The following is a 137955-nucleotide window of genomic DNA, read 5'->3' as shown; positions in this document are numbered from 1 at the left end:
AATGGGATTCACACATTTTACCCATGTGGGGAATTAAACCCGGGTTGTCAGCGTGACGAGCGAACACTTTTACCACTAGGCTAAACACACACACACACACACACACACAGAGAGAGAGAGAGAGAGAGAGAGACACACACACAGAGAGAGACACACAGAGAGACACACACACACACACACACAGAGATACATGAACACTGAAATGTAAGTAGACTGCCAAATTTCATGAGTTGCACGGAGGCCACAACCAGTGTGAACCACGCAAATTCAACGGGGTTAGAATTACACGCTGATTTGGTTGACACATATCATCGTAAGGGCAGCATTTTTGTTTACTGTGTATCTTACCGCCAGACCAAACCTTCTAATTTTATTGCCCCCAATAAAAAAAGTAAAAGAAAAAGACAAACATTCCATTCCATTCCAACACCGCCGACTCGAACCTAACATTTACTGCCTCGTCGTATAAAATGTTTATCTTATAATCAGTCGCTGCCACAAGTTATATTTGGGATTACACTTTCTTAGTAAAGTACAGATGCTTGTACTTTACTAAGACAGTGTAATCCCAAATATAACTTATGTTACATTTGACCACTTTCTAAAATGGCATTGTGTATTTCATAGCTTTCGGCCGTGGGTACCGTGCCAAGTAACATTTTTCAGAAGGGTACACAAAATCCGTAGTCTAGACTACCAGTTGTCCGACTTCAATTTTTGTGGAAGCCGCGGTGGCTGAGCGGTCTAGGCGTCTGACTTTGTGTGCTGGCGATTAGGTGCCTGACTCTGAGGGTGTGGGTTCAAATCCCGGATAGGACTCAACCCAAAAAGTACTAGAATCTGTACTTTACTAAGACAGTGTAATCCCAAATATAACTTATGTTACATTTGACCACTTTCTAAAATGGCATTGTGTGTTTCACACCCCTGTACAATTGTGAACAATTGGACAGAGCATAACATCGTGAATGCATAGATTGTACGCGAGAAATTGTAATAAGAATTACAATAAATGAGAATCAAGAACATTATTCATATAATTTTGTTGTTTTTTAATTTTTTTCCCCGACCCATGTTCAGAATTTGATGGTTACGTGAAACACATTAAAAAATATGATGCCCCAATAGGTAGATTGATTTTCATCATGACAATCACTGGATTGTCTGGTCAAGACGCGATAATTTACAAACCGACGGCATGTAGTTGTTGATAGTGATTTACACAAACACACAAACAAAACATCCTGATAAATAAGCGATGTCCTAAATGTTAGTTAAAAAACAACTCTGTCATACAACATATGTTTTTTCAAATCATTTAACGTTTCAAATTCCAAGTGATATTTGTAAATTGTTAACATGCAGCGAGTATTGCGCTACATGCATGACAGGCCATTAATAGTCAATCGGCTTTTTACAGACAAAACATTATTACGTGATAAGCCGAACAGAAAAGTACTTTACAAATCAATACGATAATAGGCATGTCCTCCAGCCGTACTCAAAGACCACATAATGAGGTAATGAGTGTGTCTACGCCGCTTTTACCAGAGTCCAGCAATATTGTGACGAGGAACATATGACTGGAATTCTTTGAAATACAAAGCGAATGAGATTATTGAGTTTGGGTTTGGGAGGGTTATATGATGGTAGTGTGAGGTATAACTTTTTAACCGTAGCAAATTACCCCCACCCCCACCCCCCAAGGAAAAAAAGAAAGTAAAAAGGAAAAAAAAATGAAAAAAAATGAAAAACATAAAAATCAAATAAAAAATACATGAGAAATACCCAAATTACATTAAAAAATTAAAAGAACAACAAACACAATCATCCCACTCCCACCTACCAAGATAAACAGAATAGGTAGAGTAAAACAACAAGCAAACAGAAAACAAACCCCAAAACAAACAAACAAACAACGACAAACACAAACGACCAATAAAACACTACGCCACTGTGGTCACTACAGCAGGTCATCTAACCCATTGTTTGTTGTGCATCAACGCACTGCTCTGGTCAAAGCGCATCCATTTCCACATCGCCGGATTTAAATACAATACTATTGACTGCGACGTAAAATCACATTCACTTACACCAGAAAAATAAGTGCATATTTACATACGTAAACGAAGAAACGACGTAGTCAAGGCAACATCACACAGCATTAAAAATCCCCAAATTACATACGCTAATATGACTCCTATGAGCAGTGTCCAATATGTTCAACATGATTATATCCACCGTACTAACCTCATCGGGAAACCAACGCTCAACCCATTCTGGTTTTGAATCAGTTCGATCCTGTGGAGATCCGGCCATGCAACCATCGCATCCTGGCTCCTCCATGACTAAAACCACAGTTACAAAGTAATGTTTTCTAAACCATCTCTAGGGCATCGATTTACTAGAGACACAGTTCAGTCACTTGACCAGATAACATCACAGTAGCCCACGGAAATAGACCCCTCTGTGACAAGTTATAGGCACCTGTGAACGTCAGCAGTTCCTCCGACAGGTTACGCATGTGGCGTAGCATTGGTCGTGTGTAGTACACCGGTAGAGGTCAACGTGACCAGTTACGTAACGGTAAATCTCCATAATAAGTACTGCTACTTCGTATAACATTATATCCCTGCCGTGGCTAACACGGTTCTATTATGTAACTGCTTAATGGACAATATTTCCTTATTTGTATGATTGGTAATCATAGGTACGGGTGATTGGATTGGGCCCCAATATTACAAACTTTACGAGGCTGAAAACTATCAAGGAAACACAAGGTCTAAATCACAAATCTGATACCTGTATAAAAATACATCTCGATAGACCATTCATTTCTTATTTTTTTTAAGCTGTACCCAAATCATACACGAAGGTAAACCGTCTTTTGTCCGGTAGTGTAGTAGGTGTGTCTGAAACAGATTATGCACGCCAGCATATCCAGACGATTATTTATCCATGAAGGTAGGGGCAATTCATTTCTTGGAGCGGGATGGAGTTGTTCAACGTGCACATTCCACAGCATATAATATGTGGAGTGAAACATGAGTATTACAGGCAGGTGTTCAAGGCATTTTCTGGGGCAGATTTGACATTTCCTAAAATGAACCCAGGCTTCTATGTACATGAAATGATCGATTCTACAACGTTATTCTTTGCTGTTGCAATAATGTATGAAAAATATATACTGATGGGCAAAAGAAACTTTCTCTTTCAAAAAATTTCATAATATTAGCATAAGAAAATATAATCAAATGCAAAGGTATGCAAATGTAGTTCTTCATATATACACCCGTGAAGATCCGGGTTAGAGTGAGTGAGTTTAGTTTTTACGCCGCTTTTAGCAATATTCCAGCTATATCACGGCGGGGGACACCAGAAATGGGCTTCACATATTGTACCCGTGTGGGGAATGGAACCCGGGTCTTCGGCGTGACGAACTACGCTACCCCAACCCCCCTCCGGGTTAGAATTAATCCTCAGTAACCCATGCTTGTCGTCAGAGGCGACTAACGGGATCAGGTTGTCAGGCTCGCTGACTTGGTTGACACATGTCATCGTATCCCAACTGCGCAGATCGATACTCATGCTGTTGATAACTGGATTGTCTGGTCCAGACTCGATTATTTATCTGTCATATAGCTGAAAGATTGCTGAGTGCGGCGTAAAACTAAACTCACCCACTCACTCATATACACATTACTACATAAACTTAAACATTTCGATAACGGATTACAGTACAGATTAATGAGGGGTCACTATTATTCTAGCATGTCGGCGGATGCGGATGGTAATTACAGAGAGCAGCTGTCGTGATTAATTATCATAGTTTTGTGTTTGTTGGAATTCGACCTGCATGGACACATATTTTATCTTTCGGAAAATAAGAGGCTCTCTTCCTAGTAATGTACATTGTCACGCCAAGGTGCGTGTTGACACGTGTTGTGCAACATGTACTCGGCACGCAGAGGTTAACCTCTCTTGTTTGCTGGTAGGTTCATTTACCATGTTCCTGCTGACATTCTTGGTTATTAGTGACATTACTTGGTTGTTTCTATTACCACTTGGTTGTTTATGACATTACTTGGTTGTATTACCACTTGGTTGTTTATAACATTACTTGGTTGTATTACCACTGAGTTGTTTATGACATTACTTGGTTGTATTACCACTTGGTTGTTTATGACATTACTTGGTTGTGTTACCACTTGGTTGTTAGCGACATTACTTGGTTGTTTCTATTACCGCTTGGTTGTTAGCGATATTACTTGGTTGTGTTACCACTTGGTTGTTTATGATATTACTTGGTTGTATTACCACTTGGTTGTTTATGACATTACTTGGTTGTAGTACCACTTGGTTGTTTATGACATTACTTGGTTGTATTACCACTTGGTTGTTTATGACAATACTTGGTTGTATTACCACTTCTTTTTTTTGTTAGCGACATTACTTGGTTGTATTACCACTGGGTTGTTTATGCGGTACTTGGTTGTATTACCACTTGGTTGTTTATGACATTACTTGGTTGTATTACCACTTGGTTGTTTATGGCAAAACTTGGTTGTATTACCACTTGGTTGTTTATGACATGACTTGGTTGGTTGTATTACCACTTGGTTGTTTCTGACATTACTTGGTTGTATTGCCACTTGGTTGTTTATGACATGACTTGGTTGGTTGTATTACCACTTGGGTGTTTCTGACATTACTTGGTTGCTTGTATTACCACTTCAGTTTGTTATGATTGAAGTTCGTTGTTTCTCTTAGCATTTGGTTGTTTATGATATCCATTTGTTGTTCGCATTCGAAACTTTCAATCGCCCTTCTATTACTTACACCTCCTTTTGATGATATAATTTCTTTGCTATTTAATACTTGTTGTTATTTTGCCATTTACTTTAGTTGCTTGACACGTGGTAAAAAGTATATGTTATAAAACGACTTTATAATACTAACATAATATATATATCCTAAATGGCCTTCGTAGAAATAATGGTATGTTGGTTGTCGTGTGTTTCTATAATGGCCCCACCCAACATAACTAGAATTCAATCAATGACGGTTGTTTATAAGACATGGTCCTTATTATGGCTAATGGTACCACAGAACGGTTCTATCCTGATAAACGACAGAATACCTCAGGTATAAGTGTCCATTAGATCACACGAGGCACAGCGGTGACCCAGCCCCAAGAATAACAGATTCGATCTAAATATGTTTCCATTTTCTTCAGCATACTAGTGAGTGAGTGAATTTAGCTTTATGCCGCACTCATCAATATTCCAGCTATATCCTGGCTGCCTGTAAATAATCGAATCTGGACCAAACAATCCAGTGATCAACAGCATGAGCATCGATCTACGCAATTGGGACACGATGACATGTGTCAACCAAGTCGGCGAACCTGACCACCCGATCCCGTTAGTCGCCTCTTACTACAAGCGTGGGTTACTGAATATCAAATCTAACCCAGGTCATCACGGGTTCAGCACACTAGTTTATGAAAGTGGTAAAGTCAAAGGTTCATCAGTTTGAGCTTTCCCTCATCACCAAGATGACACGTTCTATATAAGTGTATACTTTCCAAGCAAACTCACTGACAATCTTATTCCGTATGCAAATATTTACTCTCATATAATGGATACTCTCAGTGCTCGGTAATGCCTTCGGGTATTGTCGGCTTAATCCGGTATCTTCATGATACCCCAGGCACCTGACGCGTTGTGATAGTGTATGATTTCACTGTAACTCGCATACCGACCGATCCCTCTTTTATTGCTGCATAATAGCGGTATATTCTGAAAAGGAGCCCTTTTCATGGTGAAAAAACATAAAAAATATTTAAAACCGTGCACAATGTATTTAATGTATTTAACTGGCGGTTGTGCAGTTATGTGATAGTCACGTGACTTGGTGAAACGGGTAGTTACAATACTTCCAGTGTAAACGAAGGTCAACGCTCGGCCCTGCAGTCAGTGTAAGATGATTCTAGTGCCGCTCCATACACTTCCTGTAGGCGGGTTTACTCGACTGCAGCGTCAATCCCGCACGTCCATGCAAACAATGCGATAAGTAATATGATATATTCATTTTTTATAGAATCCTCTTACTGCATTAACGCTGCCTCTTCGTTCGCTCCACATCCTTTGTAATTTAGTCAAATTTAGGCACTTGTATGACCAAAGATATTATTGAAAGTGGAAAAAAAAGTGGATTTTAAAAAGAGCAGCCCCTGGCAATCGCTATGTTATTGTTGGCGTACGGGGTTGGAAGAATAAAGCTGAATTAGCATTTTATGTCTATACTAAGCAAATATACATTATAAACAAACCCATGACAGAGATTCGTGTTGATCCGGGTTAGTTTTGGTCTTCAGCAACCCATGCTTGTCGTAACAGGCAACTAACAGGATCGGGTGGTCAGACTCGCTGACCTGTTTGACACATGTCATCCTATCCCAATTGCGTAGATCGATGCTCATGATGTCGATCATTGGATTGTATTTGCGGACCGCCGGGTTTTTCCTTGGATATTCCTGAGTGTGGCGTTAAACAACCAACAAACCATATCGTTCGATCAACCTCCTTTGAGTGAGTGAGTGAGTTTGGTTTTACGCCGCTTTTAGCAATATTCCAGCAATATCACGGCGGGGAACACCAGAAATGGGCTTCACACATTGTACCCATGTGGGGAATCGAACCCGGGTCTTCAGCGTGACGAGCGAACGCTTTAACCACTGGGCTACCCCACCGCCCCCAACCTCCTTTGAAACATAGTCAGTATTAGATACGCATATGACGAACATAATATAATAGAAATTAACATTTCACGTTTATACTAAGTAAATATGCTTAAAAGAACACTGAATGAGAACTAATCGCCGTTTTTAACTGCTGAATAATCGCTGTTATATGGCCAGGATAAGGTATTGGTAGTGTAGAGCTTTTCTGCTATTTTACGTCGAAACTAAAAAATATATACTTGAAAGAACAGTAAAAGAACTGATCGTGTTTTGTTTTAAAGCTGAATAATCGCTTTTATATGGTTATATTTTGGCTAAGGTAACGGAAGTGTAAAGCTCTACCGACATTTTACGTTGAAACTACGAAACTATACCCAAAGGAACATTGAAACGAAACTAATCGCGATATGTTGAACTGTAAATACATTTGATGCTTGTATTCATACATTACAAGTGAATTCACGTGGTAAGGTAATAACTAACCAGGACTAAGTTTTACGAAGCTCTCTTAGCGCTAAGATAGTCGTAAGTTAATCTTAATGTATGGCACTTACGACCATCTAAACAATAGGAGAGCTTCGAAAATCTATGTCCAGGTTCCCGATCCACAAAACGTTCGTAGAGATACGACGTTCGTAAGCCTATGATAAATCATACAGTTACGACAGGTCTTAACGTTACGAACACTTTGTGGATCGGGATCCTGAATATTCTGATTTGGAATATTTTACCGATGAATGCGTGGATAATTTGTCGTCAGTGTTACGATCTAATGTGACCCGTGAAGGTCCGGGTTAGAATATTGATCTTCAGTAACCCATGCTTGTCGTAAGAGGCGACTAACGGGATCGGGTGGTCAGGCTCGCTGACTTGGTTGACACATGTCATCGGTTCCCAATTGTGCAGATTGTCTGGTCCAGACTCGATTATTTACAGACCGCCGCCATATAGCTGGAATATTGCTGAGTGCGGCGTAAAACTAAACTCACTCACTCACTCTGATGTGATGACAATACCACTGTTCCGAACTACTGTCCACATCTTGCTTTGCTTGTAATCTTGCATATCTATTCCTGTACTATCACAACTGCCAATTCTTTTATGATGATTGTTGTGGTGATGATGATGATGATGACGACGATGATGATGACGATTATGATGTTGTTGATGATGATGATAGTAACAATGATAGTGTGATAGTGTCTTGTCAGGCAAGCAAGTGGTTGATAGCATAAGCAACCAAATGCCCATTAGTCGTCTCTTCCACAAGTATCGGATTCGGAATAATGAATGTCCTGCAAGGAGCCATCCCCACAAAAAGTGCGCAGGCCCTAACGCGTGTACCCTTCAACCAGTAGTACAGGGCCAAGTGCACCGGTGTTAAACAAACAACCCGAAGCTGTTTCTACCCGGGACTTATTGTTCATGTGTTTTATGGGCTAAATAAATACGCCAAGTCAGCTCTTAGGTCTTTTTATTCCTATCCTTGTAAGTGGAATGGGTGGGCGTGATTATCTTGTCGATGCTTATATACTCAGTTCCAAAAGAAACACGAATCAACTGTGATCCAGTGATGAATAAAGAGACTAATGTTTGTTTATATACATAAAACATGGGAAAAAACCCTATGTGATTCCTTAAAGGAAACACACACATGTTTTATTCATAACCCGATGTCTTGTGATATACTGTACCATTTGGTAACATCACTTAAGAGTCACGGGCAAGTAGTGAGTGAGTGAGTGAGTGAGTATGGTTTTACGCCACTTTTAGCAACACGGGCAAGTAGTAACGAGTATGGCTTCCATTAGCCGCCACTTCGTTATCACCAGAACACACGACTGTCGAGAATGACTATCAGAATATCAAACACGCATCACCTTGATATATGTCTTACTTCATGTAAATTCAAACATTTATAATATTCGCGTTTCTATTGGAATTTATCATATTATTAAACATTCATATCCACCTTTTTAGAAACGTCCTTGTCTTAATGGCAATGTTTGTGTATAAAAAATCAATCTTGTGCATTAAACACCACATTTCCATTGCATATGTGTTTCGTTTTGTTACTGCTGTTGATTTACGTCGCCCAGGGCCATATGAGTCATACCAAAAGACGTTAAGATATGGTACTTGTTGGTCCCTGCCTGGCGCTCGGCATTAATGGGTACAACAAGGACTGGTCGACTCGGAGTCAGTATAATGTGTCTGAGTGGGGTATTCATGCTTTACTGCGGCATGGTATCTCAGTGGGCTAGCACTATAAAACCAGCTTCAGTCTGGGCTAGTACAAGCAGCCGCACATACACATACACACGCATGCACGTCGTCATATGAGCGAAATATTCTCAAGCACGACGTTAAACCCAATTTCACCTCACCTCACCTTTGATTGGAAGTAAAATTGTTGTCAACTTTATGAAGATGGTGGTCAATATCTTGCTGAACGCTGAGTGCACTTCATATTACAAGTCAATACAGACACACTGTTTGTTCCAACTATTGATTATTTATGCACGTACTGAAGAGCAATGTGAAAGTAGGAATTATATGTGTACCGAGTGAATGTTTGGTTAAATCCGAGCCCTTGTGATGAACAGCGTTGGTTTTCGAGTGGCAGATTATCCGAGTGTCAACGAATTAAGGCGAGAATGAGCTGTCAAGGGATAACGGATTATCGCTTTACGTGGAGGGTTTGGGATAAACAGCATCCCCTCACGAACCTGTAATCGGAGTGTGGGGTTTCCCCTTTGCCAGTCCTTATTGTAAAGGTCGGAACCAATCTTTGTAACATGCCGGTTGGTTATTTATAGAGAATATTATGAGATGATTTTACCTGACCTAAATTTCATATGTTAGGAATAAGTAATTTTAGTTTGTTTGTTTGCTAGTTTGTTGTTTAACAATGCACTCCTTGTAGTGTTAATATTTGAATAGCTTTTGCATTTCTCTTAATAATAGATAGCTTATAGTATTATAATGGACGGTATTATCGATGTGATAATCCAAAACTCTTGGTATTCCGTTCCGTTAATATGCAATTGAGATCACATGACAGGGATTACTTTCAATTAGGTTCAGTAGTTGCAATGTCTGCCATGTCAACACATTATTGTCTTATATTAACAACAGTGAGTGAGTTTAGTTTTACGCCGCTTTTAGCAATATCCCAGCAATATCACAGCGGGGGACACCAGAAATGGGCTTCAAAATTAACAATAAGTAAGGGTTGGGGTTTCCCATATGTACGTATTTTCCTTATGTAAATGATATTGCTCCATATGACTCAAGAAAGTATTCCTGATAAATGGCGGTGGCAAATAATCGAGTCTGGACCAGACAACCCAATGATCAACACCATGAGCATTGATCTACGCAAATGGGACACGATGACACTAACCAAATCAGCCATCCTGACCACCCGATCCCGTTAGTCGCTTTTTACGACAAGCATGGGTTACTGAAGACCAATTCTAACCTTGATCTTCATGGGTTAATGCTTCATGGAAGCTTTGTAGTATAGTATGGTTCGATGTTTCGGTATAGATTGGTATACTGCTGTCGCTCTATAGCGAAATATCGCATCATATTTTAATAAAAAGGTTGTCATTCATAACCAGGGTTGGAAATAACCCATTGCCCGACGTCCGAGTCCAGTGTTTTTTTCTGTCAGGCAAGCAAATTTGTATATCACACTGTACCGGTGTCCAGTTGATATTCCAATGTTAATTATGTTGTTTATTTAAAAAATCAACAAGAAAACAGCCGGTATAGTGGAAAAATTATCAGGGCAAGTGATTTTATATGTGCCACTGTTTCGGAGTACACTAGCAATTTTAAAGTTATTTCCACCCCTGGATAACGTATCTTACGATATTGTCACTACTGGAATTTAACCCCTTCCGTATATTTGTGCTTCTCATCTTCAACCCCAACAAGCAGCAAAGCGGGCTTGTGGAAAAAGAAATGAACGAAATTCACACAAAAAAGAATTTGTCACTGATTATGTAAATAAAATTTTATAACTTTGAATACTTGGTAATAGTCTTTAGATTGCAATTTATGAGGCAGTGGGGTAGCCCAGTGGTTAAAGCGTTCGCTCGTCACGCTGAAGACCCGGATTCGATGTCCACATGGGTACAATATAGGAAGCCCATTTCTGGTATCCCCCGCCTTAATATTGCTGGAATATTGCTAAAAGCGGCGTAAAACCATACTCATTCACTCAACGCATTCTCTATAGTCCAAAGACCCCGGCAAATGCAATATACACCTTGATGCTATTTTTTGCCTTGCAAGCCCCTGGTTTGTATACACTGTTATCCGATGCTGATGTGTTTGTTAGGGGTGTCATAATCCCCCGGGGGGTGGGGGAAGGATGTGGGGCGCATTGCTCACCCGGATCTTCATAGGGTATCTGTTCATGTTACTAACGCAAATAAGGAAACTGGATCGTGTTGCACACATAACAGATTATCTAACGTACCCTTGAAAAAAGGGCATTGAACCACAATGTTAGTTCAAGTTTCCGCAGCCAGTTACGCATTCTCCTTACTGATAATGTTTTGGAGAGACGGGTGCCCAGTTTTTGAGGCAACGCATTTCGTTTTTGCGAGTTGCGTCCCTTGGGCACGTAAGAAACCTATGATTGTGGGTTAAAAATCCGGTTCACCCAAAATGTTTACAATTTTTTCAGAATCATTATCGCGCTCTTGGGTTTCACTAAAGTGTTAAACGGTCAGGACATGCTTGGCTCTGGCTATGCTACCACAATACGTGAGTGAGTGACTCGGGTTTTACGCCGATTTAAGCAATATTCCAGCAATATCACAGCGGGTACACCAGAAATGGACTTCACACACCGTACCCATGTGGGGAATCGAACACAGGTCTTTGGCGTGACGAGCAAACGCTTTAACCACTAGGCTACGCCACCTCCCGCTACCAAAATAAGCTTACATACCTAAAATAGTGTTCAAGGCGACGTTAAACTAAACTCTAGAGTCTGGAGGAGCTTTACTGAAGCCGAATCTCGATTGACATCTGTTGTTAATAATTCGCCCAAACAGGAATACTAGATCATGTTCAAACATCTGTATCTATCAGAACATCATTGCTACACAATTCACATTCATATACTGAACCTTACACAGATACTTCATACTGACGCTATTTAATTAAACATGAAGGCTATTCCTAGGAGAGATCTAGAGCTCGTTGATTTAAACTCCTGTTGATGTTTTTCATCAGAACACAAATATATACTAGAATTTACAGTATTTCAATTACGTTTAATTTTAATCGAGATTTAATATACGCATGTAAGCCCTTTATAAGTGTTGACGAATAATATTGAATCCGAGATGTATAACCATTTTAACTAGCTAAGATACATAGCGTTCACTGTCATGTCAGTGAACGCTATGTATCTTAGCTACATTTTAACTTGCATAGAAGTACAGGCAATTTTGACATGCGATAATGTTAAAATGTGAAATAAACGTTTTATGTTCAGTTCCAACAAGCGTGTATATAGCACTATGAACTACACATTGAGTGAAATATGCATCGATTTAAAGCCCATTTCAAAGTCAGCATCTCCAGGTGTTGAGTAATAGTATCTACATCAGTACAGGTAAATTTAACTCACCGAACGTCGGGATCCCCGCCCTTGTTCATCGTAATCCATGTTTCAATCAAGGAAAACCTCAACTGAACAAAAACAGGGTTCTTATCTCATAGCCCTCGATCTGCCTGACAATAGGGCCACGCCTTGACACCATGGGGAGACATCCTTGTTTCAGGTGTAGACGACAATCTATCACATCTAATGCACGTACATGGTTTGTTGTCAATGATTACTCCCTGGACAATGTTCACCGTCTCTGTATTTCCGTTGCTATTCAATTTAGCGTTGTTGCTAGGTTCAACATCATTTGCAGATTATTAGATCCAGCACCGGTCGATATAATGGTTAGGTGATAGCATGCTACAGAATGGTGACGCATTACACAATAATTATGACGTCACTATTTATCACGACGGAGCTGACATTGACAAAATGATGAGCCCTTTTGAGGTAATTAACACCTTAACGATTAATGAAAATCACGCACGTCTGTATAAAGACATCAAATTACTTTTACAAGTTTGATGGTGAGGTGATGATTGAACTCTAGATATATCCCTCGTTCTCTAACTAACGTCATAATCACGATGGTAATACCTGCAGGTGAGAACTGATTTCCACTGGTACCAGAGCATCTCATGCCCAGTATGTTCTGTGGGTAATACAATACCAAATGTCTTTAAAAATATTTCATTTTTCAAAATATTAAACTCCATGTTATACCAAATCTGTTTAATATCATTAAGGATTAATATGATACATGTAATTTAACATATATTTATACAACCAGCATGATATTATACAAATGAAACAGGATTCAATAAACATCAGACAACTTGTTCAGCGCTACTTGTTCTTTTTTAAAAGATATACCGAAATTCCATGGCAAATATCAGCATACTTTCTATCCAATATCTGGCAAAAGTTCGATACCTGAGAACAAATTGGTGCTGGAACGATACGTTCCTACCTAATTGTCGTAATAATATAAATTAATAAATATAAAGCGCTGTTAAGTTATTATTTCTATTAAACAGTTACAAACCATACCATAATATAACCCACGCCGATATATTTACTGCAGTTTTTTTATATTAAATGTCAAAGAGCAATCAATACCCGATACAAAACAGCGTAGTTCCTATTGACAGTGGCAGGGAATCGATTTAAAGGGTTCTCAAATAACTATTAAACAGTTACAAAACATGTGAGATAATTCACTTTGGTCTCTGTGTTTCAGTATATTGAATTCAATGTCAAACAGCAATGAGATCGATATCTGATTACAATCTGATACAAAACCAGCGTATGCTGCTATTGATAGCATCAGGGATCGATTTAAAGTGTTCTCAAATAACTATTGCTATTCAAGAGTTACAAAACATATCGTAAAATAAAATGCACTTCGGTTTCTGTACTTTAATAAAAGTTACCCACTCAGTGAACAAAGAGCATCTCTCCATCACAAAGTACCCTTTCATATTATTTGCTGTTTTGTATGGAAATGTAAGAGACGAGGTACATAATTAGTTCTAGGTGTATATGTGGTGAGAAATAACCACGTTGGTTGTCGTTAATGGATGAGAACCTTAATGACACATGATATCAACATACAATAGATCTCACATATATGCTCTTGCTCAAGTAATATTAATAACCATCACAAATTGATTTTGGCAGCTGGTGCCATTTTCTGTGTATGTAGTCATGGTAACTGCCCTCAAATTTGTTCGACTATCCAGTTGGTGAAAATATAACGCTGAACATTATATTATTAGCTTTTTATCGAAATCCTCAAATGTGTCAGACCGTCATCAGATGTGTAGATTGTAACCCCTTGTTTCCCCTTTTTAACATTTTCCGATAAATTCCTTTGGTGTAAAAAAAATATCTTTTTCGAAAAAGTATTACTAAGAGGGGGACCTGGTGACCTATTTACCAACCGGGGGGTCGGCTGTACATTGTGACAAATTCCACTGGCTTTATGTGATTTACAGTAAACTACAGTTCTAAGGATCTCAAAGGGATGCTTATTCTAGTCCGTCATAATCATAGTTCCTTATACGCATTTCAACAAAAATATACAGCATGTGTCTGACACTAAAAATCCCCCCATATATAAAAATAAATAAATGAAAATAAATAAAATAAATAAAATAATAATTTAATTAATAACAAATATAAAAAATAAATAATAAATTTAAAATTAAAAATAAAACAAAAAAACAAAAGAAACCCAAAAATAAAATCAAAACAATATATAAATAAACATTAAACAGCAACAAAATGTAATCGTTATTTCCGTCAGATCGCTTTAAGCGTGTTCGTTATAAACGTAGTTCAAAGTATGAGTATAACTGACTGACTGACAGACTGAGTTTAGTTTAACGCCGCAGTATGAGTATAAATAAAGAACTGTCCACAGTATTACCATCGTACAACAGTGATACAATGAGGCTACATATATATTAACAATATTGTTATATGATACTTTAAAATGCTTTTACACTTTTATGAGAATGAAATACGAAACATGATCTATTTATCCCGAACAACAGATGTGACCAGGTTATACGATCTGTCAATCTGCAGTACATTGATGTTCATGTACAGGGGGCAGGGATGGTCCGTTCATCTAAGACGCCGCTTGTTTGTTTATTTTTTGTTGTTTAACACCGTCTGAGCAATATTCCAGCTATGTGACGGCTGTCTGTAAAATGGCAAGTCTGGACCAGACAATCCAGTGTTTGATATCATGTTCATCGATCTACGCAACTAGGATATGAGATTCAACCAAGTCAGCGAGCCTGACCACCCGATTCCGTTAGTCGTCCCCCACGACAAGAATCAGTTACTGCTGTGGAAGATCAGTTCTATCCCGGATATTTACGGGTGTTAAGGCGCCGCAATTCGCTGAGCAGAGTTGCGTCCCTTAGGTACGACCGTCACCTTCGATTGGCGGTTTGAATCCGGGTTCGCCCGATTATGTATCCATGTTGGGTTTAACCAAAGTGGTAAACACCCGAAACCCATCGAACTGACGGACTGTGAGATAACTGGAATATACAAGTATTTCAAAAAATAAAAGGTGAAACTTGAAGGGGTTTAGTTTTGAGGCAAAAATGATGATTTTGTATCCGACCTTCACACCGCACCAACAGTCAATAGCCTGTCCCACACAATAGCGATGTGTCGCGATTCAACCGCTATTTACATATCGACATCACGTTCTAGATTACAGGCAGTGTTCTTTCTTTTTTTGAGTGAACTACCTTTTTTTGTTCCCACATTAAACAAATATGATACGTGGACTGCTTGAATGCATTACCCCTCGTGGCGATGTTTGGTAGAGCATTAGCAATATCGGTATCTCCTCGAGAAGCCTCCATGATGATCTTCGTACCATGTCACTGACCGGTATTTTCATTTAGATAAGTGACAGTGGTTTCAGTACATCACTGCGACGCGCTCTAATGTATTGTTGACCTCAGTGAAGCTTTTATCAGCAAACAGAAAACGAGCATGTATATTTTAAGCACGAAAAATAATTTTCTCTTCTATTTTCTCAATCAAGCGCACAGTGTACTTGATGACCTGTCAAAACCAGTGCCATCATAAGAGAATAAAACTGACTTCAGGGTGGGTGAGTGTTTGTTGTTTAACGCCGTACTCAGCAATATTCCAGCTATATGGCGGCGGTCTGTAAATAATCGAGTCTGGACCAGACAATACAGTGACTATGACTGACTGACGGCTGAGTTTAGTTTTACGCCGCTTTTAGCAATATTCCAGCAATATCACGGCGGGGACACCACAGTGACATGAACATCAATTGGGGTACGATGGAATGCATAAAAAAATCAGCAAGCCTGACTAGCCAATCCCGTCAGCCGCCTCTTATGACAAGCATGAAAACCAGTTCTACCCGTAACCCGGTATCTTCAAGTGCATCTAGGGGCGGTGGGGTAGCCTCTTATGGTTAAAGCGTTGGCTCGTCACGCCGAAGACCCGGGTTCGAATCTGAAGCCCATTTCTGGTGTCCCCGCCGTGAAGTTGCTGGAATATTGCTAAAAGCGGCGTAAAACCAAACTCAGTCAGTCAGTCAGTCAGTCAAAGTGCCTCTGAGAGGCTGAGTTGGGTTTAAGCCTGTTTCAAGGAGTGATTCAGTTGTATCACCACTTGTGAGGTTACTGAAGAGGAAAGGAATGAAGTGAGGCACGTCCCTAACTTTTACCACAGGTATGGAGCCAGCAAACCTAGGAACGGGGTGACCCGGGATTCGAACCTTAAACCTTTAACCGTGCAAGCCTCGGATATTTGTAGCTTTATCAACTCGTGGTGATATATTTGATATCAAAAGACACTCGGGCGAGATTCTCTATATATCAAGGTTAGAGACAAAGCCACAAGGCAAACGGCTGCTCGCATATTTCCCCAGCATTAGATCTCACTTCCGAGGTCGCGTTGCCATGGTTTCCTTTGTATACTGTAGGTGTATTGGCCGATACACCTAAGTATTTACCGAAACGTGCAGGTGTACAAAATGTATCTACCTATTTACCGCTTATGCAATGTGCTGATGTTTTGGGAAGGATTTCCTCCCGTAACCCCGTTTTTTATCATTAGTATTAGTGAGTTCGTATCCGCTCTGATGCATACTAACACTAACCTAACTCTAACCCTACCCTTTCATTTTCTATTTTCACTACAACACTAATTTACACTTTGACATTTCAAGCAGGGTTTACGGGCGGAACTCTTACCGTTTTGGGGGCTTTCCGGTGGATTTGAGCGGTATTTTCACAGACCACAAAAACAAGCAAAAACAACCTTACTAGAAAAAGAAGATACTGATACAAAATACGGAATAATGAATAAAGGATAACAAAACACAAACCTCATATATTTAAATTGACAGTTTACTCGTTGTTTACAGACCCGTGAAGGTCCGGGTTAGAATATTGATCTTCAGTAACCCATGCTTGTCGTAAGAGGCGACTAACGGGATCGGGTGGTCAGGCTCGCTGACTTGGTTGACACATGTCATCTGTTTCCAACTGCGCAGATCGATGCCCATGCTGTTGATCACTGGATTGTCTGGTCCAGACTCAATTATTTACAGACCAACGCCATATAGCTGGAATATTGCTGAGTGCAGCGTAAAACTAAACTCACTCACTCATTGTTTACATGATATTTTCGACTGAATGAACATTCCTGTTTTTACGCTTGATTGCAGACAACGGGTACACAAACATGTATACAAACATTTCGTTGTTACGTTGTACCTTGCATAGGCGGATCAACGTCCTGGATGTATCCGACCCTGCCCTGTGTACTCTCACGTGTTGTGATCACAAGCGAATTTATCAGCTGAAACTTCGGATAATCTAAGCTTACTGGAACTAGAAACCTTTATGCAACTTGATATATAGATGAATTAACGTTTCCATCGTCATCAAATTCAAACGGGATCGGGTGTTCAGGCTCGCTTGGTTGACATATGTCATCGGTTCCCAATTGCGCAGATCGATGCTCATGCTGTTGATCACTGGATTGTCTGGTCCAGACTCGATTATTTACAGACCGCCGCCATATAGCTGGAAATATTGCTGAGTGAGGCGTAAAACTAAACTCACTCACTCACTCACTCAAATTCAAAATCAAGCACTTGGCCTTCACAGCATTCACGAGAGCGCTTCTTGCCTGATTGACAGCTATCCAGACAATGTAATCAGAAACGTCCAGAGTCAATATGCTAAGTAAGGGCCAATCAAAACATTTATTAGGCCACTCATAGGCATTTCATACTTTAAAGAACACACGCTTGCACATTTTGCGAGGGCTACTGTTTGGATTAAGACTGACTGACTGACTGAGTTTGGTTTTACGCCGCTTTTAGCAATATTCCAGCAATATCACGGCGGAGGACACCAGAAATGGGATTCACTCATTGTACCCATGTGGGGATTCGAACCCGGGTCTTCGGCGTGACGAGCCAACGCTTTAACCACTAGACTACCCTCACCGCCCCCGTTTGGATTAAGAAGTGTACAGTGTGCAGGTCCATACTCAAATTGCACAAGTAAGGGCCTATCAAAACATTTTTTTTGCCCTTCGTGTACATTGGCTATCGCTTACTTGCACAGTTTGGACGTGTTCCTGTTTGGACGTCGAATGAAGTGAGTGAGTGAGTTTTTAGTTTTACGCCGCTTTTAGCAATATTCCAGCAACAGAAAGATTTCCGCCCGAAACCCCCTTTTTATAGCATTCTATGCCTAAGGATAGACGGGTTTCTTTTATATACAAAGTCTAACTCTAAACCTAACCCTAAACCTAACCCCTGAATGTAATCCCTAAACCTAACCCTAAACCCAAATCCCTCGAAATTTTCCAAATAAATTAGAAGACATTTCAAGCGGGGGTTACGGGCGGAACTCTTATCCCAGCAATATCACGGCGAAGGTCACAAGAAATGGTCATCACACATTGTATCCATGTGGGGAATCGAACCCGGGTCTTCGGTGTGACGGGCGGACGCCTTAATCACAAGGTTAACCCACCGCCCCATATTATGCGAGGCTCTCGTTTAAAGCACACACATCTTAACAATTTTAGTGTATTGCGTCATATCTAATATTATTTCATTTATTTAGTCTATTTTGTTTAATCTATTGAAAGTCCAAAATTATAAAAAATGATATGCGACTGTTTGTTGGTAATCCGCCCACAGCTTCAACAACTGCCTCGACGTGTATACCACTCCTCGGTGCGTGTTCGGACGATAAGCGCCTATGACAACGACCTCCGCTTGCATTCGTCGAATATCTGTGTCACTGTAGACCCGACACCTACATCAGTATTTAATGACACGTATTCATCCATCATGAGGTCTTTTTCTTGTTTTTTCAACTATCTTTTTTCCTTTCTTCTGTTCATTGCCAATGCTGCTACAATCGCCGTTGACCCAAGTAAGTAAAACTTCATGCGTTTTCACATAGTTTACATTGTAAAGATTCTGTCAATAGTCATGGGAGTTTGCAGATGTTACCTTATCAGCTAACACACCTAAACACGACGTATTTGTATGTTACACTTAAAAGAGATGAGTTGATCGTATTTATAATGTTTGAAGCGCACGTACAATCAACACAACGTTTTCGTTTCAAAGGGAAATAACTCTATATTCCTTCTAAAAGGTGTTTTCCTTGAGTAATGGCGTGGCAAATATATAACCATATTCATTAGCTGTACAAAGTGTAGTATGTGCATGAGAAGATTAAACAATTCCGAACGTATGAACGGCATGTTTGAAGAAGTGATGGGTGATCATATGTTTCGCTGGGCGTTGGGGTAGCCAAGTGGTTATTTTAAAGCGTTTGCTCGTCACGCCGAAGACCCGGTTTCGATTGCCCACATGGGTACAGTGTGTGAAGCCAATTTCTGGTGTCCCCCGCCGTGATATTGCTGGAATATTGCTAAAAACGCATTATTTCCCCTACTGCTAAGCCCAATCTGCAGCGCTAAAGCCCTAAATAAAGCAAGTCTAGATTTCATCAAGTTCTGAATCTCTGGTCTCCCTGGGGCTCCAATTTTCAATATAAATGGGCTTGTTTGTTACTATCAAAACTATATATATTTTCAGAGACTAAGCGTTAGTCTAAAAGCTAAACTGTGGTGCTGTATGGGTCAAATATATTCAACTTAACGAAATGGATCTTATAATACTCTGATTATTCGCAGATGGAACCCTTCCAGGGCGAGGTTTGTTTCACACATGACGTCAATGACTCAATCTGTTTATTAAATGCGCCACGACTGTTTCAGATTGCAAGGATCGGCTTGACAACTGCCACCATTACGGAGAGTCAGCCTGTGCGCCGCCATTCGAAGCCTGGGCCAGACACAACTGTGCCAACTACTGCACCTTCTGTACAGGTGAGTGAGTGAGTTGAGCTTTACGCCGCTTTTAGCAATATTCCAGCAATATCACGGCGGGGGACACCAGAAACGGGCTTCACACATTGTACACATGTGGGGAATCGAACCCGGGTCTTCAGCGTGACGAGCGGCGTGACTAGGCTCTGTACAGGTGATTGGTCCCTTTAGTGACAATGTCAGCATTAAGATCTTTTGCTCCGATACGAACTATTTCTGAATCATCTGTAGATTCCTGTATAGGAGATGAACCCATAGCGAACATTGACCTCCCAGTATAAACGAAGGACTTGTCAGTTACCTTAACAAATCGTCTTTCCTTCTTTACAGCCTCTATTTTGGTCTGAAACAACAAGAGCACTGGGTATAGATGCCATTGCGCTCAGAAACGACCTGTTCTATTTCCGGCATACAGAAATTATATATGCTCGACTAAATGGTTCTCTCACTCGTATGGAAAATTTAATGCCTCGACGATAACTGGCTCATTAAAAAGTTACGTAACATTAAGGCGTGACCTCTTATGGAGGTGTCCGTGACCTCTCATGGAGGTATCCCCAGATTTCAATGCAGATGGGTATCGTAAAGGAGTAAAACATAGGATATTAATTTTATTTTAAATGAATGTATGTTATGAATGAGTGAGAGAAAAACACCTTTGTTGAACTACACTGAATAATATCTTATTTGAATGACGCAAGTTACCATTATTATGGTGGATAACGACTCGTTTGGTCAAGGTGTTCGCTCTTCACGCCGTAGACCCGGTTCGATTCTTAACTAGTGAACAGTGCGAGAAAGACCATCTGTGGAGCATCCACCATGATGATGCTGGAAAGGGTTTAGTGCGGTGTGAAACAATACTCACGTGCTGCTTAGGACACCACAAAACCCCATATACACGTGACTCGAGATTGTCACAAGAACCAACCTTAGGAAAGCGTTTGGACGGGGCAGAGGCCCGGGTTCGAATCCGCGGACTGGTGCAATGACCAATTTCCGGTGTCTGCCGTGATATTGTTGAAATATTGCTAGAGCGGCTTAATTAAACCCAAATCAGTCATTCATAAAAACATACGAGGTTAAGTAGCTGTGTTTAAAACAGTTCAACATATCTCCGACCCGTGAAGGTCCGGGTTAGAATATTGATCTTCAGTAACCCATGCTTGTCGTAAGAGGCGACTAACGGGATTGGGTGGTCAGACTCGCTGACTTGGTTGACACATCTCTTCGGTTCCCAATTGCGCAGATCGATGCTCATGGTGTTGATCACTGGATTGTCTGGTCCAGACTCGATTATTTACAGACCGCCGCCACATAGTTGGAAATTGCTGAATGTGGCGTAAAACTTAACTCACTCAACATATCTCCACGATGTTTCACGTCTGAATCCGCTAATTCTGAATGTGTGATTAACCACTGCATCTGTGTCAGGTCCGACGACGCCTCTGCCCGAGTGTCACGACATCGCCGACGACTGCGACACGTATCTGAGGTCAGCTTGTACAAACCCCGAATACGCCACGTGGGCAAGAGAGCAGTGTCGGTACTTCTGTAGACTGTGTCCGTGTAAGTTGGTGGTCTCACGAAATCATCTTCATTCGCAGAAGTAGCAGGAATATTGAACCATAGGATTAGAAAACACTGTTGTCATAGCATGAAGCCCTCATCCACGTTTTTGTCGAGGTCAAGAGCATATTTATTCTCACGAATCCCTCTGAAAATGTGTAGGAGCTGAATAAACTAATACACACCCATGTTTAGAGGTAGCTAAAACTGACACAAACAAGAAATGGCCAGTCAATACCAGTTACTTGGTTAGTTGTTTAACGTCGCACTTCATCTATATGGCGGCTCTGTAAATAATCGAGTCTGGACCAAACAATCTAGTGATCAACAGCATGAGCATCAATCTACGTAATTGGGATACCATGACATGTGACAACCAACATAGCCAGTCTGACCACCCGATCCCATTAGTCACCTCTTATGACAAGCATGGGTTACCGAAGACCAATTCTAACACGGAATCTTCACGGGTCGATGGCGGTGTGTTTGATACAAGTATCATGGTCATACGGTTGTATTATTTTAGCGACAGTTTTCAGGTTAGTTCGTGTGGTTGTTGTTTTACGCCGCACTCAGCAGTATTCCAGCTATATGGCGGCGGTCTGTAAATACACGAGTCTGGACCAGACAATCCAGGGATTGTCATCATGAGCATCGATCTACTCAGCGTAGTAATGTTTTACTAACGCTTGTAACGTTTTGGTCAAAGCCAGTTTCAAGTGCATACTTTCGTTGACCTGAGAGTTAAATCATGATGAACATCTCCGTAATCACGGTATTTGATCGTAATTATATGCACGTCACTTAGCCGTTCTGTTCGTATCCCCTAGTGTAGTCTGTCTCACAGTCCCTGAACCACAATATTTTCTCTACTTTCGTTTTAATAAGAACCCAATGAGATAGTGAAAACTCATCACACTTTATAAGGAAGTTTAAAAGGAAAACAGAATGTTTGAAGTAGTTTTCTCATTCTGTCGACTCTTAACATAGAATCTCGTTCTACTTTTATAAGTTTGTAAAACCTACGTTATTAAGCACAAACAGTGATACTTAAGTTGAAAACTTTTAATAAAATTTGAAACAAAAATATACATGCAATACATCCAGCCATAATCTCGCGCTACAGATCAACACAAAGTATTGTTATATGAACCTGTATAGCTATAAACCTTATAATGAAATGTATGAACCTCAAGTGACAGAAGTAACAGACAAAGCAGGAGTGATTATTTTTAGTTTCGTATTTTTAGTTTTGTATCGTATTTTTAGTTTCGTATCACTGGGCTGTGCTTATAACTACTGTAACTAGGCCAGCGCTCATTTCATTCTGTAAATAGTAGGAAAACGATCGAAAACACAAATAGTAAAGCGAAAGATTCAGTCCAATTATTATTTTGCAGTGCAAGTACTTTCGGAAATTGATTCTTTAACTTCAACGCTGGCCCCCGAACGTAAGTCTGGGAATAGATACATTTACACAATTTTCAGTAAATTAAGACTTGTGCACAGTAGTCATTGTACCTCTGGTGATTCCATGAAGGAATGTGAGTGCATGCGGTTTTACGCTGCATTTAGCAATATTCCAGCAATAACACGGTGGTGGACATGTTACATTCAAGTCTTCACACCCGGGTCTTCGGCGTGACGAGCGAACGCTTTAACCACTTAGCTATCCAACCTCCCCAAAGAGGTCTTGAGACCTTATTCTGTGCGTAAGGGGCAGTAGGGTAGCCTAGTTTGATTCCCCACATGGGTACAATATGTGAAGCCCATTTCTGGTGTCCCCGCCGTGATATTGCTGGACTACTGCTAAAAGCGGCGTAAAACCATACTCACTGACTGTGCGTAAAATGGGGGTCAGCTATTGTGTGTGAATAAGACGACTATTTGTCTCCGAATCCTGCAACTGAATTGATGTTCATTCCATCAGCATCTGGTTTGCCCTGTCGAAATCCAACCATTCGGCTGTGATACATATGGGTACATTGCTGATCACGGCACAAAACAACATTCACTCAGACTTTCAAACTCGTTGGCTTAGCATCGAAGACGGTAAAATATGAGCGAGAACGTTTTTCTGAATAACAAAATATTTTCTGGTAGAAATAGTTTCATCAAAGTACTTTGTATATCAGTTTGATTTAAGAAACTTCATTATTCGAGATGATGATTGAATAAAATTAGTTTTGGATAATTTGTTACATCGTTTAAGTGGTATTCGTATTGTGAGTGCGTCAATTACTGACTGATGTACCATATGTGTGTGTTGGTAGAGTGCGTGGACAAGGTGAAGTGCTCCCTCTACGGAAACTCCACGTGTGATGTAACAGGCCCGTATCTCCACTGGGCCAGAGCCAACTGTCCAGCTCACTGCCATTTCTGCACGCGTAAGTAGAAACGTATTCTTTCTTCCGCAGTTCTCGTAGCTGCACCCGTGAAGGTCCGGGTTAGAATTGGCCTTCAGTAACCCATGCTTGTCGTAAGAGGCGACTAACGGGATCGGGTGGTTAGGCTCGCTGACTTGGTTGACACATGTCATCGGTTCCCAATTGAGCAGATCGATGTTCATGTTGTTGATCACTGGATTGTCTGGTCCAGACTCGATTATTTACAGACAGCCGCCACATAGCTGGAATAGTGCTGAGTGCGGCGTAAAACTCACTCACTCACTCTCGTAGTAGTTGCCGAGGTGCAAGCAAATTATTAAATGAATACCATTTCTTTCAATGTGATTTGTCTGTTGTTGTTTAAAAAAAATATTTTGCACCGACCCATTCATATACTGAATATTCACTTATATGTCGCCAGTTCAGGGTGGGGGTGGGGGGTGGGGTGGGGATAATCGTGTCTGATAAGTATCTTGCGTAGACTATGTACTTCCATGTCTGAGCCTATTGACAGCGCCCCCAACCCCGCCGTCCCCTGCCACGACATCGTCCCCAACTGCAACCACTACCACGACGACATCTGCACCAACCCGATCTACTCCCAGTGGGTCACGGACAACTGTCGACAGTTCTGCAAGCTTTGTTAAAATATGTGAACATGTCTTCGGCAATTGTTGAAAAAAATATTAGAAAAAACATCAGTTGAGAAATAAAACAGTTGTGTGTGTGTTTTGTAGGATCATTTGTTATTTGACTGTATTAGTGTGATTTTGTACCCTGACTTCTAATTTCGTTGCCTCTCTCTTGCATGGTGTGGTATATTGGATCTAAGATGTGTCAGCTGATTCAATTCAGCGTCAATATGTCGCGGGTACACATGCACTCCTTCATCTCTTATGAATAAACTCAGGTTCGTTCCGGTGGAGCAGTGATTCCAAACTGAATCTCTGTCTACATAAAATGAGAAGACAGCCGGCAGCTGATAAAGCTGATGGAACTTTAATTGGCCATGGTAAATGAAGAAAATATAATTTGAATTAATGGTGTAAGCGGAATTCAAACTAGTCATGATACGATGTATAGAAATACAAGTTGCGATAAGATAGTTCCGTTCAGTTCCAGTATATATTATTTGGGAATATAGAATCTCTGGTAATAACACTGGGTAAAAAAACAATTTTCCAGCTATATGACAATATGAATTAATTGAGTGCTGACCAGACAATCTGGGACAGCGCGTCGATCACTAATCAGCCAAGTCAGCCTGATCCCCTGATCACTGACCCCTGATCCTTGTGACCAGTATTCGAACAAATGAAATGTAAATTTCACGAGGGTCCCACTGGAAGAGCATAAAACCTGAGGTATTGATATATATCGCAGGAATAGATTTCTCGAGCGTTCCTGAATCGAGATCCAACCTCAAGACCCTGCCACTTGGGATTATATCAAAATGTGTTGATATGATTTTGTTATTTTTGAACCATTTTCGAATGTAATTTGAAGGAAGAAAGTAAGACCGTGTCCGTTTGACAGATCACAATTTCCACAAGATGTTCATAAGACGGGGCTGATTAAATGCCTTATTTTTCCTTAAGTCCAAAGTCCATTTTCCATGGACGCCATCGAATTTTTCATTCGCGACATCCATGTCGCAATTCAACTGGGTTTGGTGTGTAATGAATCCTAAAATGATTTAATTAATAACATGCATTAAAACGTAACAAACTACTGGAAAATCATCACGCTGAGAAGTTTGACGATGACAATACAGAATTACTCCCGGATGGCCTGTCACAGTATCTCCTCGTCATACGAACAGTCATTGTGTCGAAGATAACCATTGTTTGTCAAAATTGTAGGAATTTAAGAATTGTGCACTGTCATACTAGCGTGAGTGCTGCATGGAAGTCGAACTGTCACCGTAAATATATCAGTAGTTTTATTAGTTATTTAAACGACAAAACCCTTCCCAAATCCACGCGAAATATATGCTAAAAAGAGTCGATAATATAATTCCGACTACATCACATCTGTTTTGCGAAAAGGTGAACATATTCTGCCCCACCGGTGCCGATGGTAGCTTCAGATGTTCTGGAATAATGGAAAAGGAGGTCTTGCTACGGGGTTTCGGACAAGATTCGATTAATCGAATCCATCCCTTCTCAACCCATCCATAAAATCGCTGTCACATGTCTTGGTTCAGCTGTTACTCGGTGTTACAACACTATAGACCATCTGCAGTGTGATGTAACATCGGCTATAAGTTAGATGGAGAACACTAAAAGATGTTATCCTGAAAGAGTAGGGAAGGGAAGGTGAGTTCGTCCCAGCTCTATGTATGTATGTATGTATGTATGTATGTATGTATGTATGTATGTATGTATGTATGTATGTATGTATGTATGTATGTATGTATGTATGTATGTATGTATGTATGTATGTATGTGTGTGTGTGTGTGTGTGTGTGTGTGTATGTATGTATGTATGTATGTATGTATGTATGTATGTATGTATGTATGTGTATGTATGTATGTGTATGTATGTATGTATGTGGTATGTATGTATGTATGTACGTACGTACGCATGCACGCATGCACGCACGTATGTATGTATGTGATATGTATGTATGTATGCCTGTATGTATGTGTGTGCGCGCGCGTTCGTATGTATATATGTATGCATGCATGCATGTGTATGTATGCGTGCGTGCGTGCATGTATGTATGTGTGCGTGCGTGCGTGCATGCATGTATGCATGTATGCATGTATGTGTGTATTAAGAATGGGTTGCTTCTGGGTGAAGGCTGCAATCGCATTTGAGGCCACGTGAGCATGGCATGGTCCCGCAGTTCTCCAGTTGAAAGACAAAACCACGTTTTAATCAAGTTAAGGTCACTACGTGTATGTCTACTTCCTTAAATAGGCCACGTCAAAATAAGTGGCCAGGAAAGTGAAGCCGAAATTCTACTTTAACCAAAGTCACGAAAGACGTTCGTGATAATACTCGTACAAATTACACCGCTCGCAACCTTGCTCCATTCTACCGAGGGCAGGGGCGGACACCCCACCCCCACCCCCCTCCATTCTTCAGAACTCTTTCCCCTGAGGAGCATTTCCTCCAAACCTTTGGTCTTCATGATTCATGTGCACCCCTCTTCTCCAAAATTCTGGATTCGCCCCTGCGAGTGGTACCATATGAAAAGTGCATTTGTTGTGTCCAACGTCGTCCTGTTGCGGATAAAAGCAACGTAGCACAACACTCACTAACACTTGATTTGACTGAATGAGTTTAGTTTTACGCCGCACTCAGCAATATTCCAGCTATATGGCGGCGGTCTGTAAATAATCCAGTCTGGACCAGACAATCCAGTGATCAACAGCGTGAGCATCGATCTGCGCAGTTGGGACACGATGACATGTGTCAATCAAGTCAGCGAGCCTGACCACCCGATCCCGTTAGTCGCCTCTTACGACAAGCACGGGTTACTGCAGATCTATTCTAACCCGGACTTACACGGGTAATAATATCAATAACATGAACCCAGTTCGCACATATGTGGGGATGGGAACAGAAAACAGAAGTATACATAATTCAATAACATCAGAAAGCTATCTTGGAAAATGATTAATTACATGCCTTTATAAGGCATTTGAATTGCAAGTGTATTATAGCCCACTTTTAATCTTAGTGACTCCCGTGTAATCTAGAAGGCACGGCAAATCTATCACAGATATGTGTTACGTCATTTCAGCTGAGAAAAAAAATGAAGAGTATATAAGTTAGCTCATGTAATCGGACCAGCTGTTTTGGAGTCGACTTCACCTGCTCTATCTGTCGACTAGTTTACGTTGTTGTATAACCGGTGCACAGATGTTGTCTCTTGTCGTCGCTGCCGCCGTCGTTGCCTTTGCAAACGCTCAGATTGATCCAAGTGAGTACTCTGGAAACTTTTTGTCGTGGATTCGAGTCCTTACCCATCCCGTTATTTATCTATTGGTGAGAGTGATGGGGTTGACACTGGCACAGTCGTATAAGGCGGTGAGCTGGTCTGTTCTGTGAGTGAGTATTGTTTTACGCCGCTTTTAGCAATATTCCAACAATATCACGGCGAGGGACACCACAATGTACCGTATATGACCGTCTATAAGCCGAATTTTGAGGACCAAAAAAGCAGTCTGTAGAAGGGGTCGTCTTATCCATGGGTTACACTTTCGTCAAACTTTTGTGTGGAATCGAACCTGGTCTTCAGCATACCGGGCGGGAGCTTTAACCACTAGGCTACCCCACCGCGCCGGTCTGTTCTGTGAGTGATTCTGTTCTAAGAATACGGATACAATATGTACGTGAAATTAAAATCTCATTCGAACATAAAACACTAAATTGGAAACTGTCATGGCTGGCTAGAATCGGCTTGAAATACATGAATACATTGATTCTTTGTACCAATAATATTAAGAATATGCTACAGATATATTATCATATTTGGAAACAAAACTAGGGGTATTTTGTTAAGAAAACAGACGTTTTGTTTTGAAATACACTGTGCCTGTTGTTTTGATGGACATTGAAGCCGAAGCCTCACCGTGTTTGACCGCTTGACTCCAGAGAGTATCTAGGACTTCAGTCCTGCCCCACAACGAAGCACATGTGATACATGTGGTTTCACCTTAGGCAAGTGAGTTTGTTCAAAATTGCCACTGTTCACCCAGCAGACAACGGGTACCCGGTGAAATAAGTCGTGAGACTATTAAACCTTCCAGCGCCTAACAGGCAGCTTGGGTTATCCGGGGTAATAATGATCAGATTGTGCGCTTTGATCAGTACATCTGGCCTGGGAAAGGCGCGTTATAAATATTCTCATAATGATCATCATCATCATCATTAGTGCAAGAATCTATAACGAATCGACGTAAATGATACTCACATCTACCTCAATGATAAATTAATTGAACATAGATAATACTATCATCTACATAGGTGATACTTTCAGCTTCGTAGAAGATATTTACGTCTACGAAGATGATACTTTGCTTCTATGCTGTTGATGTTTAAAGTTACGTATATGCTAGTTTGATTTACTTAGGAGAAAGCATCATCTAAATGTTATCGAATTATCGATTTGGTAACCAGTAACGGATAAAAGTTCCCGGACAGATTTATATTACCTCTATCTTAATTAAAAGTGATTGATTTGTTTGACGTACAACCTTGATGCGTATTTATAATAATTTATTATGAGTGAGTGAGTTACTGTTTAACGTCACATCGGCAGTATCTCAGCCATATCGTGACGAGAATAATTTATAAAATAAAATATAAAAACATGTTTGAAGAGTAAAACCTGTCGACGATGGACAGTAAAAATAATAGAGTATCACAGATATGAATATAAAACTAGCATGTAAAACTAAAACAAAGACAGTACAATATAAAACACGGGCTATAGATCGCCAACAACTGAAGGTAGATCACCATACTAAGGACCATGGGGACTTACAGTACCTTTGCTACCTGCATGGACCCTAGCTGGATTTACACCATCCCTTCAGCCGCTGGCGATGGAAGGAAGATTTAGCCGAAATTTGAAATAACAAAAATACTACGATTAAAAAGTATGGTTGAGCGAAATTGACTTTTGAAGATTTGGGACTTACGTACCCTCTCAGGAGGACACTTATTTTACTATACTTTAAACCCCTTTGAGGATACAGCCACTAACAATCGCAGTTGCTAATTTATACTACCATTTATAATAAAATAACATTTATATATTCACAAAACATATTGTTATAACATTATGAATAATGTATATCCAAAGTTTGTTTCCACTAGATCCACTAGGTAGTATCTCCCGCGTAGACATAAGTATCATCTAGACAGATGACAATTTCATCCACGTAGATGAGTTTAGTTTTACGCCGCACTCAGCAATATTCCAGCTAAATGGCGGCAATCTGTAAGTAGACGAACCTGGACCAGACAATCCAGTGATCAAGAGCATTAACATCGATCATGTGCATGGGTCAGCCAAGTCAGCGAGCCTGACCACCCAATCCCGTTAGTCGCCTCTTACGACAAGCATGGGTTACTGAAGATCAATTCAAACCCGGACCTTCACGGGTCGTATATGAAAATATAATCCACGAAGATGATAAAGTGAAAACTGTGGCCATAGATGCAGGGTCATGGGTCTGTGTTGACCTTTGGTACGACCTGTGTCGACATGAATAAACTGATCCACGTGGTATATAAGGCTGTGTTGGTTTTGTCGCTTAAGGCGACGCAATTAGCTGTGCAGAGTGTTCTCCCTTGGGAATGCCAGGAACATATGGTCGTGGGTTAGAATCCCGGTTTGTGTTTTTCGGTTTGTCAACAACAAACACGTTCTAATTGGAATTCATCCAGAGGGGTAAACGAGAGTTTAGTTTTACGCCGCACTCAGCAATTTTCCAGCTATATGGCGACGGCCTGTAACTAATCGAGTCTGGACCAGACAATCCAGTGATCAACAGCATGAGCATCGATCTACGCAAATGGGATACGATGACAAGTGTCAACCAAGTCAGCGATCCTGACCACCCGATCCCATTAGTCGCCTCTTACGACAAGCACGGGTTACTGAAGATCAATCCTAACCCGGATCTCCAGACTCGATTATTTACAGACCGCCGCCATATAGCTGGAATATTGCTGAGTGCGGCGTGAAACTAAACTAACTCACTCACTCTAACCCGGATCTCCATCGGTTACAATATATACTCTCCAAAAAAAGAAACGCATATAGGAATTTCAACTGTATTTTTATGTTTATTTTGAAACATCTTGTAGGCTCTATGAGTCAATGAAATATAGCGAAATTGCACACTGGGAATGCAGACTTATCCGTCTTTGGCACCAACTCAAGGAAAGTCAGTTTGAGTGTCACATGGAGACGTGTGGTGGCGCTGAAGTCAACACCTCGTGTGACCACCGTGGGCATCCAGAACTGCACGGCATCGCCTCGGCATCGAACGAATAAGTCTCAGAATCTCGTGTTGCCCAATCGCAGCCCACTCTGCCTGTAGTGCCTGTGCGAGTTGTAACGGCGTCGCACCCGTCTGTCCAGGGCATCCCACAGATGTTCGATCGGGTTTAAGTCCGGTGATCTTGAGGGCCAGGGGAGCACATTGATGTTGTGGTTCTGGAGGAAGTCTCTAGTGTGACGTGCTGTGTGGGGCCTGGCATTGTCCTGTTGAAACAACTCCCTCTGGCGATCAATGGTTGGAAGGAGGTGTGGGCGTAGGATTTCGTCACAGTACCGTTGAGCTGTCAGGTTGCCCTGGATCATCACCAAATCACTTCTCCTACGGCAGGTGATCGCTCCCAACATCATAACACTTCCCCGGCCGAATCTGTCCACCTGGGGAACGCAAGCATCGGCGAAACGTTCACGTCGACGTCTGTACACCCGCATTCTTCCATCGCGTCGTTCCAATAGAAATCGTGATTCATCACTGAATCAGATTCTACGCCAATTCGGTAGGTTCCAGGCCTGAACGTTGGTGCATCATTGAACTCGATGTCGACGATGTTGTTGTCGAAGCACAGGGCCAAAATAAGGTCTTCTGGGACGTAAACTAGCCTCTCTCAACCTGTTCCTGACGGTCTGTGCAGAAAGTTTCCTCAATTCGGGTATTTGTCGAGCGGTACTGGTCGCCGTAGCTGTTCCATGATGCAGGTGATGTACCCGGATGTAGCGATCCTGCGCCGCAGTGGTCGCTCGAGGTAGCCCACAACGAGGGGCATCTGCTACCGCATTCTGCCGGCGATATCTCTCCCAGAGCCGTGAAATGGTGCTTTGGTGAACATTCATGCATCGGGCAACTGCACGTTGAGACTGGCCAGCTTCAAGCAATCCAATGGCGATATGACGGTTGGCTTCACTTAGACGGCATTTTGCGTTCGTCAACAATATTAATACAGTGAATAATAATGTGTCCATTTATATAGCGCCAAACTCCACACCAGGTATGCTCATAGCGCTAACAATCAATAAGGCATTATTAAAGTCCATAGAACTTTTTGTAAAGAAAGGTTTTGAGATGGCACTTAAAGTTTTCAAGGGTTGGAGACAGCTTAAGTTCATCAGGGAGGGAATTCCATTTGACTGATGCCATGTTCTGATAAGACTTGCAGCCAAACGATTTTAGGTTCCACTTTGGTACATAGAGCAGATTAGCCGAGGATGAACGCAGGGTTCTTGTTGGCATGTAAGGAGAGAGGAGTTCTTGAAGATACACTGGTGCAATACCATGAATGGATTGATAAGCAAGTGTAAGGATCTTATAGTCAATGCGAGCCTCAATAGGCAACCAGTGAAGAGACAACAGGATGGGAGTGATGTGGCAGCGTTTTGGTTGGAGAGTAACTATGCGGGCAGCTGTGTTCTGGATTTGTTGGAGCTTTTGGATGGACTCTTGTGAAGCTGCAACCAACAAGCTGTTGCAATAGTCAAGTCGTGAGAGAATCAGTGTTCTCACCAGGGCAGCCGCAGCATCCTGTGACAGGAGATGTCTGATCTGTCCAATGTTACGGAGATGGAAGTAACATTTTCTGCACAGATCCAGAATCTGTTTCTTCATGGAGAGGTCAGGTTGGAGTAGGACGCCAAGATTTCTGACATGTAGAGAAGGCTGAATGACCATGTTTCCAACTTTCAACTCAACATGTTGTGATTTTACTAACATGTTTCTTGTGCCAACAATCATACCCTCTGTCTTGTGTTCATTTAATTTTAGTTTGTTATTGAACATCCATGAACCAATATGGTCAATGGCATCTTCAATTCTGGTCAAGCCAGAACTGTTGTCATAGCCCATGGTAATACCATCAAACAACAAGCATAAAGATGAGTATCAGGTCAAGTTCTTTGGTATACATAAACAATGATGATCCCTGTGGTACACCACACAAAGAATAATAGCTTCCAAATACAGTGAATAATCGACAGACAGCGATCAACCTTTTATACCCATCATTGAGACTATCTGACCCCCAACTTTCACGTGCATTGCATGTGAATTGTGTATTCTGTGACACTTGGTGAAAATCATGCTGTTTAATATGGGTATTTTACGGATGGTGTGTTTTGTTGTTACAAAACATAAACACCATAGGACTCAAAACAAAACAGAGCAAAACCTTTTGTAAAATAACGTTTTAATTCATTGCTACATGAAATTGCTATTTTCATGATGCGTTTCTTTTTTGGGAGAGTATATTTGAGCCATAATCTGTTTCAGCATGTGTGGATAAGCTTCCCAATTGTGACGTATTCCCGGAGGACTCGTGCAAGGGGAACTATGTGGCGTGGGCCAAGGAAAACTGCAACAACACCTGCAAACTGTGCATAGGTACACTGTCGACATACAGCCAAACACTGTTGTGTCGAACGTTGTTGTGTCGAATGTTCGGTTATCTTGAAGTATAAGTGCTATACTGCGTATTCCTTATGCAGTCGTCATTTTGCGGTTTGTTCGAACAACGGATAACTCGAAATATTTCAACTTCGACACAACGGTGTTAGATTGTATAAAATTGCAAATAGAAACATGCTTTCCCAGGAATTATGCGTTGCTTTAAGCTTCTCGATAATAGAAATTCTACTTCGATATTCGTTAGTTCATTGGCTCGTTATTTAATGCCGCACTCAGCAATATTCCAGCTATATGGCGGCGGTCTGTAAATAATCGAGTCTGAACCAATCAATCCAGTGATCAACAGCATGAGCATCAATGTACGCAATTGGGATACGATGACATGTGTCAACCAAGTCAACGAGCCTGACCACCCGATCCCGTTAGTTGCCTCTTACGACAAGCATGGGTTACTGAAGACCGATTCTAACCCGGACCTTCACGGGTTTACTTCGATATTGACTCATGAGTGTGTCCAGAATTTAGATTAATTGATTTGCAAATTGGTTTGGAGTTGGTCTACTGTTCAGCAGTAATTTTTGTGAAACATTTTTTTAAAAGCTGCCAAAAGGGGTACCAAAAATATCCACTTATGTTTAATAGTCGCAGAAAATATACAAAGCAGAACTGTTTTTCGATACTGATTCACTTGATACGAATATCATGGTTTGTAGTTGTTCGGCAACTGTTTTCAGCCTTCTAACGTTTCGGTAACGTTTGTAATTATTATTTGGTTTAATCAAATTTTTAGAGTATACTTTATTTTACCAGGCAATTTATGTAAACGTTTTAGGGCATCAATTTAGTTATTATATACTATATTTAGTTATTATATACTATATATACTTGTACATTATACTGTTTATTGATTTCGTTACGATAGTGCAAGTGAAAATATCATATATAAAATAAAATTTGCATTCCTTACATATAAGACAAGCATAAAATGTCATATGAATAGACAAATATTACCCTCAACTGTGTAAAATACGTTGAAAGTTGGACAACTGTCTCTCAGATGTATGAAGAGCTTCAATGATTGTAAGTCCGCCCGATAATGTACATACCACAGGATATCCGGCAACCTGGTCGATCTTATATTTAGGGGTGAGGTGAGGTGAAATTGGGTTTAACGTCGTGTTTCAGAATATTTCGCTCATATGACGACGTGCATGCGTGTGTATGTGTATGTGCGGCTGCTTGTACTAGCCCAGACTGAAGCTGGTTTTATAGTGCTAGCCCACTGAGATACCATGCCGCAGTGAAGCATGAATACCCCACTCAGACACATTATACTGACTCCGACCAGTCCTTGTTGTACCCATTAATGCCGAGCGCCATACAGGGACCAACAAGTACCATATTTTAACGTCTTTTGGTATGACGCGGCCGGGGATCGAACCCGCGACCTTTCGCTCTCCGGGCGGACGCTCTAACCACTACACCACGGAGGCGGTCTTATATTTAGGGGCATGTTTAGTGGACCTTTAGTCCCAGAAAAACACTTGTAATTCCTATAAAATACATGTATGTCATGTATCTACATTGAAACAAAACTTTTATTAATCCTAAAGGAGCCAGGAAGTCCTACAGCTGAGGCAATCTAGACTTGAGCTGGACTCCTATTGTAATATATTTTCCAGGTCATGGGAGATGGGGTAATATACAGTGAACCAGTTGGTCAATCTGTTGGTCAACCTCCCTTTGGTCAATAGCCCTTTCAGCTATACATTTCGCTATCCAGGACCAACGAAACCACCACCACCCTGTGCTGATGTCCTCAGCGATTGTGACAAATATGACAAGTCCACGTGCACGGACCCCACATTCGACCAGTGGGCTCAAAACAAGTGTCGGTACTACTGCAGACTCTGTTCAGGTGGGTAAACATATTCATCCAGTTGGTGGGAGACGAATGGTGAATCTCCTGTTGACTCTAGATTAGTGGGTAAACTATGACACACAAATATTTATACATATTTAGACTCTGTTCAGGTGGGTAAACATATTCATCCAGTTGGTGGGAGACGAATGTTCAATCTCCTGTAGACTCTAGATTAGTGGGTAAACTATGACACACAAATATTTATACATATTTAGACTCTGTTCAGGTGGGTAAATATATTCATCCAGTTGGTGGGAGACGAATGTTCAATCTCCTGTAGACTCTAGATTAGTGGGTAAACTATGACACACAAATATTTATACATATTTAGACTCTGTTCAGGTGGGTAAACATATTCATCCAGTTGGTGGGAGACGAATGTTGAATCTCCTGTTGACTCCAGATTAGAGGGTAAACTGTGACACACAAATATTTATACATATTTAGACTCTGTTCAGGTGGGTAAACATATTCATCCAGTTGGTGGGAGACGAATGTTGAATATCCTGTTGACTCCAGATTAGAGGGTAAACTGTGACACACAAATATTTATACATATTTAGACTCTGTTCAGGTGGGTAAACATATTCATCCAGTTGGTGGGAGACGAATGTTGAATATCCTGTTGACTCCAGATTAGAGGGTAAACTGTGACACACAAATATTTATACATATTTAGACTCTGTTTAGGTGGGTAAATATATTCATCCAGTTGGTGGGAGACGAATGTTGAATCGCCTGTAGACTCTAGATTCGAGGGTAAACTATCACACACAAATATTTATACATATTTAGACTCTGTTCAGGTGGGTAAACATATTCATCCAGTTGGTGGGAGACGAATGTTCAATCTCCTGTAGACTCTAGATTAGTGGGTAAACTATGACACACAAATATTTATACATATTTAGACTCTGTTCAGGTGGGTAAACATATTCATCCAGTTGGTGGGAGACGAATGTTCAATCGCCTGTAGACTCTAGATTAGTGGGTAAACTATGACACACAAATATTTATACATATTTAGACTCTGTTCAGGTGGGTAAACATATTCATCCGGTTGGTGGGAGACGAATGTTCAATCTTCTGTAGTTTCCAGAAAATTGGATTAATTTTACTCAGCAGTCCATTCAGACTCTTGACTTCATTATCTAGTGTGACCACCACGAGCAGCAATAACTGCAGGACAGCGTCTATGCATGGACGTTGACGTGAGAAATGTGGTATGACGTGGGGTCTGAGAGCTTGGTCGATGTAGCGCACCGCTGTGATGCCGCCTCCTCTCCCTGGACCAAGGTTCTGGAACACCACAGGACCCACTTTCTGGTTCAGGCCTATTCCATCCCATACCATGATGCTTGCACCATCACATGAATCTCTTTCCATAACACATTGGTCTGAGTAACGCCGGACACGTCGTCGCCATATTCTTCTGCCATCTGTAGTTGATACACAGTACCGACTCCCATCTGTGAACAGAACAGTTCTCCTTTGCCTGTATCGCCAGTTTTGATGTTTTAGGGCAAACTGTAAACGTTCACGCCCATGACGAGGGGTGAGGATAGGTCCACGGTAAGGTCTACGGCAATGGAGGTTCCCGCTGTTGAGATGTTGGCGCACTGTATCAGTACTGATTGGTCTTCCGTGTGTTCCCACTGTCTGGCGTGCTGTTTCGGATGCCTGCATGAGGGGATTCTGTAGATGCTGTCGCACAACATGGCGGTCTTGTCGTCTTGTGGTCACCCTTGGTGACGGGGACGATCATTTGTGGTGTTGGTGGCCCGGAAACGTTGCTGCAGCCTGTGGATGGTCCGAACGTTGACCTGGAAGTGATTGGCAACGGCTTGTGCAGTGTGGTCAGCTTCAAGTCTTCCTAGCGCCTGGTTCCTCTGAGCTGTCGTGAGTCGCGGCATCCTGCTGACGTTGTAATGTGAATGTTTCAACCAGGTTTGAGGGTGCATTTTACAGGGCTGGTCCTTGTGAACAGCACGTGCAGCATGAGTTGCATGAAAAAACATGGAGAACACCGAACCATATCCGAGATCAGGTTGCGTTTTTGAAACCATTTCCTGGGTTTTCCTTTGTGAGTTTGGGAAGGACTGTCTTAGCTCAGATAAAGTTGGAGATGTTGTCAAAAATATACAATCAAAACATTAAATGAGTTTACAGTTATCCGTTTCTGCGACGGAAAATTCCAAACTGACGTTTGTTTTGCTGCTTAGTATATGTATATTGAACCACTTGGTCTCAGAACAAATGTACAGGTGGCTGTTTAGTTTGAACTACCTTAAAGGTCACATGCAACCAAAAAATCAAACATAATTAAAACACAATTATCACTTCTTCATGACATATAATATGCATTGCTGATTATGAAAAAAACAAATAAACAAAATTATAAGCGTATAATCGCAAATCAAAAGTGCAATATTCTGTACTTGGGTTTACCTCCCTCGAAACGAAGCAGCCGGATACCGAACCCAGTCAGAGCAGGTGGGTGTGCACTCAAGTGTAACGGCTGGTTCATTAGCAGATGCCGCCTTCACGGCTCATTGTGTGTGTATATATAGAGATGTTGGGTTTTGTAAATACATGCTCATTTTTGTGTATAACATTTTGCAATCAACAGACATCATGTCATGTGTTCAAGTATCACACCTGCCTGTCTGTGTAATTACATAATGTGACAGAGACCGAACTCGGGCCATAAATCAATGCGTTTTGTTTATGGTGTATAGCCTGATTGGTGTTAAGTTCAAATTGCATGTGGTCAGTGATCGCAGTTGTGTATTGAATATTGTCATTAGCAGACAGGCAGGCAGACAGACACACAGGTGTCAATAAAACAAGACATTGAGTTTTGTCTGTGACAGCGACATATCTATATCACAGTTAGAAATTGTGTCAACGCTAAATAATGACATTGCTTTTAAGTATCGAACTGAGAAAGTGACTCGGTAAGAAGAACGTGTGGTGAAATAGACAAATGGAATTATATAAACAGTTTATTTACTGTCATAACATATAAAAAGCTCGCGCCTGTGAGATATCAACAAAACATTATGAAAATAGCTTACACCAAAGCCTTCACCGAGTATTCACCAGACAGCCCGCTTCCAAGTTGCGCGAACCTATTTCACTGCGCACGTGCTATGAGCGCAGCCCAGCTGTTGAAACCCGTATTCCCCCGAAAAGTCTGGGGAAAATTAGTGAAACGTTTGAACTCCGATTTCGCGCGGTTTTTTTCATCGCGTTATTTTTCAACTTTATAAGTTGAATTTGCATTTTTGACGCTTTGTTTCGGTAAGTCCATACCGAAAGGTATCAGAATCTGCAAAGTTGTGTTTTACGTTGCATGTGACCTTTAAGTTGCTAATCCTATTAACACAACGCAAATGATTCTGTGGTGCATTTATCGTACCAAGACAGTTGCTATGTGTATGTGCATGTTTGCCCACGCCCACCATCGGACAACAGTTCCCGTTGGGCTGATAATTGTGTTTGAAGGGTGCACTGAATTTAGACATTGATAAATGTAAAATCTGGGTGCAAACTTTGCATAAATTCGCAATGTTTCACATATTGCAGCTGCGGAACTCGCAATGAAAGACTCTCAGACAACACCAATACCTGCTACTCGTGAGTACAATGTAATAAGATGAGTGAGTGAGTTTAGTTTTACGCCGCACTCAGCAATATTCAGCGATATGGCGGCGGTCTGTAAATAATCGTACAGTGCAAGGCTCGGGTATGTGCATTGTGCAGGCAGTAGATGTTGGAGTACTTCATGCAAATATGAGAAAGGTAGTTGGTTCGATACCCTGGCCATACCAAACCAAACGGCGTTAAAATATGCTTCTTGTTGTTGCCCTGTCTGACTCTCGGCATCACGTGATCAAACAATGAAACATTGTCTCATAGTTGATTGAAGTGACCATGTTGGACTGCCGTATGGTACGAAGTTGAATTGATACAAAATGGGTGCAGTGCATATTGTTTGTCTGTGAACCAGCCTTTGTATCTAAGTAGGTAAGCAGAATGATACCTGACCAGTTCCAGCAGCCAAACAATTGCAGATGTACATTATACATAAGTGAACTATACTTCCTGTTAAACTCATTTTACTCCACCTTTTACTTGTACATGCATTTGTTTCAGAGTGTAAGGACAAACTTAATTGCAAAATGTATGGAAAAGACTCTTGCCAAGGACAGTATGCGGGCTGGGCCAAGGCGAACTGCATGGAGTATTGTGGATTTTGTGCAGGTACGTATCTAGGAAATACAGTCTTGACATAACACATTCAATTCAGTCGATGGAAAAAATGACAATAACACGATTGCCCGTTACATGCAACCGTTCAGTGGGATCCTTGAGGTATCGTTACATGAGCTGTGCAAACACGAAATGATTAAGCTGATCTCATTAATATCAGATCTGATCTTCATGAACGTTCTGATCTTCTGTGGTCGCATAATCAAATACAAGTTGTGCGTAGGATATTCGTAAAGAGTGAGTGAGTGAGTAAGTGAGTGAGTGAGTGAGTTTTTGCACCCGTAGCCTCTAGCAATATTCCAGCGGTGCATTTCAGAAATGATCTTGAAACTGTATACCCATTTTGGGAATCAAACGCAGGACTTCGGCGTGACGAGCAAACGCTTTATCCACCAGGCTACCCAACCGCCCCTACTAGGTGGAACTTGAACCAGTAAGTTGTGAGCCTTCTGAACCGATTCAGCTGCGTTAGTCTGTCACCTTGATTGGGACATATCGATTTGCATAAATGGAATACACATTTCTTCGTTTGGAATTTGTCGTTTGAGCTCGTTTACAAGATACACACATCAAATATGTTTGTCTGAATGCTTCGCTCAAACGTACCGAGATTTAGTGCGGTTTATGGAACTGTGCTCAGATCTTCAGACTGAGTAAAAAATCTGATTCTAAAAATCGAAAAATATTTACCGTTTTTTCTCCTTCCACCAATTCTCTCTCTTTCCATAAGAGCCGACTGACGGGGTCGGGTGGTCAGGCTTGCTGACCTGGTTGGCACATGTCATCGTATCCCAATTGCGTAGATCGATGCTCATGCTGTTGATCACTGGATTGTCTGGTCCAGACTCGATTATTTACAGACCGCCGCCACATAGCTGGAAAATTGCTGTGTGCGGCGTAAAACTAAACTTACTCACTCACTTACATCTACCTGGATGATACTTATGTCTACGCGGGAGATACTACGTCGTGAATCAAACGGAAACAAACTTTGGATAAAATTTATTCATAATACTATAAGTTCACATCAAGGTTGTATGGCAAACACATCAATCACACATTAAGCTAGAGGTAACATAAAGGTGTCACTCATTAGCCCTTTCCCTGTAATGGGACGTAAACATCAATCATGTATCAAAGAAAGATCCATACTACATGTATGTATATTTACCGTTCATTTCAGGTTCCCGTGAAGAACCGGGTTAGAATTGGCCTTCAGTAACCCATGCTTGTCGTAAGAGGCGACTAACGGGATTGGGTGGTCAGGCTCGCTGACCTGGTTGGCACATGTCATCGTATCCCAATTGCGCAGATCGATGTTCATGATGTTGATCACTGGATTGTCTGGTCCAGATTCGATTATTTACAGACCGCCGCCATATAGCTGGAATATTGCTGAGTGCGGCGTAAAAATAAACTCACTCACTCACTCATTGCAGGTGTCCCTACCCCACCCCCTGCTTGCATAGACAAAGTACCCAACTGCGCTGCATATGGAAAGGATGTCTGCACGGACCCCGACTATGTCCTATGGGTGGATGATCATTGCGCCAAATCCTGCAACACTTGTGGGGGTAGGTGCCATGAAATGTAAAATATGAAACGGCTCGTGAAGTGGTCTTTCTTTCTGATTTGAGTTGTCTGTACAGAGTTGCGCCCCATCGTACCAGGAACCATGTGGCCGAATTCCAGATAATAAATATAATAATAGTAATGAGGGTACTTATCCCGCGCCATACTCCACACCACAAGGGGGCATGCACAAAGCGCGCACAAACAGCACAACATTATTCCTCGGATGCCAACCTTAGATTCACCAAAGCAGTAAACGTCTAGGATCTTCTGATACAGATCAAAATGATATTGGGTCACACAGGCACAAATAAGTTCACCTTCTAATGAGTGAGTTTTGGTTTTAAGCCGCTTTCAGCAATATTTCAGCAATATCACGGCTGAGGACACCAGTAGTGGCCTTCACACAATGTACCCAAGAGGAGAATCGAACCCGGGTCTTCGGCGTGACGAGCGAACGCTTTAACCACTAGGCTACCCCACCGCTCCTTATAATGTAACTCAAACTGTACTGATGTTGTTTTAATGGCATTCAGTTAACATAATGTAGCCATAAAATAAATATATGCCCCATATCTATATGAAGAGGCATGATTGAGATCGATTGGGACATTTGAAATAGTTGTTTTGGGTATAATGGATATGATAAATATGGCATAATGTATGCAACCATGTCATCTTTCTTCGCTTTCTCTCTTCTACTTTCGTTTTTCCTTTGTTTTTACAACTGAAGGTGATAAAGCTGAATATTGTGTGTCAGTATACTTGATAACCGAGTCATCATTTCCAGGTGGCTCAAAAATACGCCCGGTCCCGTCACGTCCGGTCCAGGCCCCATCACTTCCGGTCCAGGCCCCATCACTTCCGGCCCAGGGCCCGTCACTTCCGGTCCAGGATTGTTGACACCTCCGGGCCCTCATATGCTTACACCACCTATGCCCGGAAAATAAAATCAATACAGACTAATGCCGTGTAATATTGTTTTTCTTTCTTGGCGAATGCATTCCCCTATAGGCTGGGCTAGGAGTGAGTGAGTGAGTCAGTTTAGTTTTACGCCACACTCAGCAATATTCCAGCTATATGGCGGCGGTCTGTAAACAATCGAATCTGGACCAGACAATCCAGTGATCAACAGCATGAGCATCGATCTGCGCAATTGGGAACCGATGACATGTGTCAACCAAGCCAGCGAGACTGACCACTCTATCCCGTTAGTCGTCTCTTACGACAAGCATGGGTTACTGAAGGTTCATTCTAACCCGGACCTTCACGGGTCCGGCTGGGCTAGGAATAATTTAGAGTGAAGTATTCGTGGAACCATGATTGGCTCGGCAGAAACCATTGCTAGAATATGTACAGATCTTGACCAACTCATCTAAACATCTTTACTCAAATATTATTATTTGTTTAATTTAAACAGAAACGCATTTGATGACTTAAAAAAAACAGTTATCCCTGTAATAGAAACGATGGTTAGATCCTCTTGTTTGGTACTTTTACAATAATCTCAGTGTGATAACTCTTTATTACACAGTAACTGAACACGTCATGCATATCACCAACATCTTTGCCCCCTAAGGGGGCATCAGAATATCTCATTCATATCGTCACTGTATTAAACGTGTTTGGATGAGTGAGTGAGTATAGTTACAGTAACTTGGAAACATCACGGAAGGGGCTTCAAATGTTGTACTCAGGCATTCGAACCCTGGTGCGACGATCGAATACTATAACCACTAGGCTACCCAAATCCATTCCTAAGTTTGTTATGTGAAGACATCGACTCCCACATGAATGACATCGACGCTCTGTTAAATCGCACTCTGTAAACAGATTTGGCTGTTATGACGGTATTTAGTAGTAGTTTAACCACATCATAAGGGACGTTCTGACTGGAGTGATTGGGTTTTAACCATAAGGGCAGCATTTTGTTTTCTGTGTTTCTCATCGCCCGACCGACCCTTCCAATTTTATTGCCGACTCCCCCCAAAACCTTTTTTTTTCATTCCAACACCGCCGACTCGAACCTAAAACGTACCGCCTCGTCTTATAAAATGTTTATCTTTTAGTCGCTGCCTAAAGTTCAAAGAAAGCGAGAAATTGTAATAAGAATTACAATAAATGAAAATCAAGAACATTATTCAAATATTTTGTCTTTATTAATTTTTTCCCCGACCGACCGACCCATGTTCAGAACTTGGTGGCTACGTGAAACACATTAACAAATGATGTCTAACAATGTACAATGTGCGGCTACGAGGTTTTGAGTTTAATGATCTCTTATTTTTTCTGTACCTGATTTGAAAAAGAAATAAATAGTAAAACGTGATATTTCCCCGATAGCTGTGATCTCAGTCACGTGTAAACAGACACTTTGGTTTAAACAGAGGGCGACAGAAGAAACCCCATCTTGCATTTTTCAACTCAAAAAGAACACAGCCACAAATAACTCCACCTTCTAATGAGTGAGTGTTGGTTTTGCGCCGCTTTAAGCAATATTCCAGCAATATCACGGCGGGGGACACCAGAAATGGGCTTCATATATTGTACCCACGTAGCGAATCGAACCCGGGTCTTCGGCGTGGCGAGCGAACGCTTTAACCACTAGGCTACCTCACCGCCCCTCTTTGGAAAAGAAGCCCAAAGCACCGGGCGTGTACTTTCTTTAGTACTTCAATCTATTTTCATAGTGTCCACCGAACGAAGACAACGTTTAGTTTCAAAAATAGTTTTCTAGATTTCTAATTACTCAATCTAGAGCCTTCTGATTACAAGATACCGTTAGTCACCTCTTACGAGAAAATTAGGTTGCTGAAGTCCAATTCTATTTGAGGACATCTCAAATACCAATTAAATATATACTCTTCAAAAAAAAGAAACTACAAATAGGAACAATTTGAATTTTCGGAAAATATTTGACACAAACCAATCCATGCTGAATCCCAACATGTGGGAGAATGGTTGCCGACGATAAAACGTTTAAAAAAAAAGGAAAAGTTGAACAAAAACGTAACGTTACACTCACGTTTATAGTGAATCACTAAAACGCACATGAAATGCACGTGCATCATAAAAATGTGTATTCACCCGAATGACAGTAGGCTTTAAAAAGCCACATCAACGGTACACCACATGCATTGCTTTAAGCCACTATGGACGACACAAGAATTCCAAGACTGACAGAAGCTCAAAGACACAACGCCATTGGCCATTTGCAAAGAGGGGCATCGCAGCATGGGGTGGCACTTCGCCGTATCCAGACAGAGCATCTCAAACCTATGGACCCGATACAACAATACTTGGAGTGTTAATGACAGACACAGGCCATTTCGACCTACAGTTACCACCGCCGCCCAGGATCGCTACATCCGGTTGAGACATCTTCGTTCAAACACCATGGCCGCATCATCCACAACAATCCAAATCCCTGGACTGCGCCGAATATCCGACCAGACAGTGCGAAACTGGCTATGGGAAGCCATACTTTTTACCAGAAGACCAATTCAACGTCACGTCGTTCCCTTCATCAACGTCAACTGTTGATCTTTGGAGCATGACAGTGCTTTACCTCACGTTGCATGTGTTTGACAGGTGTTACCTTGACCTTCTCGATCACCCGATTTGTCCCCCATTGAACATCTATGGGCTGCTCTTGATCGACGCTTGCGCCATCGTAATCCGACCCCTCAGACAGTACAAGAACTGCACACAGCACTTCAACAAGACGCCAAGTGTAGCAAAACATTCCCCAAGACAGCAATCAGCATCTCCTTTCTTCTGTGGGTCACCGCTGCCAAGCCGTTTGATGCGCATGGTGGTCACACCAGATACTGACATTTTACTCTGACCAAGTGGCTTTAATAGCCCTCTGTGGTTTTACCAAACACTTTCTGGATAATAATCTTTTGGAAATTTGTAAAGTGATGATTTTACTGTAATTAAGCAATGATGTCATGTTTGATATGCACTCAGTAAGTAAACTCCAAAACAGCATGTATAGTTCCTTTTTTTATTTGAAGAGTATATATACAAGAGTCTTTAAATGACGAAATCCTCACATACCCATACCCACAGATAACATTCAAGCGACATATCATAAATAAATATTTTATAAATATATTATAATATTTTAACAGCATTGAGGTAACATCTATAAATCCATGTAATCAGCAAATCGCAATGCTAGACAAAGTACTTTGAAATATACTACAGGGCAAAAAACGTTATCACCGACTTCACTTGACCAGAAATAGAAACAGAGATTTATGATAATTATTTCACAAACCAAAATCATTTTACTGAATATTCATTGTAACGCTGGTCTTGCATTTGTCAATATTCATTAAGGAAGAGTCAAGGGGTCAAAATTAAAAATTACACAAATCAGAGTTCATTCGAAGAGTGCATAAAGAGTCACATAATGAGACACATGAGTCAGGGAACATGTCATCAATAACACACGTCTCCTCATTGACGTCGTCAGTTGGTCCCTGACGTCAGCAGGAATCCAAGAGAGTCTGTTCAAGTTCCTGTCGGTTTGCTGGAAGTGGTACACGCTGTCTCAGCTGACGACCAAGATGATCCCAGATATGTTCAATGGGGTTCATGTCTGGAGAACACGCTGATCAAGGCAATATAAACGTTGTGCAGGTATTCTCGAACAATTCTGGCGGTGTGAGGCTTTTTTGTCGTGCTGCAAAATGACTCCTCTTGGCTGTTTGCGCCAGTTTCTCTACTCTACGTCAAAAAACTCGTACTTTGCCATCGTGTCTGAATGGACTGAACTGACTTTCATCTATAAAGAGAACTCTCGCTCAGTCACGTCGCTGCCACCGACGTACAGTTCGTGCGCACTGCAGTCTGCATTGACAGTGTAGACGGGCCAAGGCCATTCCACGAAAGGGCCGGTAGGCTTCTATACCAGCCAAACCAAGTCGTCTGCTGATGGACGTGTCCTAGTGCTGTCGCCGCCGTTGACGTCGCCGTTGACGTCGGTCACAAATCTGTTCCGGAGATATATTTGCCGGATGTAGCGGACTTCATCCGGTGTCGTGACTCTTCGTCTTCCCGATCTCGGGAGGTCTTTGGTCTGGCCTGTTTGCTGGTAGAGGTTTATTAATTTGCTGATGGTGGCCTGGTTGCAGTTGCAGGTTCTTGCCAGCTGACTTGGTGAAACCCCCCATATTGGCCATACCGATCACCCTGTCTCGTTGTGCTTGCGTAAGTCTTGGCATATTCGTTCTGGTCTTTTGGGTTACAGCATGCTTTCTCTGTCCAACATGCAGAGATTTATACAACAATCATGCACGTGCGTTTGGACCAATGTCCCACAATTACGTTTTTCACGTTTTGAAAAATGCACGATTCGTACGAAGTTTTCGGACAGCTGCGTTGTGATCGGGACCAGGTGGCGCATTGGCGAATGTTTTCTGCTTGGGTTCAAACCTGTACCAGCATTTTTACTTATTAGTACTAAGCTTCTTTTGTCCGGTAGTTTATACAACATGTAAATCATTATTAGGTCAATTTTCTTGATTCAGTCCCCGCGTTTTGTTATCTGAACTTTTGTCCCAGTTAACTTTTAGTCTTCCACGCAAGTTTTCGAGAAAGAAAATTAGATAAAGACTCGACCTCCACCTGTTAATCTCTAGTTTGACGAAGCATATTGTGGTCTCGAGAAAGCATATTGTGGTCTCGAGAAATTCTTCCTGTACAAATGTATCCTCTTGTAATTCTGTTTTTTGTTGGCTTTGTCCGAGGACAGGTATCTACTGCTGGCCGTAAGTATTGGAGCAATCACCCTGAAAATTAGAGGGACAATGATGATAGTATTATATAATTTACAACAAAGCATAGACACGCCAATGCCGCACAGACTAGTACATTCTTATATGTACATATTGTTGATCAAAACGTGTGTATTTGTATCAGTTAACATAGTGATATTTATATTACTAAAGGATATCTATTTTTATTTTTTATATTTATTTTTGTTTTGTACGATTTTATCAGCTGACTTTACACGTTACCTAAGTTTCGTTAAATGAGATTTTTAGAAGTTGGTATGATGAAGTGGAACAGATTGATAAGTGGATAAGTGTTTCTCCGTACCCATATTAAATAAAGGTATGTACCTTTTTCTTAGGGTTCTTTCGTCAAATTTAAAGTAATTGTGATTTATGTATTGTTCATGCTTCAGAAGACTTCGTTTAATATTTTAGCATTTGTCGTAAGTTATTGAGAAACTCTGTCCACCCAGCAGTAAATGGGTACCCGGTGGAATAAGTAAAGTTAACAACGAAAACGAAAGAAAGATGAACCCTTTGACGTAATCCAGCGCAAACGAAATCTGGTTGATCCATTGTGACAGTGCCTTGGTATTGAAAATGTGACTCAATTCTGAGTCGTAATTTGTATTAACGAAACGATTTTGGACACGAGCGTTTGGTAAAAGATATACTAGTATGGTAGAATACGTTATTATATCTATGGCACCAGTGTAAAATATTCGTTGTTCATTACTTTTGTTGTGTCAGGCGACCCTTGCTACAAATAGACCACACATACCTACACCCTTTTCGCGAACACCTGGTGGCATTACTCATATATAGTGATCCGCTTTTAAAATGTTAAGCACAGGGGAATCTGATTAGAATCCGCCAATACTCGAGATGGTAATAATCAGCTATCCTCTGATATGTCATATTTACAAGTTCCCAACTGTGAAATTAATTTGTCGCAAGCAGTGCTGATTGCATACTCCTCGCTGAATGAGTGAGTGAGTTAAGTTTTACGCCGCTTTTAGCAATATTCCAGAAATATCACGGCGGGGACACCAGAACTGGGATTGACACATTGTACCCATGTGGGGAATCGAACCCGGTTCTTCTGTGTGAAAAGGCTTTAAGTAGGCTACCCATCGCCCGTACTCTCAGTTGACTTGGTTCATACATGTCATTGTATCCCAAGCGTTGGCCTTTTTGCATCATTATAATATGTTTCCTTAGATATTCGAAACTGGCTTTTCTATGACGTTGATGTCTTCAGCCCATGGGTTTGCAGTGAATGCTTCTTCCCGAATTGACCTCGGCGTAAAACTAAACTCACTCACTCACTCTTCCTGAATTGACTTGGTTCTGTTTGTTGTATCTAGCCTGTGGGGACAAAATCGCCAACTGCGCAGCGTATGGCCAGGCCTCCTGTACCATGTACCCTGATTGGGCCAAGGAGAACTGCAACAGCTACTGCAAGTTCTGTAAAGGTAGACTTCATTTACACATCCCAGTCTCGTAACATGCTCGTCAGACTCCACGAGAGTCTAATATGGAACAAGTTCTTATGGATAACAACTTCTTTATTTCGTGAGTGCGACGTTTCGATACAGATTCTTGTACCGTTGTCAAGCAAGAGTGATACATGAAGTGGTTTCCTGTTAGGAAAGGCTCCTGGGTGCTGTTGTACAAAGCAACCTTAGCGCTATGGTTGTCATAAGTCAGTGTTATTGTATGGGAGTTGCGGTCGCCTTAGTACTAAGATCGCTTTGAACAACAGCACCTTGTACCTTATCCATCGTGTAGTGGTAAGAGCGTCCGACCGGAGTGCGGAAGGTCGTGGGGTCGATCCCCGACCGCGTCATACCAAAAGACGTTAAAATATGGTACTTGTTGGTCCCTGCCTGGCGCTCGGCATTAATGGGTACAACAAGGACTGGTCGGCTCGGAGTCAGTATAATGTGTCTAAGTGGGGTATTCATGCTTCACTGCGGCATGGTATCTCAGTGAGCTAGCACTATAAAACCAGCTTAAGTCTGGGCTAGTACAAGCAGCCGCACATACACACATACACACACATGCACGTCGTCATATGAGCGAAATATTCTCAAGCACGACGTTAAACCCAATTCCACCACCACCACCTTATCCATCGGTTATAGAGCAGGGACTAAGTCGATCACTCCCGACAACACCATTTACTTTGGATTATTGCTCATGCTTAATGGTTTGCCTGGTCCAGATTCGACTTTTACATGCATACTAGTACTGACTGCGGCGTAAAACAAAAGTCACTCTCACTCAACTAAAGAAGCATATGCTTGTGATTAACTTATGAGTAGGGTTTAGTAAGAACATCATTTACACATTGTCATAATTAGTCTAATCGCGGACATTTAAGAAACTATCTTATCACAAAAAATGTTATATACATGTATAGTGTCGAATAAATACGCGCTAATGAGAGGTGCAGTTTGTTTTATTGCTTGTGCTGGAAAATGACACCATTTTTTTAAATACGTTATTAATACATATCCGGTCTATTATGGGGAATATTGTATTCAAGAAATCTAGCCAGCTGAATATCGTACACTACCGGGCAAAGGAAAGTATACATCCATATTACAAGTTGGTTGAAAAAGAAACACGTAAGAAAGAGTTATTCGATGGTTTTGTTTTTCATACGGGTCCCTATCCCTAACAATCGTATGACGTCATAATATGAATGCAGTGCACGGAGCTCGAAAACCGTTCGATTAGTTGTTTTTGAGTTCACTATGTACACATTTATTTTACCGACTTTCACTACTTTATTTATACTATTTTATACATTGAATCGTTTGCACACATAATTAACCATTTTTATAGCAGTTTTAAGCTTGTCAGAATATGTTTCACTGATTTAAAAAATCAAGTCGAGAAACAGACGCCATTTTGTTTACATGTCATAGAGTCGGTGGCGATCTTTAAAATAACATAAAATAAAGTAAAATTTTGTACATTTAACAATGATGGGATAAATCCGCTGTATGCTCCTCCCTCGGGTATTACGGTCTGATGTACGCCTCTTGTAGCAGTGTCATCCCTTGCCTACCGGCTCGGGTGGCACTGCTATATAGAGGCGTAGATCAGACTGTATTACCCTCGAGAGAAGCATACAACTTATATTATCATCCAAAACTGTGTTCCACTGGAGATATTGCTTGCATGAGATCAAACGATATCTCCTGGGAGATCACATTGCTTTGACCCAATCAATTACATGACTCACAATGCTATGACGTAAAAAGCCCTGACGACATCACAGTGCCATGACGTCATAAACTTGATGACGTCACAATGCTATGACATCACTGTACTGCACGTCTAATGGCAATATCGTCTTTCAGAGAGATTTCATTTTTCATTGAAAACTAATGAAGAGTGATTTTTGATGATAAACAGAATCTCACCCTCGTGTCTTCTGATATCAAATATATCAACACTCGTTGATAAAAGTAAAATATCTTCTGCAAGCCTCGGATATTTCTAACTTTATCAACTTGTGTTGATGTAACTGATATCAGAAGACACTTGTGTGAGATTCTCTATCTATATGAAGAGGCTCTTGAATGTCCATTTTGCCCCAGCTGATCTGCCCTGTGAAGACGTGGATGCCAACTGCGGCAGCTACGACATTGCCACCTGCAACAACCCCCAGTTCAGCCACTGGGCCGAGACTCAGTGTCGCTACTACTGTCGACGTTGTTCAGGTGAGAACCAAATAACCCCGATAACTCGATGACATGTCAACACGTTAAACGTCGAGTTATCCGTATTAAAAAAAAAGCAGAGTAATCATTTTGGACATAGGGCGATGAGGTTCTCCCCGTTCATGGTAGTTGTTTTGACATAAAAAGAAGCATATCGAAATACTGATCGCAAGTGACAATGTCAAACTGACTGAAATGATATTTTATGAGTCTTGATATATGTTTATTATACTGTCAGTCCGATTAAAATGATATTATGTGAGCTTTGTGATATGTTTATTACAATGTCAAACGAATTGAAATGATATTTTATGAGTCTTGTGATATGTTTATTATAATGTCAAACAGATTGAAATAATTTTTGTGAGCCTTGTGATAATTACGTTTATTCCTGTCATAAATCATTTCGCGAGCGCAATGTTTCTTTTAGCAGCTGTTAAACATAATGGATGTTTACAGCGTATTTTCTCTTTGTATTGGAAATCGCGTGTGAATGAAATGTTTGAGTGATATGCCCAATTCATTATATAGTGCCAAATAACAGCTATGATTGTCAGCAGAAAATAGTGACACTTTGGGAGAATAAACAACAACATTCAAATATACTGACAACGGTAGTCAACAACATTTTTAGATGGAATGCATTGTATACTAGTATATGGGACTTGAAAGTAGGTCCTCATTTGCATATTTATCGAATCCTGGTACCGAGTTGACTGGATGTTGTTTTCCAGCTGCGGCTCTAGCTGCCAAGGATGCCTTGCAAACAACACTCCCTCCATCATGTAAGTTTTATTTGTCGTATATACTTTCATAGCAGGACTACTTCTTGTATGTAGGTCCTCTGGAAGTCATTGTAATGATCTTATTTCTGTTCCATCGATATTTTTCTCTATTTCTTTCACTAATTGCAAAAATGCAGTTTCGTCGCGCCTATCATTGAAACGCGATGAAATGTAATTAGTCCAAAGAAATGAGAGTGTAACGTTTCAACAAGAATGAAGAAAAATGTAGCAGACTTGATAAGAAGTGAATGCTTGCAGAATGTGCAGATCGTGATAGAATTTACCCATCATCTTGATGGTGGCCACTTGTCTTAGTTCCGCCTGTCTGAGTCCGCTTGCACAAAACGATCTTAGCTCTAAGACGATTGTAACTCCCATGGTGCACCATCGGCGTACTATAGTCATATAGTTCAGATCTCTTTGCGGAAGTGTATTCGTAAGTATTAGGTGACGTTATAGGCTGTCAACTGTGGCCCGTGCTCACGCTATTGACCTTTGGATTTTTATTCTGGTTCGACTATGTTCTCAGTTCCTTTAGCAACGGGATACAATATTAGAGCATTGAATTTAAGGAGAACCTACTTGCAAACTCGGATATCACGAATGTAAAGGTAAATACTCGTATTTTCGGATAACAGGAATGTAGAAACCATTACTTAAGGGTTATCAAACCATTGTACACTTCCTACAACGTCGGATGTGACGAAATATGTGTTTAACAGTTTATAAAATCCACATTGAATTACCTCAATAGTCTCAACAGTATTCTTAATTACGATTTCCGAGGAGTGTGTTTGTTTTATCCGGACTTTATTTCAGTGTGCAAGGACAAGATAGACTGTCAGGATTACAAGCAGGATTCATGTACCCTATATCCTGGATGGGCAAAGGAAAACTGCATGGCGTTCTGTGGAATCTGCAAAGGTGGGACCTTAGTATTTTACTCGAATGACCAACTACAAAATGACCAGACGAATGTACTCTTTTTGTTTTCTTAACATCTGTCACCGGACTAATATTACCGCTTCCCTACAAATACATGAACGATACATGTCAAAATATGCGGGATGTGTGCGTGCGTTCGTGCGTCCGTGCTTCCGTGCGTCCGTGTGTACATCACTCAAATTAAGGCCCATCGGATTCTTTCCTAGAATATGCAGTGTGTCACCTGAGTCATACCAGTTACATGAAAACTTCCTTTGAGCAGTATTTCGTCGGAAAGGAACAGTTACCCTAAGGCGAAACCTTCGGCCCCTAAGACACAAATGGAGGCCGTGGGGTAGCCTAGTGGTTAAAGCCCATTCCTGGTGTCCCCCGCAGTGATATTGCTGGAATATTGCTAAAAGCGGCGTAAAACCCAACTCACTCACTCACTTGATGCGTGAATATCATGTCGATGTCACATTTACGCCTTAATAATTGTAGTTTCGCGACAAAATCCACGCGGTACTCAAGTTTTGAGGAACTGGATTGGAAAGGAACTTTGTCTAATGATTTGTGTTTCCTCTCTTTTTACATAATTATGTTCTTTGCTTTAGCCATTGTTTGAATTTCTGAACACCGACTGAATAACCGCTGCTCTTCGGTTATAGCTCAATAACGATCAAAGTTTTGCGGAAATCGTGAACAAATTAATATTTAATGTTGTATTTTAAAAATAAAGCTAGGGTTTGGGTTGATTTTTATAGATTTTCTTGGACCAGCCCGCTCTATCAGAAGCTGTGCATTGGAATTGGATTAATAGAAAAGAAAGCAAAAATAGCGAAAGTAGAAATGTAGTAACTGTGGTATCTGTCAGCGAGTGAGTGAGTATGGTTTTACGCCGCTTTTTAGCAATATTCCAGCAATATCACGGCGGGGGACACCAGAAATGGGCTTCACACATTGTACCCATGTGGGTATCTGTCAGCGAATGTTAATGAGGTCTAACAGACCTGGAGAGCTAAGGACTTTCTTGCTACTACTTTCTATAAATTTTACTCGTTCTCATTGTTTATATGTTCTGTATTTTCTAGGGTATAAAAGGGGCGGTGTGGTAGCCAAGTGGTTAAAGCGTCCGCCCGTCACACGGAAGACCTGTGATCGATTCCCTGTGTAGGAACATTGTGTGAAGCCCATTTCCGGTGCCCCTCGCCGTGATGTTGCTGGAATATTATATTTCTAAAAGCGGCGTAAAACCATATTCACTCACTCTTCGGCGAAAATCCTCAAACTGTTCACATGCATTTTCATGATTGTAAATCAGCCATTTTCATGGCGTGTTTCAGGCGCCCCAACACCTCCACCAGTGTGTGCTGACGCAAATCCCGGATGTGCAGGCTACGACAAGGCGACCACCTGCAAGGACCCCAACTTCACCCTGTGGATTCGGGCCAACTGCGCAAAATACTGCGGTCTTTGCAGCGGTAGCGTTCATTAATATTTTCAGTTATACATTTTAAAAACAGAAATTACGGAAACAAGATTTACAGATTCACCTAAAGAAGAGAATGTAAAGTGAAAAAGCGAAAGTACTAAAAGTATTATAATATTTACATTTTCCAAATTCGATCGGGTGGTCAGGCTCGCTGAATTGGTTGACACATGCCATCGTATCCCAATATTCCAGATCAACGCAAGTTGATCAATGGATTGTTTGGTCCAGATTCGATTATTTACAGACAGACGCTACATACGTGGAATATTGTTGAGTGCGGCGTTAAACAATAAACAATTAATTAAAAACAATAAAGACCTGTAAACAATCCTGTTTGGATCAGACAAACCTATGATTCTTATTATGGAGAGCGAACTACCCGATCCATTACTTCATACCGATCATACTTTCACATTACTTAGACAAGGTTTCATGGACACATTGAAAGTTTTCAGAAAACATTTTACTGTTCTATCATTATGATTCTGAATTCAGATGGAAGCGCGACTTCAGGGCCAGGGCCTATCGGGCCAGCCACCCCGGGCCCTCTGACCCCCGCAGGTCCCGTGGGGTATTCCCCAGCACCCCTGGGGAAGTAGTGCAACATCAATCGGCATCTCCTTTCTTCTGTGGGTCACCGCTGCCAAGCCGTTTGATGCGCATGGTGGTCACACCAGATACTGACATTTTACTCTGACCAAGTGGCTTTAATAGCCCTCTGTGGTTTTACCAAACACTTTCTGGATAATAATCTTTTGGAAATTTGTAAAGTGATGATTTTACTGTAATTAAGCAATGATGTCATGTTTGATATGCACTCAGTAAGTAAACTCCAAAACAGCATGTATAGTTCCTTTTTTTATTTGAAGAGTATATATACAAGAGTCTTGAAATGACGAAATCCTCACATACCCATACCCACAGATAACATTCAAGCGACATAACATAAATACATATTTTATAAATATATTATAATATTTTAACAGCATTGAGGTAACATCTATAAATCCATGTAATCAGCAAATCGCAATGCTAGACAAAGTACTTTGAAATATACTACAGGGCAAAAAACGTTATCACCGACTTCACTTGACCAGAAATAGAAACAGAGATTTATGATAATTATTTCACAAACCAAAATCATTTTCCAATAATTTTACTGAATAGTCATTGTAACGCTGGTCTTGCATTTGTCAATATTCATTAAGGAAGAGTCAAGGGGTCAAAATTAAAAATTACACAAATCAGAGTTCATTCGAAGAGTGCATAAAGAGTCACATAATGAGACACATGAGTCAGGGAACATGTCATCAATAGCGAGTGGCATCCATACACGCCAACACACGTCTCCTCATTGACGTCGTCAGTTGGTCCCTGACGTCAGCAGGAATCCAAGAGAGTCTGTTCAAGTTCCTGTCGGTTTGCTGGAAGTGGTACACGCTGTCTCAGCTGACGACCAAGATGATCCCAGATATGTTCAATGGGGTTCATGTCTGGAGAACACGCTGATCAAGGCAATACAAACGTTGTGCAGGTATTCTCGAACAATTCTGGCGGTGTGAGGCTTTTTGTCGTGCTGCAAAATGACTCCTCTTGGCTGTTGTCGAATAAAGTTTGAACGCAGTTTGGCGCCAGTTTCTCTACTCTACGTCGAAAAACTCGTACTTTGCCATCGTGTCTGAATGGACTGAACTGACTTTCATCTATAAAGAGCACTCTCTCTCAGTCACGTCGCTGCCACCGACGTACAGTTCGTGCGCACTGCAGTCTGCATTGACAGTGTAGACGGGTCAAGGCCATTCCACGAAAGGGCCGGTAGGCTTCTATACCAGCCAAACCAAGTCGTCTAAGGACTGTTCGTCTGCTGATGGACGTGTCCTAGTGCTGTCGCCGCCGTTGACGTCGCCGTTGACGTCGCCGTTGACGTCGGTCACAAATCTGTTCCGGAGATATATTTGCCGGATGTAGCGGACTTCATCCGGTGTCGTGACTCTTCGTCTTCCCGATCTCGGGAGGTCTTTGGTCTGGCCTGTTTGCTGGTAGAGGTTTATTAATTTGCTGATGGTGGCCTGGTTGCAGTTGAAGGTTCTTGCCAGCTGACTTGGTGAAACCCCCCATATTGGCCATACCGATCACCCTGTCTCGTTGTGCTTGCGTAAGTCTTGGCACATTCGTTCTGGTCTTTTGGGTTACAGCATGCTTTCTCTGTCCAACATGCAGAGATTTATACAACAATCATGCACGTGCGTTTGGACCAATGTCCCACAATTACGTTTTTCACGTTTTGAAAAATGCACGATTCGTACGAAGTTTTCGGACAGCTGCGTTGTGATCGGGACCAGGTTGCGCATTGGCGAATGTTTTCTGCTTGGGTTCAAACCCGTACCAGCGGTTTACTATTGATATAATTATTAGTAAAAGTTAAAAATCTTCTGTTTAATTTTGGTTTTGGATATGTTTGGTTGAGCCAAGATGTTGGTGATGTAAGGATGTTTATAAGCTTATTTAAACAAAGACTATCAGATAATTTAAAACAGTCCTGGTACTCTTCCCTGAGTAATTCTTCCAAATGTCAACTATTATCAGTATTTTAAATCAGCGTTAAATGTTGAATGTTATTTATCGTTTAACCTTTCAACACATTTAAGAGCTGTTTTAGCACAATTTAGGTGTAGTAATTTTAAAATAGCTGTAGAAACTGGGCGTTATAACAACACTGATTATAATCAAAGATTTTGTATATCATGCAAATCTAAAGGTCTTACCTATATTGAAGATGAATTCCATGTACTGTTCATTTGTGAGTCCTATTCACACCTAAGAGAGAGGTTTATTACAAAATGTGTTAAAAAAGCCTCATACTGTATATTCTTTAGCAAATCTTTTCAAGAATACTAATGTAGACACTGTAAAATCTGTTGCCTTGTATCTATTTTATGTTAAAAGGATTATTATAAACACACATGAATGCACATTGTGCCCCTGACTACACTGAAATTTCCTTTGAATGTATTTTGGGCCTATGGCCTTTTACTGCAAATAAACTCTGTCTGTCTGTCTGTCTGTCTAATTATTAGTACTAAGCTTCTTTTGCCCGGTAGTTTATACAACATGTAAATCATTATTAGGTCAATTTTCTTATTAAGGCGTTTTCTTATCTGAACTTTTGTCCCAGTTAACTTTTAGTCTTCCACGCAAGTTTTCGAGAAAGAAAATTAGATAAAGACTCGACCTCCACCTGTTAATCTCTAGTTTGACGAAGCATATTGTGGTCTCGAGAAATTCTTCCTGTACAAATGTATCGTCTTGTAATTCTGTTTTTTGTTGGCTTTGTCCGAGGACAGGTATCTACTGCTGGCCGTAAGTATTGGAGCAATCACCCTGAAAATTAGAGGGACAATGATGATAGTATATATAATTTACAACAAAGCATAGACACGCCAATGCCGCACAGACTAGTACATTCTTATATGTACATATTGTTGATCAAAACGTGTGTATTTGTAAGTATTAGTTAACGTAGTGATATTTATATTACTAAAGGATATCTATTTTTATTTTTTATTTTTATTATTATTTTTGTTTTGTACGATTTTATCAGCTGACTTTACACGTTACCTAAGTTTCGTTAAATGAGATTTTAAAAGTTTTTATGATGAAGAGGAACAAATGGATAAGTGGATAAGTGTTTCACCGTACCCATATTTGATAAAGGTATGTACCTTTTTCTTAGGGTTCTTTCGTCAAATTTAAAGTAATTGTGATTTATCTATTGTTCATGCTTCAGAAGACTTCGTTTAATATTTTAGCGTTTGTCGTAAGTTATTGAGAAACTCTGTCCTGCCAGCAGTAAATGGGTACCAGGTGGAATAAGTAAAGTAAACAACGAAAACGAAAGAAAGATGAACCCTTTGACGTAATCCAACGCAAACGAAATCTGGTTGATCCATTGTGACAGTGCCTTGGTATTGAAAATGTGACTCAATTCTGAGTCGTAATTTGTATTAACGAAACGATTTTGGACACGAGCGTTTGGTAAAAGATATACTTGTATGGTAGAATACGTTATTATATCTATGGCACCAGTGTCAAATATTCGTTGGTCATGACTATTGTTGTGTCAGGCAACCCGTGCTACAAATAGACCACACATACGTACACCCTTTTCGCGAACACCTGGTGGCATTACTCATATATAGTGATCCGCTTTTAAAATGTTAAGCACAGGGGAATCTGATTAGAATCCGCCAATACTCGAGATGGTAATAATCAGCTATCCTCTGATATGTCATATTTACAAGTTCCAAACTGTGAAATTAATTTGTCGCAAGCAGTGCTGATTGCATACTCCTCGCTGTTTTACGCCCTTTTTAGCAATATTCTAGAAATATCACGGCGGGGGACACCAGAACTGGGATTGACACATTGTACCCATGTGGGGAATCGAACCCGGTTCTTCTGTGTGAAACGCTTTACCAAGTAGGCTACCCAGCGCCCCTACTCTCAGTTGACTTGGTTCATACATGTCATTGTATCCCAAGTGGTGTTTGCGACTTGAAATGGGTGTTCATTTCAAGAACACGTCATCAATAATTGTCAGTGATCCATTCATTGTATTTTCACCACTCAAATGTTGGCCTTTTGCATCATTATAATATGTTTCCTTAGATATTCGAAACTGGCTTTTCTATGACGTTGATGTCTTCAGCCCATGGGTTTGCAGTGAATGCTTCTTCCCGAATTGACCTCGGCGTAAAACTAAACTCACTCACTCACTCTTCCTGAATTGACTTGGTTCTGTTTGTTGTATCTAGCCTGTGGGGACAAAATCGCCAACTGCGCAACGTATGGCCAGGCCTCCTGTACTACGTACCCTGATTGGGCCAAGGAGAACTGCAACAGCTACTGCAAGTTCTGTAAAGGTAGACTTCATTTACACATCCCAGTCTCGTAACATGCTCGTCAGACTCCACGAGAGTCTAATATGGAACAAGTTCTTATGGATAACAACTTCTTTATTTCGTGAGTGCGACGTTTCGATACAGATTCTTGTACCGTTGTCAAGCAAGAGTGATACATGAAGTGGTTTCCTGTTAGGAAAGGCTCCTGGGTGCTGTTGTACAAAGCAACCTTAGCGCTATGGTTGTCATAAGTCAGTGTTATTGTATGAGAGGTACGGTCGCCTTAGTACTAAGATCGCTTTGAACAACAGCACCTTGTACCTTATCCATCGTGTAGTGGTAAGAGCGTCCGACCGGAGTGCGGAAGGTCGCGGGGTCGACCCCCGACCGCGTCATACCAAAAGACGTTAAAATATGGTACTTGTTGGTCCCTGCCTGGCGCTCGGCATTAATGGGTACAACAAGGACTGGTCGGGTCGGAGTATAATGTGTCTGAGTGGGGTATTCATGCTTCACTGCGGCATGGTATCTCAGTGGGCTAGCACTATAAAACCAGCTTAAGTCTGTGCTAGTACATCAGCCGCGTATACACATACACACGCATGCACGTCGTCATATGAGCGAAATATTCTCAAGCACGACGTTAAACCCAATTCCACCACCACCACCTTATCCATCGGTTATACTGCAGGGACTAAGTCGATCACTCCCGACAACACCATTTACTTTGGATTACGTATTGCTTATACTTAATGGTTTGCCTGGTCCAGATTCGACTTTTACATGCATACTAGTACTGACTGCGGCGTAAAACAAAAGTCACTCTCACTCAACTAAAGAAGCATATGCTTGTGATTAACTTATGAGTAGGGTTTAGTAAGAACATCATTTACACATTGTCATAATTAGTCTAATCGCGGACATTTAAGAAACTATCTTATCACAAAAAATGTTATATACATGTATAGTGTCGAATAGATACGCGCTTATGAGAGGTGCAGTTTGTTTTATTGCTTGTGCTGGAAAACGACACCATTTTTAAAATATGTTATTAATACATATCCGGTCTATTATGGGGAATGTTGTATTCAAGAAATCTGGCCAGCTGAATATCGTACACTACCGGGCAAAGGAAAGTATACATTCATATTTCAAGGTGGAAAAGGTTGGAAAAGAACAAGTAAGAAAGAGTTATTCGATAGTTTTGTTTTTCATACGGGTTTCATAAATACATTTTGGACTAGGTTTCAGTATTTAGGGTATTGTTTTCAGGGAAGCGACGTTGTGAGAACTTAGGTGATATTTGGATCCAATCCAAGTGTTTATTTTCTTTTGCCTGTTAGTATACATGACGCCATACACTGACAAAGACGGTGTATGTACAGATATTTATGCAAACATATGTTTACATTAGGTATAGGTGAGATAATCCGACAATACTTTTTACCTGAACTTTCATTGCGGCAGTTTTCATAATATCTAATAATTATGTGGTTGGTTGGTTTGTTGTTTAACGTCGCACTTAGCAATATGGCACCTGTCTTGAAATAATCGAGTCTGGACTAGACAATCCAATGATCAACAGCACTTAATTCTATGGAGTACGTCTAACGTGCTATAACAACTGTAATGTAAAATACTTTAATTTCATTGGTCAATGACGCTTTAACAAGTGTCCGTGTCACCCCTCCCAGGAGGGTGACAACTGGAAACAATATTACCCGCTGCCAAGGTAACCGCCGAACTCTCCGCCAAGAAACTGTATCCCTAACAATCGTATGACGTCATAATATGAATGCAGTGCACGGAGCTCGAAAACCGTTCGATTAGTTGTTTTTGTGTTCACTATGTACACAATTATTTTACCGACTTTCACTGCTTTGTTTATACTATTTTATACATTGAATCGTTTGCACATTCAACTGAAACATAATTAGCCATTTTTATAGCAGAATAAGCTTGTCAGAATATGTTTCACTGATTTAAAAATCCTGTCGAGAAACAGACGCCATTTTGTTTATATGTCATATAGTCGGTGGCGATCTTTAAAATAAAATAAAATAAGATAATATTTTGTACATTTAACATGGTGATGTGATAAATCCGCTGTATGCTCCTCCCTCGGGTAATACGGTCTGATGTGCGTCTTTTGTAGCAGTGTCATCCCTCGCCTACCGGCTCGGGTGGCACTGCTACAAAGGTACATCAGACCGTATTACCCTCTAGAGATACATACAACTTATATTATCATCCAAAACTGTGTTCCTCGGAGATCACAATGCTTTGACATAATCAATTACTTGACTCACAATCCTATGACGTAAAAAACCCTGATGACATCACAGTGCCATGACGTCATAAACTTGATGACGTCACAATGCTATAACATCACTCTAATGCACGTAGATTTCATTTTTCATGAAGAGTGATTTTTGATGATAAATAGAATCTCACCCTCTTGTCTTCTGATATCAAATATATCAACACTCGTTGATAAAAGTAAAATATCCTCTGCAAGCCTCGGATATTTCTAACTTTATCAACTTGTGTTGATGTAACTGATATCACAAGACACTTGTGTGAGATTCTATATTTATATGAAGAGGCTCTTGAATGTCCATTTTGCCCCAGCTAATCTGCCCTGTGAAGACGTGGACGCCAACTGCGGCAGCTACGACACTGCCACCTGCAACAACCCCCAGTTCAGCCACTGGGCCGAGACTCAGTGTCGTTACTACTGTCGACGTTGTTCAGGTGAGAACCAAATAACCCCGATAACTCGATGACATGTCAACACGTTAAACGTCGAGTTATCCGTATTTCGAGAAAAGCAGAGTACTCATTTTGGACATAGGGCGATGAGGTTCTCCCCGTTCAATGTAGTTGTTTTGACATAAAAAGAAGCATATCGAAATACTAATCGCAAGTGACAATGTCAAACTGACTGAAATGATATTTTATGAGTCTTGATATATGTTTATTATACTGTCAGTCCGATTAAAATGATATTATGTGAGTTTTGTGATATGTTTATTACAATGTCAAACGAATTGAAATTATATTTATGAGTCTAATGATATGTTTATTATAATGTCAAACAGATTGAAATAATTTTTGTGAGCCTTGTGATAATTACGTTTATTCCTGTCATAAATCATTTCGCGAGCGCAATGTTTCTTTTAGCAGCTGTTAAACATAATGGATGTTTACAGCGTATTTTCTCTTTGTATTGGAAATCGCGTGTGAATGAAATGTTTGAGTGATTCATTATAAAGTGCCAAATAACAGCTATGATTGTCAGCAGAAAATAGTGACACTTTGGGAGAATAAACAACAACATTCAAATATACTGACAACGGTAGTCAACAACATTTTTAGATGGAATGCATTGTATACTAGTATATGGAACTTGAAAGTAGGTCCTCATTTGCATATTTATCGAATCCTGGTACCGAGTTGACTGGATGTTGTTTTCCAGCTGCGGCTCTAGCTGCCAAGGATGCCTTGCAAACAACACTCCCTCCATCATGTAAGTTTTATTTGTCGTATAAACTTTCATAGCAGGACTACTTCTTGTATGTAGGTCCTCTGGAAGTCATTTGTAATGATCTTATTTCTGTTCCATCGATATTTTTCTCTATTTCTTTCACTAATTGCAAAAATGCAGTTTCGTCGCGCCTATCATTGAAACGCGATGAAATGTTATTAGTCCAAAGAAATGAGAGCGTAACGTTTCAACAAGAATGAAGAAAAATGTAGCAGACTTGATAAGAAGTGAATGCTTGCGGAATGTGCAGATCGTGATAGATTTACCCATCATCTTGATGGTGGCCACTTGTCTTAGTTCCGCCTGTCTTTGTCCGCTTGCACAAAACGATCTTAGCTCTAAGACGTTCGTAACTCTCATGGTGCACCATCGGCGTACTATAGTCATACAGTTCAGATCTCTTTGCGGAAGTGTATTCGTAAGTATTAGGTGACGTCATAGGCTTGTCAACTGTGGCCAAGGCTCACGCTATTGACCTTTGGATTTTTATTCTGGTTCGACTATGTTCTCAGTTCCTTTAGCAACGGGATACAATATTAGAGCATTGAGTTTAAGGAGAACCTACTTGCAAACTCGGATATCACGAATGTAGAGGTAAATACTCGTATTTTCGGATAACAGGAATGTAGAAACCATTACTTAAGGGTTACCAAACCATTGTACACTACATACAACGTCTCAACAGTATTCTTAATTACGATTTCCGAGGAGTGTGTTTGTTTTATCCGGACTTTATTTCAGTGTGCAAGGACAAGATAGACTGTCAGGCTTACAAGCAGGATTCATGTACCCAATATCCTGGATGGGCAAAGGAAAACTGCATGGCGTTCTGTGGAATCTGCAAAGGTGGGACCTTAGTATTTTACTCGAATGACCAACTACAAAATGACCAGACGAATGTACTCTTTCTGTTTTCTTAACATCTGTCACCGGACTAATATTACCGCTTCCCTACAAATACATAAACGATACATGTCAAAATATGCGGGATGTGTGCGTGCCTGCGTGTATGCGTTTGTGCGTCCGTGTGTACATCACTCAAATTAAGGCCCATCGGATTCTTTCCTAGAATATGCAGTGTGTCACCTGAGTCATACCAGTTACATGAAAACTTCCTTTCCTTTGAGCAGTATTTCGTCGGAAAGGAACAGTTACCCTAAAGCGAAACCTTCGGCCCCTAAGAAAACAAATGGAGGCCGTGGGGTAGCCTAGTGGTTAAAGCCCATTCCTGGTGTCACCCGCAGTGATATTGCTGGAATATTGCTAAAAGCGGCGTAAAACCCAACTCACTCACTCACTTGATGCCTGAATATCATGTCGATGTCACATTTACGCCTTAATAATTGTAGTTTCGAGACAAAATCCACGCTGTACTTTAGTTTCGAGGAACTGGATTGGAAAGGAACTTTGTCTAATGATTTGTTTTTCCTGTCTTTTTACATAATTATGTTCTTTGCTTTAGCCATTGTTTGAATTTCTGAACACCGACTGAATAACCGCTGCTCTTCGGTTATAGCTCAATAACGATCAAAGTTTTGCGGATATCAGGAACAAATTAATATTTAATGTTGTATTTTAAAATAAAGCTAGGGTTTGGGTTGATTTTTAAAGGTTTTCTTGGACCAGCCCGCTCTATCAGAAGCTGTGCATTGGGATTCGATCAATAGAAAAGAAAGCAAAAATAGCGAAAGTAGAAATATAGTAACTGTGGTATCTGTCAGCGAGTGAGTGAGTATTGTTTTACGCCGCTTTTTAGCAATACTCCAGCAATATCACGGCGGGGGACACCAGAAATGAGCTTCACACATTGTACCCATGTGGGTATCTGTCAGCCAATGTTAATGAGGTCTAACAGACCTGGAGAGCTAAGGACTTTCTTGCTACTACTTTCTATAAATTTTACTCGTTCTCATTGTTTATATGTTCTGTATTTTCTAGGTATAAAAGGGGCGGTGTGGTAGCCAAGTGGTTAAAGCGTCCGCCCGTCACACAGAAGACCTGTGATCGATTCCCTGAGTAGGAACATTGTGTGAAGCCCATTTCCGGTGCCCCTCGCCGTGATGTTGCTGGAATATTATATTTCTAAAAGCGGCGTAAAACCATATTCACTCACTCTTCGGCGAAAATCCTCAAACTGTTCACATGCATTTTCATGATTGTAAATCAGCCATTTTCATGGCGTGTTTCAGGCGCCCCAACACCTCCACCAGTGTGTGCTGACACAAATCCCGGATGTGCAGGCTACGACAAGGCGACCACCTGCAAGGACCCCAAGTTCACCCTGTGGATTCGGGCCAACTGCGCAAAATACTGCGGTCTTTGCAGCGGTAGCGTTCATTAATATTTTCAGTTATACATTTTTATAAACAGAAATTACGGAAACATACTACCGGCTCGGGTGGCACTGCTACAAAGAGGGGTACATCAGACCGTATTACCCTCTAGAGATACATACAACTTATATTATCATCCAAAACTGTGTTCCTCGGAGATCACAATGCTTTGACATAATCAATTACTTGACTCACAATCCTATGACGTAAAAAACCCTGATGACATCACAGTGCCATGACGTCATAAACTTGATGACGTCACAATGCTATAACATCACTCTACTGCACGTAGATTTCATTTTTCATGAAGAGTGATTTTTGATGATAAATAAAATCTCACCCTCTTGTCTTCTGATATCAAATATATCAACACTCGTTGATAAAAGTAAAATATCCTCTGCAAGCCTCGGATATTTCTAACTTTATCAACTTGTGACTGATATCAGAAGACACTTGTGTGAGATTCTATATTTATATGAAGAGGCTCTTGAATGTCCATTTTGCCCCAGCTAATCTGCCCTGTGAAGACGTGGACGCCAACTGCGGCAGCTACGACACTGCCACCTGCAACAACCCCCAGTTCAGCCACTGGGCCGAGACTCAGTGTCGTTACTACTGTCGACGTTGTTCAGGTGAGAACCAAATAACCCCGATAACTCGATGACATGTCAACACGTTAAACGTCGAGTTATCCGTATTTCGAGAAAAGCAGAGTACTCATTTTGGACATAGGGCGATGAGGTTCTCCCCGTTCAATGTAGTTGTTTTGACATAAAAAGAAGCATATCGAAATACTAATCGCAAGTGACAATGTCAAACTGACTGAAATGATATTTTATGAGTCTTGATATATGTTTATTATACTGTCAGTCCGATTAAAATGATATTATGTGAGTTTTGTGATATGTTTATTACAATGTCAAACGAATTGAAATTATATTTATGAGTCTAATGATATGTTTATTATAATGTCAAACAGATTGAAATAATTTTTGTGAGCCTTGTGATAATTACGTTTATTCCTGTCATAAATCATTTCGCGAGCGCAATGTTTCTTTTAGCAGCTGTTAAACATAATGGATGTTTACAGCGTATTTTCTCTTTGTATTGGAAATCGCGTGTGAATGAAATGTTTGAGTGATATGCCCAATTCATTATAAAGTGCCAAATAACAGCTATGATTGTCAGGAGAAAATAGTGACACTTTGGGAGAATAAACAACAACATTCAAATATACTGACAACGGTAGTCAACAACATTTTTAGATGGAATGCATTGTATACTAGTATATGGAACTTGAAAGTAGGTCCTCATTTGCATATTTATCGAATCCTGGTACCGAGTTGACTGGATGTTGTTTTCCAGCTGCGGCTCTAGCTGCCAAGGATGCCTTGCAAACAACACTCCCTCCATCATGTAAGTTTTATTTGTCGTATAAACTTTCATAGCAGGACTACTTCTTGTATGTAGGTCCTCTGGAAGTCATTTGTAATGATCTTATTTCTGTTCCATCGATATTTTTCTCTATTTCTTTCACTAATTGCAAAAATGCAGTTTCGTCGCGCCTATCATTGAAACGCGATGAAATGTAATTAGTCCAAAGAAATGAGAGCGTAACGTTTCAACAAGAATGAAGAAAAATGTAGCAGACTTGATCAGAAGTGAATGCTTGCGGAATGTGCAGATCGTGATAGATTTACCCATCATCTTGATGGTGGCCACTTGTCGTACTTCCTCCGGTCTTTGTCCGCTTGCACAAAACGATCTTAGCTCTAAGACGTTCGTAACTCTCATGGTGCACCATTGGCGTACTATAGTCATACAGTTCAGATCTCTTTGCGCAAGTGGATTCGTAAGTATTAGGTGACGTCATAGGCTTGTCAACTGTGGCCCGTGCTCACGCTATTGACCTTTGGATTTTTATTCTGGTTCGACTATGTTCTCAGTTCCTTTAGCAACGGGATACAATATTAGAGCATTGAATTTAAGGAGAACCTACTTGCAAACTCGGATATCACGAATGTAGAGGTAAATACTCGTAATTTCGGATAACAGGAATGTAGAAACCATTACTTAAGGGTTACCAAACCATTGTACACTACATACAACGTCTCAACAGTATTCTTAATTAAGATTTCCGAGGAGTGTGTTTGTTTTATCCGGACTTTATTTCAGTGTGCAAGGACAAGATAGACTGTCAGGCTTACAAGCAGGATTCATGTACCCAATATCCTGGATGGGCAAAGGAAAACTGCATGGCGTTCTGTGGAATCTGCAAAGGTGGGACCTTAGTATTTTACTCGAATGACCAACTACAAAATGACCAGACGAATGTACTCTTTCCGTTTTCTTAACATCTGTCACCGGACTAATATTACCGCTTCCCTACAAATACATAAACGATACATGTCAAAATATGCGGGATGTGTGCGTGCCTGCGTGTATGCGTTTGTGCGTCCGTGTGTACATCACTCAAATTAAGGCCCATCGGATTCTGTCCTAGAATATGCAGTGTGTCACCTGAGTCATACCAGTTACATGAAAACTTCCTTTCCTTTGAGCAGTATTTCGTCGGAAAGGAACAGTTACCCTAAAGCGAAACCTTCGGCCCCTAAGAAAACAAATGGAGGCCGTGGGGTAGCCTAGTAGTGACAGCCCATTCCTGGTGTCCCCCGCAGTGATATTGCTGGAATATTGCTAAAAGCGGCGTAAAACCCAACTCACTCACTCACTTGATGCCTGAATATCATGTCGATGTCACATTTACGCCTTAATAATTGTAGTTTCGCGACAAAATCCACGCTGTACTTTAGTTTCGAGGAACTGGATTGGAAAGGAACTTTGTCTAATGATTTGATTTTCCTGTCTTTTTACATAATTATGTTCTTTGCTTTAGCCATTGTTTGAATTTCTGAACACCGACTGAATAACCGCTGCTCTTCGGTTATAGCTCAATAACGATCAAAGTTTTGCGGATATCAGGAACAAATTAATATTTAATGTTGTATTTTAAAATAAACCTAGGGTTTGGGTTGATTTTAAAGGTTTTCTTGGACCAGCCCGCTCTATCAGAAGCTGTGCATTGGGATTCGATCAATAGAAAAGAAAGCAAAAATAGCGAAAGTAGAAATATAGTAACTGTGGTATCTGTCAGCGAGTGAGTGAGTATTGTTTTACGCCGCTTTTTAGCAATACTCCAGCAATATCACGGCGGGGACACCAGAAATGAGCTTCACACATTGTACCCATGTGGGTATCTGTCAGCCAATGTTAATGAGGTCTAACAGACCTGGAGAGCTAAGGACTTTCTTGCTACTACTTTCTATAAATTTTACTCGTTCTCATTGTTTATATGTTCTGTATTTTCTAGGGTATAAAAGGGACGGTGTGGTAGCCAAGTGGTTAAAGCGGGATCGATTCCCTGTGTAGGAACAATGTGTGAAGCCCATTTCCGGTGCCCCTCGCCATGATGTTGCTGGAATATTATATTTCTAAAAGCGGCGTAAAACCATATTCACTCACTCTTCGGCGAAAATCCTCAAACTGTTCACATGCATTTTCATGATTGTAAATCAGCCATTTTCATGGCGTGTTTCAGGCGCCCCAACACCTCCACCAGTGTGTGCTGACACAAATCCCGGATGTGCAGGCTACGACAAGGCGACCACCTGCAAGGACCCCAAGTTCACCCTGTGGATTCGGGCCAACTGCGCAAAATACTGCGGTCTTTGCAGCGGTAGCGTTCATTAATATTTTCAGTTATACTTTTTATAAACAGAAATTACGGAAACATAGAATGTAAACTGAAAAAGCGAAAGTACTAAAAGTATTATAATATTTACATTTTCTAAATTCGATCGGGTGGTCAGGCTCGCTGAATTGGTTGACACATGCTATCGTATCCCAATATTTCAGATCAACGCAAGTTGAACAATGGATTGTCTGGTCCAGATTCGATTATTTACAGACAGACGCTTCATACGTGGAATATTGTTGAGTGCGGCGTTAAACAATAAACAATTAATTAAAAACAATAAAGACCTGTAGACAATCCTGTTTGGATCAGACAAACCGATGATTCTTGTTATGGAGAGCGAACTAGACTACCCGATCCATTACTTCATACCGATCATACTCATTACTTACACAAGGTTTTATGGACACATTGAAAGTTTTCAGAAAACATTTGACTATTCCATCATTATGATTCTGAATTCAGATGGAAGCGCGACTTCAGGCCCAGGGCCTATCGGGCCAGCTAGTCCGGGCCCCCTGACCCCCGCTGGTCCCGTGGGGTACTCCCCAGCACCCCTAGGGAAGTAGTGCAACATTCTTTCAAAACTATGGATGAACGATTTTGTTGTATGGAGGGATATCGAGGTGATTAAAGTCTTAGATCCTCTGATTTGTTCATTTGTATTACGCTGTCCGGGTTGTGTTCTGTATTTCCCACCCACGAAAGGTTTCATTCAGACGTGAAATATGTATTAAGTTTTTTATCTCAGTTTTCAACGTCGGAAATTAATTTTCTAATGTGCCCAAAAAATACTCTTGCCTTTGCACATTAGTGAAAACAAGGTCGCCATGGCCTTTCTTCGTCTATGTTTATCAAGAAATTGTTTCCTCGGTAAAGCGACTCACAAACTGACCAATAAAAATACTCTTGCCTTTGCACATTAGTGAAAACATTATTACTATATTACACAATATATTAGCGCAAAATAGTTTTATCTTTCGCTCATCCGCTCTCCAGGTCGGTGAGGATGGAGATGAAAAATGATTATGGATGGCATACGGATGTCATTATCTTGAGTGTGGAACATTGGGAAAGGAGAGATCCAAAGGACATTCGTTCCATGAGTGCCATGTATAGGATTACATCAGATTATGCACTCTACCATTACACGTCAGTACAGCTCATGCTGCATGAGATTAACACTTAGTCTTTGAAATACCAGGTGCAATGGGGAAGCCAAGTGGTTAAAGCGTCCGCTCGTCACGCTGAAGACCCGGGTTTGATTCCCATTGTCTGCTGTCCCCCGTCGTGATATTGCTGGAATTTTGCTAAAAGCGGCGTAAAAACATACTAACTCACTCACTGAAAATACCAAATTTGACACATACAAATAACTTCATTTATGATGAAAACGAACACCATAGAATACCAGTGAGATTGGAGATCTTCGAATTTGTGCAAAAGGTAGACTTACTGTATACAGGACTTAACATTTCAGAAAGGATTGGACAGAAGGGAAATATGGCTGCAGGTACAACGATAAATACACACACACCTGTATGTGAAAATATATTTAAATTTACTATGGTTTTACTTCTCTTCATATCATCTTGGTCAAACAGCTTTGGAAGTGGGGCTGAATTATAGAATCTGGTGACAAACATGCAGATTCCCACACCGTCTGCTATCTTGAACTTATCAACACACATTTAACTCAAGATTTTACTTTACTGTTACACGGGCCACCCACGCAGTAGTCTTATCTTGAAGGTTACACTTCCAGGACAGTAAACACCTGTCGGGAGAAACGGTTTACTGGTCTGGAAACTAAAAGATGTTTCAGAGCCAGTTCCACAAAGCGATCTTAGCACTAACCCTTTCACACAGCCTTACTCTTTAACACAGCCTTACCCTTTAACACAAGCTTACCCTTTAACACAGGTTTACCCTTTCACACAGACTTACCCTTTCACACAAGCTTACCCTTTCACACACGCTTACCCTTTCACACAGGCTTACCCTTTCACACAGGCTTACCCTTTCACACAAGCTTACCCTTTCACACATGCTTACCCTTCAACACAGCCTTACTCTTTCACACAGGCTTACCCTTTAACATAGGTTTACCCTTTAACACAGGTTTACCCTTTAACACAGGCTTACCCTTTCACACAGGCTTACCCTTTAACACAGGTTTGCCTCACACAAGCACCCTTTAACGGGCTTACCCTTTCACACAGCCCTTAGCTTACCCTTTAACACAGGCTTACCCTTTAACACAAGCTTACCCTTTAACACAGGCTTACCCTTTAACACAGGCTTACCCTTTAACACAAGCTTACCCTTTAACACTGGCTTACCCTTTAACACAGGCTCAACATATTAGTAAAGCTAAGGTCACTTTGTGGAACTGGCGCCTGGTGTACGCAACACGTTACAGTTTAAGATATTTCATATGACGTCACTTGCTTGTGGGACATATATAATCTGAAATGGAAGGAGACTAAACACCTGGTGATTAGGATTGTTTTCCAAACACCAACGACGCGCAATTGTTTTGAAAAGTATTTTGATTGTGACGTTCAAGTATTATGTAGGTGTTGCCATACACCACAGTGAGTGAGTGATTCAGTTTAGGTTTACGCCGCTTTTAGCAACATTCAAGCGATATCAGGGTGGGGAACACTAGGAATGGGCTTCACACTTTGTGCCCATGTGGGGAATCGAACCCGGGTCTTCGGCACGACGAGCGAGCGTTTTAACCACAAGGCTACCCCACCGCCCCCATACACCACAGATATCGTACCCAAATGCAACGTTGCTAGTACACCACGTTCCTAGCCCAACGTAGACGATTCGACATGCGATCCATGGGCCAGGATACTCACAGCGAACATTCGTTTCATAACTGTGATTTTTTAGGGTCGGTTAAAGCGTTCTCTCGTCACGCCGAAGACCCGGGTCCAATTCCCCAGATGAGTACAATGTGTGAAGCCCATTTCTCGTATCGTGATATTGCTGGAATATTGCTAAAAGCGGCGTAAAAACATATTCACTCGCTCACTCATCACTCACTCTGTTCCTGCTAATGCGGTAACCCAACCCATTCCTGGGTCTGATGACGCACATCCGAACGTTCTGGCAATATGGCTGTCTGAAGCCCATTTCTACGACATTCCACATACTCGTTCTCGTTCCGCTACTGTTACTGTTAACACCACCTGTGTACTTTCTTTTGTACACCAGTTTAGTTGAGGAACCTTGTGTATGCAAAGCGTGTGAAATGCTGCAATGCCTGTGTAAGCAGGAATGTGACGTACTGCACGTAATACATTGGTTTTTGAAACAATATATTTCCTGAAAACCATGCGTCTACTTTCTTTTGTATATCAGTTTAGATATTCACTGATGATGTGGTTCGACATTTGATTGCGACGGGACATATGCATTTGTATTCAGATGTGGATCAACGCACTTGCCTCAAGGACATAGAAACATACGTGGCCAAGGGGCGTGGTAGGCGAGCTGGCTAAGGCGCCAGGCTGAGGTGCCGGGATCGAGCCCACCTGTGATCGGGTGTAAAAACCTTGGAGTCAACTATTTGTGTAGACTCTTTCCGTGTTGTCACAACTCCTAGTGTACAGTACACAACCTTGTGCACTTTAAAGAACCCACGATATCTTTATGACCAGATGTTGGCCACATGAATACGTGCAAACACCTAGTTGCGGGTACAGCAACGTGCAGTGAACTTGGACAAAGTACTGTGACTATATGTCCAAGTCCACCCAGCTGTGAATGGGTACCTCGTCAGGATGAGAAAGCCACAATAACTCGGTGCGCCTAGTGGCAGCAAGAGTTGTATACTCCCCAGGGAGTTGAGATTGATAATACGATGTGCCGTTGAGATTGACATCCAATGATCGAGCGCTATATAAATATCCTATATTGATAATAATAAATGCCCAGCCCCCGCAGGCGGAGGCCTGTATACATGTATGTCTAAACACTCGTCAACATATGTCTGATAGTTGAAAGTGGGTCAGGCAAGGACTCGAGATGTGGCACCTTCTTTTCGTGAGTGCCCTATTTACATGCATAACAGCAGAAAGTAAGTGTACTTATTTATGAATTGCAGTTCTCAATGCTTGATAAAATGAATATGTTTTATGGAGTTGAGACAGTGTCAATCGTATTTATATAAAGGCAGTAAACTCAATATTTTATACGGATTTAACTCAGTAGCATCGACGTAAATTAATTGAAGGCATTTCCATACGCATAATATACCTCCATTGTGCAATTCCGAATGTATCATGTGTTTATGAATTACGATCAAATAGTGATGACACCAGGTGTTCGAGAAAAGTTAGCACCCTACACAAACAGATAAACGCAAGTCAGTCGTTCACTTGAAAAGCACAGAGTGAGTGAGTGGTTTTAAGCCGCTTTTAACAATATTCCAGTAATATCACGGAACGGGGACACCAGAAATGGGCTTCATACAATTTACCATGTGGGGAATCGAACCCGGGTCTTCGGCGTGACGAGCAGTCGCTTTAACCACTAGGCTACCCCACCGCCCCCCGAAAAGCACAGAAACATATCTTACAATTCAACATAATGAACTGCATCGGACATGGGTTTGATTACGGATGATCTCAGCTGATCGTAAGGAGTAAACTACATTTCGTAATTGAATATCTTATCTCACTGACTTGTTCGTGAGGACCCAACTAGAACCAGGTGCCTATCAAGAAAACGTTAGTAACGTTACGACCGTTCGTACAACTACACTTTATCATTGGCTTACGAATGACATCTGATATATTTTTAGATATCGAATTACATTAAATTTCAGAGGCATTACACGAGAATGTACACATTTTAGAATTGAATTTAACATTACAAACGTTATTAAAATGTATCATGGTGGAAAACACTGACCAAAAAGTCGAAAATTAGAGCACACCTATCAGTTACATCACCACAGGACCCGTGAAGATCCGGGTTAGGAATTGGTCCTCAGTAACCCATGCTTGTCGTAAGAGGCGACTAACGGGATCGGGTCGTCAGGCTCGCTGACTTGGTTGACACATGCCTCGTATCCCAATTGCGTAGATCGACGCTCATGCTGTTGATCCCTGGATTGTCTGGTTCAGACTCGATTATTTACAGACCGCCTCAATATAGCTGGAATATTGCTGATTGCAGCGTAAAACTAAACTCACTCACTCACTACATCACCACAGAATAGCCATTCCTTGTTTCAGTACTAGCCACTAGTAAAACATGGGTGTAAACTTATGGGCTGAAAGTTTATATTTATGAAAGCGGAATTCCTTCACGAAGGTTTGGTTTATTTCAGCATGTGTGGACAAAGCGGATTGTTCAGGGTATGGCCCAGGGGTCTGTCAGGGTGGATTTCAAGCGTGGGCTATGGTGAACTGCAGACAGACATGCAAATTCTGTCAAAGTAAGCTTTTTTAAAATTTAAATCATTTATTTCTCATTTTCATGTATAACAAAATATAGATATACAGTAACATGTATACAAATACATAATGGCGTTAGTGGAGCATGGTAGCATGACATATTTTAAGTGAAGTTGTTTTGATTATGATGTACAAATAGCACTAGATACATACAACATGCATGGTAGTGTTTGTTTTAAACATATTCTATTCACTGAGAAAAGGATTAAGAACAACTTCTCCTTGGTATGTACATAGGTAATTTAGATTTCCGCAAATAAAGATGACAGATAGTGGACAAGAAAGTAGAATAAGTAAAAAGAGACAAAGATTATACAGAATAATATCAATATGCTATACAAATCGTTTTGTCTGACTAATGAACGATTGCACTAACTTGAATACTTTTGCATTTTCTAACAAAAGTTTAAGGTCGACTGAAATACCTGCTGATGAACAAATGCGCTTAACTGATAACATGAAGTTAACTCTTTGTTGTTTGTACAATGGACATTCAAACAGATGATGATACGAGTTCTCAATAAAATTACCACATATACAAATAGGATCAGTTTTCATTCCAACTCTGTACAAATCAAAGTTCAAACAACTAACTGAATAACGCAACTTGGTATGAATAATATTTAATTTTCTTTTACCACACGAATAATACTGAGGTGCATATGCATGGTTATCGGTTATACATGATTTAAAAGTTGAAACACTTTTTGAATTACGAACGGTGGTTGGTAAATTGTTCCAAGAGCATATCGTAGATGGAAAGAAGGATTCTTTTGAATGTTTAAGTCTTGGAATAGGAATCGATATATTTAGAGAACTGCGTAGATTATACTTTGATTTAGAACTAACATTCAAGGGAAGCAGTTCTTTTGGGTATGGAGGAGCCATTTCATTTTGAATTTTATACATCAAACATAGTTTTCGTTTTCTACGACGATCTTCTAATGTTTCCCATCCAGTCTCAAAATGAAGAAATTCACGTGATGTATATTTTGGTAAACCAGTTACTATTTTCGCTGCTTGTAATTGAATCTGTTCTAACTTATTCATTTGTCTAAGTTTAATCCATAAAAATATCTTGGACATCAATGTACAACTTCTAAATGCACTGAAAGACATTTTTGCATCATATTTTGAATATGGCCAGCCCATTTTCCATTGTTGGTAAGGTTAACTCCAAGATGTTTATGATTATCAACAATTTTGATTTCAACACCATCAAAGTAAAGATGTGGTATATTGATATCATTTTTCATCGAGAATAGGACAGCTACCGTCTTTTCTGGGTTGTATTTAATTAGCCATCTTTTACCCCAAATATTTAACTTACATAAATAAGCATTTAAATACATTTTAATAATCCTATTATCTGGTGAAGAGTAAACCAAAGACGAGTCATCAGCAAATAGGCGCGTTAAGCAATCTAATTCATCTGCTATATCATTAATGTATACAATGAATAAAAAAGGGCCAAGCACTGACCCCTGTGGGACACCAGCGCTTAGAGTCCTTAGCTAGGAAAGTGACCTATTGACAAATACACTCTGACTGCGATTACTTATATAACTAGCTAACCATCCCAACAGCTGTCCGCTTACACCATAGTTTTCAAGTTTCAACAGTAATCCTCTGTGCCAGACACGATCAAACGCTTTTGATATATCGCAAAATACCATACAAAAAAATTCTTTTTTTGTCCAATGATTCACAAACCCGATGGTATATTTCAATTAATTGATGTACAGTGGAATGTTCTGGCTGAAAACTTATACTGACACTGATATTTATACTGGAGCTTGTTAGCATGAACATAATTAAACAGGTCTTTGAAAACAACTCTTTCAAATACTTTACCAACACAACTTTTAAGGGATATTGGTCTATAGTTGGAAGCTAAAGTTGGATCACCTTTCTTGAAGAGAGGCATGACATTGACAACTTTCCACTCAGATGGATACACACATTTTTGCAAAGTCATATTGAACAACAAACATAAAACGTTACTTATTGAGTATACAATGTGTTTCAACAGTTGATGACATATTCTGTCACGACCGGACGCCTTTTCACGTGTAAACATTTAATTACATTTTCAATTTCAAATTTGGATATAGATAGGGTGTCAAAAATTGGGCCGTTCGTTTATTGAAATATGGTAGACATACATTTTTTCATCCACTGATGAAATAGATTGGAAATACTCATTCAGTCTTTCAGCTTTTTCACAGTCAGAGAAACAAGATGGACTTTCATGATCATCATCAGATTTAAGAGGGGTATGCAGGTATTCGCGACAGACTGTTTAAACAGATAACGTAGTAGCTTCCAATATGAACTTTTGCTTTCAGCATATGAATCTAGGAGAAAATTGTCTACATTAGCAAAATGGTTTTGGTAATGTACAACAGATGGCACATAAAAGTGTTATACAAATCATAATATGTTATAATTATTCTTTTGACTTGCAATGATGTACAGAAAATACCGATAGTTGTGTAGAAGCTTTGCCAGCAGTTTTGGGATAATTTACCCCTGGGGAAGATTTGTTCAAAAATATGAAAACAGAATATGAAAAGATGACCCAAATTTGAAGAAATTTGAGAATTGACAGTTCTGAAAATAAGTCATCTTTGTTGCTCATAATAGTTAAGTATCTCTCTCTTAACATGTTTAAAACATGGTTTGATTTTCTTGTTACTGCATTTATAGATGCGGGGCGGTGGGGTAGCCTAATGATTAAAGTGTTTGCTTGTCACGCCGAAGACCCAGGTTCGATTCCCCACATTGGTACAATGTGTGAAACCCATTTCTGGTGTCCCCAGTCTTGATATTGCTGGAATATTGCTAAAAGCGGCGTAAAACTAAACTCACTCACTCACTATTTCGTTTGGCAATAATACTGATCACATTCATGGATTGTTATGTTTCCCTATTTTTTCATTTGTGAAACAAATTCTCCTGCAATTACAGTATTTAACCAACCCGACAAGTGACTCTATAATCTTTTTGCATGTTCACATTCACATTACAGATGAATAACTGTTTAAGCTTCAGCTTCACAGAATGTACACAATGCAGAGCTACATATCCAATCTTATGTAAATTTGTGTTTGTAAAAAGAATGATATGTACAAGTTTGAACTGAAACCACTTCAAGTTAACATTTTGTGTGCATCGCTTCGACATCAAATAGATTCCTTCTTGTTCAGATTTAGTATATTCTTTTTCAAACTCTTTTCCTATTTACATTGTCCAGAAGATTTGGAAAGGTTTCTGTTTTATAAAGATTGATAGAAATGTTAACTGATTTGTTTATTTCCAAGTTTCAGACAGTTGAAAGGAAGAAAAGGACCTTTTAACATGTTTGGGTAGTGTTTGTTTCTGTGTTTTTTTAATGAAATTATAAATTGACGAGCGCAAGCCGTGATATTTTAAGAAATATATTGTCATATCGTATTTGTCTTGAAATTCATCAAAATTATAGTCTGTCATCGTCCATGAAGTCATTTATAAATATGAGTCCTCTTTCAAATAATTCTAAATAACATACGGGTTTTCCATCATGTTTTATGTTGTCATTCCACCAGATGGATTGACAGAGCATCTCAGAAGAACATTCAGTATTTCCATTGTATTTAGCTAAAAGATTGGTCCATCCCTGCAGAAAGTATTTGAAACCGTTGGTATGACACTCGTTTTTATTGTAAACTGGGTCTGCCAACCTAATAATGTTTGATAGACCTCTCGTAAGGACATATCTTACGTTCAATCGGTTTTGCAATATTCTTTTTATCCAATTCAATTTCTGTGCAAATATTGTGTTTTGTATATCTGGTACCCCAATTCCTCCAACTTTAACTGGGTTTTTGTCATTATGCTTCTCTTTACCATATCCTTTTCTCCCATTCCATATAAAGTTGAAACGTTTCTTTTGGAATCTGTCTATGATTTCAATCAGTAGGTTCGGTTAAATACTAAACAAGTGATTTAGTTTTAGGAAGGAATAAAACTTTAAAGATGACGTTTCTCCCCATTCGAGTTAAATTTATGATCAACCACATTTTTCATTTCCCTTTTCATCAAATTGAGTTTCTTTTCATAATTTAGGTTTTGCATATTTTCCAGATCTACATGAAAGTCAGTTCCTAAAAGTTTAAATTTTTTCTGGTTCCAATCCAATACCATATCTTTGCATAGTTTTATTCGAGATTTTTTTTTGGAACCAATCAAGATTAATTTTGTCTTTTTGGTATTGACTTTTAATCGTGAAAATCTTGCAAACGAAGTTAAACTGTTGAAAACAGCATGTAATCCTCTTTCTGATTCATCTAAAGTAAGAGACCACCTCCATGGTGTAGTGGTTAGAGGGTACGCCTGCAGAGCGGAAGGTCTCGGGTTCGATCCCCGACCGCGTCATACCAAAAGACGTTAAAATATGGTACTTGTTGGTCCCTGCCTGGCGTTCGGCATTATTGGGTACAACAAGGACTGGTCGGCTCGGAGTATAATGTGTCTGAGTGGGGTATTCATGCTTCACTGCGGCGTGGTATCTCAGTGGGCTAGCACTATAAAACCAGTTTAAGTCTGGGCTAGTACAAGCAGCCGCACATACACATACACATACACACGCATGCACGTCGTCATATGAGCGAAATATTCTCAAACACGACGTTAAACCCAATTTCACCTCACCTCACCTCTAAAATAAGAGTTGTGTCAATTGTAAATTGTTCTAAGATATGTTCTATATTACCCATACTTTACTTATAAGTACATCTAAACAAACACTTACAACTGTGTGATGCAAGATGATTGTCAAAAGTACAGGTCTACAGTGATTTATCGACCTTCTTAAAACCGTCGAAATCAAGAATGACACCCCATGCACGTGTATGGAGCTACTGCGTTGTTCAAGTGCATCACATGCGTTGTATTTAGGGGTGGTGATAAAGAGAAATAATGGTGCGTTCATAAGATGTCTGTCTTTGACAAGTTTGTTAACGCTTATACTTCCTATCCAAATTGAAAGTTCAGGTTCCCCTACGAGTTTTTTAAGAGGATCTTACTCTCAATCTTGCACACTTATGAAAACACCAGGTCAGCTTGATCTTTCTATACTACCCATCAAAAGTTTAGACTCACTTAAAGCACTCACTATATGTTATGTATATATATGTGGTTACATCGAAGATGAATTTCTCCACTAACTTGGGGGAACCAACTACAAACCTTATGCAGATGAACTGCACGAGGATCATGCATAAAATGTCTGAAATGCATGTGCAAATATCGTGCATGTTAGCTGCTGTGTTTTGGTGTAAAGCTTTGTTAAGAATTCGCCAATTTTCACAGAGTTTCATCATTTATTGAACTCATGATAATAATCATTTCGACGTTACGAATTTGATTTACAATACATCAGTTCATGTTTAGGCAGTACCTTTAAACATTAAGGAATATTTTGCAAAATCTAGTTTAGAACAGTTGACTAAAGTAAGTGGCTACATTTACACTAGTGAGTCTAAACTTTTGATGGGTAGTATATATACATGTGTATGCTTATATGTTAAGACACAAATACCATTACTAAATTATCTTAATTCCAAATTTACATGAAACAAGTTTTGATTTATAAAATCAGTGAAACTCTTTTTTGATATTTCTTTGCTTTCCTTTTCGTTGTCTGTGCTATTGCTGGTTGAGGTTGGAGACGAGTGAGTGAGTTTAGTTTTACGCCGCAATCAACAATATTCAGCTATATGGAGGCGGTCTGTAAATCATCGAGTCTGAACCAGACAATCCCATGATCAACAGCATGAGCATCGGTCTGCACAATTGGGATACGATGACACGTGTCAACCAGTCAGTGAGCCTGACCACCTGACCTGTTAGTCGCCTCTCACGACAAGCACTGGTTGTTGAAGATAAATTTTAACCAGGATCTTCACCGGTAGCTGTGTAGAGGAAAGTAAGCTTAACTGCCCATGTGTCTGTATATATTTTATGACTTAATGCTATCAGTATTAACACTCGCATTTGACTTTCCATCAGAGTTCAAATGTGCTATGTGAGTGTCTTTGGGAATGACATCCCAGTGGGAAAGCTTTTCCAATAACTTAGTATTTCGCAGGTTAATTAAAAGTTGTTTTGTTTGATCAGATAATGACAAAATTTATACCTTTTATACCAGTTATTGATTTTTATTATCAGTAGATATTATTCATGTACATAAACTAACAATTGGTCCGGTAGCAGCAACAGGGCAACCCTGTAAGGATGTTGACGTGGACTGTGCTGAGTACGACACAACGTGGTGCTCTGACCCAAAGTACGAAGCATGGGCGATCTACAAATGTCCACAACACTGCTCAAAATGTAACGGTAAGTAAACGGGGGTAGAAGAAGAGTTGCGGTTGGGTGATGGTCGATCAGGGTTGGTCGTCGTGGGTGGATGGATGAGACTTTTTTGGTGTTAGTCCCCACATATCAGTATTTTATTTGTCCGATCATGTCGTTAAAAAACATTTATGTCTGCTACTATTCAAGCAGTGCTCCAATAGTACAATAGTCGTTTTACACATGACTATCTCCTGAAAACGGATGGGGATGGACCTCCCATGTGTGTTCTCTTGCGATGAAGTGTTCACCATCAAGCATATTCTGCTTGACTGTGTGGACTTCTCGACTGCAAGGGATTCACATTATGATGAGAGAAATCTGAAAGATCTGTTTTCCCACGTCAGCGGGCATCTCATTGTGCAGTACCTGAAGGAAGTTGACGTGTGTCATGAATTATAACTATATAATGTGAATAACGAATCGCTTGCTCTTGGATTTGGTGCTGTAACACATTCTGCTTTTAAATAAGAATGCAATGAATATATTTGTTTTAAACTAAAACTCATTTGGACTTTGCACTTGAAATATCCATGAATGCAGACTTGTTCTCGTCACTATATGGCTGAAATAATGCCGATGTGACGTAAAGCCCAACTCAACTCATCCCAATAGTACAGAGTTAATATTCATATTTCACAAATCCACTAACTGCAAGGTTTAGACAAACATACACAAATAGTGTTTTCCCCAGGATCCAAAAAGGGCAGGGTGACTGAATTTAAAAAAGGCGCACCCCTATTCCAAAACATGCATGCAATGACATATTTCCAAGTATTATGTTAAGCTATTCATAAATATGATTCTTCAGGGCTCAAAGAGTTTCACTTAACTTCAACATGAAATATGAAATAAAAACCACCAAGTGTTAATATCAATTATTGTATTAAAAGGAGGACAGGCGCAAAAATTAAAAGGGCGGGGCACTGCGCCCTGCTAAAAATACCTGGAGGAAACAATAACAAACAATAAATATGTTTACTGTTACTGAAATCACCGAAAGCGGAGGGGGTATAGTGATATCATATGAAAAGGCATTGGTTCGATAGTATATACATGTGCTAAAGCACTGAAATGGAGATACTGAAATCATATGCTAAAGCTTCGACACGAAAGGTTTGAAAGTACAGCAAAAAATGTGCAAAAGCAATGGTAAGAGAGATTGTTAAATATTTAATTCATGTGCTAAAGTTATGAGAGGCTGTGAGTTACCTTACTGAAATACACAATGCCATTTAGAAAGTGGTCAAATGTAACACATGTTATATTTGGGATTACACTTTCTCAGTAAGTGCAGATTCTTGTGCTTTTATCGGGTTGAATCCCATCCGGGATTCGAACCCACACCCTCAGAGTCAGGCACCTAATCGCCAGAACACAAAGTCATCCGTCTAACCCGCTCAGCCACCGCGACTTCCACCAAAAAATGGAAGTCGGACAACTGGTAGTCTCGATCCCGGACTATGTGTACCTCTCTGATAAATGTAAATTAGCACGGTTCCTACCACCGGAAGCTATGAATACACAATGCCATTTAGAAAGTGGTCAAATGTGACTTTACTGAGAAAGTGTAATTCCAAATTACATTTGACCACTTTTAAATATGGCTGTGCTCATGAATGGAACCCGGGTAGTCATGGTAACGGAATAGTCATATAACGGAATATAGATAGTACCCCTGATGATGCATGGATCAAATATACATAACGAGCACAGAACACGTTCGTCACTGAAGGGGCGGTGGGGTAACCTAATGGTTAAAGCGTTGGCTCGTCACGCCGAAGACCCGGGTTTGAATCCCCACATGGGTACAATGTGTGAAGCCCATTTCTGGTGTCCCCCGCCGTGATATTGCTGGAATATTGCTAAAAGCGGCGTAAATCCAAACTCAGTCAGTCATCACTAGAAATTTATAATACTAGTATACTATGTTTTCAGTCGCAGATCTGCAATCAAAACCTCTGACATGTAAGTTGATTAATTTTTCTTGTACACCAGAATTCAATAACACTGAAATCTCATATTCATGTAAGGTTTTCAAATTACGATGTAATATCTAACATTACCTATTGATTACTTGCATGCATACGTGATAAAGCTATACTATGTTGTCCGATCGACAAATCAGTTATCTACACTACCGCACAAACGTTCATGCCCCTCACACGCGTTGAGCACGCGTGTAACACGCATGTGCAACGGGTGGGCAGCGAAATTCGTATGAATTTTGAAATTGGAAATTTTCCAGAAGTGTAGCCTGTAAAACCTTGTAGAACTCTCAAAAATCAGGCTTAGTTAGCATCGTTGATCTCAGAGAGGGGATGGATGGGCAACCGCGTTCTTTGGTAAGCGTGATTCATGAGGGCTTGTTGGACGTCAGTCCTACATCTCCCTGAAAAAAGATGCTACATGTCATCTCTCCCTGTGTAGGACGCTTTGTTCGAAATATGAATCTGTTCGCCCGGCAGTGAATGGGTACTCGGTAGAACGAAACAGCCTGCTTCATGAATTAGCATCGGTAGGAAAGTCTCAAAAAGCTGAGAAATTGTAATATTGCTTTTGGGTTTGGATTTGGGATTTTCTTAATATACAAAATGTTATTATTATGTTTACAGATTAAAATGATATGCAGCAGAGAGGTTGTGTAGTCCAGATTATTTACAGACCGCCGTTATATACATGTAGTTGAGTGCGTTAAAAGACAAATGTTGTCGTTGTTTGTTAAGCTCTTATGATAGGTGAAAGCAAATTAGTCACTTATGCCAGCACCAAGTGTAGATTCAGTTTAGAATTGGTCTTCAGGAACCCGTGCTTGTCGTAAGAGGCGACTAACGGGATCGGGTGGTCAGGCTCGCTGGCTTGGTTGACACATGTCACCGTATCCCAATTGCGTAGATCGATGTTCATGCTGTTGGTCACTGGATTGTCTGGTCCAGACTCGATTATTTACAGACCGCCTCCATATAGCTGGAATATTGCTGATTGCGGCGTAAAACTAAACTCACTTACTCACTCCGGCGTTAAACAACCAACCACACTTACGCATGCCAGCATGTTCATGCTTGTTCCAGTGTGCCAAGACAACGTTGACTGTAGGTTGTATGGCCAGACAGCATGTGGTGGAACACACCAAGCATGGGCGCAACAGCACTGTCCGGAATACTGTGGCTTTTGTGAAGGTTTGTGGAATTTGCCCAAAGCGGACACTCAAGAATCCGGACCTTTGTCATTACCTAATCAAATTCACGGTCCTGAATCTATTATTTACCATGAAGCAATACTTGACCAGTTTGGCCTTTCTTCAATTCTTGGCGATAAAATGAAACCCCAGGTTTTTGTCAGTTGATGTTTTCAGGAGTGGCGCAGACTGAATGTCAACATTGCCAAATCACAAGATGAGGCGTTATTTGAAGAAGAAAACAACATTTTGAATCAGATTGCTCAATAATCTTCCTGATCTTACTCTGACAAAACACAATGTTAAGCAACAAAGAAGTACAAGAAGAGTTATTTTACATGAAATCTTTTTTAGTTTTGGAAAGCAGACAATTATAGAGCATAAATCATGCAGATCCATTTTAAACCTATATACAGCATTGTCAAAAAGAATGTTGACTGTGGAAACCTAGCAGTCATTATAACTGCTACTCAAGTGATTGAGTGAATTTTGTTTTGTGCCACTAATGTTCGAAAAATATGAAAGCATGATAGAGGAGCAATGGGTATTTACCTGGTACCCATGTGGGGATCGAACCTAGGCCTGCGATATGTCAGGCGAACGCTTTATCCTCTAGACTACCTAACCGCCCTTGTCTTGTATTGCATATTATACATTATTGCATATATAAAATAGTGAGTGTGGGTGAGTGAGTTGAGTTTTACTTTGCTTTTAGCAATTCTCCAGCGGGGGACACCAGAAATGGGCTTCACACGTTGTACCCATGTGGGGAATCGAACCCGGGTCTTTGGCGTGACGAGCGAACACTTTACCCAATGGGCTACCCCACCGTCCCTAAAATGAAAATAAACTATTTAAAGAAAATGAAATGTGCCAATACAACCTTCCTATGTGATTTCCGTCGCCGTGCTCAACACTATGCATCAAAGCGAGCACTCGAACCTTGGTCTCAGGCAGGGCGATCGACTCTGAGTGAGTGAGTGCGTGAATAGGTTTTTACTCTGCAGATGACACTAGAAATGAACTCATGTTTTGGTCTTTTAAACCCGACTTTCCGTAGTCACCAGTCCACGCCTAAACCACTAGATTACCCAACCACGTCCGTCACTCTATCAAGGGAAAGAATCCATATTTGCAGGAATTAACCGACCCCCAAGTCATGCGTGGATGCGATTCCTAACTGTGGTCAATACGCCACCATCTGCAGAAACCAAAGCTTCACCATATGGGTTGATGACAACTGTAAAAACCTGCGGCCTCTGTCCAGTTAAGGGTAAGTTCTGACCGGTCCGTCCTGAAAATTGTCCTCATTTTGTAATCTAACAACGACATTTTAACCTGAATTTTCTTTTTGAACCTTACTTAGAACTTGAAGTGAGTGAGTTGAGTTTTACGCTGCACTCAGCAATATTCCTGCTATATGGCGGCGGCCTGTAAATAATCGAGTCTGGACCAGACAATCCAGTGATCAACATCATGAGCATCGATCTACGCAATTGGGAACCGATGAGATGTGTCAACCAAGTCAGCGAGCCTGACCACCCGATCCCGTTAATCGCCTCTTACGACAAGCGTAGTCGCCTTTTGTGGCAAGCATGGGTTGCTGAAGACCTATTCTACCCCGGATCTTCACGGGTCCATATGTATCTGAAAAGAAATATTAAAAATATTCATTGCGTATTGTTCTGTGTGAACATGTTACCTAATGTTAAGTGATATGTTTAATGTTCGGGCATTGTCGGTGTAATACGTTTCCTCTATATTCAGAAATGCAAATAAACTGACGTACAAAAGAAAGTACACACCTGATGCTTTGGTAAAATGTTTTCCTGAAAACAGCGTAATATTTCGAAAAGTGTTTTGATTGCCACTCACAAGTCACAAACATTGTGTACGTGTTGCAATAACACCATAGATATCGTACCCAATTGGAACATTGCTAGCAAAATATTTACGTTGTTTAATAGTCTCAAAACACAAGGTGTGTACTTTCTTTTGTACATCAGGATATCTATTCTCTTACACAGGCGGTGGGGTTACCTAGTGGTTAAAGCATTCGCTCTTCACGCAACAGATTCCCTACATGGGTACAATGTGTGAAGCCCATACTGCTAGAATATTGATAAAGGCGGCGAAAAACAATACTCATTCACTCACTCACTGTTCTCTTACTCAGAGAATAAATTAAGAACGGAATCCGAATGGAGTGTAGAATTTGGCAGGTCTAGGTCAGAACTGAAAAGTATGCGTTGTTCTGAGCTTCTTTTAGATATTATTATATATTTTATAGATATAGGCAGCAGTTATGTTCGTTTATATCTATCATTCTGTAGTCGATCGACGAGTTATACAATGAGTGTGATCGATAAAGAAATAAACAATTCTTTTTTTCAGATGATGCCGATATTTTGTTGCGGTCTTAAAGATTCATTTAATCCACCTCATCTGTTCCCCGACTGGCTGCAGATTGTATGTACATAAATATATACGTGAAAAATGTGTACGCTCATCTTTTCTCAAAGAAATTGTAATCACTTTTTGATCTTTCCATATTTCTTTCATAAGAAAAGGAAACAGAAGGAACAATCCCAATAATCGCAGCAACGGTCTACTGCCCCCCTATAGGTGCGGACGAAGGTGACATTCGAAACCCATGCCTGTCTGAGAGGCGACTTTTATAACGGCATCTTGGAGACAGACTCGATGATTTGGTCGATGCAGGTCATTATATGTACATTTCATAGATCGGTGCTCGTGATATCAACCACTGTCTGCATCAGAGTCGATTATTTGACCGACGGAATAGTTTGGAAACAGACAAACAAACAAACAAACAAACAAACAAACAAACAAACAAACAACAGATCCTGCTTAGGATGATATGAATTATTATACCACTTCATTCTGCGATTCTATCCTTACACCGGAAAACAACATTTTGCTAGAAACTTTAGAAATACATGCACCATGCCTTGGATCTTAGCAGACAGTGATTCTGTTCTCAGGTGCAATTTGCATGTATGGCCCTATCCATCAAACTAGTCCTGTCTCACAGTCCCTGAACCGCAGAATTTCCGCGTCCGTATCTGCAATGAAAAAGCCCTAAATGAAGCAAATCCAGATTTCCTCAGGTTGTGAATCTCCCATCTCACTGGGGCTCATTTACAAATTAAACGGACTTATTTGTTTCTATCAAAGCTATATATACTTCTCTTCAAAAGTTTAGACTCACTTAAAACACTCACTATATGTTATGTATATATATATTGTTACATCGAAGATTGATTTCTCCAATGACTTGGGGGAACCAATTGCAAACTTCATGCAGATGAATTGTACGAGGATCATGCATCAAATTGCTGAAAAGCATGTGCAAATACCGTGCATGTGACCAGCTGCGTTGAGGTGTAAAGTTTTGTTAAGAATTCGGCAATTTTCATTGATTTTTATCATTTACTGAACTCATGACATTAATCTTTTCAACGTTACGAATTTGTTTTACAATACATCAGTTCATTTGTAAACAGAACCTTTAAACAGTATGAACTATTTTGCAAAATTTAGTTGCCTGAAGTAAGCGGCTATATTTACACTAGTGAGTCTAAACTTTTGAAGAGAAGTATATAATAAGAGACTAAACGTTAGGTTACCATCGAACCGGCAGGGAAAGATGTTATGTAAGGGTATGCAGTAAAGTGAATATGGTTTCAAGCTGCAATATTCAAGCCTTATCACTTAGCTGACGCCAGACTTAGTGTCCCCATGTGGTGGTGTTGGTGAAATTGGGTTTAACGCCGTGCTTGAGAATATTTCGCTCATATGACGAAGTGCATGCGTGTGTATGTGAATGTGCGGCTGCTTGTACTAGCCCAGACTTAAGCTGGTTTTATAGTGCTAGCCCACTGAGATACCATGCCGCAGTGAAGCATGCATACCCCACTCAAGTATATAATAAGAGACTAAACGTTAGGTTACCATCGAACCGGCAGGGAAAGATGTTATGTAAGAGTATGCAGTAAAGTGAATATGGATTCAAGCCGCAATATTCAAGCCTTATCACTTAGCTGACGCCAGACTTAGTGTCCCCATGTGGTGGTGTTGGTGAAATTGGGTTTAACGCCGTGCTTGAGAATATTTCGCTCATATGACGACGTGCATGCGTGTGTATGTGAATGTGCGGCTGCTTGTACTAGCCCAGACTTAAGCTGGTTTTATAGTGCTAGCCCACTGAGATACTATGCCGCAGTGAAGCATGCATACCCCACTCAGACACATTATACTGACTCCGAGCCGATCAGTCCTTATTGTACCCATTAATGCCGAGCGCCAGGCAGGGACCAACAAGTACCATATTTTAACGTCTTTTGGCATGACGCGGTTCGGGGATCGAACCCGCGACCATCCGCACTCCGGGCGGACGCTCTAACCACTACACCACGGAGGCGGTAGTGTCCCCATGTACGGAATCGAACCCGGTCATCGACTTGACGAACCAAAGCATTATCCACTTGACTACCAAACCACCAACACTAGGTCGACAATGTGGCCGGTAGACAGAGGAATTGTTGATTGTGACATTAACTAATTCTTTTCTTATCTGGATGTGAATAATGAAGATAGGACTCAGAAATATGCATTTCTGTAATCTTCAACACGATAGTCCTGTTTGCTGAAGACTACAAGCGTGTGGCAAGGTCGACGATGTTGAGACCGGTGCTCGTCCTCGGTCTAGTTTCATGTGTCGCAGCGGATCGTAAGTTATGTTTTGTGACGGTAAAGTGTTTTATCATCAAAAACGGTGTAGCAACTATTAATAGTCATTTTAGACTAACGCTTAGTCCCTGAATAGATATAATTTTGATAGTAACAAATAAACCCATTTAAATTGAAAAGGAGCCCCATTGAGTTGGGAGATTCAGGAAGCTGGTCTAGACTTGCTTCATTTAGGGCTTTAGCATTGCAGGGAGGGCTAGGCAGTAGGGAAAATATGTGTGTTTGTGTGTACGTGCGTGTGAGTATTAAGTAGCTAACGTTATCACTGAGTACGGTTATTTGTAATTAGTAAATAACCAATTCTTTAATTGCGTTTTTCTGCTTCCATGGATCATACCAGTACTTGTTACCACTTGGAGAATCTCACATTCTTGTCACACCCTTTCTGCAGGTATCGATCTTTGTCATACGTGGATATTTAGTTCAGGTTATTTCCTGCAAATAAACAGAGGTTCGTTATGAATGGTGTTTAGAGGTTTTGATTCAGCTGAATGTATAGATACATCATTTCACGCATGTATTAAGAGTCCGTTTATTTGGCTGTTCCGGACGACTCATCACCCAAGGAAACGAGACTTAAAAATCGCCGTTTTTTACATTCTACATTTCATGCATGTGAAACTGCGAGTGAGTGAGTGATTGAGTGAAAGAGTGAGTGAGTGAGTGAGTTTAATCTTACGCCGCACTCAGCACTATTCTCGTTATATGGCGGTGGTCTGAAAATAATCCAGTCTAGACCAGACAATCCAGTGATCAACAGCATGAGCATCAATCTACGCAGTTGGGATACGATGCCATGTGTCAATCAAGTCAGCGAGCCTGACCACACGATCCCGTTAGTCGCCTCTTACGACAAGCATTGGTTAATTCTAACCCGGATCTTCACGGGTAGTTTCAAAGCAGCAGGTAAAGCGGACAATCTTTAATCCGGAAGAAGTCCTTTTCAGCTTGCGTGGACAAGTCAGACAACTGCGAGAGTTATGGAGGTGCAGTATGTGACGGACTCTATCTAGCGTGGGCCGCACAAAACTGTCGGAGAACATGCAACCTATGTGGAGGTCAGTCAACATAACATATTTTTCTTGCTCCAGTTATTGCCCAATGCATAAATATGATTCATATTTAGTACTAAGACCAGAGAGAAAGGCCTTGGTTTAGCGCTGTTTTGGGACGTATTTGAGACGGTGGGGTAGGCTAGTGGTTAAAGCGTTCGCTCACCACGCCGAAGATCCAAGTTCGATTCCCAACATGGGCACAATGTGTGAAGTCCATTTCTGGTGTCCCCCGCCGTGATATTGTGGGAATATTGCGAAAAGCGGCGTAAAATCATACTCTTTCATTGGAAAGTATTTCAGTAATATCACCAAGTGTGAGTTAAGTATTGTTATTTAATGGCGCTGCCAGCAGTATTCCAGTTATGCAAATAATCGACTCTGGACCAGACAATCCAGTGACTGACATCATGTCCGATAAAGTTACCAGGTTTTTACATTATCTACATCGGATACCCTTTTACATAGGTGTGGTGTCGACAAACCATCAAACATAATATGCGTGTGTCTGGACCCGTGAAGATCCGGGTTAGAATTGATCTTCAGCAACCCATGCTTGTCGTAAGAGGCGACTAACGGGATCGGGTGGTCAGGCTAGCTGACTTGGTTGACACATGTCATCGTATCCCAATTGCGTGGAACGATGCTCATGCTGTTGATCACTGGACTGGATTATTTACAAGCCGCCACCATATAGCTGGAATATAGCTGAGTGCGGCGTTAAACAACCAACCAACCAACCAGCCAATCTGGGATTAAAGGCATAGGTATCTGTCACACGCAAGGGACGCAACTCTGCACAAAGGAGGAAAGTCGACTGAAGAGTTACACAATTCGATCTGCAGAGTTGCGCCCCTTAGTTTTCATGGTCCTTTACGATAGGTTCGAATCTCAGATTCGCACTTATTGTGATCACTAGTTTGTCAGCACCATGTGAGTGGGTTTCGCCTGTGGGTTCCTGAATCTTGAATACCTACAGATTTTTACCCACAATATCACTCCACTCCGCTCCAGGGCGGTCACAGGCCTGAAGGAAAATGCAAGAACACTTCCAACCAAAACTATCATGAGAGCATTTCGCAAAACTGTCAGCAGTGTTTGAACTAAGCCAAAAACCCAGCCAGACATCAGGACTGCTAACTTCAATATGTTACCAGCTCAAACTGGATTTAACCAGACCAGACACCAAGATAAAGTGAATTTACTCAGGTGTATGGAACATCTAAACTTTTTACCAGACCATCAGGCTGTCAAGCTGTAAATTTAGACCGTCCGTCAGAAATCTAGCCCGTCTCGGTCGGTCGGATGGGCCTTATTTCATACATTGCTTCAGACAAACATACTAATAAAGCTGTCTGTCTTATGGCTGAAATAAGTTGAGACATGCTCTTTCGAAATAGTGTAATTTCTTTGTGACAGAATATAGCTTCACATCGACTGTCATCTGCAGTATACAGTATTGTGGATGGCTAGAGTTTTATGCTGTTTTAAGTCCCCTTATATCACGACACCTAAATTTGCTTCACCCTTTGTACCTATTCGACCAGAACCTATGCTGGCTGAGCAAACGCATGAACCACTGGGCTGTCCCGCGTTCTGCACACTGGGCGTTTGTCGTTGATTAATTTACCCATTTATTTCAGAAATTCTATTCTAACTGACTGATGGAGTTTTCACAATTCACGTTTAAAATAACATTCTTATATACACAGTATCGGCAACTGTATCCCCACCATGCGACGACGTTGACTACGATTGTGTGGACTATGACAAATCGTCATGCTCGGATCCCAGTTACGCAGACTGGGCGAAGTACAAATGCCGCTACTTCTGCCGTCTCTGTACTGGTACTGCGTCATTGTAGCGATATCATAACTTTAGAAACTTCTTACGGAAATGGCATTAGTGTTTGTTCATTGAACTGCCACTTGACAAACAAAAGTGTCACTGTCATATTCAGGTGTAGATGCATTAATTTCAAACAGATACCAGAAAGAATTAACCTTGAAGTTACTTGATTAGTAAAGGCGCACATTTAGACAGTACAACTCAACCGAAGAGTGAGTGAGTGATTTGGGTTTATCACCGCTTTGAACAGTCCCCGAACTATATCAAGGCGTGTAAAGGTAGTAAATTTTAAGCAATCAGCTCACCCGGAGAGTGAGTGAGTTCACTCTTCAAAAAAAGAAACGCATAGGCCAAAAATAATGGCGTATTTTAGTATACAAAAGTCGATTGAGCTTGAACATAGATGAAGGAATTTCGACACAGAGATGAACATACGTATTGTATTGTATGTCATTGTCAGCATTAATTCAGTTCACTCACTGCACATGTGTGGACAGAAGGTGCTCAGGTCAGTACCTGGTGACACCAACCCTTGCAGCCGTCACTACTCGACACCGCCTTGGAAGGGATTGCACAAGGCGTCGGGTTTTTGCTTGGGGAATTCTTTGCCATGCAACGCGCTGACAAGTTCTGCAAGTGTCTTAGGACGATGGTGACGTTTACGGACGCGTCGATCAAGTTCGTCCCATAGATGCTCGATGGGGTTCAGATCAGGCGATTTGGAACTGGCGGTTAAAAAGTGGGAGGAGCTGAGGTCGCAGGATTTGGTCGATGTAGCGATTTGTTGTAAGATTGCCTTGCACCACCACTAGCTCTGATCTGACCGTGTAGGACATGTCCATCCACAGCATGACGCCACCTCCACCAAATCTGTCGAAGGCAATTCTGCGCAAAACGTTCGTGTCGACGTCGATAAACTCATAGTCTCCCATCCCGTCCTTGCAGGAGGAAACGCGATTCATCGCTGAACCAAACGCGTCGACAGGTCCCCAGGTTCCATGCCTGTACCCTGTTGCACCATTGGGCACGTCGTTGTCGGTGTAGTCGTGTCAGGACAGGTCCAAATGTTGGTCGAATTCCCACTTCTTTCTGACGGTTTGCTCGGAAATTCTTCGAAGAACAGGCACCTGCCCTGCAGTGTCCGTTACTGTAGCAAATCAGCGACTTAGGTGAAAGACCCGGATGAATCGGTCCTGGGCAGGAGTGGTCACTCTTGGCCATCCACTTCTGGGACGATCTTGGGTCGAATTGAAGCGGGTATATCTATGTCATAATCGAGATATGGTGCTGTGATGGATGTGGAAGTGTCTTGCAACGGTAGACTGGGACTCCCCTGCTTCCAAACTTCCAATGGCGATATTTCGGCCAGTAGCATTCAATCATGGCATTTTTTATCTTTGGTTACGTCGTAAATTTCTTAATGAAATGATGAATTTGGTTTGGCCTGTCATAGTCGATGACTCTACTCATGTTTCCGACATATTACACGCGCATTACGTGGAAACTTTTTTCTGCATGAACATTTCATGTATCGTTTTTAATTTTTATGACAACCGTTTACAAACAACGACATGATTAACTGAATTCAAACAAAGGAATTGTCTTAATGACGATTGCTGTCAAAATATATCGAAATAAACTGCTGAAACCGCCAATGCATTTCTTTTTTTGAAGAGTGTATATCCTCATCTACCACATGCTGTACCTGCCGTTTCCAAAGATGCTGTTATGTTTACATCTTAAGAAACTGTCTAAGCCTGCGCAGGATGAAGAAACATATGTATGTACGTATTTGATATCAAATTCGTTCACGTAGCACGTCACATTTTGCTTGAACGTTTTCAGCTGAAGAATTGGCTGTGAAAGATTTGGAATCAATACCTCCAGTACGTGAGTATATTTGGTTACATACACGTGCATCTCATGTTCTTGAAGATGGTATTGGGTAAGGTAAAAGATGGGATTGTAATGTTGAATCTGTATTTAAACGAAAATATGTTCTGGATATGTTTGATATAAAGTCGTGCATTGGCGATGTTGGATAATTTTGTAGATAATGTGTTTTATGTACAAGATTTATTTTAGTTAAATATTTTTTTGAAGAAAACGTTTTAATGTGTTCATTAAAATACTGTTAAAATGCCAATCGAGAATGCTGAGATCCTGGGAACAAGAAACAGCACACCCCGACCTTCACCTTATTCCCATCCACTAGCCCCAGAATAGCACAACTCCGTTGTGAATAGGTTGGTACGGTTCTGTGACTTGGCTCATTGGTGCACTAGTTTCCTTTATTGCAAAGGGAAATGTTCATACTTCATTGACAGTTTGCCTGCACGTGTAAATCTGGGTTAGAATTCTTCTTCAGCAACCATGACTTTCTTCCTTAAAAATCCGGGTTGGAATTGTTTTTCAGCAACTCATGCTTATCTCCCGTTATGGAAAAAGCTGAAAACAGTCGCCAAAACACTGCTAACTTAAAGTCAAAAACATGATCTCGTATCAAATACCATCGAACAACAATTTCTTGCTTGTTTCAACTTCAAACATGGGCGTATACGTACTTTTGTCCGTCAATATATTATTTCATTGTGTTCGGAACGAAAATCTTTTATACGTATTTATTTCTTACAATTCAACTGCATGTTAACTGCTCAAGGGTACAATCAGCATCATGCAGTAGGCTTATTCTGCTGATCGCTATCGTAAATGTGGAAAAACGTGACATTTTTTTAATTGAACACACTTTTAAAATTACATTCACTTTTTGAATTCTGAATGGAACACTGGGAATATTGACGCGATTGGGTAGCTACTGACAGCAGAAGAACGCCTGATCTCTTTCAGTCACTGAGTGAATTTGGTTCAACAGAATTCGAACCCATGAAGAACCCACGTTTCTGGCAAGTCAAAGGAACTAAGAACTACATCGGCCCAGATGACTTGTCCTACACTGTCTCTGTTCTGTTCCAGTTTGTACAGACAAAGTGAACTGCCATAACTACGGTGCCCATGTCTGCGATGAGGAATACCAGGCCTGGTCTAGACTCAACTGCATGGAATACTGTGGACACTGTAAGGGTACGTCATAGCAAATTTTGTTGCTTGTTCTTGGACTGTGTGTATTTTTTCTGTGTTTCCTATCTCCCGCCAGTCTTGACTTTTCTTTCTGACGTGAAATAGTAAAATCAATTATCTCAAGTTTTCTCACAGGCGTGGAAACTTATGCCCTAATTAGGCCATGATGTAATGAAAAATATTGTTATCTTTTCACTTCAAAAACAGGTCAGCTTCTTCATCCATATTCTTCATTTTCATCTTTATTTGAATATTTCAAATTGTTTTCGATTCAAAGTGACTCGTTCTGCATCATAAACTAACTATTATAAAGTTACTTAATTTTTGCAATTCCTTGAAAACTTACATAATTAGTGAAAAACAGTTGTATATATTTTTAGCTTAATTTATGAATTTCTCCAATCAGGGCTCTTGTTTTTTGTTGGAGATGAGAAACATACAAACTAAGCATACAATCAGGTTAGATTAGGTGAATGTCTTTAAACGTCGAGTTCCAGATTATTGCTCTTATAATCTACGTGCATGCACGTGTCCTAGTGCGCATGCGTGAGTGCATTAGACGGAACAAATGCGGTTTTGACCACTCTCCGATCTCAGGAGGCCTTGTTTCGTCCCTATAACGCCACGGAACCGGAAGGGTAACAGTTGGTATTTTGATAAGACGTGGCCGGGGATCGAAACCCGACCTCCCGCTCTTCTGGCAGACGTTGTATCCTCTTGACCACAGATCGTTTTCAGTAACCCATGCTTGTCGTGTGAGTCGACTAACGGGATCTGGTTGTCAGGCTCTCTGACTTGGTTGACACGTGTCATCGGTTCCCAATAAATGGACTGTCAGGTCCAAACTCGATTATTTACAAACCACCGCCATATAGCTGGAATATTGCTGAGATTGGCAAGCATGCAAACAAACAAACAAACAAACAAACATCTTAAGGAAGCATTCAAGAAATTATTTATGTCAGATCATCAACCATGTCCTGCGAGCTTTGTATTTTGTAACACTGGAAAAAGATACACGCCACGTATAGTCTGTTTGGATCAAAATGATACCGATGAATCACAATCTAACTCCAAATCGGTTCACAATCAAACAGTCATTTCAACGCAGAATGTAAAGAAAACATCAGACCAACTCTGGAAAAAGTTACATAACATTTGACTCCAAAATACAAAAGTTACTTAACAAACTATCATAATTTTGTTTTAATTTTCTGTGTGACGTTTTACGAGGGTAGAGTAACTTGTAGACCGACTCAAGACACCTGTGTCAGCTTGTTTACTGTAGTGTTGTAAATAGTTGTCATAACAACCCATGTCAGCATACTATTACATTCTCAGCCATATACCTCATATGTGCTACGTCGATAAAAGACATCATAGTCAACACTACTTAAAAAGGTTTGAGTCGGCTTAAAACCGCATTGGTGTGGGGGGGGGATGTAATCGCGTTCTCTGGTCCCACCAAAGACCTGGGTTCAATTCCACAAAATTTCTAAATGCGATATGTAAACATTACTCAAAAATCGCCTTTATCAATTTGCACCTATATATAGTCACTGGATATCAAAAGGCGCCAAGTCATCATAGTGCAGAACAAAACCCGGACGATCAATCTGCCAGGGTGACACAGTATCATGTCAACCACCCAAATGCCCTTATACTAAACTTTTACTTATTCCTAACGCGGGGAGTGATAACTTGCAGGCGTCCCTCATCCACCTCCAGCCTGCAAGGACACCGTGACCAACTGCATGGACTTCGGCAGCAGCCTCTGCAGCAACGACACCTACTCTGTTTGGGTCGATGACCACTGCCGAAAGACATGTGCTCGTTGTGATGACGGTACGTGGACACGTGAGACAATCAATATGAGAACATAATATAATACATAATACATAAAAGTGACAAATTCAAAACCTTCTATCCATTGTAAGAATGTTGCAGTCCAGTAAATACAGAATGATTAAACACATTGTGTAAGACACAGGGGCACACCTTGTTCTCATGCTCCTTATCAAGTTCATAAAAGAAGTTTGCGGAATCGCATTCCATTCCTCTGCTAGAGCTCTGCGGAGTCCTGGGAGATCCACTGGTAATGGGTGACGTGTGGACACACGTCAACCAAGTTCATCCCAGGCATGCTCAATTGGGTTGAGTTCTGGCGAGCATGCTGGAAATTCCATACGCTCTGTACCCTGCTGCCTAAGGAATTCCGTGACATCCCTGTCCCTATGAGGCCCAGCATTGTCTTTTTGCAGTAAAGAGGATCTAACATAAAAGCCATGCATAGCTTGCGGTAATGGTACTGCTACAAGAGCCAGAATCTCGTCCGGATAACGCTGTCGGGTAAGACTACCGTCGACCCCGTGCAGTGGAATACGTCCAGTCGGAGTTATCAATGCCCAAACCTGCGCCTGCCTGTTACGTAGTGTTAGTGGTGGACGGAGTGCAGGTCGTCTACAGCGGAGTCCGACGGCCCTTAAACGTCGACGAACGGTGCTCCTTGATATCCTTACATTGCTAACATTGAAGTGTTCTGCCTGAAGATCTGCTGCGTTAAGAAATCTGTTACGTAACGCAGTTTTAATCATGTGCCTATCATCTCGGACTGTTGTGACTCTTTGGCGACCTGGTCGACGTGCATATTCCACGGACCCATTGGCTTGAAATCTATGCCACAGTCTAGCAATAGCACTCTGACTCACATTAAAGCGGACAACAATCTGCCGCTGAGTTTGACCCCATTCCAAAAGGCCTATAGCCTGACCCCTTTCAAAAAGTGTCAAAAAACGTCTCATTTTAAGCTGCGATTTCAAACAGGTACCTGAACAGTGAACGACAGTGAAAAAGCATCAATGATGTGTATTGTCCACCACTTTCCATGGATAGAGCGACTTGCACGTGCAAATCATTGACATTAAGTGGCAGGTGGATTTCAATATTGACGATTTGAATAAAAACTGTGCCATTTGTAACAGAATGTATCGGACGTTAAAGAACGTAATAATGACATTTCAACGGCCTGATGTGTTTTTCCTTACTGTTAAGAAAATTTAAACATTCAGTTGTATACATTTCAAACAAAAAAGAACATTTTACAACTTTTAAATAGTGTTACCTGTAGCTTGAGCCTTCATTAATGACGCCGAGTAGATATATTCAGTGTTCATATATATCCATCTATGCTTTACAGATGATGTGCGGCTTCAGACTCCATAACTCAGCAACCATTATTTCGACGACCAGCGGTCATCCAAACCTGACCATCCAACTGACCATGTTGATTCGTTGATTTACTAAAAGTTCAAATGACTACGGAATGCTTGCATTTTACGCGATGGCATACATTTTTTTAGATGAATGATTCCAAGCAACACCCAAGCTCAATACATCCACTCAGACATGCCTATAAGACTATCCGTATTTGTATATGTGTTTCTCGTCTCTATACGCAACAAGCAAGAGAACAGGTTGGCTAATATATATAAATATATATATTAAAGTTTTGCCATGGACTACAGACGGTACTAGCTAGCCATATTGACGTAAACTTGGCCACGGTTCTAGTTTAAATTCGCGCGAAATAATGTCGCAGTTGATTCAATTCGCGGAACCATCACAGTGTATAACCTCTAGTACACGCACGCCCCTGGCGGATTAGTACGGCATTATTACCAATTATGACTTATTTCACTAATTGTAACTTTTTAAATTAAATCTTTAAGTTTTGATCCCTTGGTAATAGTCTTTTAAATAATTTATGATGAAGTTCGAGTCTTTATTTGAACAATTCAGCTGATGAGAAATGAGTGAGTGAGTGAGTATGGTTTTACGCCGCTTTTAGCAATATTCCAGCAATATCACGGCGGGGGACACCGGAAATGGGCTTCACACATTGTACCCAGATGAGAAATGAAGCTGACCTGTCTTTTATGTTCTCGGTTAAGAGCATTTATTTTATCATATCAGTGTATGAAGTGAAAATGGAGATATGAAAGCGGTTCATTATTTCATGTCAGGGAGATGGGAAACACAGATACAAAGTCTAAACACTGTCGAAAAAAGGTCGTTAAGAGGCTAAAAGTGGACAATGTTCGTTGAAGGGTATGCAGAAGTGGAATGCATAAGAAAAGCAAGATTTATGGATGTCAAACTTCTTTATTGGGAATAGCACGGCTTTTCGGAGTGTTGCTTGCTCCTGCACAATGCCAGCTCCAGAATAACCATGCAGCAAATCCAGCACCTACGCTCACGGAACGCCTACCTTCAGACCCAGATCGACAGCTCTAGAGCTCATCTTGAACACACCCTCAAGCCTGACCTCTACCAAAAGACCTAATCCTTAGCCGACACCATTCTTACCCAGATCAACGAGAAAACCAAAGTCATCCACATCAGCAAGTTCAACCGCCTCCAAATCCCCAGAAGACAACACGCCCGGGAGGCCAGCCTCAGATCACAGCTGATGAAGGAACAAGCATACACTCCGAAATGTCGTGTTATTCAGAATTAAGAAGTTAACATCCATAAAACTTACTTTACCCGTGACCAATGTTATCTTGCTGACTGTGTTGTAGATGTCAGGACCTGACCTATCCCTAGAAGTGATTAGGAGGGCCTTAACCACTGCTGTTGCACCACGATTGCATTACGAGACATTCTCATGTTTGAATGACTCCCACCCTCCTCCCAACATTTCTATACAAAGTAAGTGACCCCACCTCTGTATGACACGTACAAAATCAATGCCCCCTCCCCATCTTCAGATAATATTTAAGCATAACGTTTTAATATTTTTGTGTACAAAATTGCTGACCCCCTTAGTTCATGTGTACAAAATTGATGACCCCTTAACTCCCCAGAACAAAATGGGTGACACCCCCGTAAAATCACCATCATCACAACCCCCTCCCCCGTCCAAAACACACACACACACACACACACACACACACACACACACACACACACACACACACACACACACACACACACACACACACACACACACACACACACACACACACACACACACACACACACACACACACACACACACACACACACACACACACACACACACACTCACGAAGCCTATGCCATGATGTATTCATGTATTGATGGTGCCAGGCAAATTTTGCTTTTGTTTGTTGTTAAACGCCGCACTCAGGAATATTCTAGCGGCGGTCTGAAAATAGAGTCTGGACCAGACAATCCAATGACCTTCATGAGCATCGATCTACGGAAATTGGCATATGATGACATGTGTCAACCAAGTCAGTGAGCCTGACCACCCGATCCCGTTAGACAAACACGGGTTGCTGAAGACCAGTTTTAACCAGGATTTTCGCTCGTCGCCAGGAAAGTAGACCAACCTTATTCTTCAGATTTCTATACATGCCACCAATATTTATGTTACAGATTCCAAACCTAATGATATGTACTTCAAATTTCACTGGCCAGGTACACTCCTTGCGCCTCTAACCGAGGACGAAGCGTGTGATCCACTTAGATAGCCTTTTATCTGGCAATATCCTCCCACTCACGTCTCCCACCTACACCTCTACACGTTCTGACCTCGCGTCTTCAGATTTATCACGAGCATTATTTTCTCCTATGATATTAAGTCCACACAGTATTATTTATAGTCCATTATGTGGTTAATAGATCTAACATACGAAACGTGGCCGTTATCTGTATTACACATTGATATTGATCTGACTGAAAGAGGGAGTTGGGTCTGATGTCTTCAGGATCGAATTCCAGTTATCTAATTAGTTTAATGCAGGGTGGTGGGGTAGCCTAGTGGTTGAAGCGTTCATTCGTCACGCCGACGATCATGGGTACAATGTCTGAGGCCCATTTCTGGTATCCCCCGACGTGATATTGCTGGAATATTGCTAAAAGCGGCGTAAAACTAAACTCACTCACTTGCTCAGTTTAATGTTTAATTTGAAACACACGGACACGGGGGTGCTACTTGCAAACCTTGAAACATGGTCATGGTGAATCGGGATTCGAACCCAGTTTTGGATATGTTGCCAACAGGACATCTAATAATAAACAAATATGATAAAACATAATTTTGTGGTGTGCCCGATTATTTGGGCCCATTTTCCGAAAAATCCAAGAAGGCGTCCAAAAATCAAATGCAATGGAATATTGCTAAAAGCGGCGTAAAACCAAACTCACTCACTCATTCTAACACTATATGACTTTCCCAATCTCGATTATAGCAGAAAACCTTGCATAGTGCCAGGGAATATCATGATAAAACATGTTTGTGGGGTGTGCCCGACTTTTTTGGCTTAAATCCAAGACGGCCGCCCAAAATCAAAGAATGCTGAAGTCCACCCAGAATGGTCGCGACTATAAAAATTCTTCACTTGTTGCAATATGTGAGATATATTCGTCGTTTAGATGGGCTTTTTCTAATACTTTCAAGAAATATAACGATGTGAATAGAAGTTGAGAAGATTGACAAATGCACTTCTTTGAGCATAGAGGTTAAGACTTGCAGTCACATTTGATAATGTTGTTGATAATGATACCATCAGAAAAGCTAATTTCATTAGACACTATTTCAAGCTCTTCCAAACCTTCACTTCCAGACAGTTACTTTATAGTTCCTGCAGTAGCCTGCAATGTGGGGAGAGTTAATGTGCCTGGAACTCACACGCATCATCAAGTCGAGGACAACATCACCAAAGCTAAAGAAGAATCTTGGATCAAGCACTGCATTGGCCTTTATGCTAGAGAACTTTAGGAAAAGGATTAGTTTATTGCCTGGTGCATTTCATGCTTCTTGTCAATTCCAGGAACAGATTGCAGGAGGAATAGGTTCTCTCCTTCCTCTCTTTAAGGACAAAGCAGCAAGTCTTGACATGGTTGGGCATGGTATGTCTATCATCAAGACAGTCACAGAACATTGCAATCCAGGACAACTCCAAGTCATGGCTGTAGACCAACCACTTTTTCCGCTAGCAAAATATTTTCAATGGAGATGGCCTAATGTGTTTGGTGAAGACGTGTACACTATCATGCTTGGAGGTCATCACACTGAAATAGCCTGATGTTACATGGTTGGAGACTTATTGGAAGATTCTGGGTGGACTTCAGCGCTAACAGAAGTGGGTATTGCCTCAAGTGGAACAACTACATCTTTCATTTCGGCATCTCATGTTACAAAGACAATCTCATCAAATAACTGCCATATTACTAGCAACCTTCAAAGAGATGCTCACGAGTCCTCACTGGAACCGCATGTTCAACAATCATTTGAAGACTGGCTGGAAAAATTGGATGTCAGAAAAGAGCCCAGCATTCAAATACTGGGATTTGATTCTTCATTTCGAGACAATGATGCTAATCTTTGTGTGGGATCGGGCGGTCAGGCTCGCTGACTTGGTTGACACATGTCATCGGTTCTCAATTGCACAGATCAATGCTCATTCTGTTTATCACTGGATTGTCTGGTCCAGACTCGATTATTTACAGACCTTCTCCATATATCTGGAATATTGCTGAGTGTGGGGTAAAACTTAACTCACTCACTAATCTTTGTGAGGTTCCATCGCAAAAGAAACATGTCCTTGTACATCCAGGTAATGGAACAACTTGTCCCTTGGTTCTTTGATCTTGATCACACCAACTATGCACGCTGGCTGTCAGTTCACATCAGAGACGAAAGCCCTTCCTGTTGACAGAATAAAGTCCCTACAGAGAGTTTGGGTTTCCCAAAACTCATTTTCTGCCATGCTTTTGGATAAGGCTCATGAACAAAGCAAGAAAGTTGTAAAACACTCAGGTAGTGCAGTTGGATTAACAGAAAATGTTGCCTTAACTGGATGGATGATATCTGGACCAGAACAAGCAAGAATTCTGCAGGAGTTTGAGAAGCAAGATGTCAAAGTGGATACAAGAAGCAATGAACAAGGTTTTGCTACACAGCAGACATTTCAAGACTCAAGTCAACAACTTATGTGGCACAGTTGCTTCGATGGGAAATCCTTTCCTCGAAGAGTCTCCTGAACTGATGACCCTTGATAAGCATCACTGTATTGGCGAAGCTGTCGTAGCCTCTATGAAATCATTGGAAAAAACGGGAAAAGACAAATATTAGATGTTTGTAAAGGCTGTTTTTTTGTGGAAATGACAGAGTCAAGTCACAGCCCCATCAAGAAAAATCACCTCCCTTTTTTCAAGAGACCACAAACAAAATCTCAGTCTAAATCAAACAGCAAACAAATGACCTGAAAATGACCACCGTCTCCTCAGCCAGATGTTCATTGATTGTTAGGTACATCAATATGATTTAAATCAATTCTTTTCTCATGAAAACCACCCGTGGCCACATCCATTTTAGTTCATATAAAACCTGATTTACCAAACTGCAAATCAGATCTCTTAGATCACCTGAGTATGACTCTGTTCCTGACACTGATGCCAAAGTGCCGTTGTTCATGCATAGATGCATAGAGGTGATTCCCAAACGTTTGGTGATTTTTGTGACTTGTTCTTCTTCTTACTATACCGAAGAGACAACTGGAGGACTGCCATCGTATCGATATTGTCTAGGACATCTACAAAGAAGGTAGCCTGAAGGAGACAACACGAGAAAAGCGAAGAAAAGGCAGTAGGAGAAAAGTTTCCCATCATACTAGACTACCTATGATCTTTGCTTCTTTCCTAAAAGAAACAAAGGACAAAGAAGAACTCTTTGCATTCTTAACAGATGGTGTTGCTAGCAGCTCTTACCAACAAGGAAAGGTGGTGTTCATAACAGCTGTGGAGTCAGTGGTGACAGTAGAAAGTGAAAAGGATATGCAGTGCACTGGTCAGAAAGGGGCGGAACAGGAATCTGCATTCATGTCGAAAAGGTGCTGCAAACATCATGGTTAGCACTGTCGACAAAGATGTCGTTGTCCAAACTGGTTGAACTAAAGTCTGCTGTTCAGCTGTGGTGTCATTTGGAAAAAGGAAAAACTTAAGATATTATCACATCAACAGACTATTCCAAGATCTTGACTGTGTAAGATGAGTGGCGCTTCCCTTTTTTACGCATTCACTGGTTCTGCCACAACATCACAGCTCAGTGGAAAAGGTACGAAAACTGCTCAGCAGACTTGGATATCCTGTAAGGATGTGAGTGAGAGATTTCTTTTTCCTGCACAGCATCCATTCCAACCTGTGGACAAAGACTCAGTAGTGTTTTCATCTCTTGAGTGATTCACATACATCATGTCTGACAGCACTACATCTGTGAACATAGTCAACGAACTGCGACAAGTGATGTTCTGCCACGGCCGCAAGAGCAAGTTCATGCAGAACCTTCCTCCCACTCAGGATGCTCTGCTACAGCACACAAACAGGTGCTTGTACCAGGCCAGCATATGGCTTACTTGTTTACTTCCCAGACAGAAAGCACCAGAGCCAGATTTGTTTGGTTGGATAAGGTATGACAACGCATGGCGACCGGTGTAGTCTCAACCTCTATGCTCAAAGAAGTGCATTTGTAAGTCTTCTCAACGTCTATGCACATCGCTCTGTAAGTGCAATGGGAACTGTTAAAGGAGACTTCTGAATCACAGAGATCGATGTTCGACAAAATGATGGATTAAAACAGTAACATTTTCATAAATTGCATCATGAAAAACATAAACTAAACATAAATTTTGTTTGTTATATTCCTTGAAAGTTTTAGAAATAGACCTTTGAACGGCGAATATATCTCACATATTGAAACAATTGAATATCTTTTATAGTCGGCGAAATTCTCTTGGTGGCCTTCAGCACTGGATATAGGCCCCACAAATCGGGCAGACCCTAATAATATGTCTTATCATGATGTTCCTTAGCACTGTGCAAGGTTTTTTGCAATAATCCAGAGGGGAAAAGTCAAATATTGTTAGAATTGGAAATCTTTGATTTCGGGCGGCCATCTTGGGCGGCCATTTTGGATTTTTCGGAAAATGGGTTTTATAAAAATATGTTTTATCATGATGTTCCCCAGCACTTTGCCAAGTTCCATGCTTTAGTTCGCCAAACATCTATTCTCACCCCTTGCCACTGCACTACAAGGGCGGGACGCCTATTCACACATGCCATACCTCGAATCGTCGCTCAGGTGAGGGCAGTAATTGACCTGCAGTTTTCCAAAACAATAACAATCACTACTTTCAGTGACATTTTAGATGCTGAGAAGAAGAAGATAGACGAACCTTATGGATAAGAACTTTTTTATTTCTTGAGTGCGACCTTTCGACACAGATTCAATGCTTGACAACGGTACAAAAATCCGTATCAAAACGTTGCACTCACGAAATAAAGAAGTTTTTATCCATAAACTTTGTCTATCTTCCAACAAAAATCAGTTACAAACCTTTCTTCATGAGTTTGCCTTTTCGAGAACACGTGGGGTTATAACTGGTTTTCAGTGATCCCATTCATTTAATTTTCCCTGCTATTTGACCTTGGTTATAAGTTTTACAATCGCCATACAATAAACTACGGTTGTAACGAACTCAAAGGACCGGTAATGTTAGTTCGTTATGACCGTAGTTTATTTTACATAGTTCGACTAAAATATATAAATTGACGTACAAAAGAAAGTACACACATGATGCTTTTTGATTACTTTCCAAAAAGCGACGTTACTGTTTTGAAAAGAGTTTTTACAGTGATATATATGTCACATACTTTCCTAATATGTTGCCAAAACACCACAGATATCGAGCCCAATTACGAAGTTGCCAGTCGAAATCAACACTTTTCAAATAATCCCAAAACACCAGGTGTGTAGTTTCTTTTGTACGTCAGTTTAGCAAGTGACCGTGACCTAACAAATAGTTCGTTGTAACGGTAATTTCGGTATAAGTTTGTTCATTACAACCTTTGTGTACTGTATTTGGAATGTGGATATGTGCTACTCGGAAGAAGTAAAACAGTTAAAGGGCAGAATGTTTTACTCGCATAACTGTAGCTAATATATCATGACTGGTAGATACTGCAGCGTGCATCGTTCGAAATGTCAAGGTTTTTAACGTGCAATGAGGGGAATATATTAGAGTTGAGTGAGTCAGTATGGTTTTACTCCGCTTTTAGCAATATTCCAGAAATACCACCGCGGGGGACGCCACAAATGGGCCTCACATATTGTGCCCATGTGGGGAATGGAACCCGGGCCTTTGGCGTGACGAGCGAACGCTTTAACCATTAGGTATCACGCCGCCCCTTTTTAGAGTTGAGAGTATAATTAAACAATCACGTGTCACTTACGCCAAAATTACGAAATATTATCATCAATTCATGAAATCATTCAATCAATTGAAAAAACCCCACCGAAACACTACTGACCCACATACCTTTACAAAAAATGTCTTATCGGTGTGTGTACAGGGACATATGGTCACGGAATCACATGTGACCTTTCTTGAAAGTTTGATCTTTCTGACCAAGGCAACAGAAGGTCACAGGATGAATTTGTCTGCGCTCGTCGTTGTTGCGGTTCTTGGGCGTGCCGCTGCACAGCTGCAGCTGGGGTTCAACACCCCTGCAGTCCCCACCCCACCCCACGGGGGACCCACACTAGCTCCAGTTGGTCCCACACTGGCCCCCGTCGGTCATGGAGGCTTCGATCCGAGTAAGTATTGGCATATGAAACGATCTTCCCCTGTCGAATATGGTGAGATATTGTGTTATGTTGAGACCTGCTCTCTTGGTCGACATGTTAAGGTAATGCGGTCATTGATGATCTATCCAGCACCAAGAAAAGACGTTAATTAAATAAATGGTACATGATAATGTCGAGTCACAAATATCCCACGTGTTATATATATAACTCAAAAGAAGTTAAAGAAATCTCGCCTTGTTTCATATGACTATAAAGTCTTGTCATATATACTACTCACACTTTGCTAAGGATCACAGAAATTCACAACTTTACTTTAACGTAGATTCATGATTTGAAATTGTATCCATTTAAAACTGGATAACTAATAATATGGTAACCCCTCTTTAGGCAAACAGTCACTTTAATCTAACCTTATGCACTTGATACATGAGTAACCATAAAAATGGTTTTCATGGCACCAATCAACCATTTTGCAAATCATGGAACGAGTCAGTGACATGTACACAACACCTGTCAATAGCAGGTATGGGATCCACAAGTTGCAGTGGCACACTGAAACCTAGGATCAATACTAACGATAAGCTTAAATATTTAAATCCAATTACATATAGTTTTCTGTTGAATTCATGATTTGATCAAAGTGTGAGTAGTATACAAGGAATCTCCAGTCGTCCTGAACTTCTCTTGAGTAGAATATACAGTTCCGATCCCCGATCGATAGTTTCAATATTAGGAACGAAGCAGATTAAAATACCTTGTTTCAGGGTACATATTGAACATAATGCTCAAACAAACTATTAGCTAGGTCTATTCGTAATGACGTTGAATGTTATATTTGACGCCACAATGTTTATGAACCAGGCTTAATCAGGATTTCATTCAATCGAATGCAATGGGATACAACTCCTTGATGCATGTGCGGCAGTCAAAGCTTTGTACCTTTGGGTGAACGTTTTCACACCAAAAGGCGAAAGTCATTTGCAAGGCATTGACGCTAACAACGTGACACACAGACACAGTCGAACGCCATGATTGAAATTACATCCTTTGCTTGTTATTAAACGCCGCAGCAATATTCCAATTTTTAAATAATCGAGTCAGGATCTGACTTCACGCCGGGGGACACCAGACAGGAGCCTCACACCCTGTACCAAAGTGTGGAATCGAACCACTGTCTTTAGCCTGAGAAGCAAACGTTTTAACCACAAGGCTACCCCAGCTGCCACCTGTCGTAGGACACACTAAGAGTCAAGGCTTCTACTAGAACACCCGATCACTTCGTTCCCTCTGATGGCAAGCAGGTTTTGCCTGGAGTGTACAAGTATGCCAACATTGCATCCCAATCGTAAACTGAAATAAAGGTCCGGTGGGATAGCCTAGTGGTTAAAGCGCCCGCTAGTCATGCCAAAGACCCGGGTTCGATTCCCCACATGGGTACAATGTTTGAAGCCCTTTGCTGGTGTCTCCTGTTGTAGTATTGCTGGAATATTGCTAAATCCACGACCACGGGTGTGTTGCTGACAATGCCATTGTACAAAGCTACCATAGCGCCACGGCTGTCAAAGCCTACATTAAGTATCGGAGTGAAGATAATTTTTCACAACGCCTCTGAGGCCATGAACCATCAAATCCATGCCCCGGATACGAGGGGCGATGGGGGTGCGTGATGGTTAAAGTGTCCGCTCGTCACGCGGGGTTCAATTCCCCTCATGGGTACAATGCATCCATTTCTGGTGTCCCCCACCGTGATATTGCTGGAATATTGCTAAAAGCGGTGTAAAACCATACTCACTCACCCACGGATGCGAGACAGAACCCCTTACAGTAAATGACACCGCTTTGGTCCCTTTAGAGCAACTGAACCAATTCCAATACGTGTCGTATAATCATTATAAATCAATATGTAATTTGTGTTGATTTCAATAACTAGTCTCGATTATCCAGCTGAAGAGATTCCATTGGGAGTAGAATGCAAAATATCCGTAAATATCGTATACATAGACCAATGAAAAGGCCCCCACACAAACCCTTCTCACATCAAATTAGGAGATAAACATCATGTGTTGGCCAATTTCCGGGTGTAATTGAGTATTTGAAGCACGAGAATTCATTTGGAACTGACGACCAGGAAATTGGGCAACACATGATGTTTTTCAACATTATAAACGCAAAAGGTCCACACGCTTTCTTCTGTCTGCACTCACTGACATCGAGTACGAGTACAGCAGTGAAGTGTCATTAGCCGGCCGTTTCGGCTGGTTCCCATGGTAGCATCTGGAACTGCTCATTTGTAACGTCATTCCGACTTTACGTCACAATATGATTTGAATGACGTCACCACTGCTAACTACCCAACAATACAATTGTGTGCTATATTTGTACGTATTAATACGCAGCGAATGGTCTTGCAATTTCAGGGAATCGAGTACCATTCGATCATATTTTTGAACCAATCAGATTAAAGAACATTGTGACATTTGGTTCACAATAATGCGTATTATACTTTATTTATCTACTCCAAATTTGTTTATTGCTATCGTTTTATTGTTGGTGTTTGTGTGTAGACACGCATGAATTTGTATCATGAATGAATAGCTTGAATTTGGAATGTTGTCATAATTTACTGTTTTTTCCTCAGATTGTAAAGATAAGATTGACAACTGTAAACTGTTCGGTGCTGACTCGTGTAAAGATCCCTATGATGGCTGGGCTAAGGCTAACTGTGCCAATACCTGCAAGTTTTGTATAGGTAAGTTTACATGCCTCTTTGATACTCCAAGTTTTCTTCACAAATCGTATACTATGTATCAGGTCCAACTAAATTAGTGCTCAAAAGAAACTATTCACCGCAAAATATTTCATAAAAGTTCACAAAAACTAAAAATGTGTCAGTCCAACAGTACTTTTGACTTTTTATGAAATGGAATTCTGAACATTTGCTGTAGAATTGAATACTCTATTGAAATTAAACCTATGCTCATTTATATATGCTTTTCTTTGCTTTGGTCAAACACACTGTATATTTTCTTTGGAGCACTAGTTTATATATCATTACGGTTTTGGGCCTTAAACTGGTTGGCCAGATGATTTTTTGTTTCCACTTTCAAAGTTTAATGTATGTTTCCCTACACTTTAAAAATTTGGGGCCTGGAGGTAATAAGCTATTTAGAAAAGGGCAACTATCGAAAGGCAACAAAACCAAGAAACGTTTGTTATGACGAAGAGATTAAGCGATTGATCAGTCGTAAATAATCAAATGTTTCTCCACACAGGACCAACTCAAGCCCCTCCTCCGTGTAAGGACGTCCTGAAAAACTGTGACCAGTATGATAAAAAATCCTGCACCGACCCAGCTTTCAAACAGTGGGCGGAGGATAACTGTCGGTACTACTGTCGACTCTGTCCTCGTAAGTTAAAATCTACTTCACAAAACTTTAACTAAACTAACTTCATAAACCTAAGAAGTAAAGCAACATGTCATTACCCTATATACTACTCTGTTTAAACATTTTATTTTGGGAAATTACACATGCATATGTCCTCTTCACATTGGAACCACTTTGGGTCCAATACTGAGTATTTGTAGTTGGGAATTGGCATTTGAAAGGATGCAGCAGTTTACCTGAAAAAAATGCTGAGTCATCGCTTCAGCGCCCCCTAGTGGGCTAAAGCCACAGCTTTAATTTGTAAGACTGAAATGTTTGGATTCGTGAGGCAGTTTTACATCAGAATACATGTTCAAAGCTTTTGGCCTCTATCGGTACTATTGATGTCAGATGTAAATCCAGAAATATTAAAGGTCTACCAATGTTTGTATATGCTGCGATATGTATAGCAATATGTACATACTGTAACATATTCGAACTGTGTTTAATTTACTATAGCCGAGCTATGTTTAATTTATTACTGTCGAACCATGTACAATTTATTATTAAGTTAACAAGTTGATATATAGATGACCTTATGAAAATCGGTAAGGTGGGATTTGTTTGTGTTTTAAAGTACACCCAATCCCTAAGGTTGAACGAAATATAAAAACGAAATACATACCGTCACTGTGTGTACAGAATCAGTCTCATATTCAGTTTTGGTTCATCTTTAATTCTTGGGTTTTTGTGTCATTCAGCAGCTGAACTGAATATGGTGGATTCCATGACGACTCCAATTCCTGCTGCACGTAAGTCTTTGAGTTGTGAGTGAGTGAGTTTAGTTTTGTACCGTGGGCAACTAACGGGATCGGTCAGACTCGCTGACTTGGTTGACACATGTCATCGTATCTTAATTGCGTTGATCGATGCTCATGCTGTTGATCACTGGATTATCTGGTCCAGACTCGATTATTACAGATTGCCGCGATATAACTGGAATATTGCTGAGTGCGGCGTAAAACTATTCTATCATTGTTTTATTGATGTATTATTTATATCAAGGGCTGCATTTTATGAATGTTTAATCATAAATCCGGAAACAATATGTCAAACAGTACTTCAAGATGTGTTCAAAACATCATATTTTCATTGCTACCTTTCTCAACATTAGAAGACGTAATTTACATAGGTGAGCTACAGTAGCCTGTTTCCCGTGTCACTGCTAGCTGAGAGGACTGTGTACATTTCAGTGTGTAAAGACAAGCTTGACTGCCGCCTGTATGGCAAAGACATGTGCAGCAACTCTCAGTACGTTCACTGGGCCAAGGAAAGCTGTCCAGCTTTCTGTGGCATATGTAGTGGTGAGACTATTATTATCATTTTGTCGATGTTAATGTCGATTATAATTTTATAAACTTTGCCACGATGGTGATAGCGATTTTAATGTATTTTATATGCATTTTGTTTTCTAACATCAACATCGATGATTATGTTTAAATTTGTAATGATGATGTTGATGAGAAGACGAAACTGATATTCCTCCTCATGACGTTTATGTTGATGATGATGATCGTGATGAGCATGTTTAGCTAAAAAAACAACCGATAACATTGTCATACGTGGTGACAATTGTGACATCAATTGCTTTGAACATTATGAAATTTGTTATGCTAGTATTTATGGTGATACCATTTATGACGATTCTGACACTATCTGATGTTGATGATAACAACAACGACAGCCATGCTAATGCTGTCAACGCCAGTACTACGACGACTTTTTTTTATGACAAAGACGGTAATGATGCAAGTGGTGACTACTACTGCTACGACGACGATGATGATAATGATGGTGATCTTATTGATGATGATGATGATGACGATGACGATGATGATGATGATGATGATGATGATGATGATGATGATGATGATGATGATGATGATGATGATGATGATGATGATGATGATGATGATGATGATGATGATGGTGATGATTCAGGTGTTCCAACACCACCACCGACATGTGTTGACAAAATTCCCGACTGTGCACGGTACCAGAAGTCCACCTGTACTAACCCAGCGTTCACCATCTGGGTGGAAGACAACTGTAGGAAGTACTGCGGCAAGTGTGGCGGAGGTACGTTTCAGAAACATGATGTTTAAAGAAGAAAACTCTCCCATGCTCTGTACTGATATCTTAGTAAAAAAAGTAACTTTACCGTTTTTAAATGCATAAATCTTTTTTATCTATGTTTTGTCGTATATTTATAGCGAATATCTAATGATCATGACCAAGTTAAATTATGTTCTTATTTGCCATGACAATTGCAAAGGCTATTACATTATACTGTCACATTGTGACTGTGTTGTGATTAATACATATATTGAACAGATTTTTGTTTATATTCTTCCTAAATATTCATATCAGAATTATTTTAAAGCAAAATTGTATGTACCTCAAACGTATCCTGTAGATATGACAAGAAGTTGAGCTCCTTATTGCTATGGCTTCACCGAGTCACATGGAGTTGTTTGCTCTTCCTTCTCAGCTGCCAAGATGCAACTCATTCATTTAAACGAAAGTCAAATTCTTCATTTACTCAGCAATTATCTTGTCGTTGGTGTGGCTCCACGTAGTCATGGCAAGTCGATGGTATGGCTCCACGTAGTCATGACAAGTCGTTGGTGTGGCTCCACGTAATCATGACAAGTCGTTGGTATGGCTCCACGTAGTCATAACAAGTCGTTGGTGTGGCTCCACGTAGTCATGACAAGTCGTTGGTATGGCTCCACGTAGTCATGACAAGTCGTTGGTGTGGCTCCACGTAGTCATGACAAGTCGTTGGTATGGCTCTACATAGTCATGGCAAGTCATTGGTATGGCTCCACGTAGTCATGACAAGTCTTGGTGTGGCTCCACGTAGTCATGACAAGTCGTTGGTATGGCTCCACGTAGTCATGACAAGTCATTGGTATGGCTCCACGTAGTCATGACAAGTCTTGGTGTGGCTCCACGTAGTCATGACAAGTCGTTGGTATGGCTCCACGTAGTAATGATACGTCCTTGTTGTGGCTCCATGTAGTCATGGCAAGCCATTGGTCTAGTTTATTTTCCAAGATGCCCGTGTGCCTTCACTGCAACAGTCTTCAAAGCAAAACCTTATTGTCCACTGACTTACTATCCAGGAAGTGCGCCTGTTCAGCAGCCAGTGCAATCAGTCACAAGTGGCCCGACACCGAAACCAAACTACCAATCTCCCCCTCTGCCAGGAAAATAAAGGTAGGCGCTGACATGTGGCAAAGAGAGAGACGCGCTTGCGCAACTACCCTGTCCACTTCCTGTACCCATTCAGGTCATCCTGTACACATTCAGGTCATCCTGTACCCATTCAGGTCATCCTGTACCCATTCAGGTCATCCTGTACCCATTCAGGTCATCCTGTACCCATTCAGGTCATCCTGTACACATTCAGGTCATCCTGTACCCATTCAGGTCATCCTGTACCCATTCAGGTCATCCTGTACCCATTCAGGTCATCCTGTACCCATTCAGGTCATCCTGTACACATTCAGGTCATCCTGTACACATTCAGGTCAGAGTGCGGTTAAGCAATAAACGTCTTTCATTTATGTAGTTAACTAGAACTCTGAACTGTTCCCATATCTGAACGCATCATATTTCAGGAGCTGTGGGGTAGCCTAGTGGTTAAAGCTGTTAAAGACCCGTGTTCGATTCGCGTGTTAACAATGTGTGAAGCCCATTTTTGTGCCCCGAACAGTGAAGGTGCTGGAATGTTTCTAAAAGCGGCGTAAAACTAAACTCATTCACTCACTATCATATCGTCAACGTTAAAATCGAACAATCATGAATGTAGTAATTGCATTCATGATAGTTATATTCTTCAAAACGTTCGATGCTAGTATGATGGTCTAACGTTGGTGTTAGATACAAAGGAAAACAATCAAATACAACGAAAATATTCATCATCTACTTCTTGTTTCAAAACGCAAATTAAACAAACCCTGCATGTATTTCTCCCAAGCGTTCAGTGGGAAAACTCATATCGATGTAAGGAGCTGCAAAAACCCATCTTAACACAAAGTGTTCTGAAGATAAAGATATGCTTTAGAATCAGAATCTGTCTAAAACTCAGACAGAACTCCAATTAATGTGAAGCGCACATACAATCTGCTCATTTCTATGAAACACCTATCAACTTCTTTCGCTCGATTGTCACAGTTTCGATGATATTGATCGTTCCTTTGAAAAATGAGAATTGTCGATTTGATGAATTATCCTTCTCTGACTGTGCGAAATATAATCATTTGCACGAGCTCTAAAAATAAACTTTGACATAATTATGATAAAGCAATCAGAAAAAATTAAAACGTATTATACTATTTTGCACTTGAGAATCATATCTGTCAAACTATTCGTGCGATTCAGTTACATTTTGTAGATGACAAGAAAATAAACGAAATGTGAACACAACATAATTCAAGCTCATTTATGTCAACTTCACAAAAACATGAATATGCGTTTACCAGACACGAAACTTTTCCCTTTCATACGAGTTCGCTCTTGAATTATAATACAAATACATTGGGCCATAACATCTAGACAACCCATAAACCTATCAGGCAACGCCAACCCCAGTTCTTGTCAACCCTCAACCATCTGATCAAGCCCCTATCGCCATGTCCTAATGACGTTTGTATCAAGTTTCTAATAATCGGAGCAGCCATTACGATCAGAATAACAGCTGTTATTTACATCTGTTTTATCATTAAACACCTTTGTCGAATGTCTGTTCATCACCACATAAATCTGTATAGTTGATTGTTCTGCTACGGTCTTTATTGAAAATTGTTGCAGATGTTCATGAGATAGATGATGTTTCTGTTGTTGTTCCAGCTGCCGTTGGTAGTCTCCTGCATCACTGAAGAAGAGAAGGACCTTTTTAACTTGGCAAACATCCACAAAACATGATCGATTAAGGACCCGATAAATATTGTTTCTAAAAAATTAGGCCATAGTTGGGCTACGGGTGTCTTGGGCAGTTGTAATTGTACTTTTTTCATCCATGTAAGGAAAACATGTCAATAAAATAGTGTTAGTTGCAGGTTTATCAGAAAGGAAATACTGTTTGGTGTACCTTTTGTGTCCGAGACCACAGATTATGTACTCAGAGCCACACAGAGGACACATCAGACCTTGTCCGCGAGGGATAAGCCTACCACTAATCCATCGTACCGCTATGTAATCGTTTGCTGTAATTTCTCTATCACAATTTAGTATTCGCTACATATAGTACGAAAGCCAAGTACTGCTGCATACGTAGCATAATTCATATTTCGGGAAAATTTCTCGTTCCCTTGATTTTTTTCTCGATACCGCGATTAATTTCTCGTTACTTCAAGTTTCTTTAAAAACTTTGACATTTCAATCTTTTAAAAAGAAAGTTGAATAACGAGAAATAATCGAAGTAGCGAGAAAATGTCCTTTTTTCAGTTTTCAAATTATCAATCGGGAATTAAGTCAAAATAATTTTAAAAGCGTAGTAGGGAACCGGAGTCGCCAGTTTGAAACTAACGCTGTTAAACTATAGGAATCTGCTATCTGATTGACAAAATTCGACTTCAGGTAAATAATTTCATTGGCTGGTTGAAATATGTCGTTCTGTCACGACCTGCAATGCGATTGCCTTACATTTCTATGTAGCTCATAGGCAATTACGTATACATGACGACCGTGGTTGGATTCTCCCCAGGGAGACGAGTCTAAAATATAAAATAATCAGTTGATCTTGACATTATTTGCCGTGTGTGTAAGATGCTATGTAAAACACATTAACAACCAGCAAAACAACAACTACAAAGGCCACTTCATCTAACAACGAACAACAATTAATGATAGTTCTGTTTGTTGTTTAACGCCGCACTCAGCAATATTCATGCTATATGGCGGCGGTCTGTAAATAATCGAGTCTGAACCAGACAGTCCAGTGATCAACAACATGAGCATCGATCTGCGCAATTAGGAACAGATGACATATGTCAACCAAGTAAGCAAGCCTGACCACCCGATCCCGTTAGTCGCCTCTTACGACAAGCATGGGTTACTGAAGGTACATTCTAACCCGGACCTTCACGGGTCTGAATGACAGTGATACACATGACATATATATACACACCCGCGTCCTTAGATACAGCTGCAGTCCTCTCAACATCAGCCTCATCGGGGAAAACCTGTATCTCCAGTTCCTCTCAAACTCAAGCTGATCAGCGATAAACCTCAACATCTCAGCAAACGTCATCTCCGACAAACACCTTTTTCTCTGATGTGGAGCATCCTCCTTGACGTTGATAACATCCACACTTGACATGAGGTTACTTGTCAGACCCTCTGACCTTTGACAATACACGCAGTGATCAATCTGTGTGACTACTGAGAAGGTTTTGTCCATTGTATGCAACCAATGTAGGTATATGTGATTAACCCACTTCACTGGCTTAAGGCCAAGCTTTTAAGAGTCACGGGTAGCGAAGTCTTGCTAAAAGCTTAGCCCCAATTTTTTTTATGTTTCCTGTTATATATTTAAGTTGTTTGGGTCGGCACTTTAGTGACAAAAAATACGCTATATCCAAAATTATGTTTATTAAAATGTATATTATCAAGGTATATTAGCGAAGGCTTTGTGCTATGTTTTAGCTGTTTGCAGAGGCCAAGGACTAAATGTCATGCTTAAATGATTAAATACGGATAAATACGGCAGAATCTGTACCGAAAAGGGGCGGTGGGGTAGCCTAGTGGTTAAAGCGTTGGCCCGTCACGCCTAATATCCGGGTTCGATTCCTCACATGGGTACAGTGTGTGAAGCCATTTCTGGTGTTCCAGGTCGTGATATTGCTGGAATATTGCTAACAGCGGTGTAAAACCATATACTCACTCACCCACTAAATTTACCGAAAATATAAAAAGTTGTAAGCCCTAACTTTTTCAGTATTGTCCCGTTCTTCCCAAACTTCTAAGATGCCAAACAAAGAAATTATATCATCTAAAACGCTTAAGATACTTCTTGTTCGATCCTAATATTTCGTTTCTAATTTATCAAAGAAATGGCGGTCGGGGAAAAAGTTGGCTCCGATCGGTTGTGTTCGGAAACAGAAAATTCCTATGGCCTAATCAGCGGTTGTGTTGTTGTGTTCATTGACCTGTATCGGGGGAGCCTATTGTTGTGCCAGACCTGAGTTCAGGTCCGTCGTTGGTGAGTAATGTCACCAGCTGTATGTCAAACACGCAGTTGTTCATGTGTTAATTCTACAGTGCGGGTATACATGAACAATCACTATCCTTAACTACAGGAATGAGGTTAATACCCCGATTAATCACTCTGGGCAATGTGTCGGCTACACGGGTGTGTTTATTGTATAATATTCGCATTGAGCTTCATTTCTGTGATAGTAACACTTTATTTAGACTAACAACTAGTCTCTGAAATGAACATATTTTACAGAAAAAAGTTCATAAAGAAAATAAATATAATATAATGAAAAGGAGCCCTGTGGAAATCTAGACTTGCCACATTTTCTAGACTTGCGTGGGCTTTCTTGGATATATTTGTGTCAGGGTCTGTATGACAGACTACAGTTTATTATCTACGTAGGATATTTGAAATTGTAACGAAAATGTAGCGTTCTTTTTAATTTTTTCAACGCGATTACTTTAAACAGCCTTAACTGAATCCAAATCGTGTTTACATGTTCACTCATCCGTGAATATCCGGGTTAGGATTGGTGTAACTCATGCTTGACATGACGTAAGAGGCGAATAACGGGATCAGAATGTATGTACCATAACATATTAATTCCTCGTTTACATAAAAAACCTTGGCTTCTTTAAACTTATAACCTACATGCAATTACGAACGTCAAAATCGTCTTTTCAAAATCCATTTCTCTAAAATTAGTTACACGTATCCTCGTGTTTGCTCGGGTGACAATTGACCTGCCTTTGCATGTGTTTGTCATGTGTGCCACCATTATACGCATTGTATTCATGAATAGTTGGTATAGATCACTATAATAGTGATATATAAACACATGTTCATGGTCGGGATTCTGCTGTTGTTCTGATATGAGCAAAGATTTCTTATCTATAACGAAAGGGGTTTGTAGGTGACGTCAACCACACTGTTGTTCAAGGGTAGGAATACCCGTCGTCGTTCCATCCGACAGGTACACATCCTCGTTATATCCGAATACTAGTGTGATTTTTGCAGCATACCACCATCCTTATTTCATTAACTGTGGAATATCCGTCGAGGCATCTGAAATTGAATCCCAGGACTAAGAACAGGACTAAGGAAGTCCACCGAGCTGTGAATTGGTACCTCGTTAGGATGAGAAATAACTCAATAACTCGGTGCGTCTAGTGGCTGCAAGAGTTGTATACTCCCCAGGGAGTTGAGACTGATAATACGATGTGCCGTTGAGATTGACATCCAATGATCGAGGGAAAAAAATACCAGCGCCTTGAGCATGCACTAGTTGCGCTATATAAATATCCTATAATAATAATAATAAGATGAAGTGATATATAAGGCTTGATTCACGGTCATGATGTAGCTCCAAGTGTATGCAGCACTCGAAACATTTTTGACCGGGAAGAGCTTCGAGTGAGTGAGTTGAGTTTTACGCCGCTTTTAGCAATATTCCAGCAATATCACGGCGGGGAACTGACATGTTCATCTTGCGGTCCTTCTTTTCCCAGTGAAACCCCTCGTATTTGTTCTCGTCACATAACCTTTTCCTCCGACTCGTACATACCCCGTGTAGACTATCAGCTTCCAAACTTGGAAATTTAAAGTGATATGCACTATCAACAAGATTGTTCAACAACCATGACTTGTTTGGCGGTATTGGGAACGTACCCCTAAAGGGTGAGCACGATGTACAAAGTTGCCGAAGTTGCAGTAAAATCCATCAATACCATTAGTGGAATCCTGCGGAGTTCCTGTGTGCTGATCGCACACCGTTACCGTAACAGCGTGTGTGTGAGTGAGTATGATTTTTATGCCGCTTTAAGCAATATTCTAACAATATCACAGTGGGGGACACCAGAAATGGGCTTCACACATTGTACCCGTGGGGAATTGAACCGAGTCTGCAGCGCGATGAACGGGCGCTTTAACCACTGGGCTACCCTACCACCCCGAAACAGCTGCACAAAGCTACGTTGACGTACTGCGAATATCTTCCTTGTACTGTGATGAACAATCGTGTGTAGTATTCGGATGAATGACTAGTACCTAATCAATAATCCGACCTTATATAACCAAAATAATCAAAGCAATCGTCAACTTCATGGTTGTTGGATAACCAACACAACAACTGCCAAGGAAAACTGCTTTTTTGTTTGTTCAGCATGTAGTTTAACGCCGCACTCCTCAATTATCCAGCTATATGACGGTGGTCTGTAAACAATCAACTATGGACCAGACAATCCAGTGATTGACATCATGAGCATCGTTCTACACAATAGGGTTACTATGACATGTGTCAACCAAGTCAGCGAGCCTGACAACCCGATCCCGTTAGTCACCTCTTACGATAAGCATGGGTTACTGAAGATCAAAACTCAAACCCGGACCTACACGGGTGTCGCCAGTTTGAAACTAACGCGGTAAAACTAGACAAGCAACGAAACCTGTAACTTCATCGGATAATTTTGCTGCTTATCATATGTTTAGTAGTAAGGTTGACATGTAGCTGTGCTGCGAGTTGCCTCCCTTAGATACGACAGGAACCTATGATTCTAAACCCGGTTCGACCCTGCTATGGTTCTTGGTTTGTCAGGATTATAACTCTACTCCAACGTCATACGCTAGTGATGAACATATTTAAGACACAACAAAGCTATGAGAGTGTAAAAAATGACAAATGTCCAGTTGCAAACTGTCAAACGTCTGACCTCTAACCTCATAATAATCAACATAAGACATAGATTCAATAAAGATTTATTAACGTTCCCGGGTAGGTGTAAACACCAGTGAACAAGATCACTTCAGAGTCCATACCGGTTCCGAGATATGTCAAAAACAAAGTCTTCCCAAGCACGTGTTGGACGAGCCTGAATATAGCTGAGTAAATAGCACTTTTTGACAACATGATTGCACGCGAATTCGTTGATAATAAAATAAATAAATGTAGAAATGTTTTAAATGTAAAACCGGTAGCCTTCTAGTAACATCAACACAACCGTGGCACAACTCTTTAGGATACAATAAGAGTGAGAGTCTCATTTCAATGAGTTTCGTGTTTGTCAAGTGTCAACACTATAGAAACAAACTGTACTGTCATTCAAAATGTTCCGAAATCTCCTTTCAACAATCTGAAATAACAGTTAGTATCAACCCGAACCAAACATTTCGATCTGGTTGCACATTTCTCTGTATCTCCGCTCTTTGAAACACAGCAATATGTTGTAGACTATAAAAATACTTCCACTTCTCTCTAGAAAAATAAGACGCAATCTTCTCCTATCTCCCCACACAGACGTCTCGCAGCAAGCTCTTTCCGTCTTCCTCTCCATGAACTTGTTTCTGTTAAGACAACAAAAAACGGGATATTTTGAAATATACATGAAATGTTTCGAGAGTGAGTGGTACGATGCAATAAATAAAGAAATACACGAAGCCCAACAACCAGATACTTTTAAGCCGGCTCAATCATGGGATAGGTAGATGAGGCTGTTCCTTAACGTAAATAATGAACAATTACATATTCGACCTGAGTGTACACGACCACCAAGTGTCCCGTTGAGTCCCTGAACCACAGGGGTTTTTTCCGCCCAGCTTTTTCAGTGTTGGTTAGTTATCGTTTAACACCACTCAGCAATATTTCTGCTTTATGGCGGCCGTCTTCGAATGATCCAGTCTGGACCAGACAACCCCGTGATTGACATCATGAGCATAGAACTACGCAATTGGGAAACGGTGACATGCATCAACCTTGTCAGTGAGCCGGACCACCTGATCCCTCCTATGACAAGCATGTGTTGGTGAAGACCTGACCCGGGGCCTCCTATGACACTGAGTTTTATGTGCAACATGGCGGGGACACCAGAAAGACCAATTAACCCGGATCTTCACGGATAAACACTTTATGTAACTTGCATCATTACACGTTCAAGAAGCAAGTGTAGAGTTTCGGAACCTCCTTTCATATCGAGCTGCTGTTCAATTAAAATTGAGTTGTTTGCTTCTATTAATTAAATTATCATTGTCAGAGATTAAGATATATTCTACCATCCTGAAACTTATCATATCTTAACCTACTTGTACGAACATATTTCAAATTCAGTGGAACAGTCTATTGTGACGAATCAAAAGTGGTGATCAATAAACCGAACATTCGATAATGATAATCAATATACACTTAACCGCTTACATATATGGAACAGGATACATTACCTTTCGATTCTCTTCATCAATATTTATGGAGGAGGAGGATGATACACATGGCAGACAGCAGCTGAAACACTGCACTCTTAACAGACACACAATGTCCGTATCGACCGAACGTGTAGCTCAAACCACCTTTGTCCGTTGCACCAATGGTCACACTTGGATCTTTGGTCAGTTCTTCAGGATTATCCTCATCATGTCCTATATTCGTCAGTGACCATCTCCTGACTGGATATAGTTTTGTCCGATCGGATAGATCCTTAAATCCAAAAGGAAATACAACATATAGACTGTCATCACTTTCCTTCTTTGGATTCGATTGTAAACCGAATTGAAAAAATAACTTTCTTAAACACACCATGGATGTCGGGCTCTGCATGTTTGGTATGTAACCGACGGTTTCAGACAGTTCTTGTTCAGTGTCCAGTGAAATATGGCTCGGACAACTGCCCCTCAGCTATATATCCCTGACCGATTTTACCTGTAACGTGGGCAGCCGTGAGGTCATCGTTCGCACTGGTCAAACTGCTGTTAACGCCTGACCAATGACGTCCAGAGACCGTGATCGATTTCCTCCATAACGCCAAACCGGACGCTGTGAGGAGCTCGTTATGTCATATTGTTTGTCGAGTAAGAATTACAAACTCCCAATTACGCATTATGTAATACCTAATACTGGCCACCAGAAATGAGGTGTGTTTATTGGTGTAAGGTCATTTACACTCAGGCCGCATTGTTAAGGTGTGCTTAATTCAACTGGGAGGAATGACCCCCAGGAAGGTAAACAAGGAATTCGGTCAGTTAGATTCTCCAGTATACCGACATTTTGTGACTACACTACTTGTAATATGAAACAGGATTATTGCGAACATTTCTGTTATATTGAACACCATGAAAACCGTTATTAATATTCTCAAAGTTATTCAAAGCACATGGGAGAGTTCCATTGGAGACGTTGTTGGTTTGGTTGGTTGACTTAAAGTTTAACTCCTCACTCCTCAGTATTCCAGCTATATGGCGTCTGTCTGTTAATATTTGAGCCTGGACCAGACAGTCCAGTGATCGGCAGCATGAGCATCGATTGACGTAACTGAGATATGATGACATGTGTCAACCAAGTCAGCGAGTCTGAATGGGTTACTGAAGATTAATTCTGACCCGGATCTTCACGTGTCGGAGACGTTAACGTTGTAATTGTTTCTTGCGTTTATTGTATGTTTGGGCGGTGGGTAGTCTAGTGGTTAAAGCGTTGGCTCGTCACGCCGAAGACCCGGGTTCGAATCCCCACATGGGTACAATGAGTGAAGCCCATTTCTGGTGTCCCCCGCCGTGATATTGCTGGAATATTGCTAAAAGCGGCGTAAAACCAAACTCAGTCAGTCAGTCAGTATTGTATGTTTCAGACAGTATTAATAATGAATGTTATCAAAATGGCAAATATGACGTAATTTCTGCTTCCAGGGTGAGTGAGTATGATTGCTTGAGTCATTTAACTAAATTCAGTATCCTGGCGGAGGATACCAGAAATGGGCTTCACACGTTATACCCATGTAATGATCAAACTTAGGTTTTCGTGACGCGTGATCCACTATGCTAACTCACCGCAGACAAAACGACAACAGGAGACTTGAAATGAGTGTGCTTGCTGCTAAGCAACGTTTATTAGTTAGAGCCACAGGATATCATAACCATAATTAGACACACTATCGCGGCCATTGACCGAGGACGCAGTGGTTCGCCTACACAGGAACTGAAATAAATAATCAATGTACTGCTCTAATATATATCTGATACAGTATATTTGGAATCAATTCACGCAACGGGGGACTGACCTAGAACCAAGTACTCAACGTCACAAATAATAATTGAAAATCGTTCACTTTTCTGTCGAATTTACCAAGGTGGATGGGGATTTGAGTCTTAGGGACCAAATAAGTGAGTGGTTTAACGCAGCTTGTGCAATATTTCAGTTATATGACGGTAAGTCAGCTTAATATGGGAGGAAACCCGGAAAATATGGGGCATGTCACTGACCTCTCAGACCCGTGAAGGTCCGGGTTAGAATATTGGCCTTCAGCAACCCATGCTTGTCGTACGAGGCGACTAACGGGATCGAGTGGTCAGGCTCGCTGACTTGGTTGACACATGTCATCGCTTCCCAATTGCGCAGATCGATGCTCATATTGTTGATCACGGGATTGTCTGTTCCAGACTCGATTATTTACAAGCCGCCGCCATATAGCTGGAATATTGCTGAGTGCGGTGTAAAACTAGACTCACTCGCACACTGACCTCTCAACATCGACTGAATCGTCTACGTTGGGCGAGGAACATGAGAATTACCAACGTCGCAATTTGGTACGATATCCATGACGTTGTGGCACCATGTGCACAATGTTTGTGAGTTGTAAGTCACAACCAAAACACTTTTCATTTCCACTCATTCATCTATTTATAATAACCAACTTTCCTTCTGGTGTCTCCCACCGTGATATTGTAGGAGTATTGCCAAAAGCGGCGTACAACCTAAGTCACTCACTCACTCTAGGAAATCAGACGAACGTTTATTCGGTTGTTATGTCCAGTTGCAAAATAATGCAATACAATTTGTTATGTCCTAATGCATAGATACGCAATGTAGCTATAATCGTATTCAATACCGCACCTGAACAATATCCGCAATATTTTTTGCAGGTCACGTGAGCCCTCAGAGTTTGGGTGGGATCGGTGCACACAGATTTTCCACTTGCAGCACAGTCGGGGGCGAGGTCCCTGCAGGGGAGTGGAGTCGGGTCTGTGAATAATCAGATATTTACAGACCTGACCAAACACTAATGATAGCTGTTGCCTAAAATTATACACGATGTATTTAATTATGACAACTAAGATTCATATTCGTATATTATGTGTAGGTTAGACAAGACCATGATTTGATATATTACTCTCGTTATGAAACTTTGACTTTGATAAGTCCCGATTTCCATCACAACCACTACAGCCATACCCCCCTCCATCCTCCTCCTCCTCTTCATCATCACCATCATATCCGCTAGCACCATCACCATACCATTACAACCACCATTAGCAACATCGTCTTCTTCATCATCATCGTCATCGTCACCACCACAACCCTCCTCCTCATCTCCATCGTCACGACCACCACCACTACCACCATCACCATCCTTCCCCCTCCTCCTCCTCCGACCCCAACCATCCTCCCCTCCTCTTCATCATCACCCCAAATCACCCTCTTCATCATGATTGTCATCGTAGACCCCCCCATCTTCATCGTCACCACCATGACCACCACCATCCCTCCCTCCTCCTCCCCCCACCATCCTCCCTCCTCTTCATCATCACCCCAAATCACCCTCTTCATCATGATCGTCATCGTAGACCCCCCCATCTTCATCGTCACCACGATGACCACCACCACCACCCTCTTCGTCATTTTCATCATAATCGTCATCGTAACCCCCCTTCCCTCATCTTCATCATCATAACCACCACCATCCGCCTCCTCTTCATCATCATCGTCATCATTAAGCTGCTTACCTGGGAGAGATGTCTTAGGGTGGTCAATTGCATACAGCTGCGCCGCTTGAACACAGACAGTGACAGTTAGAGACACATACAAAATAACGGTCTGATGCATGCATGAATACGTACAGTTTCGAAAGGCTGTCACGAAACATTTACAGAAGGTGTACCTTCAGCTGATTAGGTTTATAAAGTGTTAACATAATCCAGCTAAACCTAATATAATTTAGATGATCATGTATTTCTGTCTGAAAAGTGAGAAAGGGATCAGCTAACTATTCTTTGGTAAGGCAAATATTCAATAAATATTCTTTGGTAAGATCCAGACGTTCTAGAAACTGATTCTGATATAACCAAATCAGAAACAAGTCGTTGGAGAGGTTGGTGGGAATGCGTACTGTTTAAACCATTCGTTCGATTTCCCATATGTTCATTCTGTATGAATCTCATCACTTGGTAAGGCAGCAAAAGCCCAACTCACTCACTCACTCACTCACACACTCACTCACTCATATTCACGTATACTGCTCTATTGGTAAGGTAACAAGTTTGATATTTGCATGGATTATCAAGATAATGTAGCTAATGGGACTGATCTGTGAGACGTCGACATACACACATGTGCACTGACTTTAAGGATGTAATGATTGCAATAACCCACTCTGACACTGGACTTGAGATATACTATTCACACTGTGCAAAGGATCAAATCATTGATTCAACCGAAAACTATGATGTGGGGTCTAATTTGGTTTGAATATCTAAACTTATTGCAAGCATGGATCCTAGGTTTCAGTATGTCACTGCATCTTCTGGATCCCATACCTGTTATTGACAGGTGTTGTGTTCTTGTCATTGACCCGTTCCATGATTTGCAAAGTGGTTGATTGGTGCCATGAAAACCATTTTTATGGTTACTCATGTATCAAGTACATAAGGTTAGATTCAAGTGGCTGTTAGCCTAAAGAGGTGTCACCATGTCATTATTTATCCAGTTTTAAATGGATACAATTTCAAATTTTAAATCTATGTATAAGTAATGTTGTGATTTTTGTGATCCTTAGCAAAGTGTGAGTAGTATAGTTTGCTTGTTTGTTTTACGCCAATATTCCAGCTACTAGTATATGGAGGCAGTCTGTCAATAATCGAGTCTCGATTGGCACTCCAGTGATCAACAGCATGAGCATCGATCTACATAATTAGGATACCATTGCATGTGTCAACCAAGTCGTCGAGCCTGACCACCCGATCCCGTTAGTCGCCACTTACGAGCATGGGTTGCCGAAGACGAATTCCAACAAGGATCTTCACGGGTGACTTGAGAAGGTGTCTCAGTAGGGAGGGTTTGGGGCGGCTCTTAGCATTGTTACAACAATATCATCTTCATGACACCAGAAACAGTCCTCATACATTGTACCCTTTGAGGAATCAAACTCGGGTCTCAAGCCAGACAAGCTAGCACTGTAACCATAAGACGACCCTCTGTCTTCTGGATGAGAAATGCTTACGTGTACACTTGCGGCAGTAAAGTCGGCAGTGGTCTTCTACCCAGTACTTGTACTGGGGGTCACCACACGTGGAATCGTGGTCAAAATCGTCACAGTTGGCGATTTTGTTCCTGCAGGCCGGGGCGGGGGTCGGCAACCCTGAGGAGGAAAGTCGGAATGTTATGTTGACGAAATGAGTACCCTTCATCAGTCCATCCATCCATCCATCCATCCATCCATCCAGACAGACAAACAGACGGACATACACGAAATGAGTACCATTCATGAATACATACAACCATTCATCCATCCATCCAGACAGACGTACATACAACCATCCATCCATCCATCCAGACAGCCGTACATACAACCATTCATCCATCCATCCAGACAGACGTACATACAACCATCCATCCATCCATCCAGACAGACGTACATACAACCATTCATCCATCCATCCATCCAACCATTAGGACACATACGCATTCGTACACACCTACACGTCCATCACTATATCCATGAAATAATGACATTGTCAATTTCACCAGATATCATCAGCATGAATTCAAGACAGTAATTGTCGTCGCCTCTTATGACACGCACGCCAATATAATGTCTATTACGTTGTTGTTCAACGCCGCACTCAACTAATACGCTGTGTCCTCGAGTATTATATCAAGTTTATATCCCACTGATATAAGTAATAAATAAGTGCATATATATGTACTTGCCAGGACAGTAGCCGCACGTGTTGTTGCAGTTGGCTCTCGCCCAAGGTTCATAGATGCCATGACAGGAACTTACGTCATACAAGTGGCAGTCGGGCAATCTATCCACACATGCTGCAAAGTATGCGAATGAGAATTGTTTTACTCCGCAGTCACCATGGTCACCGCTATGTCACAACGGTTTGTTATTACTCGGACCTTGGAAAGGCGAACCAGTGTCTAATAAGATGAGCAACGATATGGTTTACACCATAGCCCCGTTTCTCATGGCGATCTTATCGTTGAAGTTAAATATGGTTGCACCTGACAATCACAACACGATGTTTCATGTTTCATGATTACACAATATTATATTATAATTTCTCATTATACAATCAAGAATATCCAACGTATATAAACTCATGCAAGTCGACCAGGTGCCAAGTCCGGACAGCGAATAAATGTTGGAACGTTGCCAACATGTAATCTCGGACCAATATGTACGGCTTGTGCACCTCAGCCCGGCGGCCCGAAACATTCTCACGACTTACGTGAACCGTTGCCTTGCGTAATAACATTTTAATATTGGGGTCACAAGTGGACGAACGTCCTTTAAATATCATCAGTATTTGACGTTTCGTATCTCTTGGCCACATTTGCAGGTCTATGAGGGGGCGTAATTCGGTCACACTGTAGTTGTGTGAATCCTAACTGTCCTTCTGTGGGATTTGCTGGTGCACTCAGTTCATAGAATAGTGAGGGAATAAGGTTCAACGCCACTTTGAAAATAATTCTAGCAATATCACGACAGGGGACACCAGGAATGGGCTTCACATATTGTACCATGTGGGGAATCGAACACGGTCCGTAGGTGTGACGAACAAACGCTTCCTATGCTACCTGCCGGTGTGCCGATAATAATAATTTCAGGGTGATAATTCGGAAAATCGATCAGGTTGAACAGACTTTACAAAACACTTTAATCATCACATGTTGCTGTCAAAAATAACATATTAATAGTTATTAGGAAAATATAACCTGTAAAATATAACTGTTGAAGATTCAGTGGCACGCGGCACGCAATGTTAACGTCGCATAAAACTAATTTCTACAAGTATATACTTACAACCCTATCGGTAGCTTACCCACTTGACAATGTGGGTACTGAATCGGCTCTGTACTAGATAACCCGATAGTACAGATACTATCACAGTGGAACACGACATATGGCTTCTGGTTTGAAAAGAATACAATTACCATATTGTAGAAAATACCACGTAGAAACACTTACTTGGATCAAACTCGGCACTGGTGGTCACGAAGAAAACAAAAATTGACAGCAAAACCAGCATTTTGATGTAGAGCAAACTCACATACAAGATGTTTGATTGCAAAGCGGATGTTTAGTCACGTGACATTCCGATTTGAGAGATATGTCATTTAAAAAATGGACAAGGATGTTATGAAGAAGATTTTAGACGAACATAAGATGATTAAATTCAACTTGATTGAAGTCACTGTCAAGCTGTTTCATGAGTGAGTGAGTATGGTTTACGGTGCTTTTAACAATATTTCAACAATAAATGGGTTTGATACATTCTACCCACGTCCGGAATCGAACCCAGGTCTTATGTGTCACAGGCAAACGCTTCAAACACTAGGCTACTATACAACCACCAAAGTGTGTTAACATTGGTTCTTGTGTCTGGCCGCTGCAGCATTCTGCCAGTTATGACCAACCAATCCACTGAAAGAAATCACGAGCACCGATCTACATAATTGTATTATATTTGAACTGTAATTATGGATATTTAGATAATCCTTTTATGTTATCTCATGCTAAGCGTTTGCTCGTCATGCCGAAGACCGAGTTCGATTCCCCACATGGGCACAAAGTGTAAAGCCCATTTCTAGTGTCCCCGCCGTGATATTGCTGGAATATTGCTAAAAGCGGCGTAAAATTAAACTCACTCGTTTTATGTCATACTCAAATTAAGTGCAGTAAGAAGATAATATAGAACCTTATATAGTTAATGTACGAAGTGTTTTGATTACTGGATTGACTGGTATTTCACAACGTGTCACCACCAGGGGCGTAACTACCATTATAAATAAAGACCGGGCTTACACATGATTTTTGCTAAAAAATCATTTTCCTTGTAATACTTGACAAAAATACCTACAAACACGTTATCAGAACAATTTAAAAATGTGAACCCCTCTTTGAATCATACTGACTACAATATTCTTTGATAGCAAAACATACAGTCACCATGTACAGTAACACATGTTATTCTTCATATCATAAATTTGAAAGGTGTCTCTCTTTCAGTGATAACCCGTGAAGATCCGGGTTAGAATATTGGCCTTCAGTAACCCATGCTTGTCGGAAGAGGCGACTAACGGGATCGGGTGGTCAGGCTCGCTGACTTGGTTGCAACATGTCATCGGTTCCTAATTGCGCAGATCGATGCTCATGCTGTTGGTCACTGGATTGTCTGGTCTAGACTCGATTATTTACAGACAGACCGCCATATAGCTGGAATATTGCCAGGTGCGGCGTTAAATTAAACTCACCCTCTCACTCACTCTTTCAGTGATGATTGTTTTTCCATCGACATGTATGTACGTGAATGTTTTGCTACATGATTATATGTGAATCATAACTGAAATGCAAGTATTTACAATCGCCATTCTTTGTTTACTCTTCATTTGATTTTCGTTTCATTTAGAAAAAAACACCCAACAAATACTCGATATATGGTATTCTATCAATGCAGTAAACATGCGTTAAAAATGTCTAAACATATGTGCATACGAGGAAGTCACATTTCCATCAAATGATTACTCTCTCTGAATTAATGTTAACCTACTCTGTGTTCTTATGATTTCAAAATATTGATAAAATAACAACACTTTGAAGTTATTAAAAGCATCAAACGTCAAACGATAACACTTCAAGTCTCATCAAAAAGTTGGCAAGCAAGCAATACTACCTAAATATATAGCCTTGCAACCTATTGGGCTTACACGAATGAATTGGCTTGCTACGCGCCTGACCACCTCCATGATATAGCGTTCATTAACATATTAAATTATCCTAATACGTTGTCTAGTTGCTCAATGTAACAGGTTTAGCACGTGTTTTAATTAATTTTGTATCTTTGAACGCAACAGCAACGTTTAACATAGATTATTATGTATTGTGCGTGAAGAGGTCACAGGGCTGGCTATACTATCTTATTCGACTGTAATCTGACGTCTCTGTCGTCCCGAGGCCGTCCGACAATTTAATCTTTTCGTCGGGACTCCAGCATGGGTCAGTAGTTCCTAATGACATGTTCTCAACACGATTCTCCAGGTTCGCTGTACCGACCTCCCGGATCTCAAAGGGTCAAGGTAAAGGTCAAGGCTGAGTGAGGTGACTTAATGCCGCCATTAGGAATGGTCCAACTATACCATGGCAGTATACAAATAATAAAATTCGGACCCGAATAGACATTTGTAGATTATATGAACACAGATCGGACACCTTCACAACTTGATGTACAATCTTGTGGTTTCATTGTGGCGACAATACTCATATAAATCGGCTTTAAAGCATGTACTGTGAACCCTATTTTAGCCCAGAATCCCAGAGTGTTAGAACGGTTTCATGTTTGTTTTAGCAATCAAACAAAATATTTTCCATTAAGCCATTATAACTATTCCCAGGAACTTTCGCGATTAATCTTTCTTTGATGTTTAGCGTTGCACTCAGCCATTTTCGCGCAATATCACGTCGATCAGTAAATAATCGAGTCTGGACCAGACAATCCCATGACTGAAATCATGCGCATCGATGTTTGCAATTGTGATATTGCAAATGACATGCATCTACCAAGTCAGCGAGCCTGACCACCAGATCCCGTTAGGCGCTTCTTACTACAAGATTTCACGGGCTTTATTTCGAAGACGGGGTGGGAATTGATCGATGGCTCTGTTGTCAAACAGTTGTCCAATCTTGTCGAAGACTTGGGTATAAATTCCCCAAATTGTTACCTCAAGTTATTTTCATTGCCCCAAAGGTGATATTGCTCAAATACCTCTTCATTTGGCGTCACACCTCGCATCTCGCGTAGTATCAAAATTAATCGAAGCGCAATACCAGGTCGATAAATGCCTTATCAATTGAGGAAATTATGTAGCAATGCGGTAACTATCCACATTTAAGTAATCGAGGTTCCACTAACAAACGAGTTGTTGATACTGGCAATACCTGTCTGTGCAGTGTATGCGTATGTACATGTACATAAGCAGAAACAAGATAAACAAAACAAAAATGCCCCCCACACCCCACCACACACACACAAAATATATAATAATATATAAAATAAAACAAAATAAAGTAATAAAGTGAAAAACAACAACAAAAAAGTAGAAACAATAAAAAAAACCAAAAGCAAACCTCCCGCCAAAAGAACCAACAACAAACAACAACAAACAAACAAACCCCAAAACCAACAACAATAATACAAAACAAAAACAACAACAACAGAAAAACCAACCCCAAATGAAACAAACATAAACAACAACATAACAATAAAAAGAACCAAAACAAACCAAACAAAAACGTAACAGGACAACAACAACACAGAAATAATTCGCATTTCAAGGCCGCTTCGGCATTCAAAGCTAAGGGTTTATTATCATCAATACCTCGTCCTCTCCTCGAGAAATAATGTCTAATGTCTAATGTTAATTTTTCACGCACAATGGACCGCCTCCGTGGTGTAGTGGTTAGAGCGTCCGCCCGGAGAGCGGAAGGTCGCGGGTTCCATCACCGACCGCGTCATACCAAAAAACGTTAAAATATGGTACTTGTTGGTCCCTGCCTGGCGCTCGGCATTAATGGGTACATCAAGGACTGGTCGGCTCGGAGTCAGTATAATGTGTCTGAGTGGGGTATTCATGCTTCACTGCGGCATGGTATCTCAGTGGGCTAGCACTATAAAACCAGCTTAAGTCTGGGCTAGTACAAGCAAACCGCACATACACATACACACGCATGCACATCGTCATATGAGCGAAATATTCTCAAGCACGACGTTAAACCCAATTTCACCTCACCTCACCCACAATGAATGAATGAATGAATGAATGGGTCGGGTTTATTGCCGGCTTCACGTACATCACGTCGTATCAGATCGATGCGGAAAGGCTCAAGTGATGCACGTCTTAGACCGTCACTATTTTAGTGAAGCATTAACTCTCTTCCGTGCAGACAAATTTGGGAACAAAAGGTTGAATCCAGCATTAGAGGTATAGGTGTCGGACAGACCACAGGACCTCCCCTGGCACCTGCAAGTATTGTTATAACTGCTTCTAATACAAAGCAAATTCTCCTATACGCCTGGCGAGCTTCCAGGCCAAGACAAGGATCATATCTCATCTACTCTGTACGCACGCAAAACCTGGTAGTCCTTGTATTCTGTGCTAGGATGGCTACAGGGTGGTCATACAGGAGATATCTCAAACCTGTAAGGTACGTACAATTATATAGAGAGTTACAATAGATAGTGTATACATGTATATACTTATGACATTAATATCGTTCGTGTGTGAAAAGTACAACAGAATACATATGAATACCTGGTAAAACTTTTCCAGTTATATCACCGCTTCAGAATCATAATAAGAAATTGATAATGGTCGCCGCACCCGTGAAGGTCCGGGTTAGAATGAACCTTCAGTAACCTATGCTTGTCGTAATACGGGATCAGGTGGTCAGGCTCGCTGGCTTGGTTGACACATGCAGTTGATGACTGGATTGTCTGGTTCAGACTCGTTTATTTACAGACCGCCGCCATATAGGTAGAATATTGATGAGTGCAGCTTAAAACTAAACTCACTCACTCACTACCTCACTTGTGGTCGCCGCGGCTAATCGTGTGGCGGTGTATGGTCCTGTGCATAGAGTTCAGGTCACAAATCAGTTGAAGTTAAGCAACGTTGGGCGCGGAGAGGGCTTGGATGGGTGACTGTGTTTGACAGCTTGACCCCTGAGAGTTTCTTGGACTTCAGTCCAGCCCCACAACGAAGCACATATGCAACATGCGGTCTCACCTTAACCACCTGAGTTTGTTCAAAACTGCCTCTGTTCACCCAGCAGTAAATGGGTATCCGGATGGATAAGTCATGCAATAATTAACCTTCTAGCGCCTCACAGGCAGCTTTGGTTATCCGGGGTTATAATAATAGCGCTATTCACCCTGGAATGGCGCTATAAAGTGGAATATTATAACATTGTCATAATCGCTTTCTATGCGTGCAAGAGCATTTGAAAATATTTGCATGCGAATGGCAACGGGACTGAAGCCTAAAGTATTCACAATTACGTGATTCTTACTGTGAATCAATTATCATAAATTGGACAATTGGAATCCAAATATGTTTCAAATTCATGGTTGAATGATGATTAATTATTAATGTTTACTATATAGTGTTGATACTAAAACAACACGAGTTCGCTGCATGTAAAGCAAAATAGTAAGTCTGAAACTATAATTTTACAAAGTCGATAACATAGTATTTAACAATGGCAATTCTTTGAATACTATTATTTTTGTTTACAGGTTCATTTTTGTAGCGGTAGCCCTGATTGAATTCGCATTTATATTGATCGCGATGAAAGCATATAAAGATGGATTTACTGGTAAAGAACAAGCGGTTGGGGTACTATATGTATTTCCAAATGGACAAACCAGCCGCCCTTTGGGATCAACAAGTCTAAACAATGGCACAATGCAAACCCACATACCTCTCCAAACTGATCGTGACAAGACATCTTCCTCTGGAAACACTAGTCGGGAGGTCCAACATGTGTTCTTTCTGAAAGTCCACAAGGCTGCCAGCTCAACGATACTGAACATCATCTACAGATTCGGCTACACCAGATCAAAGAACTTCGCTCTACCCCGAAAAAGAAATTACATAGACCTGGTCGACCGCGGTAACGTCATACCTATCCCACCAAATAATTCTTATGATATTCTATGCAATCATCTCCAGGTGTTCTCTTATCCCAAGGTAGCCAGGATAATGCCACAAGACACTGTGTATATTGCCATCGTCAGAGAACCTTTTGAAAGACTTCATTCATCGTTTGAATACTACCGTAATGAACTCCATCGTGGATATCTTATGAAAGCTACAGGAACTGACCCTTTCAGGCGGTACATCCAAAATCCAATGTCCTTTGAACCTCTCAATCCTATCGATTCCTTCACTAACAATCGAATGGCTTTAGATTTCGGCTATCCGTCAGGTAATATCAACGGCGCAAAAAATGTACAGAAGTTTCTTGACCATGTTGATTCAATATTCGACTTGGTGTTAGTCAGTGATGTTTTTGATGAATCTATAATCCTCCTACGACGCAGAATGAAATGGACCATGAAAGACGTATTGTACATTCCTAAAAATGTACGCGTGTCACCATTAAACATTTCGTTCCAGGATTATAACAGAAGCGTTGTTGATTCTAACATTCTCAGACTCGACATAATCCTGTACGACCATTTCCTAGGAAAGTTGAAAAGGGAGATCTCAAAAGCGGGAGAAACGTTTGTGGAGGAAGTGGCTTATTTTCAAACAGTCCGTCACCGCACACAGAAGTACTGCTCGAAAACTGCACCTCCAATGAACCTCAAGTTCCCAGCATGTAAATGGCACGGCCGCTTTGAAGTCTCCAGTAAGGACTGTTGGCTCCTTGTTCAAGAAGAAACTCCTTTTTTAGAATTATTACGAAATGTGCAAAAAGATAGATTAGGATTGCCTTCCCAGGAGCTGCCTAAACTATATGATGCTAAAAAGATGAGGCTGTTTGGAAAAAGAGGATAGACTGTTTTCATATTGTGTTAAGCTTCAAAGTCACCACAGTGTCGAATCCTGGTTAGGAACTGTCCTAGTTACCTACGGAGTCGACCCATGAGTCTGTGACTTGGCTGATTACGCATGATCGTAGGTGGGCGTTGCTCTTTATATCAGTCACTGGTTTGAGACTCGATTATTTGAAAGCTGTCGTGATGAAGCTGGACTGTCGCTGACTGCGGTATAAAACAATGGACAGACGAATATTTCCATTTGTGTTTCTTTTGTGTCGGTTATACATCTACCATATTCAGTATTATATTTTCTCAATTTAGGGATAATAACGCTGCCACAGATCTGTTTACTCAAAGTAAACTTTCTGGAAAGTATTAGCAAAAGTACATATATCAAACAGAAATATATTATATCAAAAGCATAATTTCGTGTATATACACTGCAAAAGTAAGTAAGGCATCTTCAATGGTGGTATTTTTATGCAGCTATGTGCCGTCATCACTACAAAAGAATATTCAAGAACATTCATGTGTCTTAAAGTGTTTTATCATTATAAATGTATTTTGTTATAAATTTTACCAGAATTAGGCCAGGGAATAAAGTAATGTTCATTATTAATTAGATTTGGTGTTATCACAATCAAACAAATATAACTAGAACACGATAAAGTACCTCGGACAAATGCTACTCGTGTACTTTCGGTAGTGCGTCTAAGAACACTGAGTTTCCAATTTTCACAATGATTTTAGAATGAATAATATATGCATAATGACTGTATGAATAAAGAACACCTTTGGAAGTTACATTATGGAATTTGCTAGTTAGAATGGATTGTCAATTGTATTTTATTTTAAAAAAAACTACACTATGATAGACAATATATAATTATCGTGGACCAATGGCATATGGTTGAGATTGTTACCATATATACATTGTGTGCCACAAAGAACACATTACACTACATGTATTAGTAAAAATATCTAGTCTCCATCTAAAGTTCCTGCTGTTTGTCAAACAGTAAATGACGATTGAATTATTGTTACAGCAAGTTCTTCGACAATGCAACCGAAGTAAAGAGATCGTGATATTTCAGAAGGTTCTTGAAGCTAAAATTGTGTAACTGGCCCTCCAGTCTTCCCATATGCAAGCCACAGGCAAAATTGCTTATTCTTGTTCCTTCACTACGTTGAACCGGAAGCTGGCGGGGAAGGAACAAGAATGGACACAAATATCATATTGATAATTTTTACCGTTAAACTGTTGGGGATCTGCCGTCCTTATTGTTAGAATTTTGACATGGCGTGAGGGGTAAATGAAAGCAGATTTAAATTTAAGTCCCCTGTTCACAATCCGTTGAACCGGAAGCTGGCAGGGGTAATGGAGGCGAAGAACGATGACATGAATTTAAAATGTTGAATTAAATATATTGTACGTGAGTAATTTTTAAATATGAGGTTGGAAATCTGAGAGCACAACTCTGTGAGGAAATGAGTGTCTACCTTTGATGATGGCGATATTATATTTTAATATTAAAAATAGTTTGCGAACCGATGCGAGGGAAGCACGTTGCCGACCTTTGCTCGCTTCGCTCGCATATGGAAAGACTGGTCATTTTCTCTTTGTTGCGCAACCCTATTTGCGCTACAATTTGCCTGTGCTCCACCCAGCCAGGACTCATGGCAGTTAAGAGCGGCCATATTGCAAGTCTGATTTAGCCGTCCTGTCTCTAGGATATCGGTTATTATTTCCGTCCTTATCATCTCCTACCCACCCCAAATTTTCGTTAGGGCGTGATATATACTCATGCCAATAATGGTTGTCACCCCCTTCAATATTTTGTATTGGAGAAGGGGTGCGGGGTGTGGGGTGTGTGTGGGGTTGGGGTGGGGAGGGGGTGATAACCATTATTGGCATGAGTATATTACAAAGTCCTCTGATCACCGATTTGCACTGCCTCTGTAAAAACCCATGCCCTCGTGTCATTGCAACTACTCTGACCCTTTCACAAACAACGAAACAGGTCATCATTATCTTTCTTCTATAACTATTAGGAGTTAGTCTTCGAAGCAACCCACTCGATCTGCATCTTGAAGTAATTAAAATTCTTTTACATATTGATTTTCCACAATTAGTGAAAAACGGCTTTAAAAATGCATTTAATCAGTTTATCATTCATTCACTCACTAATTCATTCATTCATGCTGCTTACTAGCAGTCGGCTCTTGAACATATCAGTGTTGTTATAGTTTAATAGTATATATTTACAGATATGAGCCTATATTGTAAGGAAATAAGTATTATCATGTTCCGAACTTTTTCCATAACGTGGCGAAGAGCAAGTTGTTGTGGAGATTTTGAAGAAAGCTAGGTTTCGGTTCAGTTGGAACATTTGACATTTCATATTGACTACTTACTTCTGTGTGCCCATAAGTTTCCTCATTTTGTCAGTGTTTCATGTTCGTGTTTTTGCATTCTGCCTCCTCTAATGGCGATATTCACTGCTTGAGAGAAATTGGTCTGAAATTGTAAACATGTATAAATATGGGAAGTTGCCTGTTATTAATTTTGGTGTTATGACATTTTCTAATTGTAAATAATACTGTAATGATGAAATGTATATAAAGAAACTGCTTCTAAATTTGTCCTTAGAATGGCTGAAACAATGCCCTAGCGAGAGAAAGGTTTCCCTCACTCACTCCAGTAATTCATGGGATGTGGTGTAGCCTAGTGGTCACACCGAAGACCCGGGTTCGATTCCCCACATGGGTACAATGTGTGAAGCCCATTTCTGATGTCCCATGCCGCGATAATCATGGAATATTGCTAAAAGCGGCGTAAAACCATACTCACTCACTCACTACTTGCAAGAGACAAGGAAAGATTCGTTTGGCTCCTCATTTTTGAACTTTAAAAAAAAAGATATTTACGTTTTCGTTTTCAAAATGAACAGGGTGTGTACATTCTTATATTTCATTGTGCTTTGGTGTTTAAAGTTAAGCGGAGTATTGCCGTGTATCCGTAAGTTTGAAATCGAATAAAACGTTCTTTCGTTAAAATGAAATATAATTGTCAGGTTTGACGTGTTTGCATATATCCCGTGTTCAAATCTTTACTTAATTAGGGACATATTTATAAGGTGATAAGACCCAATAAAGTCAATTAGTTTCAATGCGTGCATTCTCAGTACTCAAGAGGTTATATTGAACTAAGCTTTCAAGAAAACAGAAAGCCTAGTTGCCCATCGTAATTAAGACATGGAACAATATTATTTCACTATTACCGAAGCTGGAAAGTAACTTCCCGTTATCTTGTTGACAATATGCAAACAATGACCAGTTAGAGATAAGATAGAACTGAATGTAA

General features: G+C 40.7%; 9 protein-coding genes across 9 annotated transcripts; 8 read left to right on the top strand and 1 right to left on the bottom strand.

Moving 5' to 3' along the window:
* Positions 1–19157: 19157 nt before the first annotated feature.
* Positions 19158–25001, top strand: LOC124261163. The gene is made up of 6 exons (XM_046695493.1): positions 19158–19351; positions 20208–20318; positions 21753–21887; positions 23288–23338; positions 24161–24274; positions 24789–25001. Exons 1-6 carry the CDS (start codon positions 19267–19269, stop codon positions 24950–24952), a joined length of 660 nt encoding a protein of 219 aa, XP_046551449.1. The 5' UTR covers positions 19158–19266; the 3' UTR covers positions 24953–25001.
* A 3050-nt stretch (positions 25002–28051) lies between these two features.
* LOC124261175 lies at positions 28052–42430 on the top strand. The gene is made up of 7 exons (XM_046695504.1): positions 28052–28208; positions 33559–33669; positions 35477–35611; positions 39206–39256; positions 39776–39883; positions 41332–41466; positions 42255–42430. Exons 1-7 carry the CDS (start codon positions 28148–28150, stop codon positions 42365–42367), a joined length of 714 nt encoding a protein of 237 aa, XP_046551460.1. The 5' UTR covers positions 28052–28147; the 3' UTR covers positions 42368–42430.
* Positions 42431–47102: 4672 nt separating this feature from the next.
* Positions 47103–54926, top strand: LOC124261159. Its single transcript, XM_046695487.1, has 7 exons — positions 47103–47244; positions 48618–48725; positions 50865–50987; positions 51722–51772; positions 52592–52696; positions 54040–54177; positions 54684–54926. Exons 1-7 carry the CDS (start codon positions 47181–47183, stop codon positions 54785–54787), a joined length of 693 nt encoding a protein of 230 aa, XP_046551443.1. The 5' UTR covers positions 47103–47180; the 3' UTR covers positions 54788–54926.
* Positions 54927–57395: 2469 nt separating this feature from the next.
* On the top strand, positions 57396–64977 carry LOC124261177. The gene is made up of 6 exons (XM_046695505.1): positions 57396–57548; positions 59003–59110; positions 61721–61843; positions 62568–62618; positions 63378–63482; positions 64826–64977. The coding sequence occupies exons 1-6, from the start codon at positions 57485–57487 to the stop codon at positions 64975–64977; spliced, it is 603 nt and encodes a 200-aa protein (XP_046551461.1). The 5' UTR covers positions 57396–57484.
* A 467-nt stretch (positions 64978–65444) lies between these two features.
* LOC124261147 (nematocyst expressed protein 3-like) lies at positions 65445–69371 on the top strand. The gene is made up of 5 exons (XM_046695472.1): positions 65445–65601; positions 66335–66385; positions 67145–67249; positions 68568–68705; positions 69189–69371. Exons 1-5 carry the CDS (start codon positions 65445–65447, stop codon positions 69290–69292), a joined length of 555 nt encoding a protein of 184 aa, XP_046551428.1. The 3' UTR covers positions 69293–69371.
* Positions 69372–75339: 5968 nt separating this feature from the next.
* LOC124261146 lies at positions 75340–86243 on the top strand. The gene is made up of 6 exons (XM_046695471.1): positions 75340–75364; positions 80453–80581; positions 82535–82564; positions 83668–83775; positions 84913–85047; positions 86169–86243. Exons 1-6 carry the CDS (start codon positions 75340–75342, stop codon positions 86195–86197), a joined length of 456 nt encoding a protein of 151 aa, XP_046551427.1. The 3' UTR covers positions 86198–86243.
* Positions 86244–88402: 2159 nt separating this feature from the next.
* LOC124261168 lies at positions 88403–97843 on the top strand. The gene is made up of 7 exons (XM_046695498.1): positions 88403–88527; positions 89495–89605; positions 91312–91446; positions 93293–93337; positions 94421–94528; positions 96233–96370; positions 97722–97843. The coding sequence occupies exons 1-7, from the start codon at positions 88476–88478 to the stop codon at positions 97745–97747; spliced, it is 615 nt and encodes a 204-aa protein (XP_046551454.1). The 5' UTR covers positions 88403–88475; the 3' UTR covers positions 97748–97843.
* Positions 97844–122625: 24782 nt separating this feature from the next.
* LOC124261124 lies at positions 122626–128156 on the bottom strand. The gene is made up of 6 exons (XM_046695450.1): positions 128018–128156; positions 126751–126861; positions 126041–126178; positions 124548–124592; positions 123658–123786; positions 122626–122742 (listed from the first exon to the last, which is right to left on the bottom strand). Exons 1-6 carry the CDS (start codon positions 128076–128078, stop codon positions 122732–122734), a joined length of 495 nt encoding a protein of 164 aa, XP_046551406.1. The 5' UTR covers positions 128079–128156; the 3' UTR covers positions 122626–122731.
* A 5353-nt stretch (positions 128157–133509) lies between these two features.
* LOC124261145 (galactose-3-O-sulfotransferase 2-like) lies at positions 133510–134607 on the top strand. The gene has a single exon (XM_046695470.1). The coding sequence runs from the start codon at positions 133510–133512 to the stop codon at positions 134605–134607; it is 1098 nt and encodes a 365-aa protein (XP_046551426.1).
* The last annotated feature ends 3348 nt before the right edge of the window (positions 134608–137955 follow it).

Source organism: Haliotis rubra, unplaced genomic scaffold, assembly GCF_003918875.1.
Source record: "Haliotis rubra isolate DU_JTF1 unplaced genomic scaffold, ASM391887v1 Scf79, whole genome shotgun sequence".
Classification (NCBI taxonomy): Eukaryota; Metazoa; Mollusca; class Gastropoda; order Lepetellida; family Haliotidae; genus Haliotis; species Haliotis rubra.
Note: the sequence above shows the minus strand (reverse complement) of the source record. Positions and strands in the feature narration are given on the sequence as shown.

Bases quoted from the DNA above. Each gene is read 5' to 3' on its own strand.
- LOC124261159 (XM_046695487.1), top strand. From the start codon at position 47,181: ATGTATCCTCTTGTAATTCTGTTTTTTGTTGGCTTTGTCCGAGGACAG. The intron at 48,726-50,864 runs GTAGACTTCATT...ATTTTGCCCCAG, and splicing joins CTACTGCAAGTTCTGTAAAG to CTGATCTGCCCTGTGAAGAC. The intron at 54,178-54,683 runs GTAGCGTTCATT...TTCTGAATTCAG, and splicing joins ATACTGCGGTCTTTGCAGCG to ATGGAAGCGCGACTTCAGGG.
- LOC124261163 (XM_046695493.1), top strand. From the start codon at position 19,267: ATGAGGTCTTTTTCTTGTTTTTTCAACTATCTTTTTTCCTTTCTTCTG. The intron at 19,352-20,207 runs GTAAGTAAAACT...CGACTGTTTCAG, and splicing joins TACAATCGCCGTTGACCCAA to ATTGCAAGGATCGGCTTGAC. The intron at 24,275-24,788 runs GTAAGTAGAAAC...GCCTATTGACAG, and splicing joins TCACTGCCATTTCTGCACGC to CGCCCCCAACCCCGCCGTCC.
- LOC124261146 (XM_046695471.1), top strand. From the start codon at position 75,340: ATGGCCAGCCCATTTTCCATTGTTG. The intron at 75,365-80,452 runs GTAAGGTTAACT...TTGGTCCGGTAG, and splicing joins CAGCCCATTTTCCATTGTTG to CAGCAACAGGGCAACCCTGT. The intron at 80,582-82,534 runs GTAAGTAAACGG...CTATGTTTTCAG, and splicing joins ACACTGCTCAAAATGTAACG to TCGCAGATCTGCAATCAAAA.
- LOC124261124 (XM_046695450.1), bottom strand. From the start codon at position 128,078: ATGCTGGTTTTGCTGTCAATTTTTGTTTTCTTCGTGACCACCAGTGCC. The intron at 126,179-126,750 runs GCAAGTACATAT...TTTCCTCCTCAG, and splicing joins CACGTGCGGCTACTGTCCTG to GGTTGCCGACCCCCGCCCCG. The intron at 124,593-126,040 runs GTAAGCATTTCT...TCTGTGTTCAAG, and splicing joins TTACTGCCGCAAGTGTACAC to CGGCGCAGCTGTATGCAATT.
- LOC124261145 (XM_046695470.1), top strand. From the start codon at position 133,510: ATGCAAACCCACATACCTCTCCAAACTGATCGTGACAAGACATCTTCC.
- LOC124261175 (XM_046695504.1), top strand. From the start codon at position 28,148: ATGTTGTCTCTTGTCGTCGCTGCCGCCGTCGTTGCCTTTGCAAACGCT. The intron at 33,670-35,476 runs GTACACTGTCGA...TTCGCTATCCAG, and splicing joins CACCTGCAAACTGTGCATAG to GACCAACGAAACCACCACCA. The intron at 35,612-39,205 runs GTGGGTAAACAT...CACATATTGCAG, and splicing joins CTACTGCAGACTCTGTTCAG to CTGCGGAACTCGCAATGAAA.
- LOC124261168 (XM_046695498.1), top strand. From the start codon at position 88,476: ATGTTGAGACCGGTGCTCGTCCTCGGTCTAGTTTCATGTGTCGCAGCG. The intron at 88,528-89,494 runs GTAAGTTATGTT...AGTCCTTTTCAG, and splicing joins TTCATGTGTCGCAGCGGATC to CTTGCGTGGACAAGTCAGAC. The intron at 89,606-91,311 runs GTCAGTCAACAT...TTATATACACAG, and splicing joins AACATGCAACCTATGTGGAG to TATCGGCAACTGTATCCCCA.
- LOC124261177 (XM_046695505.1), top strand. From the start codon at position 57,485: ATGTATCGTCTTGTAATTCTGTTTTTTGTTGGCTTTGTCCGAGGACAG. The intron at 59,111-61,720 runs GTAGACTTCATT...ATTTTGCCCCAG, and splicing joins CTACTGCAAGTTCTGTAAAG to CTAATCTGCCCTGTGAAGAC. The intron at 63,483-64,825 runs GTGGGACCTTAG...GGCGTGTTTCAG, and splicing joins GTTCTGTGGAATCTGCAAAG to GCGCCCCAACACCTCCACCA.
- LOC124261147 (XM_046695472.1), top strand. From the start codon at position 65,445: ATGAAGAGGCTCTTGAATGTCCATTTTGCCCCAGCTAATCTGCCCTGT. The intron at 67,250-68,567 runs GTGGGACCTTAG...GGCGTGTTTCAG, and splicing joins GTTCTGTGGAATCTGCAAAG to GCGCCCCAACACCTCCACCA. The intron at 68,706-69,188 runs GTAGCGTTCATT...TTCTGAATTCAG, and splicing joins ATACTGCGGTCTTTGCAGCG to ATGGAAGCGCGACTTCAGGC.